General features: G+C 41.9%; 1 protein-coding gene across 2 annotated transcripts; it reads right to left on the bottom strand.

Annotated features, from left to right (window-relative positions):
* On the bottom strand, nucleotides 28,542-129,584 carry UBE2H (ubiquitin conjugating enzyme E2 H). 2 transcript variants are annotated; one of them, XM_018046929.1, is made up of 7 exons: nucleotides 129,057-129,584; nucleotides 73,041-73,117; nucleotides 72,198-72,272; nucleotides 54,778-54,817; nucleotides 53,429-53,481; nucleotides 37,118-37,246; nucleotides 28,542-32,876 (listed from the first exon to the last, which is right to left on the bottom strand). In XM_018046929.1, the coding sequence occupies exons 1-7, from the start codon at nucleotides 129,107-129,109 to the stop codon at nucleotides 32,752-32,754; spliced, it is 552 nt and encodes a 183-aa protein (XP_017902418.1). In that variant the 5' UTR covers nucleotides 129,110-129,584; the 3' UTR covers nucleotides 28,542-32,751. The 2 variants fall into 2 exon arrangements, with proteins under 2 accessions (XP_017902418.1, XP_005679524.1); XM_005679467.3 differs by lacking the exons at nucleotides 73,041-73,117; nucleotides 129,057-129,584 and adding an exon at nucleotides 81,194-81,212.

Raw genomic sequence — 144,179 nt, 5'->3', positions numbered from 1 at the left:
TACATCTGAGGTTCTCTGAGGATATTTAACCTACTTCGGATGATGTGGTACTGTCATATTCACTATTGAAAAAAATCTGCATGTAGGTAGACTTGTGCAGTTCAAACCTGTGTTGTTCAAGGGTCAACTATATCGCATAGGACACACTTATACTTTAAAAAAAGTATTCATTGTTGTTTGAAATTGGGCTTCTCTGATAGCTCAGCAGGTTAAGAATCTGCTTGCAATGCAGGAGACACAGGAGATGCAGGTTTGACCCCTGGGTCAGGAAGATCCCCAGGAGAAGGAAATGGCAACTCACTCCAGTATTCTTGCCTTAAAAATCCAATGGACCGAGGAGCCTGTCCATGTGGTCGCCAAGAGTCAGACACGACTGAGCACACAGTGGAAACTGAAATTGGGCTGGGAATCTTATATTTCTATTTGCTAAATCCTGCGACTGTGCCTGGGCTCCTTTCTCCAGCGTAGCCGCAGTCCCCGAAGCTGCTGGCCCAGTGGGGTCCTCCTGCATTTTCCACCAGTCTCTCTGAATCTTTCTTTTCTTCTTTTTCTTTTTTAAAAATATTCATTTATTTATTTGGTTGCACCAGGTCTTCATTGCCTTAAGTTGTGGCAAGCAGGATCTTTTTAGTTTCGACATGGGAACTCTCAGTTGTGGCATGTGGGATCTAGTTTCCTGACCAGGGATCAAATCCTGAGCCCCCTGCATCTCAGGCATATCTTAGTCTCTGGACCACCAGGGAAGTTCCTCTCTGAATCGTTCTGATGTCTGCTCTTGCTGGCTCTGTTTCTATCTCTCACTGCTGTCTCCATCTGGCCAACTCTTGCTCTCCTGTCCTCTGCTGCCCGTCTCAGACATTCTCCCTTCGGCCCCCTCGCATATACCTTCTGTCCTCCAAGGTGACTCTGATCAGCACAACTAACAGCCTGGGGCACAGACACATCCCAAAGGGCAGCCCACACAGCTGGGAGGGTGAGACCCCAGAGGGGTGAAGGGCACATGGGAGGACTATAAACCTGGGCCTTCAGGCCACACACCCCCCACCCCAGTCTCTCCAGAGACCCTTCTCCACCCAGCTACAGGCTGGAGCCCATCCAAAGGGCAGCTGGGGGACTTCCCTGGTGGTGCAGTAGTTAAGACTCCATGCTTCCACTACAAGGGACACAGGTTTGATCCCTGGTCCAGAAACTAAGATCCTGCATGAGGTGCAGAGCACCAAAATACAAAACAAAACAAAAAACCCCCAAGGGCAGCTGGGCAGCTGAGCAGCTGCCCTGAAGGGGTGAACACAGTCCGTTCTGTCCCAGTGAGGGGCAGGTAGCAGGGACAGCCTGTCCATGGCCAGGCGCACTGGCCCCACCCGCCTACAGCAGGGCTGGCTGAGCCTGGGAGCAGAGGGCTTTGTCAGATCTGTCCCATCCAGGGGCCCAGCTAAGGAGTAGCAGAAGAGATCTGATGCCTTCCTGACCCAGGAAAGGGGCTAAGACTTGGCCCCACTGGAACAAGCCTGGGAGACCAGTACTGAGCCCTGCCAGTAGCTAGGAGCATCTTCTGGCTTTCTTGGCTGCTGCTGCTGCCTGAAACAAGCTCCCTCACCTCTGTGAGCCTCAGTTTCCTCATCTGCAAAATGGGAATAAAACTCATCTACCTCATAGGAATGTTAGACTTAAGTTCAATGATCTATGTAGAGTTTTGAGTTCAGGACATAGAAATGGGAGACCTTTGATACCAGTTTCTCCTCTTTGTCTCTGAAGACCAGGAGCCACCTCCAGTGTCTTCCTACAGAATAACTAGCCAAAGGGGAGGAAGCCCTTGGCAGACAAGACCATCCACCCAAACTCAGGTCTTGCAGACCCACTTCAACTTCTGGACACAGTGTGTGTTGGAGCAGAGGACTTTCCTCTCAACCTGGGCTCGCTGTACAGCCTGAGCCAGGGTCTCCCTCTTAAGCCCTGAGCCCTAAGCCCAGGAAATGCAGCTGGTCTCAGAGACAGGAGCTGGTGGGATGGAGACCCTCCTCACCAGGAAGATCGAATTACCTAAGTGACAGAGAAGCCTAGGAAAGGGGGAGGGGGAGCCACGGAAGTGCCAGGCCCAGGGGTGTGCCACTTGGCAGGATTTGTTTGGTTCTTTGGGTTTTTATATTTTCCCCTTTTTGCTAATTCGTTTTTAAAACTAACGTGCGATATCTTTCCATCATAGAAGTAACCCCTAAACTGCAGACAGAGAACAACATATCACCACCCGTGGGCCACCACCCAATGCAGGCTTCCTCCAACTTTCCCCAAAGTGCATTTTAATTAAGAAGAGAGAGAGAGACCATTTTGTATATCCTGTTTTGTATCTCCACTTTTCTCACAGAGTAACCTTTCCTTCTTGGGAAGATTACATTCTGTGACAATTCATTACTGCAGTATTTCATCCTATGGTTGTTCCTTTATTTACCAAGCTCATTTAAGGACATATGGGCAGTTTCCAACTTCCTGCTATTAAAAAAAAAAAATCCGTATTTTTTTTAAGTTGCATTTGATAAATAAATAGAGAACATGCAAATTTAAAACATTACTGGTTCATATCACAGAGGCCACACACAGTGTCGTAAATGCTAAGGGGTACCCCATGGATGGAGAAGCCTGGTGGGCTGCAGTCCATGGGGTCGCTAAGAGTAGGACACGACTGAGCGACTTCACTTTCACTTTTCCCTTTCATGCATTGGAGAAGGAAATGGCAACCCACTCCAGTGTTCTTGCCCGGAGAATCCCAGGGACTGGAGAGCCTGATGGGCTGCCGTCTATGGGGTCGCACAGAGTCGGACACGACTGAAGCGACTTAGCAGCAGCCGCAGCAGGTGCTCGGGCATAGCCGTGGGCGATGCGACAGCGTTCCCTGGGCAGGCTCCGCGGAGGGCGGGGCTGAGGACGGCTCCGGAGGCCGGGCGTATCCTGCCGGTCCTCTGTCCCCGCTCCGGGCCGTCTCCTCCCCCGCTCCGAGCCGCAGGGGTTCCGGGCGCACGGAAAAAACGGACAGTTCAGGTCTGATTCCCCGGGACTTGGAGCCGAGCGACTCCTTTTCCAGGGCCGGGACTTAGGGCATTTGTCCCCGTCCAAAACCTGCGATACAGCCCGGGAGGGGCCAGCGCGAAGGCGGGGTCACCTGCTTGAGCTGGGGATGCGCGGTGGGGGTCGAGGGACCATCGTGGGGCGGGGTCAGGAGCTCGGAGCTGCTGTCATGACAGATACCAAACCCAGAGACTCCAAACAGCCTCCCAGGGCGGACACAAGACTGTAGGCTGATCAGGACCCGGGGTCCTCCCTCGCGCCGCCGTCAGTTTGCACAGCTCCATTTTTACCCATTGTTCTAAAGGCTCCCAAGGAAAACCTCCTTTAAGGAAAAGCTTCCAGGCTCTAATGCTAAAAAAATTTTGATAAAATGACCAGTGGTTTCATTTGCCCCAAACCATTCCCCCGTATTACCTTTGAGAACACGGAGACTAAGCGGCAGGTATGAGGTCAAGCTAACAGCAGGTTAGTAACAGCGTTGGAACCAGTCTCTGGCCCTAGTCACCCTTCAGGGGTTTGGAAACCTCCACCAGAGGGAAGGCTGTCAGTACTGCAGCCCCCTAGTACACCCCACTTCCCACTTGCCACTCCAGGGCTTCCAAGACCCTCCTGAGGGTTTTAGGGAGGGCAGTGCCCACTCATGTGTTCTGAGGGGCTGCTTCCTGGCCAGAGGCCTCCAGACCCAGCATTCCTGCCTCAGCTGTGCCCGTGTCAATCTCCTGCCTCAGTGCTTCCTGAGCCCACCTCTCCCTCAGGACCCACCTTAGAAGCTGTGTGAGCCCCAGGATGTGAGGCATTCAGCACGTACATGATAAGTGCGCAAAAGCTGGTGATGAGTATTCTTACTTCCCGGCATCAGCGGTGGGGCGCTCTGCTCTGGGACCCCCATGTGGTCAGCCTCAAGTGCCACAGGGCACCCTTGACAGTGGGGCTCTGCGCTCTCAGCCCCTGGAGGGACCTTCTGAGTTGTGACAACATCCTGCCCTCAGACCCATGGAATCTGGGAGAGGGAAGTTGGGGTGGTGAGCAGCCTGAGATACCCCCCTTCCCCTGACGTAGGAAGGTGGGAGTTCAGGTCCTGAAAGCAGAAAAGGACATGGCATCCCCTCCCTAAGTTCTTCTGGAAAGGATCCTTGTATCAGAGTCAGACAATGGGGCCTTCTCCTAGGGTACCCACTAATCGGCATGATGCTCCCCACGACCTGGGCCATGAGATTCACTGAGATATATTCCTGAACACAGGCTGCAGGAGCCCAGCAGGAAGGCGGAACAGCCTGTGCTCAGTGGATGGTAGGGGTGCTACCAGGGCGGGGGTGCCCAGGTGCCTCTACCAGCCTACCCTGGAGGCTCCAGGTGTCACAGGATTGTGGCAGTAATTGCAGTACAGCAGGACTTCTGCTTCACGGGGCAGTGAGAGGCTGGGGTAGGCAAGGGCTGGGAAGTGGCAGGAGGGAGCCTCCTCACAGAGCTGCAGCCCTGGCAGGGGTGAGGCTGGCCCCTCCTTGTGGAATCCTGCAATTCCACCGCCCTGAACTTGGACAGGGTGAAGGATGGGCTCTGGGGTCTTTTAAACAAACAAGCCCTGCTGAGCAAAGGTGCCGTAGGTGGGAAGGACTGGGTGGGCAGCCCGAACGTGGCTGTTGAGCGTTCAGCTTATCTTTGTTTACCACTGAGAGAATCATAAAGCCATCCGCAGGTATTAACTGTGCCCACTTGCTTCCAACATTAATTTACTCTTCCAGGTTTCCAGCCAATGGCGCCAGTAATAAGGGAAATTGCTTTTGAAGTTGATAGAGACGGAAAAGGCAATGGCAACCCACTCCAATATTCTTGCCTGGAAAATCCCATGGACGGAGGAGCCTGGTGGGCCCCAGTCCATGGGGTCGCAAAGAGTCAGACACGACTGAGCGACTTCACTTTCACTTTTCACTTTTATGCGTTGGAGAAGGAAATGGCAACCCACTCCAGTATTCTTGCCTGGAGAATCCCAGGGATGGGTGGAGCTTGGTGGGCTGCCATCTATGGGGTCGCACAGAGTCGGACATGCCTGAAGCGAGTTAGCAGCAGCAGCAGCAGAGACCGAGAATGGAGCAGCAGAGCAGCAGAATGGAACTCTCTTTAGGCTGTCTCCTCCAGGGGGCAACTGGATCCCTCCCCACCTGCCTGCCTGTCCCCCAAAGTCAAAGGGGGTATAGTGGTCACTGTGGAGCTGGGCAGAGTCCTCAAGTTCTGTTGTATTTTTTCCCCCTCCAAAGACCCTCTGTCTGTGTATGCCAGCCCAACACAGAGTATCTGCCAGGGTGCAGCATGAGGGCCTTAGGAGAGACACCAAGCAGAACTTCCTGGTGCCAGACATCTGGAACATAAGGAAGAGGGTGGCATCTCCTCCCTAAGTTCTTTTGGAAAGGCTCTTGGGCCTGGGGAATCAAAATTAAACAAAGGGATCTTCCCCTAGGGTACCCATGAATCTGCGTGATGCCCCACCCCACCAGGTAACCTGAGTTGAGAGTCATGCAGATATTCCTCCTTAAAGGGGCTTCTCTGCTTTCAGGACATGAACTCCCACTTTTCTAGGTTGGGGGAGGTTACCTCAGAGAAGTGTATTGTTGCCCCAGTGCCTCACTAGTGACCACTTTGTACGCGTGTGTTAAAAACTTCACAGCAACAGCCCTTTTTACTCCCCCAACATCGACCTCAGGACACACACTGTTGTTGTACCTCTTGTTGGAGATCTGAGACTCTGGTGGGTATCTGGATGGTGGGCTGCCTGGTTCTCTCCGTGTTTCTCAGCTGCCAGCTCCTTCCCCACCTGCCTCCAGCCTCCAGCTCAGAGAGAACCTTGGCTGGGCTGGCCCTGGGCACCCTTCCTCCCTCTGCACCACCCTGCACATCTCGCTCAGGGCCAAGGTGCAGCGGCCTGTGTGGCTGATGTTGGGTGTGGGTAAGGGGCTCTTCCAGCCTTCTTGGGGCTCTGGAGGGGCTTGGTCTGGAGGGGCTTTTCCCTGGGCTAGAGGAGGGGCACCCAGAACTTGCAGGGTCTGGACACCATGTCCCTCCCTCCCCCATCCCACCCCCACCCTTGCCCCTTCTCCACCTTCTTTATTTCTGTATCAGCATCACCAGTATTCAGAGGCTTCTCAGGCTGGAGCCCTGTGTAAACGACACCACCTTCCTTGGTGGAACAGAATCCTGACTCTCCAAGGCTCAACCCTGAGAGGAGGCTTCCAGGAAGGCAGCCCGTGTGCCTCGATTAGCCGACGATGCCCTCACTTCCTCCCCGCCAGGGCCTCACTTCGATGTCTGCTGGCACCACCTTGGCGCAGGTAAGCTGAGTCCCATCTGTTACTCTGGTCCAGGAACCAGGTTCTTTGCAACACAGCCAAGATGGACTAGTACCTTCAAAATGGACTTTGATAAACGCCAAAGGAAATGCAGCCAAGGAGTAGAAGCGAGCATCACAGCAAACAAGGTAGAACCATCTACTCCCACCTTCTCTCTTCCCCGAGGGGTCCCTCTGCAGTCCCGCTGCATCCGAGGTCCAGCCCCGCAGGGAAGCTCTTGCTCGCAGGGTTCTTGCATATTTCTTCTCCTTAAAGGATGGTGTGGTGGGTTGAATGGTGCTCCCCCCGCCAAAAAAAAAGAGATGTGCCCATCCACCGCCTAATCCCTAGAACCTGTGAATGCTACCTTATTTGGAAAAAGGGTCTTTGCTGATGGAAGCAAGTTAAGGACTTTTGAGACAAGGGGATCATCATGGATTATCCTCGTGGGCCTTAAATCCAGTGATGAGTGTCCTTACAGGAGACACAGAGGAGACGGAAATGACAGAGGAGGCGGTAGAGAGATAACAGAGGCAGAGATGGGAGTGACGCAGATATGGGCCACCGTAGGCCAAGGGCTGCCGGCCACTCCACAAACTGGGAGAGAGGCGCAGAGCAGGTTTCCTCCGGAGGCAGGGACCCTACCAACTTGATTTTGGACTTCTGGCCCCAGAACTGAGAGAGAGAATGTGTTTCTATTGTTGTTGTTTATATTTTGGCTGCTTTGCACAGCATGTGGGATCTTAGTTCCCTGAATAGGAATCGAACCCAGGCCGCCTGCATTGGAAGCAGAGTCTTAGCCAGTGAACCATCAGGCAAGTCCAATTTCTGTTGATCTCCACCCTCTAGTTGTGGTCAATTTTTATAGCAGCCTCCTGAAATAAACACAGCGGGTGTCCTAGGACATTTTACCCAGAGACCCCCACCACCCCCTGGAGGCTGCTGAGGGCTGAATCTAGATGTCTCTCTCTGCGGGTCTCCATCTCACTCCAGTATTCTTGCCTGGAGAATTCCATGGATAGAGGAGGCTGGTGAGCTACAAAGATTTGGATACAACTCAGCGACTAACACTCACTTTTTTTTCACTTTACCAGGTCTCTACTCCCGGTGGCCTTGTGGACACCGTCCCCTGCCTGTCTCACAGGAACCCCAAAGCCAATATGTAAAAAAAAAAAACCGTAACCTGTTTCTTCTCCAGACTTCCCCCCAGGAATGGGAGAGCTGCCTTGCTCCACATTCAGCCAAGGAGCGCCTAGTCCTTCCAGAATGTTCCACCTCAAGGATGGCACCCTCGTGCAGGGCACCAGCAGTTTTCCCTGGGAGTAACTGCCTCACTGACCTCTTCATTTACACTCCACCACTTCATTTAAAACTAAATATTTACTTATTTATCTGGCTGCATCGGCTCTTAGTTTCGGCATGTGGGTTCTTTAGTCTTGGTATGCAGACTCTTAGTTGTAGCACCTTGACCAGGGATGGAACCCAGCCCCCCTGCATTGGGAGTGCATAGGCTTAGGACCACTAAGGAAGTCTCAACTCCACAACTTTAAATTAGCCCTGCAGTACTGAGATCTGGGGAAGGTGACACTCAGACACCTCTTTCTCATGTAGCTTACTATGTCCTATGTGAAGGATCCAGGTTCAATTCCCAGGATACCTGCTGGTGGGATGCTACTCCTCCAGGCTCCTTTCTTTGCTCTTGGCAGACATGTTCCACTTGGTGGCTACCTGTCAGCCTGTCCCAAATGAGGTTCTAGAGGAAGCCCCAAGTAGGGGGCTTACCAAGCCTCTGTCCCCCTAGTATGTCACCTTGAAACTCCAGCGTAATTAGTTTATATTGATCCCCAAACTACCATCAGCATACTGTCACCTGTCTTGAAGGTTATGATTCTTGGCACAATTGTCAGCATGTCACCAGGGTGTTGGGCTTCTCTGGTGGCTCAGATGGTGAAGAATCTGTCTGCAATGCAGGAGACTCAGGTTTGGTCCCTGGGTTGGGAAGATCCCTTGAAGAAGGGAATGGCTAGTATCTACTCCAGTATTCTTGCCTGAAGAATTCCGTGTTCAAAGGAGGCTGGTAGGCTACAAAGATTTGGACATAATACTTGCTTTTTTTCACTTTACCAGGGCCTCATGCCATGTCTGACGGTTCCATAACACTGGCCAGATGTCACATGGGCACAGCCCACTGTGACCAGTGACTGTGGCCAGCTTTGGATCTGGCTGTCCCCTGCATGGCCAGATATCAGTGGGAGGGAACATCCAGCCCTTCTTAATCACGTCCCCTCTGCAGCCAGAGCGAGCTTCCTGGAACAGAGCTGACCTCATCTCTCTCCTCTCTGAGACACTCAATCTGCATGACCTGGCCCTGCCTATCCCACCTGCCCACCTCACCCCTCCCCAGTGCTCCCCACCCACCTGCTTCACCGAACTACTGCAGTTCCCTGAATGAGGATGTACCTCTTCCGGAACACTTGCTCCCAACTCTTTGCCTGGACAATTCCTGCTGATCTTTCCAAACTCAGAGCAAGCATTGTCTCTGTTAGCAGGCTTTTCCTGATTTGCCCTGTCTCAAGACCCCTTGCCTTAGCTTGGGCTGCTTTTACAAAATACTATAGACCAGGTAGCTTAAACAACAGACACTTATTTCTCACAGTTCTAGAGGCTGGAAAGTCCAGGATCAAGGTGCTGGCAGATATGGTGTCTAGTGAGCGCGCTTTGCCTGGTTTATGGACCATCACCTTCTCTGTGTCCTCACGTGGCAGGAAGAGAGAGAGCTCTGGTCCCTCCCTCTTCTTTTAAGGACACTAGTTGCAACTTCATGCTCTCCTCTAAACCTAGAAAGTATGTCAGTCGCTCAGTCGTGTCCAACTCTTTGAGATCCCATGGACTGTAGCCAACCAGGCTTCTCTGTTCATGGAATTCTTCAGGCAAGAATATTGGAGTGAGTTGTTATTTCCTTCTCCAGGGGAATCTTCCCGATCCAGGAATAGAACCCCAGTCTCCTACATCGCAGGGAGATTCTTTATCTAAGATTCATCTAAACCTAATTACTTCCCAAATGCCCCACCTCCAAATGCATCACATTAAGGATTCAGGCTTCAGTATTTGAATTTGGGAGGGGTGGGGGGACACATGCATTCTGTCCATAACACTCCCTCTGTTTGAACTGGGATCCATAGGTGGTCCATTCCTAGTTCTTGGTTGGTATGTCTCTTATCTCTTCTAATCGATCCCAAGACAGATTCCCCTTCATTTTCTTTTTAAAAAAACTAATGTTATTGGCTGGTTTTTTTGGCTGTGCTGGGTCTTCATTGTTATTTGGGCTTTCTCTAGCTTCAGTGAGAGGGGGCTCCTCTCTAGTTGTGGAGTGCAGGCTTCTCATTGCTTGTGACTTCTCTCATGGAGCAGAGCTCCAGGGCATGTGAACTTCAGGTATCTCTCATCCTTAATGACATTCACATTGTCTCACCTGTGGTTTCAATTTGCATTTCCTTGGTAACTAATGATGCCAAACAGCTTGTTCAGGCTAGCTCTTGAGTCGTTTTGACTCAGTGACCTGTTGTTCTTGAGAGCATCTTTGCTTACTGGTATGATGTGTTCTGAATTCACCTTGGACTTTTTCTGCCCCGCCCCCTCACCCCCAGACCTGGAATCAATCAATTTCCTCCACAGATACCTGTTTCTTTTCAGTGGGAGATAATATTCAGAGCCTAGATGGATGTCAGGTATCTCATTGCAACTGGATTGGTCATTATTTCCGGTCCTTTCCAGTCCTTGAACTTGGATATATTATTTGCTCAAAGAACAGTTTTGGTTTTTTTCTTAATATATTTATTTGGCTGTGCTGGGTCTTAGTTGCTGCACTCAGGATCTTTGATCTTCATTGTAGCATGCAGAATCTTTAGTTGCGGCATGTGGGATCTAGTTCCCCAACCAGGGATTGAACCCAGGCCCCCTGATTTGGGAGCATGGAGTCTTAGCCGCTGGACCATCAGGAAAGTCCCACATTTTGAAAAACAATTTTTAAAAAAATAAATTATTAAAAATTGTCTGTTCAAATATAAGACCCAAGCATATTTTAATTAACTCTATCGATCATCTGTCTGCTTCCTTCCGTGCCAACACCATGTCGGTTCTCAGTGACACCAACATAATCACTCATGTTTTATTCTACAGTCCACACACAGCACAGCTCAGAGCGACAAAGCCAACCCCACCACCAACAGCATGATTGCTAAATTTAAGTGTTTTCAGTTCTTTAGTCTGTTGAGTATTTTCTACAAGGACTATAAAGTCAAATTATGTATTGTGATTTAAAGTCGCTCATTGTGGGTATGCCCTTTAACTAGATATAAAGATTCCTTTGTTTTAGTCCATTTTTGATTTTTAGGAATTTCTTTTTTTTTTAACATTTCATTTTTAAATGGCATTTTAACTATTTTTTTTTTAAGAGGACACACACAATTAAAAAAAAAAAACTTATCTGGTGGTTCAGTGGTTAAGACTTAACACAGCAGGGGTCTCAGGTTCAATTCCTGGCTGGGGAACTAAGATCCCACATGCATGCTCTGCAGCACGGCCAAAATAAGTAAATAAATATATGATTAAAAATTTAAAAAATAAAGATTAAAGAGAGAATGCATTCATATAGTCAAACCCAAGACAACAAAAAAAGATAATGAAAAATCTTCCAACCTCTTTTTCATTTTCCCCTTTCCAACCATTTTTATTGGTATCTTGAGTATCCTTTGAGGGTTTGTTGAAATGTAGGCCAATATGAATATGATTACATTCATTGTTATATAACTATGATTTATCTATACATTGTTCAGCACAGTGTCATGCCAGAAAGTAACTGAAAGCCACCTTCATTTGTTTTTACAGCTGCATAGGATCCATTTTAGGAATGTAGCAAAACTGTCTTAGCCAGTTCACTACTGATTGACATTTTAGTTGTTTTGAGCTATTACAAATTGTTTACATTTAATTTTGTTTTATAATTTTGTAAAATATTTACACAGTTCCATAGCCAAATCTACAAAAAAAAAAAAAATCATTAAATCTGGTGTCCATTCTCTCCACCCTATATAACCACTCTGCCCCTGTAAATAACCATTTAAAAATTTTGTATAGGTTTTTCTTTCATTTTTTTAAAAAATGGAAGCATGTGCATATATGCACTCGTATTTCCCTTTGTTAGATAAATGAAGCATACAGCACATACTTTTCTCTACCTTGATTTAAATTTTTTAAAACGTGAAATAATTACACACTTACAGAAAAGTTTTCAGTACAGTAAAAAGAACATTTGTTTCCATTTGAGAATAATTGATATTCTCATGGTGAATACCGCATCACCTCTGAATACTTTTTTGTGTTTTCTATAGAGAGACCATTCTTCTACATAGCCAGAATACAAATATCAAAATCGAGAAACTATGGTTGATAGTCACTAAATCCTCAAACCCCACTCAGGTTTATCAGTTGTCTCAATGGAGTCCCTTATATTCATGACAAAAGGCTCCAGCTCACACTCTTGCATCATATTTACTTTTCAAATCTCTTTGGTCTCCTTTAATCCAAAAGAGTTCTTTGGTCCTTCCTTGACTTTCATGACCTTGACAGTTTTGAAAATGTCATGCCCACGACTTTGCAGTATGGCTCTCAGCTGGGGTTTGTCTGATGGTGGTTCCTCATGATTGGATCCCTCAGGTGACATGTCTTCTGCCTAAATATCTCAAAAGTAGCTCTGTGTCATTTTGGTTGCATCAGGAGGTGCAATATTCTTTGCACCAATACTGACGATGTTCACTTAGCTCTTGTCTGCAGGGCTCCCTCTCCCACCCTATGAACTTACTCTCATCCCCTTTGTTATTAGTAAGTATTTTGCAGGAGATGCTTTGAGCCTATGTGAATACCCTGTGTGTGTGTACGTGTGTGCGCGTGTTAAGTTGTTCAGTTGTGGCCGTTCTTTGCAACACTATGGATTGTAGCCTGCCAGGCTCCTCTTGCCACTGAATTTTCCAGGCAAGAATACTGGAGTGGGTTGCCATGCCCTTCTCCGGGGGAGCTTCCTGACCCAGGAATCGAACCTGGGTCTCCTGCATTGCAAGCAGATTCTTTACTGCTGAGCCACTGGGAAACCATGTAAGTACCCTGTCCCTCATCAAACTTTCAGTTTGTGTGTTTATGTCAGTAGAACAGATTGATATTTTATTCAATGGATTATAATCTGTTACTTTACTATCGTTATTTTGATGCTCATTGTCTTAGATTTGGCCAGTGGGAGCCCTTTCAAGAGGTCTTCTGGGTCCTTTTGACACATCCCTATTTTCTTTGAGCAGTTCCTTGTTTTTTGGTGCAAGATGTCTCAGACTCATTTGTACATTTCTTTAAAAAAAATTTTTTTTTGGCTGTACTGCGCAGCTTGTGGGATCTTACTTTCCTGACCAGGGATCAAACCTGTGCCCCCTGAACTGGAAGCATGGAGTCTTGACTACAACCAGGGAAGTCCCATTCTTAACTTGCCCTTGGACTAAAATCAACCATTGCTCCAAGGAGTCCCAGTTCCTTTTAGTGGAAAATGTTACTTAGAACCAGTCTGGGCACTGAGGATGGCCACTGCTCATCCTAGGAATATGGTAGGCACATCAAAGGTGCAAAATAACCTTTGCTATCACTGTTCTCACTGATCCCATGCCCTCTTAGTGGGGAGTGCTAGGAAATATGTCTACATTTATATTTACTCTTGGATCTATAGATGCAAATATATATTTACCTAGAACCATATTTCTACACTGAGGTACACACGACAAAACACCACACAAGTTCTCCAACTCCGTAGCTTCTCCTAGCTTTCCCTCTTTCCATATTTGTACCTTCTCCTCCAAAAGTGAGAAATCTGGTTCCTGTTAATCTCTTAAAATGTTGACTTATTTGATCAGTTCCTCTGTGCAACCGATCTCAAACTGCAGTCCCTTCTCCCCTACAGATCCTCTTAGTAGAACAGAAGCTCTGTCCCTAGAGTGGGGTATCTACTAGTTGGATACAGCACTCTCGTCCACCTTCCTATTCCCCTTGACCTCTGACACTCCACGATGGGCGGGCCTCCATGGGAATGTCTCTCTCACCCTGTTTGGGCTTACCTGACTCAGGGGCCCACCCGCACCACAGCGTGCTTACCTCATTCAGCCCACTTCATGGCTTTGGGAATGAATTGTTCAGAAAGGGAAGGAAAAGAAGTAAGAGTAAGAAGAAGAGATTTACCTTAAATTTTTTTTAATTTTATTTAATATATCTGGGAGGTCACTCTATATCCATTTATGGACGTAGAGACATTTTTCATGCCTTTTATTTCGTAACCATTGCAATATGTACATATATCATGGTTTATTCCACTGCTCCTTTGTGGTGGCCAATGTTTTGCCATTACAAATAGTTGTCAGGTCTGTTTCTGAGGCACCTGGGAAGAGTCGAGTCTGGCATTATAGAGGTTCTGTACCCTTGGCCCTGTTCTGTAGAAGCCACCAGGCGCTCTTTCCAGAACATGTCCCAGATTTCAGAGAAGTCTCCCTCACTAGCCCATCCAGGGCCAAGGATAGAGGCTTGAGCCACCCGTTGGACCACAGTCTGGACCTCAGGGAAGCCAAGAACACTTGAGGAGTTCTGGAGACACACTGGGCTTCCCTGGCGGCCCAGCTAGGGCTCTCCACTTTGAAGGTGATCAAGGATCCAATCGGAGCCTCTGTTTCAGGAAGGAATTCCTTTAGCATACACAGAGGAAGGTCACAAGTGCTCCAGCTGTACCCAAATGGCCCTGGGATTTGTTCCATCAGAGGAGTCTCAGGACCCAGGGATCAGCTGAGGAGACAATCTCCAGTCAGCCAGTCTCCCTGCCCTGAGCTCTAAAGGCAAGCTTGAAGAATCTTGTGTGTGTAATTCTTGTAAGATATTAAATAAGGCTTTGCCCCCCACCCCTGCCTTCAATTATGCTACTTATTTACGCAACGCTGTTTTGCATGTAGGGTGTAAAGGTGCATTTCCTCTTAATTCTTGCTTTCGCAAGTGTCAAATCATGAGTTAGAAATGCTTTATGGTAGGTGCTCCTGCAAAGTGATTGATGGAGTGTGTGTGTGTGTGTGTGTGTGTGTGTGTGTGTGTGTGTGAATGCCTCGTATTTGCATGGGCCAGAACCAAATGAATGATTTTATGAATGAGATTCTTATCAGGATGACACAAGGCAGCTTCAGGAGATGAGATGCTCGCCTGAGAAGGAAGGAGACAGTATTTGAAGGAGAAGGAACTGGTTAAGAATTTTGAACACACAGGTCCTCCAGCTCCCAGGTGTGGATGGGGAGCTGCCAGAGGGAGATCAGAGAGGCCAGTGTTGATGTTCCAGAAAAGTGAGAAGAGGGATGTGGCTGGTGACTGTCCTGCCAGCCGGGCACGAATTATTCATGGGAAGGCATAGAGCCCAGCGGAAAGAACACTGGGCTATCTATAAGGAGGCTGGTGTGTGACACTGGATGGGTTCTGCTTAGCCTTAAGCAAGTCATTTAAACTCTGAGCTGAAGCATCAGTGGCTGCTCACGTCCCACAGAGCAGGAATCCACCCTCTGCATCTCTCAGGACCGAGTGGGTTACTAGGTACAATGTGTCTGTGCCTAAAATCCTTTCTGCAACAAGGCAGGGTATAAACGAACAGACCAATAAAACCCAAGGCATCAGGGTGCAGGGTGGACAGTGAGGCCCAGCCCAAGGATCCCAGGAGCAGCTTTCTTTTTTTAATTGTTATTTGTTTATTTATTTTGGTCACATGGATTCCATGTGTGATCTTATTTCCCGGACCAGGGATCAAACCCATGCCCCTGCAGTGGAAGTGTGGCACCTTAACTGCTAGACCACCAGGGAAGTCCCCCTGGCAACATCTTGACCCTGGCTCTAGGGGAAGAGAGCTCCCTGGAGTGTGTGGGGGTGCTCTGTGGGACAGAGTAGCCTGTGGGGTGCCAGGCACCCTGGGAAGAGCTAGGACTGTCCAGGGTGGAGGCCCTGGCAGGATCGCAGGTTATTTCCCTTGCAAAATGGAATTCAAATCTCAGGTTGTATCAGTCTAGGGAAGACAGCTGGGCACAGATGTGTCCGGGGAGGCTGTGGGGACAGGTGTGGACACGCTGTCACATGACCACACTGCTCAGGGACTCTACCCTCTTTTTTGCCTGTCTGAGCTCTCAGGACATGGGGGCTGGCTGTTTTCACAGACCAGTCTGGCATTTCCCCAAGGCTGTCTCTGGGGCCAGAGCCGGGTGAACAACACAGGCTCCTGAATCCCCACCCTGCAGGCTCCCCGGGCCCAGCTGGAGAGGCTGAGATGGCTGCTTGGCCGCCAGCACATGCATTAGTAATGGCCACTGATCCTGCTGGCCCCACGCCCTGTTTCCAGAAGGGGACAGTAACTGGAGCCCAGGTGCCCCCTGCTTTCCAGACTCCTCCCTGTGGTGGGGTTATCGGACACCTCTTCTTTTCCTGGTCCTTGATCTCCGCATCAGAGTGGAAAGCAAGTTATTTTTCCTCTGACATCCTGAACGTTCCGTATTCACATTGTTGCTTCTTTCAGAGGCTTCTCCAAGATGGAAGAGTTAGGAGGTGACCTGGGAGGCCTCTTAGGGGCACCTCGGCTCGGGTGCAAGTCCTCCCTGGGCTGGACCTCAGTGTCCTCACGTGGACTGTTCAGTGTTCATCTCGGTTCTGAGGCTGGGCTTCCAGGGACCCTGGGACTTGGTTCCTGCCCTAATGAGGGTCGCAGTGGGTGGTGGGGACACAGCAGGGCCACCGTCAGACCACAGCAGGCTAAGTATGTGTGCCAAAGGGCAGCAGCAGCCCAGCTGTGGGGGCTCCTGAGAGGGTGTCCTAGACCAAGTAGGTCTGGAGGGTGGTAAGATTCAAGGAGAGTGGCGGGGTCCAGGAGGCACTGCTCACACCCCAACTGTCCTCTGGCCCAGGAGGGAGCAAGGAAGCTTTGGGGGCGCTCCTCTCACCCTGGGCCTGCAGAAAGGGCCTCCTCCATTCCCAGGGCTGAAGTTCTGCCCTGCCTTTCCCCCACACCACCCTTCACCCCTACAGCTGCTCGGGGGTGTCCCCAAGGATCCCCAGCTCTGTCCTCGGGCCCGTGGCCTGGCTCTGACAGCTGTCCTTGGGTGGGGGGAGGTTCTGGCCACTCTGAAATGCCTCTTTCAGGAGTCCCATAGTTCCCCCGTGGGAGAACAGGCATTGCTGTTGTTATTGTTGCTATTCAGTTGCTAGGTCGTGTCTGACCTTACCTGAACACATCACACTGGGGGAAAGAACACCTCCAGGAAGGAGGCCATCAGTGAGGGATGGGTAGGCCTGCGTAGGAAGGGGAAACTTTGGGGGAGGGGTGGGCAAGTCGGGGCTCGGGCAGCCCAAAGACTGAGAAAGTGCAGGCAAGCGGGAAGCGGGAGGCGGGGCCAGCCCAGGCTCTGTAGGGGACCAGCTGTGCGACCTTAATGCCACCATGACCTTCGTCAGTCCACCTCTGCTCACCCACCCATGGCCCAGGGTGTATCTCGAGACTGCTCCAAACAGAGCTGCCTCCACGTGCGGAGGCTGATGTTTGGGTCCACTAGGGCAGAGGCTGGGGGCAGAGACAGGGGTGTCAGGGCAGGATGACCAGAGCGTTCTTTTCTGTTTGGAGCTTTTACAAGATTCCAGAGTTTCAACCGGCTGCCCAACACCAGGCTCTGGGGGTCAGAGGCTGCGGCACCTGCCTGGCTTTGCCCCTGTGCCCCACCTTACCTAGAGCTTACCTAAATGCTACCGCCCTGGGCCTGGGGGTCCTGGTGGCAGAACTAGAGTGATCAGCAGACGGATGGTGGGGCCTGAGGCCCTGGGCCAAGGTGCGGACACAACCCACCCTCGGAGCTCGGCTCTCGTTGGCCCACCCAGGACACCAGGCGCCTGGGCAGGAGGGATGGTGTCAGAGAGACGATGCCCCAGCCTCGCCAGGCTCAGAGGCCTGGCAGCAGGGGAGGTGGGCTCTCCCTGGAGACTCGGGGCACTCTTGTCCCCAACTTCCCAGGCAGCCCAGAGCAACCTGGATCTGCAGCACCAGCCACGGCCCTGGAGGGGGCACAGTCACGGCTGAGAGGCAGCTGCTGAATAATTCAGCAATGCCGGGTATCTTGATTCCTCGTGGGAGGCCAACTGCCAGCCCCTCAGCCCTCCACCTGGGCTTCCCAGAGCTCCTCCACATCCCCAAGGTCTCATCAGCCCCCTCACCAGGTTGAAACCTGCTTCTCCAGCCCTGCTTTCCCCACAGCTGTGACCCTGCCAGAGCCTCCTCTGTTATCTCCCTTTCCTCTGTCCCTAGGGCTCAGACAGGTAAAGACTCTGTCTGTAATGCGGGAAGCCCGGGCTTGATCCCTGGGATGGGACGATCCCCTGGAGAAGTGAATGGCAACCCACTCCAGTATTCTTGCCTGGAGAATTCCGTGGACAGAGGAGCCTAGTGGCTACAGTCCACGGGGTCGCGAAGAGCTGGACACGACTGAACGATTTTCAGTCACTCACTCCCTCTCCTCTGTCTCACATCATCAAGTCTTTCCAATTCCATCGCAGAACCACTTTTTATGAGATCCATCTGCTTGGACTCCACTCTGGTCCAAGTCAACACCACCCTGAAACCTCTGACAGCCCCTGGCTGGGCTCCGGCCTGCAGAATGGCTCTGTTTGCTCTTCACTCAATTCCTTATATCCTCCCCTGCTTCAGGCGAATTCTGCACTCCCACATTTTAGGATCAAATCCTGCTTCCTACCTGGGTTCGCCCCATCCCTAGTGGTCCCACCTGTACCTCCACCCCAGGTCTTTCACCCCTCCTCCAACCCCCTCCTGCCCACCCCACCCCGCCACACACAGCAGGATCAATAAATGCTTCTCCAGGCCTAAATAAATGCCTCTTCCTCAGCCTGGAACATCGCCCCACCCTTGGCCTCCTCAGCTGTCACTCAGCTCAAAAGATGTAGCTTAAAAAAAAAAAAAAAGATGTAGCTCAACTCTTCCTCCTCCAAGGAGTCCTCCCTGATTACCATGGCCCAGGCCACCCTAGCTGTGTCTCTGTCACAGCCCCTCCTGCAGGGTTTATAACTGTCCAGTCCTGGGTCTGTCTTTTCCACTAGGGTATGGAGTATATGAGAGTGTTAAAAGTGAAAGTGTCAGCGGCTCAGTCGTGTCTGACTCTTTGCAAACCCACAGACTGTAGCTCACCAGGCTCCTCTGTTCATGGAATTCTCCAGGCAAGAATACTGGAGTGGGTTGCCATGCCCTCCTCCAGGGGATCTTCCTGACCCAGGGATCAAACTTGGGTCTCCTGCATTGCAAGCGGATTCTTTGCCATCTGAACCACCTGTATATATACTTTTCCTTGTGTGTTTATCAGGTGTCTATCTTTCCTTTCTTTCTTTTTACATATTTTATTTGTTTCTCTGGTTAAGATACATATAAAATATACCATTTAAACAATTTTGAAGCGTTCTATGCAGTAGTATTAAGTACATTCACAAAGTTGTGAAACCATCAGTTTGGTTCAGTTCAGTCGCTCAGTCTTGTCCGACACCAGGCTTGCTTGTCCTTCACCAACTCCTGGAGTTTGCACAAACTCACATCCATCAAGTCGGTGATGCCATCCAGCCATCTCCTCCTCTGCAATCATTGCCATGATCCATTTCCAGACCTCATGCTCCTCTTGTCAGATGGGCCTCCTCTCCTTATCGAGTCAAGTCAAGGGCCAGTTCATCCCCTTCTCCTCATCCACTCAGCCCTCCCGCACACCTCGGCCTCACGCTTCTTGCCAAAGGAACACACATGGGACAGTTTGTATATCCATCTCCTATATTGGCGTGACTATGTCCAGTGTGGGTGCTCAAATGAATCACAGACTGTTGAGACCGGGGCCTAGGTCTCATATGCCTTCAGTGACTCACAATATCCTCCTAGGTCTCATATGCCTTCAGTGACCCCCCTATCCTCCCTGACCCACAATACAAATCTAGGCACACAGAAAGATCCAGTAAGCCCCAGGCAATGGAAGTGCCTAGCAGGTGTCATGCCTGGAGGGACATCAGAGCATAAGACGTTCTGGGAACTGAGCTAAGCTATGTGTCTGCAGACCTGTTCCTTACTAATAGAGCACCAAAGTTTTAGAACCCAAATTTTTAAAATATTAATATCAGTGCTTTTACCTAAAAGCAAAACTTAAAAGAAATTTCTTTTTTTTTTAAATTTATTCATTTATTTGGCTGTCCGGGCCTTAGTTATGGCACACAGGATCTTCAGCTGTGGCATGTGGCATCTAAATCCCTGACCAGGGGTCAAACTCGTGATCAAAGCCTTGTATTGAGAGCTCGGTGTCTTAGCTACTGGACATGCAGGAAAGTCCCAGAACTTCAAAGGGACTTCTATTATGAAACATTTATAACCTACTTAAAAGTAGAGAGGGCTTCCCTTGAAGCTCAGCTGGTAAAGAATCCACCTGCAATGCAGGAAGATCCCCTGGAGAAAGGATAGGCTACACACTCCAGTATTCTTGGGTTTCCCTGGTGGCTCAGCTGGTAAAGAATCTGGCTGTAATGCGGGAGACCTGGGTTCAATCCCTGGGTTGGGAAGATCCCTTGGAGAACGGAATGACTACCTACTCCAGTATTCTGGCCTGGAGAATTCCATGGACTGTTTATCTATGGGGTCACAAAGAGTTGGGCATGACTGAGTGACTTTCTAAAAGTAGAGAGGATGGTCTAATGAATTCCCATGTACCAATCACTCAGCTTAGCTTCAGAAGTTGTTAGCAAAGGGCTAATTATGTTTCATCTACTACATGCCCTCCCAGGGTTATTCTAAAACAAATTTAAAAATCATATTATTTCACCCATAAATTCAATATGTATTTTTAAAAGGTAGGTAGTCTTTGAACAAATATATACACATAATATTAAACAATACATTTCTCACCTATAAAAAATAATACTAATTTCCTAATATGACATCACCAGGTAGTCAACACTGAAATCAGATTAATTATATTCTTTGCAGCCAAAGATGGAGGAGCTCTATACAGTCAGCAAAAACAAGACCAGGAGCTGACTGTGGCTCAGATCATGAACTCCTTATTGCCAAATTCAGACTTAAATTGAAGAAAGTAGGGAAAACCACTAGATCATTCAGGTATAACCTAAATCAAATCCCTTATGATTATACAGTGGAAGTGACAAACAGATTCAAAGGATTACATCTGATAGACAAAGTGCCTGAAGAACTATGGGTGTAGACAAAGTGCCTGAAGAACTATGGGTGGAGGTTTGTAACATTGTACAGGAGGCAGTGATCAAGACAAGCCCCAAGAAAAAAGAAATGTAAAAAGGGAAAATGGTTGTCTGAGTAGGCCTTACAAATAGCTGAGAAAAGAAGAGAAGCTAAAGGCAAAGGAAAAAAAGGAAAGATATGCCCATCTGAATGCAGAGTTCCAAAGAATAGCAAGGAGAGATAAGAAAGTCTTCCTCAGTGACCAATGCAAAGAGAGGAAAACAATAGAGTGGGAAAGACTAGAGATCTCTTCAAGAAAATTAGAGATACCAAGGAAACATTTCATGTAAAGGGCTCAGTAAAGGACAGAAATGGTAGGGACCTAAGAGAAGCAAAAGATATTAAGAAGAGGTGGCAAGAATACACAAAAGAACTATACAAAAAAGATCTTCATGACCCAGATAATCATGATGGTGTGATCACTCACCTAGAGTCAGACATCCTGGAGTGTGAAGTCAAGTGGGCCTTAGGAAGCATCACTATGAACACAAAGCTAGTGGAGGTGATGGGATTCCAGCTGAGCTATTTCAAATCCTAAAAGATGCTGTGAAAGTGCTGCACTCAATATGCCAGCAAATTTGGAAAACTCAGCAGTGGTCACAGGACTGGAAAAGGTCAGTTTTCATTCCAATCCCAAAGAAAGACAATGCCAAAGAATGCTCAAACTACCACACAATTGCACTCATCTCATGCTAGTAAAGTAATGCTCAAAATTCTCCAGGCAAGGCTCCAACAGTACATGAACTGAGAACTTGCAGATGTTCAAGATGGAGTTAGAAAAGGCAGAGGAACCAGAGATCAAATTGCCAACATCCACTGGATCATAGAAAAAGCAAGAGAGTTCCAGAAAAACATCTACTTCTGCTTTATTGACTATGCCAAAGCCTTTGACTTGTGTGGATCCTAACAAACTGTGGAAAATTCTTAAAGAGATGGGAATACCAGACCACCTTATCTGCCTCCTGAGAAATCTGTATGCAGGTCAGGAAGCAACAGAACCAGACATGGAACAACGGACTGGTTCCAAATTGGGAAAGGAGTACGTCAAGGCTGTATATTGCCACTCTGCTTATTTAACTTGTATGCAGAGTACATCATGCGAAATGCTGGTCTGGATGAAGCACAAGATAGAATCAAGATTGCCAAGAGAAACATCAATAACCTCAGATGTGGAAACAACACCACCCTTATGGCAGAAAGTGAAAAAGAACTAAAGAGCCTCTTGAAGAAAGTGAAAGAGAAGAGTGAAAAAGCTGGCTTAAAACTCAACATTCAGAAAACGAAGATCATGGCATCTGGTCCCATCACTTCATAGACAATAGATGGGGAAACAGTGTCAGACTCTATTTTGGGGGGCTCCAAAATCACTGCAGAGGGTGACTGCAGCCATGAAATTAAAAGACACTTGCTCCTTGGAAGAAAAGCTATGACCAACCTAGATAGCATATTAAGAAGCAGAGACATTATTTTGCTGACAAAGGTCCGTTTAGTCAAAGCTATGGTTTTTCCAGTAGTCGTGTATGGATGCGAGAGTTGAACCATAAAGAAAGCTGAGTGCCGAAGAATTGATGCTTTTGAACTGTGGTGTTGGAGAAGACTCTAGAGAGTCCCTTGGACTGCAAGGAGACCCAATCAGTCCATCCTAAAGGAAATTAGTCCTGAATATTCATTGGAAGGACTGATGCTGAAGCTGAAATTCCAATACTTTGGCCACTCATCTGAAAGGACCCTGATGCTGGGAAAGATTGAAGGCAGGAGGAGAAGGGGATGACAGAGGATGAGACGGTTGGATGGCATCACTGATGCGATGGGCATGAGTTTGAGCAAGCTCTGGGAGTTGGTCATGGACAGGGAAGCCTGGTGTGCTGCAGTCCATGGGGTTGCGTAGTGTCAGATACAACTGAGCAGCTGAACTGAACTGAATATGATCACGCATTGTTCAAGCTTCCCCAATTGTCTCATAATTTTTTTTTCTTTAAAAGATTTACTTATATATTTTTGGCTGCGGTGGGTCTCTGTTGCTGTGCGCGGGCTTTCTCTAGTTGCAGCAGGCGGGGGCTTCTCTTCGTCCTAGTGCACGCGCTGCTCACTGCAGAGACTTCTCTGGCTGCAGGGTACACGTTCTAGTTGCAGCCCGTGGGCTCAGTAGTTGTGGCACTTGGGCTTAGTTGCCTTCAGGCATGCAGGATCTTCTTGGACTAAGGATCAAGCCAGTGTCCCTTGCCTTGCAAGGTGGATTCTTAACCACTGGACCACCAAGGAAGTCCCAAAGATTGTTCAAAGAGTTGTCAGCTGGGAGATAAAGACCTTTTTTCCTTCTCTCCTTCCTTCTTCCTACTGCCTAGAACTTGGGATGTGATTTCTGGAGCTCCAGCAGTTATCTTGGACTATGAGGTGACATATGAAAAGCGGAAGCCAAAGTGAGGATGACAGAGAAGAGAGGAGGAACCCACTTCACTGTTATTCCTAGTCTTTATTATCGTGTAATTAACATTAGGTTCAGCTGTAAAACATAGAAACAAAACAAAAAATTTTAAAGCAATGGGTTAAATATGATAAAAATTACTTTTCTCTCTTATGTAACGTAAGTCTTGAGACAAGCAGTCCAGGGCTAACACAGTGGTTCCACAAGGTCCCAGAGTATTAGGTATGGATGGCTGTGTAGCTACTTATACCCCAAACTTAGAAGTTTAAAACTACAAACACTGCTTCTGTGTTTCAGTTTCTGAGGGTCAGGAATCTGGGATTCATGAGGCCTGGGCTGTAGTCATTCCTAGCTTGACCGGGTCTGGAGGAGCCTCTGGTTTAGGGCTTCAATTCCCAGCCACTTGAGTCTCTCCATAGGGCAGCTCAAAACACCTGAGCGGACTCCCCGCTCCTCCAGAGCAAGAGGGCCAAGATGGAAAGACGGAGCAAGACAGGGCACTCAAGGTGGAGGCTGTGGTCTTCCACTTAGTCTCAGAAGTAACATCCTCAAGCCTGTCTTATCCTCCAGCCCCCAGTGCTTCCAGCCCCACCTGCCCCTGCAGCCTGCGTCACTGTCCCTCCTTGCCCAGTCCTCTTGCTGCCGGGGAATTCTTCAGGCCCCTGTCCACTGTTCTCTGTCTCCTCTGTACTTTTGTTTTGTGCCTCTGATGGCTGACTTGGCCCCAAGCCACCATTCAGTCTCCTTTCTCTCCATACTGCAAGGCCAGCCAGAGCTCTGAGACACCTCTATCTTCCCCCAAATCTATTCCCATCTCCTTAGACACCCCTGGTCACTCTTTAGCTGGGCCGCCCTGGGCCTTTCTCTCTTTATACAATCCCTCCCCATCCAGCCAGGCTGGATCAAATCCTCTCTTCCAGGAAGTCCCCTCTTTGTGGTTTGTGGTTCTTTGGACAGCTTTATTCCTCCCTGCCCCAAAGGCCAGCTGGGGAGGCCGGGAGCAGCAGAGGGTTTGGAGAGTGGCTGGCACGGTGGTAGTGTACGTACCTGGCCTTTGGCGCCTCTGTGCTGAATTCCCAGGCTGCTCTGGGGGCTATTTCCCTAAAGAGACCACGTTTGAAGAGGTTTATATCCCTACCTCTGGGCCCCCACCGACAGCACAGGGTCCTGGCTTCCGCTGGGGCTTCTCTGTTTTCAGCGGGTGCTGCAGAGATGAGGGATGGTTAGATTCAGGTCGCGCGGCCGGCCTTTTGTTAGGGTGGACTTGTTCTGGCCGGGCTGCTGTTGAGGCCGGGTCTCCGAAGTCCCTCAGCTCCTTTCATATCCCAAGCCTGGTCATACAGCAACCCCCCTACCCCCCGCAGATAGAGAATTCTGGGGCCTTGCCTTGACCTTCCGACAAGCCGCTGCTTACTTAAGCAGTCTCATCTGTCGCTGGCCACCAGGAGCCACGGCTAAGGCGACAGTCAGGCTGCGAGGCTCTGAGCTCCTACTGAGATGGGCAGGGACGGTCCAGGCCAGGGAAGGGGAGCCAGGGAGCGGCCTCTGTGGCACCAACGGGCGACACCGGGGACACCGGGGGGTGGGGAGGGCCATATCCCAAGCTCATATCTGGTGACCTCACTGCTTTTCTTCCTGGCAATCGCAGGGCACCGCGGGTCTCCCGGTCCCACCCCGGGCGGCTAGGCGGGCACAGGGTCTGAAGGGAGGGTCCGTCCGGAGCCGAGGCCGCAGCGCAAGGCTCGCGCGCCCTCTAGCGCCGGAGGCGGGGCCCGCTAAAATGCCCAGGGGTGGGCCGCGCCCCTCCGCGCCGGCCTCGGACCCCCGCCCCAGTTGGCCCGCGGCGGAGTCCCCAGACTCAAGGAGGAGGGAGGAGCCACTTCCGTCCCCGCAGGGGACACCTGCGAGCCCCCGGAGTGTAGCTTGGGGTGGCGGGCTCCAGCCAGCAGCGCGTGGCCGCGGGCCGGACCTCGACCCCGGCCGCTGCTATGATTCGCCCACAATCCCGCTGCGGGGTCCGCACGATCCCAGAACACTCTCCGCGAGTCTGGGTGTGCGGGTCTGGGTTCTGCGCCCCCTGAAGTCTCTCCTGTGATTTGTTCTCTTGTCCTAAACATTCCTGCTCCACCCCGAGCCGTCCAGGGCTGCGCGGTCCAGTGGGCGGCCAACCAGCCACTTGCGGCTCTTGAGCCCGTGCTAGATGGTGACTGAGAAATGGAATTTTTCATCTTATTTGATTGTAATTAACTATTTCAAAACCAGCAGGGTACATTTTTCTGTAACCCAGGCAGGACTCTTTTTTTCAATGTTGCAAGTGTAAGCGTCCAGATTGAGATGTGCTGTGTAAAACACCCACTGTATTTCAAAGAGTTAGCATCGTAATAAGAATGCAAAATATCTCATGCATTTTAAAATAGTCATTACACACTGAAATAATATTTTGGATATATCGAGTTAAATAAAACATTACTTTTATTTATTTATTTTTAAAAGAAATGTGGCTGCTAGAAAAATTTAAATTATTGATGTAGATGGTATTCTATTTTTATATTTCTGCTCTAGGTTTCAATCTAAGTTTCCTGATTCCACTGCAGGGCCCAGAGGTTGGGGACACTGCTATCAGTGGAAATGGGGATGTATGTGGGGAAAGGCCCTGATCCTTACGGATCAAACCCACAGGGTCTCTGGACAGGTCAGCTAGCCTCACTGGGTCAACCAGGAGGCATCCTAAAGGAGCCCCCAGATGGCAGGATGAGGCTGGCAGAGACCCAGTCAAGCACAGAAAGAACACTTACTTGTCTATGACCTGAAGATGTAGGTCCAGCATGGGTCATGCCACACACTGTGTGCCCAGGTCTCTTGGCACCTCACAAGGAGTTAGTGCAAAGTTGGGCCAAGGCCTGGGTTGCTTTCTGAGGAGCTTCTAAGGCCAGTGTGAGTGAGGATGGCATGCGGAAAGCCCAAGGGGTCACGGCTCATGGTGGTTCTCTCTGCAAGAGAGCGCTGTGGAAGACCTTCATGGGTCTCTGGAATGTCCTTTTGTTAGCAGCACAGAATTCTTTGGAGGAAATCTGCAGAAGTATATCTTTTAAAGGCTTAGCTTTACTTTAATGTACACTTTTACATGTGCGTTTGCAGGCACCTGACCCACTGTTTACAGAGCTGGAAAGAACTGAACTTGGCCTGAAGCTTCTCAAAGTGAGCTGCTTGCTCAGCGCTGGCTGACCTGGGTGATAGGAACCGCGGGAAGGGGAGCTGAGTGAGATTGGAAGGCCAGAAGCCACCAGCAGTCCAGCCACTCCTTCCCAGGTTAATCATCAATGATGGGGTGGCCAGAAGGGCTAATTTTTTCTTTTAGGGAGGTCAAGTCTGTTCCTGCCTCCCTAGTCATTTGACACTAGAAGCCAAGTTTGAGCCCCAAAGTGCTCTGAGGAGCCCAGGTTCACAGAAGTGCCCCGACCCTTTTGAAAAATATACATCCTTCATTATATGGGTCTACATACACACCCCATACACAGAGTGAGAGGCGACAGGCTCTGGCTCCTTTTACCATCTAACAAATCCCTAGCATGTGTGACTGTAGTTCCATGCAGTTCTGAGCGCACAAACCCTGTAACATGAGGCACTGGGGGGCAGGCTGGGCCCCGGGTAGATTGTCCCAGGCTCACTGGGGTGTCTGAATCCCTGAGAAGCCTGTGAGCTCCCCCTAAACAAGGCTGCTTGGTCTGTCAAGTGGCTCCTGGAACAGCAGGACCTTGCAGATCCAAGGACTGTGGGAGACAGATAAATGCCCTTTGCCTTGGCACAAGGTGGGAGCAGAAAACACCAGGGTCCCGTGTCTCAGAAATCTATTCCATGAGGCAGAACAGCCTTTGGAAATAAGAGTTTAAAGTGAGCATAAGGGGCTCTGAGCCCGTAACTTTCTGTTCCAGGACAATATACTGCAGAAACCCTGCATTCCCTTCTCAGGAAAGGGGCAGTGCCTCAGGCAGGCAGCAAGAGCCCCCTGCCACTCAGGAAGCATCTGGACGGAGGCTGAGAGGTAAGTGATGCTGGGTGAGATTATGGTGGGCGGGGACCTGAGCACTGGACGCACTGAGACTCCTTGTGGGGTTTTTTACAGCAGCTGCCTGTGTGGTTATCACCCTGGTTCACGACCCTTAATTCTTTCAGCTCGAAAATGGGTGCTCTAAACTCCTGAAGGTCTTTAGGTCCCAAACCTCTAACCTCTGGCTTGAAACCTTGGTGTTTTCTCAGGTTGATACATCTTCTCTCAGGATACTAAGATAGGATATCATTTCAGAGCCCAGATGGAGTACTGAGTCATAAAGTGTCAGTCAAAGCCTATTAGTTTAGGGACTTGATGTTACAGATGAACCTGAGGTCCACGGAGCTCAAGGCCACACAGCTGGTTTCAACAGACGAGATGGGACCAGGACTCACAGTGCTGGTCCAGTTCTTTGGTCCCCTACTACCCTGCTTGAGAAGTTAGCGAGCTGTCAGAGCCTGCTGTCGACTGTTTTGTCTCTGAGCACTGTGGGCAGCCAGGGGAGCTGGAGATGCTTGCTGGCACCAGAGCAGGGTTCCTAGGTGGTCCTGCCCTCCTCTCGGGTAGATAAAAAGCTGTGCCTACAGTCGAATGCACTGGGATGCAGTGAGGAAAAAAAGGAGTGTGGGGGAGATGAGTAAGGAGAAAACAGTGCGAGAGAGTTGGGGGGATGGGGGCATGTCACCAAAGGAAAGCTCTTCCCTTTGTCTGAAGGGTCTTCGAACTAATGAGGAAACATCGCCACCTGCTGGCCGATGTGGACAAGTGCTTTAGAAAAAGAGTTGAAATGGGCTAACCCAGTGACCAGCTTCCGACCCAACACCCACTGCTTCCTCCCTTCCTTGTTGAGGCAGATGAGCCCTGGCAGGAAGCTGTACTGCCTGTGAACCCCAGGCCAAGGGGGTGCCTTTTGCTCAGGATTAGCTAACAGGGTCTAGAGGTTTGGGTTGAAGATCAACACAGGAGCCACGCCTGCTGAATCACATGGGGTTAGGCCGGGTCCTCCAGCCTACAGGACAGATGGGTTTTTCAAGTCGTTAGTAGAGAAACCGCAAAGACAGCCCTGTTTATAGCCAGCAGTCACCTGCCAGTCCAGGCTTAGGGACAGGGCTCTGTAGGCATTCTCTACTGCCTACACATGACCCTCCCTTCCCAAACTAACCCAGTCATCTGCCTTGTAAGAAATTCTCAGTTAAAAAAAAAAAAAGTCAATGTCTGCTGCTCAAAGGAGCCAGATGAACAGGGCAGGTGTTTTTTAAAAAATTGGGATCAGCAATCACAGGGGCTATTATCTTATTGATGAAGCTCCAGCCATTTGCCAAGGTATATACACATTTTATTTAAAAAAAGTTTACAGTTTTCATTATACACAACTATTAAGAGGTTATAGTCAGAAGAGGCATTTGTCCTGTTGACAGAAGTGCCCACTAGATCATCACAATGCAAGGAGAAAGGTGGAAGGGAGGACAGGGGGCAAGGAAAAAATAAGTGATAAAAAGCTTAGATTTCAATTAAGGGCTGGTAAATCCCTTTTATCTCTTCAAGTATCACACAATATGTACCAAATACAATCAGTAAATAACGGCCATTTCTTCCCAAGCCCACAGCCAAGACGATTATTTGCTGACTTAAGAGAGTCCTGGCCCTTCCTCAGGTGAGTGGAGAACCTGCACCCCTTCCCCAATGGGCCTCCACTCCATCCAGTCCCTAATGGAATCTCCAACGTGTTCAGTGGCCAGAGAAAATATGAGCATGGATTCAGAAGTCCAAAGAAACGCAGGTCTGCGTCCAATCAGAAATAATTTGATTTCAGTCAGTAAGGCCGTGAACCCAGGCAGGAAGTTATGAGATGAATGAAACTCCTAACTTTTGTTAATGGCTTTCACTTTTCTGATTGAGTCCCTAGAACACAGAAGGGTCACATGCCACTTAAAAATCAAACACTAGTTCCCAGAAAGTTGGTGTCTAACACCTTCCCCATGGAGGCTAGCAGAGGATCTGTCTCTCATGATTCTCAGCCATTCCAACAGGATGCCTAATAAAAAGCAAGTGTCAGGTCAAGGCCAACTAGGGCTTCTGGGAGCCTTGTGAGGGGGAAAGAAAGATTCCTTCAGAGGGAGACACTCTTCTGGAGCTTAGATCAGCCTGTTGGCAATTAGAACCGCTTTTGGAGTGGAAGAAAAATGTTAGGTACTGGAGAGATATATGGCAACTTCTGATAATTATCTCACTAATATGAAATGCTGGTAACCTGCACAGTAACCTCAAGGAGGACGATACAATTGAAGACAAAAACGCATAAATGCCAGTGTCTAGGTTGGCTACCATAAAAAGCAACCCGTGAGGCCCCAGTGCTGGGGAGGTTGGAGGCCAGTGGGCCGTGGTGCAGCCATCTCGTTTGTTGTGTTTGGTAAGAGATGGAGCTCAGTCATTTGAACAGGGGCAAAGAATGCTTTGTGCTGATAAACCACAAGGTAGGATTTCAAAAGTGAGGGGTACTAAAGAAGGGAAGGGAGACTGCCGGAAGCAGCTCTGGTCTACCACTACCACCTTTAAAAATACGCAGCCTTTCTGAGGGGCTCTGGACGCTTCTCAAGAGTGTTGCGATGGGACAACGTGGAAAGTATTTTTTGGTGTCATACCACCCTTTGCTCCAGACTCACTCAACCATCTGTTATCGGGGGCCTAGAGTCCTCAGAATCACAGCGTGGCCCTCTTCCAGCTTCCTCTCCTACCTCTCTCAGGCACAGAGAAGGGACAAAAGTTAGTGTAAAAAGGGAGTCTGTTCAGCTTACTAAAAGGCAGTTTCCCCGTGGAAAGGCAAAGCTCCACACAGAGCCTAGCACATGCATGGGACCAAGGTTAGTGCCCAGAAAGCACAGGCTTGAACAGAACGTGTGTGTGTGGGGGTGTTCCACGTGATGCGGGCAGCTATTCCAGGAGCTTCTAGTGCTCACAGAGAAGCCTAAAGGCACCGTCACCACACAGACTTGGGTGGGCGCGCACACACACGTGCACACACACACTGCAGCCACACTCATATCAGCTTCTGAACCCCTGCAACTGCCCCCAACGAATCTCCAACTGGGAAATTCTGCACCACCAGAGACTCCTAGCGCTGGTGCTCACGAGTGCAGGTGAGCGGGTGTCTTTTTGTTAGATCAACATGCATTTAAGCTGGGGAGTAGAGCTGCGGCACTGCTCACGAACCTTCCCTAAACTTGCTTCTACTAGTTTTGTTTGTTTGTTCTCTGACAAGATTAAAAGCAATTTTTATCCGGACATTATTTTTTTTTGAAAGGTAATTAGAACACTATTATTTATACAATATTGAAAAAATACAATTTTTTATTGTTTGAACTCAAATCACCACCCAGCACTTTAAGCCTACCCTAAGTCGCACCTACAGATTACGGTTTTAGCACAAGCAAACTGCTAATTCAGCAGGTAAGCAAGTTAGACAGTGCCAGCAGAGACCCTCCCTCCCCCAAGTAATGAGAAGACAACGTGCTAGATAAGAGTTAAAGTACACCATTACATGTTAAATAGTTCATACTACCCTTCCAACAAGCCACAAATGCTAGAGAGAGAACTCAGTACATGAACTAACCACAGCCCTACTTAACTGCACTTTTAATTTTTTTTTTTAAAGAAAACCTTTTGCTTCATGCCCGTAATTAACATAAGTAAATTATTTGCTTTTTATTTAGGAAAATAATCATGCTAAAAGCAGGTTGTACTTTATATAGATTTTCAAAGAAAAGATTGATTGTGCTTTCTGAATAAAAAAGATAGGGTATCTTCCAACCTCAATGACTCATATCTTGTGGAATATAGCACTTCTAAACTAAAAACACACATCAAAAAGAAAGATTAAATTCTCCCAGTAGGACATTCAAAAGTCATCTTTAGAAGATTTTAGGATTGGCTAATTCTGCTATTGTCCTATTGGTTGTGGCAAAAAAACAAAAACAAAACTCCACAGAGCTACTGTCTGAAGTTCTCCAAATTCAGCAGGCAACACTCAGATCTGAAAGAAACTCTGCCAGCAACCTGGACACATGGTTAGCTGAGTAAACATTTGATTAGCAGGCATTGAAACTGTCTGATTTCCTTTTAACATATACAGGAGAGAAAATTCTCTTCCTTCAAAACCTGTTCTACATCGTATTTCTGAATCCTTTCCTCCTATTCAGTCTCAGGAAAAAAAAAAAGCTGTTTTTCCCATGGAGAGTCACTTTGGGTACAAGAACCTTTATTTGTTCCAATTATTACTCATTATAAATTTAGAATGTGTGTTGGGTCTGCAATACCCGTTTCCCCTTTCCACAGGCAGATGATGACCGGGCTGCTGTCAAGAGTGCCAGCAGAAGGGAACACACAATCACAACGTGAGTGAGAGGACCCAGGAGGCACAGCCGCCAGCTGGGTCTTCTTCCCGAGTCTAACGGTCCGCTGAGCGGCTGTCCAAGGGGGAGGCCATCTCTTGGAAGGTGAAGATTAAATGTGCAACCTAAGCACGATACACACACACGCACACACACCAAAATTAAAAAAAAAAAACCACCACCACCACCCCGAAACCTTGAAACAAAAACCCCCACGAGCACCCTCAAAGTTAAAGCTCTCAGTCCAGGGCAGCGGTCTCACAGTGGCCAACAGCACGATGAGGGCGGACTCTGCCACGTGAGAGCAAACTTCTTCCCAGTCACTTTTCTCCTCCTGTCCTGTCCTCTCAAAAAATGGTCTGGAATATAAGTTCTAACCCCAAGAAAAAAGAATCAGATTCAGCAAAACCATTTCCAAAAGGTTCTCCAAAGCAAAAAAAACAAAACAAAACAAAACAAAACACTTGTGGCTGCAGGGCCTGGTAGCAAGAAAGGCAGAAATCTACATATAAAAATGTACTTAAAATCCAAGTCAAAAAAAATTGTTTTAAGTTTCAATACTCCAATGAGCTCCCTGTTTTATATTGTTACTCCACAGAAGTGGGGCCACCTGGGGTGCACAGGAAGGGGCAGCTCTGATCCTGATGTGGCTGGCTCTAAATGCTCCCACAGCAGGCCTTTTCCTCCCCAATTTTTTCCTTTCCGTTTTGAAAAAGCACTATTCTATCTTCACGTCCGAGAGCTGGTTGGTTTTGGTTTGTTTCTTTGGAACCATCAATAAAAGAAGCAACTTTTCCCTGTTATTTTGACTCAGGCCTATCTATCAGAGCGGCTATTCCTTTTGACAGTTCAGGAGCACACAGGCTGACTTGGCCAAATGGACTTATCAATGCATGCATTCGGACCGCATATTGCTACCAAAATGGAATGTGGGAATATGCTATGCACCTCAGGTTGAGAAATGACCAAGAAATCAAGATCTAAAGGGTGATATATAATATATATATATCAATGCTATTATTCATAAAAACCTTGTTTAGTAATAAAAAAAATTGCTTTGTTTAAATATGAATATTATAGTCTGCTTCTCATGGTTAGGAAATAATAGTCTTTCTGAAAAGCAGGTGCTTTTTCTACTACAACTCCATATCCTGGGCCTCGTCTTCCGAAAAGTCAGACATAGAACTCTCCGACGAGCTGTCTCCAGTGCCCTCTTCCTGCTCTTTCAGTGCCTCCTCCGTTGCATATTTCTGGATGTACTCTGCAGGGGGGTGGAGAAGAAAAAACACGGTAAGCGGCGGGCATGTGCTTCAGTGGCCCCCAAAGCTGCCAAGTCCAAGGGAGCCTCACGCTGTCCCTATGCTGCAGGCGTGGGGGACAGACTGACAAAGACGGCAGTCATTACAGTCACTAGACTATAAGCACAGGGGGAAGCTGCACACGGAGATGTCTCTGGATGTTATGCGTTTTGCCCCCTTGGTAAGAGAGGCAGAGCTGAACACTTGATTGGCAGGGGAACAGATACTGCACCACCATCTTCAAGTCTACCGTGGGCACGTATGAGATAGCTGACCACCCCTGGCATCAGCAGCAAGGCTCAGGACAGCTGGCACACATCTGGGGCCCCGTCCTCCAGCCAAGGTGCTCTCCCTCTCTCCTTGCTGTCTACTGATATGGCTGCACTCCTCCAAACTTGATGGACCAGGGAAACGCAAACCCCACACTTTCTTTTTACTTCCTATATTCATAAACTATTCACCGCTCTCCCCCTCCCCAGACAGAACAGGGCTAATTATGATTTCATAGTCATGTATAAGGAAATCCCCCGTCATTTTTTAGGGTTGCAGTTATGTAATTATAGTCAGCCCAAATCTATTATTTTAGAAGTAGGTTTTAGTCTAAACAGATCCTGCCTGTCAGGTTTTGAAGCAGTGGGTGAAAACAGTCTCTCGATCTGCTCAGGAATGAGCTGCTATCTGGGGACACAGAGAGCCTGAGTGTGACTTCACCACCTATTCATTTATTTACCTGAAGATTTACGCTGTTGTAGCCTAGGCTGCATCTGCTGGTTCAAAAAATGTTAAGAACTGCTGAATAAACAAACTTTTCCTAAAAGCTCCAGGTGCGGACGGTTTTCAAGTAAACAGCCTATGCATAATATGAAAGGACAGGACAGACTCCCACCCAGAAAAACACATCCTCACGTCCGTATGCTGGTTGTCCCCCCTCTGGAGTGGTGGCGATGAGAAGAGAAGGTAAATGGGCCAAGTCTGAATGATTCGGTGCAGGGCCAGGGAAAAGTTTTTTTTATATTTTCAAAGGATTGTTTTTAAAAAAAAGAAAAGAAAAGAAGAGTATGTGACAGAGACCATATGTGACCAAATCTGGGCCTTAACAGAAGAAGTTTGCAGGCTTCTGACTTACACCCCTGCAGATTCACTATCCTTAAATTTCATGCTGAAAACAGGATTTCAAAAGTCCCTGGCTAGGTAGGAATCTGCCTTAATTCTTAGTGTGAGAGAAACGTTTACTGAAGTCTTAGAAATTTTATTTTTACTCTCTGATGGGCTGGCTACTTTGTTTCTTTGCAGAAAGCAGTTGCTGCATAGTGACACTGCTCTCAGATGCTGTAATTCCACACTATCAGTGCATTCAAGGAGACCATCCTATATTAAGGGCTTACTGGGAGGAGGCTTTTCAGGAGACAAAGAAATGAAGAGCAAGGTCACTGATGAGCAGACGACACACAAAAAAGCAGTTAGGGGGTTAAGTGCCAGGCAAAGGGATGCGGGAGGAAGGGACTGTGGTCCTGGAGAGCCAGGAAGGCAGTATCTGCCCTGAACCTTCAAGCAGCTCCTTGAAGCAGCGTAGGAGATGCCACCCCAGGGGAAAGGCGTAGACAGCCCCGCCCCAAGCACTGGGGAGGAGGAAGTGGCTGGGATGTTGAGACTCATTCAGATAGAACTACGTTTCTCTTTTAAAAAATCTGAGGCAAAAAAGGCAAAAGGTACAGGTTTGCTACAGTTGGACAGTAGGTACATAGTTAAGTTATTCTGCTTTTCTGCATGGCTGAAAACTCTCCCTGACCAACTAAGGAAGCAGATACAGTTGGGTATCTGAAACTCTTTGGAAAGCTCCAGTGGTACCCCGTCCTACAGACAGTTCAATATCTACAAGATAAAACAGCACCAACTAACTATGAATCACACGCACGGTAAGAAAGGGTACACTTACCTACGCTGACACTGAAGCAGTAAGGGGTGAATTAGCTTCCTAATGGGTAGGTGGAGTGGGGCGGTGAAGGGAGAGACCGAACCGAAGTCTGGGACAGGAAAAGTTCTCAGAAAGGCAAGGGGTAAAAATACCACAGCTGCAGGGAGGAAAATGGGTCTTGAGAAAAACCCAAATGAAGAAGAGAGGAGGTCACGGATTCAGCAGAAGAGGGGAAAAGCAGCTGGATTCCATGAGTTTCAGGGAAGGAACAGAGAAGTTTGAGAATTAAGGGAAATAAACAGCAGGCCTCTAAAGGAGTCCACAGGAGCAGATGAAGGCTTTTGACACGGGGAGATCTCTGACAGTCTGGGGATGGTGGGGAACCAGGAGGAGGAGGAGGACTAACAATGCTAAGAGGAAGGGGATAAATGGAGAATAAGATCATGTTGGTGGGGGGACTGGGTCTGAGAAATAAGACAGGATCTCCTATTTCCTATAGGAGGAACCAGAAAAGATGGGGATATATATATAAAGGTATATTCATATGCCTATAAATAAATAAATATATATATACACACACATATATAGCTTTAAATATATATATATATGTATAAAGGTACAGGAGGAAGCTGGGGTGCACTCAGGTCTGGTAGTCATGATCTTCTCAGGTTACTAAGGCCACAAAGTGAAACTAATGTTTTGGATCTAGAGCCCCTTAAGCTGGAGCTCGCTGCTTGAAGATAGAAATGGAGGTTAGGTTCCTATAGCAGATATGTACTGAAACAGGAAAAGTGCCAGAGGCATGATGACTGTAAGAACTGCAGAAACATGCTCTGCATAGAGATATCTGTGGATTGCAGACACTAAGTGATTCTTATGTCAAAATAATACAGTCTCGTAACAGAATTTTATCTGGTTGAAAAGGAAATACATGTTTTCTTGAAATATATGTTTCTTTGGCTATGTCAATATTCTGGCTACATAAATTAGATATTAATTGGCAAAGCACTTGAGACTTAGGTTAAGTTAATTAGAATAGATTTATTTGTATTTTATTTCAACACAAAGTACCAAATACCCTAAGAGACTAGGGTAGAATGAGAAAACAAAGGAAAAATACTGTTCAACAAACAGCCCCAGATGACCCCATCTGTCTCATACTTTCACATTTGAGAGTGAAGACCCATGCATTCTGGGCTCTCAAATTATTTCTACTGCCATCTCTTGCAAATGTACTCGGAGGGCTGGCCACTTTGCAGAAGCTCCTATTCTGAGTAGCTCTGCAGATGAACAAGTCAAGCTAAAAACTGGGTAAAAACCAATGCCTGCCGTTTGTTAAGAAGAGCCTGTTTTCATGGACTTTGAACGCCTCTCCTTTCTTGTAGAACTTTATGTATCTAGACCTTCCACCATGACAGTTCTCAAACATCTACAGAGGTAAAAGAGGGTGACGAATGCCAGTAACCCTGTGTGTAGCTTTAGCGGCCCTTTCACAACCCCACTTTCATTTTAATGAGATTCGTGTCTCATTCGCACGTGCGCCTAAGAACGGGAAAACAGGATTCTAAATCCTAAAGGATGAGCTAACTAGCACCACATATCTCAGCTTCAACAGCACATTTTCAAGCTTTAATAGAAAAATCCACAGCCCCAAAGCGCTGGGACAAATACCTGCAGCACAAGAGAAAAGTACCTTAGATGTAAGCTTCCCCAAATGCAAGCAAGCCAGTATGGGAACAAGAAAAGAGTTCTTGGGTAATTGGGTAATTTTTAATCAATGGGTAAAATGATATAATTTTTTAAAAAAATCTAATGATGAATTCAATAATTATTCCCCAACTCTCAAAGTTAACTGATGTCCTGAAAGGCCAAGATGATTTCATGTATTTAAAAAATGTGAGATTATGCCTTTCAATTAATACTTTACCCCCAAGTAAATTTTCTAAATTACAAGACAAGAGGAAGCAAGTGAAGGTAAAAGTTCTTTCCGATAGGGGGTCACAGGGATTTCTGGCAGGGTTACGTCTGCTTCTACCCAGCTTCTACCCAACTCGTAAGTCTCCATTTCCTCATCCTTTGTTATTTTGCTTTCTCCTCTTTGTTGAAACCTTCAGCTTTCTAAAGGTGTCTCTGGCCCTTGAATCTATAGAGGCTAGTGAGCTCTGCTTCAGCCCAGAGCTGTCCCTTTTTAGGCCTAAGAAAAATTAGGAGTAACTAAGAAGGGTTTTAAATGATGAACACCTAACAGACTTAAGTTCTTTTGTCTCCAGGCTAAGCTATTTGCCTTACCTTTAATTTTCTGCTTGTATTCTTCTGGTCGATGGAGGTACATAGCTGCAGCGTCACCATTGAGAGGATCTATGGGGTTGGGATAGGCCAACAACTGGGGCAGGAAGGACTCAAATATATTGGTAAGATCTGAAAAACAAACAGAAGTATGTCACATGCGTCAAGTGTGCCAAGTTCACCTAAAATTCATTTGACTTCAGTAGTCAAAGCTTCTTACCTTCCAACATATTTAACTACATGGATATTTTTCCATAAAACTGTGGTCTATTACATGTGACTTATATTACATATCATTTCAACACTAATTTTAAAATTTAATTTTAATTTGAAGAAACAGATAAAGGTACACTTGATATTCTCTATGAAAGGCAATTGTCCCAATTCTAATTCACTCCACTCTGTAAACTGTGAATTCAGAAATACCACAAGGTTTATTAAAACTTGTGCCCCAACACTGTATAAACACTCTACATTCTTACAAAGTGAGCAGTTAATTTCTTAGCATCGACTTTTTCTATGATTTTGGAAATCCCCATTCTGAAAAGTATTCAAGCACCAGGTCTCATGAGAACCAAATACAATTTTAAGGGCCTTGACACTTAATCCAATTCTCCTAACTTCTAATGGAGGTAAATATAATCAGTTTTTCAATTATTCTGGGCATTGAGGGTAGGAACCTATATGGACCATTTAAAATCATAAACCATTGTAAAACAGATAAGTACCAACTTACTCCTTTTATTAATACTCATTTAAATAAACATTAACTCCCTCCTTGCCAGATTCAGCATAAGGTGCTCAGTGTACACAGATGACATCCACATACACAGAAAAAACAACAAAACCCTGCAGTTACCTAGCATTTTATGAAGGAAGTAGGCCTTGAAAACTTCTTAACACAGCCACATAACTTTAGAGATGCTCTAACTTCCATCCTATTTGCTACTCAGTTAGCAGACAGTGAACTGTGGAACCTTAGCACTTCCATCTCTTTGCCCACTCTAAGTTACTCACCATGTTTTATAAAAAAACATTTCTGTTTCTGGAGGGAATGCTGAAGAATAGTAGCATAAGAACTACTTTTCAATTTATTCTGCTCTTTTCATGGACTTTGTTTTAGAGTGGGCACTTTCATGCAGTATTATAAGTGAATGTTTTGTCAAGCCACATCATTTTAGTGATTCCCAGCCAGGGGAGATTTTGCTTCCCTGCGGCCACTTTAGCAAGGTCTAGAGAAATCTTTGGCTGTCACAACTGTGTGGGGGAAGAAGTAGGGGAGGTTGGGGTGCCACTAGCATCTAGTGGACAGAGGCCGGGGATGCTGCTGAAATATCTTACAATACAGTGCACAGGACAGCCCTCCATGATAATTATCTGGGACCAAACTGTTAACAGTGAAACACCCTGGTCTAGATAAAAGGGGCCAGCAAACTTTCGTAAAAGCCCAGAGCAAACATTAATTTAGGCTTGGTGGGCCATACTTGGTCGGTCACAGCTACTCAACACTCAGCTCTGCCATGTAGCACAAAAGAAGCCATAGATAACTGATAAACAAATGTGTGTGGCTGTGTGCCAATAAACCTTTACATACAAAATCAGGCAGCCAAAGTTTGCTGACCTCTGCTCTAGAAAAATCCTACAAGAAGCAGACTGTTCTTGTCACTATAAGGTTAAAAAGCTGAGCACTCAAAAAACTCTATGACATCATGGATAGACCGGAACAGCATTATGTTAAGTGAAATAATTCAGACAAATACTGTATGGTCTCACATGTGGACTCTTAAAAAAAAAAAAGAGGAAGAAACAAATAGCAAACAGACTGGTGGCTGCCAGAGATAGTGGAGTTGAGGAGGGCAAAACAGCGAAGGATGTAAAAGGCATACATTTTCAGCTATAGAATAAATAACTCCTGGGAATCTAATGTACAGCACGGTGACTACAGTTAATAACTGGACTGCATGTTTGAAAGTTGCTAAGAGAGGAGATCTTAGAAGTTCTCATCACAAAGAAGAAAAATGTTTTCCTTTAGTATGTATGGTGGCAGCCATTAACTAGGCTTAATGCAGTGATCATTTCTCAACATGTATAAAAACATTAAATCATGTTGTACATCTGAAATGTCATATATCAATTATACTTCAATAAAACAAGAAACAGAAAAACAAAACAAAGCCTATGACTGCTCTGTTCATTAGAACTTTCTGCAATGATGACAATGTTCTGGATCTGCTACTAATATGGAAGCCACTAGAAACATGGCTACTGAGCACGTGAAATATAGCTGGTTTGACTGTGAGGACTTAGTTTTTCATTTTATTTAATTCTCCTTAATTTAAATAACATGTGGCTAGTAGATCCCATATTGGACAACTCAGGTCTGGAGAGTGCTCTATGGAGAATCCCACGATGGCCAAGTGTGTTAGTTGCACAGTCGTGTCCAACTCTTTGCGACCCCATGGACCCCGCCCCCCAGGCTCCTCTGTCCATGGAATTCTCCAGGCAAGAATTTTGGAGTGGGTAGCCATTCATCCCCTTCTCCAGGGCATCTTCCCCACCCAGGGATTGAACTTAGGGTCCCCTGCACTGCAGGCGGATTCTTTACCATTTGAGCCGCCAGGGAAACCCCTAGCACAGTCCTGTTCTCACGTGCAGACACTGATGCAGAGCAGGTTTACCTTCAACCCCAAGTTAGGGACTTGGTGTTACTGATGAGGCTAATTTTCCAAAGAACCACGTTACAGTAAAATTCTCACATACCAGAAAACAAATGTGGTATGTTAATCAAAAAAGAAAACAAAAATGACCCTCCAAGATAGCCCCAACCATCCAGCAGGACTTTTCACTGCTGTTTTTTTTTTTTTTAAAGGAAGCAACATATTTAATAAACCAACTGATGGTACGAAATAATTGAAAACTATTTGTAAAGCTAAGGGACAGAGAAAAATGCTTATGTTCTAATATTGAATAGAAAAAGTCTGTAGGATATTATGTTCTCTAGAGTTACAATGATGTACACAGTATGATGCATAAGAATATTTTTAAAGTTATGTCAAATTACAACAAGCTTGTAATTTCTACTTTTCATACTTCAAATAACACTTAACCTTTTTTTAACTTTTAAAAATAGCCATTTGCCTATAAATATGTACTTTCTACTTTAACTTATGTTTGAAACATTTAATAAAACATGACAAGTCTAAAAAAAATTTTCCTCTCTTTATCTTTTAGTAGGTGGGTTATCAAGGCAATGGTAGAAAATGTTAAAAGGTAAGCAAATTAAGGGACTTTGTGGGTAGCTCAGCTGGTCAAGAATCCGCCTGCAATGCAGGAGACCCCGATTTGATTCCTGGAATGGGAAGATTCCCTGGAGAATGGATAGGCTACCCACTCCAGTATTCATGGGCTTCCCTGGTGGCTCAGATGGTAAAGAATCTGCCTGCAATGCAGTAGGTTGGGAAGATCCCCTGGACTGGGCTTCCCAGGAGGTGCTCGTGATAAAGAACCCACCTGCCAATGCAGGTAGACATAAGAGATGACAGTTTGATCCCTGGGTCAGGAAGATCCCCTGGAGGGAGGGTACCCACTCCAGTATTCTTGCCTGGAGAATCCCATTGACAAGAGGAGTCAAGCAGGCTGCAGCCCATTGGGTCGTACAGAGTCGGACACAACTGAAGTGTCTCAGCACCAAGCAAATTGAGAAAAAAAAATAAGGGGTGCGAACCCCGAGTTTCACAGCTTAAACAAGATCCCAGCACAGACAGAGTTACAATAACACTAACGATAGTGACGGTAATAGTACTGGCAGTGAGAGTGTACACTTACACAGCCTTTACTACAAGCCAGGCCCTGTGAACACCTTACATACATACTCGTTTCACTACAGCCAGTGAGGTAGGCACCATTACCATCACCATTTTACATACAGGGGAAATGAGGCAGAGAGAGGGGTTAGGGGCCATGGGACTAGGTTTCAAACCTGGGCTTCTGCACTATGCTGCTTCTGTTAGTGGATAAAGGAACATTGTTCTCAACCATGATGGCACAAGATCCCTACATCTCTGGATATCCCCCTCCCCGAAGGGTTTCCTTCTCGTATGTTCAAGGCCAACAGGATGGTCTCTAAGCAGAGCATGTTCAGGAGTTTCTTGGTTGAACTGTCAGATGTTTCTTCACGTAGCCCAGCCCCAGGAAGGAGCTAAGGCCATCCCCAGATACACACGCATAGTAAACTGGGGCCTCTCCTGCCACATGAGCATTCCAGGTGCTGCCCCCAGAAGATTGACAGCTGAATGTTCCTATCAAATGGAAAAAAAAAAAAAAAACTTGAAGATTTTACTCTTTGTAAGTTCAAAAGTGTTTCAGGACTTGAGAAATATTGCAGACACCAGGTCTCATAACTAGGTGTTTCATGTGGTCCAGGAAAAGACTTTATACCCTTCCCCACTACTTTTAAGTTTTTCAAGCTATCAATAGATGGCTTTGCCTATGTATTTGTTCCAAACAAATAAAAGAACCCTCAATTATTGCTTTTTCCCTCTTGTGTCTGTTGTCTTCCTATATTAATAAACTTTTGATCCATTTTACAGAGGTGCTGAGTCACGCCTCTAAAGACAGAACAGAAAAGAAAAGTATGTAGCCCAGTTTCGGGGAAGACGGCTGATTCTGGAGGCCAAGATGCTGCGGCCACGGCCACTGCAAAGCAGCGAAGCACTCCTGAGAGTGGCTGACAGAGCGGCTGGCCACTGAGAGGGCCCTCCCCAAAGAAACATCTCTCAAACAGGCAGATGTGCACAGTATCTTCTTTCAAGATAAACATTTTGGCAGGAGAGACATAAACCATAAACCAAGTATCAAATAAAGATACTCATCTTTGGAAAAATCCATCACAATAAAAGTTTTTTCCCCTAGAACTGTTAATAATAAAAAAACTTTGATCAGTTCCAAAGTCTTTTAAAAAACACCGACCTTTCACTTTTTGAAAGGGAGAGAGCCAGACATGGATCACCCAATCTAGAGATTACAGTCAGCTGGCTCCATTACTGGATACCTTAATTTTTAAAGCAAGTCCCAAGATCCCTGAGAAGTATGGTTTATGATGAGCAAACAGCTTTCCTTTTCCCTTGAACTAAATCAGCACTTAACAAAATGTAGTCCATTAGGACTGAGTCTTCAGCCTGATCTTACAGTATTAATGTTAACAATATTACTACCCTCATAGCTCAGTTCTGTTGTTCAGTCGCTTAGTTGTGTCCGACTCTTGGTGACCCCATGGACTGGAGCACATGAGGCTTCCCTGTCCTTCACTATCTCCAGGAGTTTGCTCAAACTCATGTCTATTAAGTTGATGCAAGAATACTGGAGTGCGTAGCCATTCCCTTTTCCAGGGGATGTTCCTGATCCAGGGACTGAACCCAGGTCTCCTATACTGCAGGCAGATTCTTTACCATCTGAGTCACCAGGGAAGCCATATAGCTCAGTTTAGGCATATACACTAATGGTTCATATCCATATTTAATTATAAGAAAGAGAGTTCTAGAAAAACATTCTACTTCTGCTTTATTGACTACACCAAAGCCTTTGACTGTGTGGATCACAACAAACTGTGGAAAATTCTTCAGGAGATGGGAATACCAGACCACCTGACCGGCCTCCTGAGAAATCTGTATGCAGGTCAGGAAGCAACAGTTAAAACCGGACATGGAACAACAGACTGGTTCCAAATAGGGAAAGGAGTACGTCAAGGTTGTATATTGTCACCCTGCTTATTTAACTTATATGCAGAGTATATCATGAGAAATGCCAGGCTGGATGAAGCACAAGCTGTAATCAAGATTGCTGGGAGAAATATCAATAACCTCAGATATGCAGATACACCACCCTTGTGGCAGAAAGTGAAAAAGAACTAAAGAGCCTCTTGAAAGTGAGAGAGAGAAAAACAGCTGGCTTAAAACTCAACATTCAGAAAACTAAGATCATGGCATCTGGTCCCATCACTTCACGGCAAATAGATGGAACAATGGAAACAGTAACAGACTTTATTTTCTTGGATCCAAAATCACTGTAGATGGTTACTGCAGCCATGAAATTAAAAGATGCTTGCTCCTTGGAAGAAAAGCTATGACCAACCTAGACAGTATATTAAAAAGCAGAAACATTACTTTGCCCACAAAGGTCCATCTAGTCAAAAAGCTATGGTTTTTCCAGTAGTCATGTATGGTTGTGAGAGTTGGACAATTAAAAAAGCTGAGCGCTGAAGAATTGATGCTTTTGAACTGTGTTGTTGGAGAAGACTCTTGAGAGTCCCTTGGACTGCATGGAGATCAAACCAGTCCACCCTAAAGGAGATCAGTCCTGAATATTCATTGGAAGGACTGATGCTGAAGCTGAAGCTCCAATACTTTAGCCACCTGATACAAAGAACTGACTCACTGGAAAAGACCTTGATGCTGGGAAAGATTGAAGGCGGGAGGAGAAGGGGATGACAGAGGATGAGATGGTTGGAGTGCATCACTGACTTGAAGGACAGACTTGAGTTTGAGCAAGCTCCCTGGGAGTTGGGATGAACAGGGAAGCCTGGCGTGCTGCAGTCCATGGGGTCGAAAAGAGTCAGACATGACTGAGTGACTGAACTGAATTATTAAAAACACTCAAATCATATTGATCTCTTACCAAAAGCAGCAGTTACCCAACTCGGTCTAGAGCAATGGTTCTTCAGCGAGTCTAGGTCCTGGATGTTCATCCATTAGAATTACTCACGGAGTTTTTCCTATGTACCCTAGGGATTCTGATTTAGGATTGGTTGGCATCAGCATGAGAGTGATATGTGTACAGAAATGCACCACTTACCCTACCCACAACGACCAAATGAGAAGAGTTATGTGCTGGTGGGTTCTTTAGCTCAAGAAAATGTTTAGGTCTTGGCAGCTAAGCTGCTGCAGAGGCTCTAATTTAGGGGCACTCCCTGACCCTTTCATCATTTTTTTTCTCCTGCACACTGCTATCACCATCACTTCCTCCAAGTGGAAGCATTCCAAACTATAAGTAGGAAAGGCAGGTCTCTTCCTCTCTGCATCTCAATTTCTTCATCTACAAAAAGAGAAGTATAATACCACAATTCCTTACAAGAAATATACATCTCTAGAAATGATTCTAAAATAGTCTTTGAACTGAACCAAAATATTTAGACTAAAATATTAATACAAATATGCCATCTTCTCAGAAGAAATTTCAGTTACCTGCATCCCTCAAGTGATACGTATTAAAAATTAAAATGAATCACACGCACAAAAATGTACCAATTCTTAAAGTAAAACCACCCTACTCCAGGTGACTCACTAAAAGATGGGTACGTGGCTTAAGGGAGACGACACATAGGAGAGGATGAATCACGTTATCTCATGTTTTATTCTTGGCTGTTTATGAACCAGTGGCCGTAAGTTATTTCTTCTTCCTCTATTTCCTTTGAACATTAAAATGGAAACTTTTGTAAAGCATGCTGCTATCTTCAGGTTAAAACCTTGTGGATGCCAAAGCTTGACGTGGTCAGCCCCACCAGGAACCACAACCACCAAGCAGGCAGTCCTCTTAGAGACCTAAACGTCATAATCTTTGTTTTTCATATTTAACATCCAAAATGCTGTGACTCAGAAAATACCACCACTGTCCAGCACAGTCATGGACAGGTACCACCAACCGTAAGAGCCCTCCTCCATTCTCCAATGCCACCTCTCCTGCCCGCTTTTCTCGCCATCCTTCAGATGCCCAAGGCCCTGGGTTCCTTCTTATTAAAGCTAAACAAACATACAGAAAAAACTTGTTTGGAAAGACATCAGCCACCTGCACAGCAATGTGAATTCTGTGGTCTTTGTATTAATATAAAGAGTGTATTTTACACTCTTATTCCAGGAAGTTCATCATCTCACAATTTTAAAGAAAATATGTCTATGATGATAACTACCAAACCAGTCTTTTACATTTCTGGTCTTAAACTTGACATGGCCTACAATTATTTCCCTGAATATTCCTTTCTCCTAACACCTGCGTTGACTGCTCTAAACCTGTGGAAGGACCTTGGTTAGGCTTTCCTCCTCTATTCCACGTACTCAATCAATTTTCCAGACTCACTATTTACCTTAGTGAAATGCCTTTAGTTCCTCTTCTATTTCCCCTGGCATGTAACTATATCAAATCAAATATATCTTTCTGGCCACACCACACAGTTTCGGGATCTTAATTCCCTTATCAGGGATTGAACCCAGGCCATGGCAGTGAAAGCGCCAAGTCCTAACCTCTAGACCCCCAGGGAAGTCTCCCAGTCTATCTTTCTAGACCTGCATCAGGACAATCATCTCTGGCTTCAACCTTCCAGTCTCCAAATGCTAGTCTTTGGAACCAGAGAACATGTCCTTAATACAATCACTCAGGTTATTTCCCATCAAGAGCAAGTTCCTCTTGTTTTTCCTACAGTACTTTGTATTCCAGAAGCATGTTATCCAAACAAACATATTTTACTGACTGTCTCCCTCCAAAGAGAAGGACCCTTGGCTTCCCAAGCTGAGAGTCACTGAGTTAGCCACAACTCCCTAACGTGTTAAACTGTTTTGTAATTCAATAGGAAGCAGGGCTAAAAGAAGAGTAAAAAAGGAAAAGTACTCCTTACAATCAGAGAGGTAAAAAGATGGGCAACAGTCACAGGGAGTAGATTCCAGTGGCTTAGGACTCTTGACTCTGTGACCTCCTCTTTCCATGGCTTTAGGCCATTATAGTTGAAGCTGATGGCTAAATAAGTTGAGATCACTGGGGAATTAAAGCTATATTATCCTTGATTTAGCATTGCCTGGTGGCTCAGATGGTAAAAGCATCTGCCTACGATGAGGGAGACCCGGGTTTGATCCCTGGGTCGGGAAGATCCCCTGGAGAAGGGAATAGCAACCCACTGCAGTACTCTTGCCTGGAGAATCCCATGGACAGAGGAGCCTGGTGGGCTACAGTTCATGGGGTTGCAAAGAGTCGGACACGACTGAGCAACTTCACTTTCTATCCTTGATTTGCCAGAAAAAATCAGCAGCTGACCTTTTAAAACCCAATGATTGACTCTGCTCATCTTATGAAGAATTAATTCAACATATTGCTAAGTAAGCTATGGATTTACAGTTTTATGTTCAAAATAAAGCCAACCATAAAATTTCATTCTGCTTACTCAAGTTTTTTTTTTTTTTTTTTTGGGGGGGGGGTAGGCGGGTGGTATCTGTATGTATAAAAACACACTAACATACATGTAGTCAATGTTTGTAAGATTGAAACAGGGCAAATACAATTTCCAGGTTTCCTCAGGTTATTTAATAATTTGGGGTTAATTAAGAGATCTTTACTCTTCTACTCTTGTCAGCTCCTAAGAAGCTGTACTACTAATGATGGATTTGAGTTTTCTTAAACTTTAATTTTCTTCTGCTTACAGTCTGTGAATACTAAAGTCAATCAGGAGGCATGCCCTCGGATAGGTAGGAGGACTTGAAAAGAGAAGTGTCTTTGAGATGAAATATTCTCTAACTAACACGAACCTAACTTAATATGGAAAGCCTATTTCTATAGCTGTTTGAGGGCACACATGTGGCAAACTGAAGCAGATTACTACGAAGACCTGCTGTGGTACCGTGATACAGAACCAGCTGGCCACAGGGTTTGTATTTAGTTTACCAAATGCTAACATGCTTTAATGGATTAATATATCCAGCACACCAAAATGCTAGATGACGTACTCAAAAATGTATCCACTCACTTTACTGAGAGGGTCTTCTGTGTGGATAAAATATAAGAAAGGTCTGAACTCATTAGATTTATGTGTGTTCTCGTGTTAGACCATGAAAATGAAAGTTGCTCAGTCATGTCCGACTCTACGCAACCCCATGGACTGCAGCCCGCCAGGCTCCTCTGTCCATGGAATTCTCCAGGCCACAATACTGGAGTGGGTAGCTGTTCCCCTCTCCTGGGAATCTTCCCAAACCAGGGTCTCCTGCACTGCAGGCAGATTCTTTACCAGCTAAGCTACCAGGGAAGCCCATGTTAGTCCATGGGGATATTTTAAAGACAGGAAAGCAACTCTTCCCTCCTCACACTTTCTACACAGAATTAGTAGGAATTAGTAAACACTTGAAGCATTTTTGCAATATTCATGATATACTTAATCTCACTATTGAAAGCATTACACTTTTAAGTATTCCAAGCTAAAAACAAGTATTCCTGTCATATGTGGGAAAGAGCAATGTCAAAGACATAGGGTGCTAATTAAAACCTGGAGGAATACCAGATACATTCTGCCAAGTGTCAGATCTCCAGGTCACCGATCAAAGGTGTAGTTTTATAACGTGGAATGTTTTAAAGCATTCTGCCATCTTAGAAAATCATCTTTCATCCACTGCCTAACTGCATCCCCCTCCCAATAGTGTCTTTAAATTGCAGAGATCTGCAGAATGAAATGAATGCTACTACACAGATTAGAAGGGATAAAAGAGACCCTCGTTCAACAGAAACATTTCCCTTGTTGTCATATCAATCTCGAAACACTTTCCACCTTACCCAGGTGTTCTTTAGAGGTCATTCATCCTAGTTTAAACCTGGCATGACCCTGCTTACCTTAAAAGACTGCAAGCTAAAACATGGTAATAGGATTTGTTATTAGCCTTCTAGAAATGAGGGCAGTTAATGTATAATTAGCTAGTTGGATTGCAGAAGGCAATGGCAACCCACTCCAGTACTCTTGCCTGGAAAATCCCATGGATGGAGGAGCCTGGTAGGCTGCAGTCCATGGGTCACTAAGAGTAGGGCACGACTGAACGACTTCACTTTCACTTTTCACTTTCATGCATTGGAGAAGGAAACGGCAACCCACTCCAGTATTCTTGCCTGGAGAATCCCAGGGACAGAGGAGCCTAGTGGGCTGCCATCTATGGGGTCACACAGAGTTGGACATGACTGAAGCGACTTAGCAGCAGCAGCTAGTTGGATATACTTAAAGTCATACTAAAACTCATTTTTAAATTACTAGGCAATAATTTAGTTTGTCTTTAATGTCAGAAAAGAACAAGATAACTTCATGAAATTATAAGATAAGTGGCCATGGATGGGGAAACATTTTAACCTAGACACAGTGATCACAAGCAAACAAAGAGAAAACAAATCTACAAAGTCACAATCACTTTCTTTGCAGTTATAGCCCCAAAGAAAGAAGAACATGGCTGTGGCTGTCTTTTAGGACCATAGCCTGGTTCATGTCCCACGAACCACAAAGCCTGGACTACTCCATGGTTCTAATGCTGACCGTCAGCGAATGTGAACGTGGTGTTTTTAATGAATTTCTGCTAAGTTGTTCAACCCAAGAAGGCCCCATTTTTCCGTGCATAGCTAATTAAATTCTTGGGCCACAGGCCAACACCAAATCTAAATATCTACAAGCAAACAAAGGAGGTGGATCATGAAGCTAGCACTGTAGAAACCATCAAATCCCAAACTCCAGCATATTTCTTTTTTGTCTGTTGCAGGTGACATCTCTCCCTTAGTCCGAGAAACTAAACTATTCTACCTGGCCTCAGTCTAGGAGACTCATAATGAAATCCAGCTGCTCCAAAAGCAGGATGACATTTGTGATTCCAACATGGATCAATACTGAGCTCTCAAGCCTGTTCAAACAGTAGTTGTTGGCAAGTCAACCATCCATGCAGACAGATAAATGTATCTCTTATCTCTACAACTACACTAAAATGTCTAGAAATAAACCAAGCAAAACTCTAAAGCAGCCTAAAGCATTACTGTAAGAAACAGTTACCCTCAGGTACAATCTGAGTTGTTTGGAAAGATTCACAGACTACTTGATTGAAAACGGGTCTAATAACAATGTATGTCCAATATGCAAAGGCTTAAATTCACTTAGCAGCTTAAAGTCATTAAGCTATAGCACAGTACTATTAAGTAAATTTATGACTTAAAATTTTTCTAAATGCCTAGTAAAAGAAGCATTGTTTCTTCTGCCTAATTCTAATCTCGGTCCCCGAAATACTCCTTTCATTGTAGTCAACTTCATTTGTCTGTTATTGACTTTCCAAATGACCCCAGGGGAAGTAATTTCCCAAATGTTGATTTTTCTCACCAGCAAAATAAGAGGAGTATCCAGTCCACTGGCTAGCAACCCTAAGGGTGAGAATAAAATTATAAACTGCCCAATTTTATAAGAAAACTGTCTTCTACATTACTTGTTCACACTTAATCCACAAATAAGTAATTTATCAAGTCAGTCAAAAAATGAGTAAAAGGAAGGCTAGAGACTGAAACATAATTTGCGAGGGTCAGGTATGCACGGCCCAGAAGAGTGAGAGAGAAACTCAAGTTGTATCATGCAGTGAAGGTACCTGACCTTCCAGGAGTGTGGGATGAAAATACAATGATGGATAAAATATATTTTGGAGTAAAAAGGAAGACTGGAAAACAGAAGAGGAGCTAAGAAAGCTATCTATGGCTTAATGAACTTTCCTTTCACCAGTCTTTAAAATTACAGTTGTTTTTGAAACTGAAATCCAGATTCCCTTGGTTGAATTGTAAGTTTTCCAAGCTTTTATCACTGCTGCCTGCAAGAGCAGAAAGGGATGTAAAAAAAGGATGCTATCATACAGGAAGCCAAAATGAAATCAATCTTGTGATGGCATCTGCTACTTTCCTTTTGATGTTGCAAACAGTGACAACAGTAACTCCAAACTCAACAGTAACTTCATATTGATGACAAGCAGCATCTTTATAAAATTAACCATATTACCCACTATAATTCGTTCTCTGGTAAGGTACATAAAATTTAAAATTACTAGGTGATTCAACTACAATTATACCAATTTTGAGCTTCTGAATGAACAAACTGTATGTACACTCAGTAAAGGAAAAGCAGGAGGACAACAGAGGCAGTACATCAAATGGGCTGCCAGAAATCAATTTTCTTCTGCAGGGTTGAGTGTGGTAGTTAACGGTGGTAGAGGAATAAAGGACTAAATTTGCTACAAACATAAACACTGTTTATTATCAGGTAATGATGAGTATAAATCTGAAATTTCAACTAGGAACTGCCATTACAAAAAAAATATGTATACATTTTGCACAGTACATACCCGAGGCAAAGTTAATTGCAGGAAATTTCACAAGTACCTCCCTGCTCCTTACCATATTTTATAGTAGAGGTACTAAAAGAAGTTTTGGTTACCAAGCTAAGCCTTTTGCTTTTCAGTTGAATATCCACATTAACTTGCCAACTTTCTCCTATTAATTGAACTAGAATAAGAATCACAACAGGAGACTCAGTGATTCAGAATTTACCGATTATAAACTAACCTTCAGCCAGAGGGCTTAGCAGTTTGTAATAAAAATTCAGTTCAGATCTCAAGATCAGATAAGTCTAAAAGAAACCTCAAGGTCACCTGAACCAATCCTTCCTACCAGTACTTTTATTATTAAATATATAAATTGTAGTTACCTGCTCCTAATAAGACTTTTCATAGAAGAAATGCTGAATTTTCTTGAGGAATAGTTTGGATTTGAGCAAAATGTCAAAACAATTCTCCTGTGATGAGTATCATTTTGACTGTACTCTAAAAATATTTTCTTCCTGGTTTCCTACACTTACCTATGTGTTCGTGTTCTTGTATTATGGAACACTTAAAGGTAACTCATACACATGTAATTGGGAAATCTAAATTTGCTTTGATCAATGTGGTTTAATTCTTGTTACTCAGTGCTTTGCAAGGTAATACAAGAACATATTCTAAAATTTTATAGATGTGATGAAACCTTAGTCATATTGGCCTTATGCTTGAAAGTCTATTATTAACCTCATATATTATGACTGTTGGTGGGAATCTAACACGGTACTATTTTGGAAAATAGTTCCTCAAATGGTTAAACAAAGTTACTATATCACCCTAGGTACATACCCAAGAGAAAGGAAAACATGTCCACAGAGACTATGGGTGGACAAATATTTATAAGGCATTATTCATAATAGCTAAAGGGCATAAACAACTAAAATGTCTATCATCTGATAAATAAAAATGGTATCTGTGCTGTGGAATATTACTTGGCCATAAAAAGGAATGAAATACTGATACATGCTACAATATAGGTGAATCCTGAAAACAGTGCAAGAAGTGAAAAAGCCAGTCACAAAACACCATCTATTATATTAATATAATTCCATTTATAAGAAATGTCCAGAATAGGCAAATTCATACCAACAACAAGTAGGTTAATTGTTGCCTAGGGCTGGGGGAGGGGCTGGGAGATGAGGGGGTGATAGCTAAAGGGTACAGGACTGCCTTTTGAAGTGATGGAAATATTTTATGATAAAAATGCAGCAGTGCTGTAGTGAATGATTGTGAATATACTAAAAACCATCAAATTATACACTTTAAATGTGTGTATTTTACGTATGTGAGTTAAAGTTCAATAAAACAGTCATTTAAAAAAATCTGTTCTGAGATGTGAGATGCTTGAGAATCAGCGAACCTCTTCCCCAAAGCTCCTCTGGTCAACAGTAAAAGAATTAGTCAAACTGAAGTCCAATTTACTTTACTGTAATTGGAACCAGCTTGCAATATTTAGTTATGTACATTTCTAAAATGTGAATGCAGTTTAAGACAACACATCATTACATCAGATATTCCAGGCAGCCTGCCACGAGACATTTTTACCAAAAAAAACCATCTTGAAGGGAATTCATTTAATAAACCTCAGAGTATATGTTCTTTCCTGTTGCCTCATCTCCTTATAAGCTGCCATTTCCCTAAACTCTCATGTTAAACAGTACTGGGCATGGTTAAGTCAATTACTAATTCAACAAATATTTGAACCCTTACTGTACACGAGGTACTGCCTTAGGCACTTGTACCTATGTGCCTACACACAAGACAAAGTCCCTGGTCTTGTGGAGCTTACAATCTGATAGGACAAGATGAACAATAAACAAATTTTAAGGTTTTTAAAATAGAGGTCCCACTATGGAGGGACGCTATTTTAGATGAAGTGGCCAGGAAAGGAGGCTTCTCTAAGGGAGCATGTTTGAGATGAGAAAAGAAAGTGCCAACTACACAGAGATTAGGGAGGACAACTCCAGGCAGAGGAAATTATTTCTGAAAGAATTGGGAGGAGGGAAAAAGGAGGATTAACTGTGCTGCTGATGACCAACCTCTGTGGTTCTTATCACCAGGTCAGTGCAAGGTGACTCGCAGATGGAGGCTGGAATAAGGGGTCTTGTGTACTTTCAGACCACCAGCAGGTCTCATAATAAGAGGCAGCCATCTCTGCTTAACCCCTGCCTGATGTGATCTTTCCCTCTCTGCACCTCTCAGCAACTGTTTGCTGTCTGGACCATTCATTCTTACAAACACACTGGTGCGAGGCACTGTGCTAGGCATGCCAGGACTTAAAAGACCAATCAGACGGGTGCCCTGCCAGCCCTTAGGGCAGCAAATAATCCAGTAGCACAGACAATGTAGGGACAGACAACAAACATTAAGTAGAAAGCAAAATCCACCGCCCCCCCCGAAAAAAGAGCTGTAAAATTGAGCCATGTCCAGAGATTACTTCCAGCTGGAGCATCAGGGGTTGCTGATGAAGTGGGGGCATGAGAACAGGGAGACTCTGGGAAGCCTGAGAACCTGGACATGTGGGGAGAACATACAGATTGATTTGTTGTATCCCTAATTAGCTTTAAATATATTTTAAAATATTTTTAGCTCCCCAACCAAGTTACAAGCTCAGGGAAATAAGACCTGATACTCTCTCTCTGTGACCTCAATTTACGTGCAGATTCACTGAGAGATGTCAGTTTCAGCAATGAAGGTAAGGCTAAATGATTCTTTGCTTCATAACAAAGTTTTTATTTTTGAAACAGATGATCTCCCAAACCTCCTAATTACATCATTTCATTTCAAAGGGACATTCCTAAGAGTTTTTCCAAAACTAAAAGGCATTACAGATAAACATGTATACAGTGTGGTTCAGAATAACACATATATGTTTCTGTTTGTATTTGTGTGTCTGCATGTGAGTATCAGTATACCTTCATTTCAGAATCTTAAAGATTATTTCAAACTTTCACTGCTAAACCAAGTCTGTACTCATGAGAAAATATGTTTTTTCACTGATTAAACTTTCCCACCAGGCCTTCAAAATCCCTTCACATTCCCAACAAAACATCTTAAACCAGAGAAGAAAATCCAAACAACATTTTTTTAGGCATTGTCTCAACATCTCTAAAAAATATTCCATGGCCAAACTCACCATAGAGAGCTGTCCAAGTTTGATTAATTACATCTAGACACACAGTTCCTGACCTGAAACAGATGGAAAGAATGGTATTAGAAAAAAAATCAGGAAGTTAGTTGCATGTATCAGACAATTTAATCATCAGAAATATTTTTAATAGATCATTCGGAAAAAAAAACTCCAAAGAATCCCAACTGGTAAAAACACGATGAGGAGCGGAATATACACAAAGTCTTAAGCGTCTCTGCAGACTGAAAGGGAAAACCAGTAACTATACAATGGAGAAACCAAACAACACCATAACCAGGTGATGAGAATTAACACTGTAATCAGGGTAGACAGACTTGTGTGCCTCCAAATGGAATACCCTGGGGAGGACACAATCTTATCTTTCTGTTTTCTGGTCTTAAGAGCATACTCTGAACCTAATAAGGGAAAATCAGACAATCCCAAATTGAGGGATAGTCTATGACATAACTGGTCTTTATTCTTCCAAAATGTCAATTCTGTACAAATCTGAGGAATGGTTTCAGACGGAACTACTTTAAAGAAACATGAAAACTAAATGTAGTAGATGATACTAGACTGGATCCTTTAATGAATGAAAAAAGTGCTAAAAAGTACATTACCAGATATGGCAGTAGATGAAAAAGTACTGCATTAATATTCATATTCCTGAATCTTATGACTATACTGCAGTTACACAAGAGACATCCTTATTAGGATGACTGACAGTTTTAAAAGACAATGGGGCATGATACAGACACACACACACACATATACATACAACCTCTCAGAGTTCAGAATACCTCATATGTACACACATGTGTGTATACATGTAATATCAAAATTTAATGGAAGGAAGGAAGGAAGGAAAAACTGTGGGACAAACAGTATTCTAAATTGCCCTGAAGTACAAAATAGGAGGCACTTTTAGCACATTTTAAAAGACCACTAAGAAAATTTTGGAAAGAAAGGGGTAATTGTGATTGATTAATTGTTTGCTTTACTCTCAAGAACTGAGAAATACTTCAGGGCTGAAAATAATACACTCTGTACACTGAAGACCAATCTCTGGACTGTGTCTATACAAAGAGACGGAGGTGTGAACAGCACAAATGTTAGCTGGATATCAAGGGAAATGAAGGACTCGTTCGTGACAATGGGAAAACCCAAGTAGTCCAATAGCAGACTTTGAACTAAGTGGTTTAGAGTATCGTATGCTTGGATTTTGTAGTGTCAGTGACCTTTCTTACAGTCCTACCTGTTGATAAAATCCAAAAGGATAATTGAGACTTTTTACAATACATAAACTCTAATCAACAGCAGTTGCTGCTAAGATTTAAACATTTTAAAATACTTACGCTTCATCAATGTTGGGATGGAAAATTTTATTCATGAATCCTGTAAAAAGAGATGTTAATTAGCAGCACAAAGTATCCAGAGAACAATTAAAGTATTTCAGTATTGGAAATTCAGTATTAGGATAACTCATTACTTCCAATCTTAGATCTGTGGTTACTGATTAGACTATATTCTCCTGACAGTGTCAATTACTTAAAATATATCAGCGTTCTATTAGTCAAATGGGCAAACTTTGAGAGCAATGAAGCTTCTAATAGTCATTAGATTATTAGAATAATCTAATGAAGCTTCTAATAATCATTAAAAGAATTATTTTCTGAGTTATGATGGTACTTGGCAAGAAAATTTATAGTATTAAATGGTTTATAACTAGTGCCATGATAAAAGTTAAGAAAGCTACTCTGACTTTCCTCCCCCAAAGTTTTATTATTCAATTTCTAAATGTGGAGGTTCTGCATTTGAACTTCTCCTTCTGAAGCTCAGTTACTGGCATCATTGTGCTACACTCTGTGCGGAACATGAATGAAGCTGTTGAAACGCTGAAGGAGTACCGCTTCCAAACCACAAAGGATTTCATAAGAACAGTGACCAAAATATTTCCTTTAACTTTAGTCTACTCATTCCAGGAAACCCAGTTTTGATTAAAATTGGGGCAACCAAGAAATTGGGCAAGGTGTTTAAAAAAATTCTGTAAGATGGCTATATTTGTCGGGGATTCAAGATTTTTGATTTATTCCTAGAAAAACAAGTATAGACTTTTAAACAAACATATTGGTATTTAACTTCTGAAAAGAAATTATTTTCTAACACAAAACCTGCGATTTCATCAATTTGTATACAAGCAAATGACAGTCTTCTAAAGCAGAGATCCACTGTCAAAGCTGTCATTTTGTCATCTTTACTGCCTAACTTCCTTTTAAGACTTCCTTATTCAGTTCCCTAGTTTCAATAAATTGAAGTTCCTTATTAAGGTGAGCATCACCACATCCCAATCCCACCCTCCCTCACCCCCATAGCTCACATTCACCTCTTTCATTCATTCAAAATATATTTGTTCAACATCTGTGTATCAGGCACTGTGCTTATTTAGGGTACAAAACCAAATAAAGACAGTACACTATTCTTGAGGAGGTCATGAGACAGGAGCAGTGGGACAGGAGACACAAAAAATAATTGCAAGATGCACAAAGAGGCGGCAGGGAAGCATGCATGAGGAGAGGAAGGTTTCAGGAAAGAGGCAGACAAGTGGCATCAAAGGAGGATTCTCAAGGATGAGGAGCAACAGAGGTCAGCTCCAAAAATCTAAGAAGTTTCTCTAGACTCAGAAAATGAGGATTAGACTGTATGAAGTCCCAGGCATTCCAACCCTTACTTGCTCAAGCCACTCCAAGTACTAATCATGGTTCCGATTTTTGTTCTTTAATCTTTGGTGTTAAAATAGCTTAATGCTTGATCTACCTACTATTAAGAAAGTCCATGCAATCTTTAAATTACTATGATGCAAAAGGATTTGTGTCCAATTACTATGCCATATTAATTTTTCATTAAAGATGTCTCAAAGTCTAGATTCACAAGGTATGTGTTCATAAGGAGATTACAGTAAGCCAATGGAAACATTCATGCCTTAATGTTACGAGAAGAAAAGGCAGGAGAGAAATTCTACCTAAACCTAGAAAAACACTAATACATGTAATCAACAAGACCCGTGAGGATACCTGTTGCTGTGATGTTTATAAAAACCAAGAACTAAGTTCAACCCCATCAACAAGGGGCTGGGGAGATGTTGCACATCCTTGTACTGGGAGTCCTGTACAGCTGAGGTAGTGAACTAGGTCAGTATGTATCAATTAGGACAGAGCTAAGGATGAGGGGAAATAAAAAAACTGCAGGATGATATATATACGCATCATGACACCATTCAGATAAATGAAAACAAAGCAACACTGCACATTCTCCGTAGTAACAACAACAGAAAACTCTACTGGACCAGCATATACCACATTTACAATAGTGGTTATTTTAGTGAGGGTGCAGGGTCAAGGTCATGGTGGGAGTAGGGAACAGTGATTAAGGATGAATTTAATTTATAGAATTATACTTCTTTAAAAAAGAGATGGTGCTTGCTTTGGCAGCACATATACTAAAAAGAGATAATGCGCTTACATATTATTTGCTTTTTTTCTAAAGTGTGCACACAGATAAAAAAACTGGAAACAAAAATGTACAAATATTAACAGTGCTTCATTCTCAGTGGTGAGGATATTTTCTCCACAAATTCTAGTGAGGTGGATGCACCCAGAGCCTGTTGCACAGAGTGAGTAAGTCAGAAAGAGGAAAACAAATACCATATATTAAGACATATATATGAAATCTAGAAAAGTGGTACTGATGAACCTATTAGTGGGGCAGGGATAGACACACAGACATAGACAACAGACTTGTGGGCACAGCAGAGGATAGATGAGGGTGGGACAAACTGCGAGAGTAAAACAGCTAGCTAATGACAAACTAGAGGGTGTGGGGTGGGATGGGGAGTGGGAGAGAGACTCCTGAAGGAGGGGACATATGTACACTTCTGGCTAACTCCCGCTGTTCTATGGCAGAAACCAACACAACACCATAAGCAATTACCCTCCAATTAAAACTAAAACAAAACAAACAAAAAAAAACCACCTCCACCTCTGCACCAGAAGCGGGACCAAATGGGCTAGAAGGAATGAACCTTCAGAAAACGAAATAGAGCATCACCATTTAATCCAGGAACCCCACTCCTGGCTTATACCCAGACAAAACTATTAATTCAAAAAGATACAAGCTCCCCCAGGTTCACAGCAGCACTATTCCCAACAGTCAAGACATGCCGACAACCTAAATGTCCACTGACAGATGAAGCAATAAAGATGCAGTGTATATACAACGGAATACTGCTCAGCCATAAAAAAGAACAAAACAATGCCATACGTAGCAACATGGATGCAACTCGAGATTATCATATTAAGTGAGGTAAGGCAGAAAGAGAAAGACAAATATATACCACATGATATCCCTTATATGTGGAATCCAAAATATGAACAAATGAGTCCATCTATGAAGCAGAAACAGAATCATGGATGTAGAGGGCAGATGGGTGGTTGCCAAAGAGAGGCTGGGCTTAGCAGGTGTAAGCTTTTATACACAGGATGGATAGCAACAAGGTCCTATTGTATAGGATAGGAAATTATATTCAATATCCTATGATAAGTCACAACGGAAAAGAATATTAAAAAAAGATATGTATAACTGAATCACTTGGTACAGTAGAAATTAATACCACATTGTAAATTAACTATATTTCCATAATAAAAAGAAAGAAGCTTCAATAATGTGATGTCACAGGGGACCTCAAAAGTATAAGCCAAGGAAACAGCCATGGTGAAAAAAGCCTGAAATGTTTATCCAAACTGTCTCTGAAAGAATAAGGTGCCTGACTCCTTGTACAAGGTCTAGAGATTACATTTGGCATCAATACAGTTTCCACACTGTTTTCAATTAAATCTAGATTTTGGCTTGGTTGAGTCCAAAACTATATAAAAAAGAGAGCCAAAAAGGGCTCAGTAAACATATTCTTTAGTAACAAATGGGTTGGAGCCCAGTCCCCATTGTCCCTGCTGAACCCCATCTAGCTGTGAGGTGGAGAGCAGAACCTGCCTGGAAGGGTCAAAATGCTAACCCGGGCTTGGCTTCTAGTCCCAGCTCTGCCTTTTAACTGCAGGCCTTGATCAGGTCACTACCTTTCTGTGGCCCTGTTTCTTTACCTGCAAAGAGAGAAAGCTGGACGACATGATCTCCAAACCCCCTACTCCTATTCTGTTTGTAGAAGGATGATCAGTTCTAAAATCTAGGATTTAATAACAATGGCCAGAGCTCTGAGAACAGAGAACTTAAGGAGAAATGGCCAATGGTTAAGTCCATTAAGGAAATTAACTCTGTGAGGGCACATTTTAGGTATAGAAGTATTCTGGAGAATGTAATACAAAGCTGCTAACATGCTAAAATACCACAAAGAGATACAAAAATCTGCTGACTATTCCAAAGTAGGCAGAAATGGAGTTTATAACCTTGCCACTGAGAAACAAGCACAGCCAGACCAATTCTACCAAAAAAACAATTTCCACAGTACAGTCATCTCTTCCTACACCAGTTTTTTTCTATTGTTAGAAAAATTACCCAATGCAAATAAATGGAAAGGGGTATGTGTGTGTGTCTATATATACACACACACACATATATATATACACACACGTCCTTTACATTTGTTCTTGGACAAGCTGTGGGAAGCATTTCTGGCAAAGCTATTTACATTCTGGATAATGATGGCAACAGTGGAACTTCTGCATGAGGAGGGGAGGAGACGGATAAAGAATAAGCTAGGAATTCAGGGAAGGAACGTTCTCAGGACTGAGCGTGTTTGCCCTGGCACGTTTTCCTTCCTTTTGGCAAAGCTATCACCACCCTAATGAATTTGTCTGCAACAACAGAATTTTCCCAACACTTGTTTCCATTCGACCAGGAACTATTTTGAAGATATTTTAAGAGAACATGTTTTGAAAACTGCTTTTATGGAAACATGACAAGTGGAAGCAGCAAGTCATTTTTAATCCACATAAGATTTTATTCACTACCAGACATGTTCTAATGGTACATTTCAGTGATTTGTTCAGATAAAATTCAGAACTCGTTCCAATTTTTTGGACAGTTATTCTCTGGTATGGCTCAAGCACTTAAAAAAAGGGGGACAACAGGTACAAACATTTCGCTGGACAGCTTACCCCCTCTGTCCTCTATCATTTATCAGAAGGAAATCAGGAGATTTGTAATTCTGGAGGAAGAATCCAAACCATGCTAAGCTGATGCAAAACTACACATCTTAGAAAATAAAAGCACAGATTATTAAAATAGGAAAATATGCCATGCTTTTGCTTGTTTCACTCACTCCAACACTCAGCTGCTCTAGAGTAACAAATCTCTTGACCCACAGGCAAATAAGCAGAGAAAGTAAATAATACCATGCCGAGTCATGCTGAAAACTGTTTTTGTTTTTTTTTTTTAATTTCAGACTGTTTCTGTATCTAATCCCAGGAGGGGATCTGTACAAAGTGTACACACTTTTGAATAACTGATACTGGATCAATATATAAATAAATAAAGGAGGCAGAAACTAACCATACTTTCCATCTTTGTTCCTTTTATTCGTGGGGATATTTTTAGTGATCAAATTTGTGGATAGAATGAAATACCAAGGGCCAATCACCTATCCAGAAATTGCATCCAGAATAATCTTGAAGAAATGAGAGGTCAAACAAGGTGACTCATGAAACAAGGTAAATCCACCCTAAGGTATAGGTATATGGGTGAAATGCACGAAAGGCAGAAATGAGAACTTTATCCTAGAGAAGAAATGAACCTGGACTTCAGATGGTTGGGGCAGCTGTGGCTGATACAATTTAATTATAAGCTTATGAATCTCTGTGAGAAAGTATTAAATTACTCTGGTGTTCCATCTTTAGGACAAATACCCATATAAAGTAGACCATTCAGAATAAAAATGATCAATTCTCTATTTTTAAAGTAGACAGAATTATTTTAAATATATTTATTAAAGATTAAATCCTATCTTCCCTAGCAGTGTCTCAGACTATAAATTTTTAAGGGCAATAACTTGGGTCTTCATTCCTAGCGTGCAAGAGGTGACTGGAATTAGGATGCTCCAGCTGCAAAAGGGGGGTGGATGCTGCCAGCTTCACGGCGACAGCTCTGCTGCCAGCTTTGTGCACCAGTGCATCCTCAGATAGATTTTTCATCTTACCTCAGATAGCCAGGCCCAGCCCGTGGCAGCCTGCACCCGGGCAGAAGTCTCTTCCGAGAGCTGAGCCTTTCCTACTCAGGAGAGATGGACCTGGGCCGGTCTCTTCTTGGGTGAGGAACCAAGCAAGGAGCTCACTCACTGCCCTGTGTCATGGGAGCTTCTGCACTGATCTTGTGTGTGTTCAGGAGATCTAAACTCAACAAGGGGTCCTCTTTCCTGTTTCTTCCTTTCTCTCTGATAATATGGAATCTGAGGAATGGGCTGGATGGATAAGAAAAGTTTATTTATAACTAAGAAAAGGTGAAGTGTTATCCTTCAACAGTACAACTCTTCTACCAGCCTAGTAGATTACCAAAACCTACTCTCTGGCAGTTCCATTTTTTGGAAGATCGCCTTCTCTTTCCTGTCTCCACAGTTTATCTTTCACTCTCCTGGTCACTCATATAACCACACTGACTCAATCAGGCAGGATTTATTTTCATGGTCAGAGACAGGGGAGTATGAGCAGAACACCCTGGACGTGAAATTTCGAGACTTAATTTCAAGTCTCTGCCACTAACTATACAAAGTTGGGGTTAAAAAATCAGGCTCCAGTCAGGCTGCCTAAGTTCCACTTAGACCTACTGAATCTCTTAGCTTTTCTGTCTCCTTGTTCATAAAGCTGGGTTAAGTAATGGTATCCACACATCACAGGTGTATCACCAAGATTTAATGAATATATGCAGAGCATGTGACCAGTAACTGGCACATAGTAAGTACTCAGTAATGTTACTATTAGCTGATAGAGTTCAGGCACATAATTTCACATCATTTTCCTCATCCTAAAAAGGAAAATATCTGCCCCAATATAACCTTCTCTTAATCCTTCAGGAATTGTCAAGCGCATTAGAAGGTATTTTGATTATGGGATATTAGTGTTTTTTTTTTTTAATAACCCTATCACACTGGAAATGGAAAATACAGCTACTCTAACATTTATTATTAAAAAGACTGTTCTGATTGCATTGGCATATGGAAAAAACACTGGAATGGAAGCTAGAAGGCAGATTCTGCAACTAGTCAGCAGTTCTGTATCTCTGCCTTCCTAGGTCTCATTTTTATCATCTTTCAAATAAGGGAACTGGATGGTATAAAACACCAAAGTTCCTTCTAGGAATATGGTTTTCACCAACCATGGTATTCACAAGAATATGAACAAAATCTTCAACTGCGTGAACAAGTTTTTCCAAGGGAACTAAGATATTATTTAGTTTTGAAAGTTTTAAATGAATTTCATTTAACTAAAGAAAACTGAAGCTAAGAATATATGTTTTCATTAGACCACCAGTCCTAAAGGGAAAGTGAATTTTATGCCCAGAAAACGTCAGAATAACTGATCAGCTCTAAAGCTAGAGGTTATCTACTATAGTTAAAGTAGGAGCTAACCTAAACAGTGAGTGAGGTAGGATTTCTATGCAGCAAATGGAAAGACTGTATAATCATAAATTGCCGAAAGTAGAATTAAAACTGACATCAGCCAGCTTCAGGAAGGAAACGGGTGAATCTTCTCACAGAAGCAAGCATGAATAAAAGCAAAGCTACCCCTCAGAGGTGATATGGGGAAGAGAAATGAAACTGACTGCTATTTTCACTCTGGCTTTACAGCAAGTTGAAGCTAAGTGGACTTAGATATTACTAACTGTGAACAACAGGTTTTTCAATGAAAGGGCCAATTTGGCAACTGACTTCTTCCATCACTGAGAATTTTAGCACTTGGCCCCCAAGTTTCTCCCCCATCAACTCCTGTCATTTTTAGTGACATAACTGCCTATACAGACCATCCTCTTCACCCTAGCCTTTCAGTTATCTCAGCTTCTCCTCAATGATCTTTCCTCAGTTCTATCTCATTCACACTCCCGGGACATGCTTTTGAAGTCTGTCATCTCTACAGACGGCTTCACTTTCAAAATCACAAATTCAGACATCCCCTCTCCAATGACAGTCTCCTATCCTTGTCAAAGTGCTTCCCACCCCCATGCACAATTCTTTGGCCTGTGAGCTCTAATCCACTGGCCCTCCCCCTTTTTTCTGCCTGTGTATGTGCGCTCATGCACACACGCTCAGTCGTCTCCGACTCTTTGCAACCCTATGGATTGTAGCCTTCTTCCTACCTACCACCCTACTTTCACTCCTTCTCCATACTAAGGCTAAGAGCTATCACCATCATCATTCTCTAGCACTCTATTAATTCCCTGCCCTCTCCCCTCCAAAATGCCCATCTACAGCGGAAGGACACCAATCATTCACAATTCTCTATACTTGGACTTGAGGATGCCGCTAAATAGGCATTCACTCACTGACTCAAACAATATTCTTCTGCAGAACAGGCAATGCACCAAGTCCTGAGTTGGGGAGATAGATTTTTAGCGAACCATACCCAGGGACTGTCTTCATGGAGTTTATATCTACTGGGTTGGCAGGGAGAAGAGATGTTAAGTAAACAAACGTACCAGTTTTTAAAAATATGCTCTCTAATCTTTTGTGGACTCAACATTCCCTATAATTTTCCTCTCTCCTTTCTGCAGTAGCTTGCTCCCCCATTCTCCAATGATTTGTACATTTTACCAGTATGCTGCAAATCTCTCCTTCCCTTTGGTCCTCCATTTCTCACTTAATAGGACTTAATAGCCCTGTGTATTTTCCATGTGAAAATGGGTGCTAATCAGCAGGACCCCTCATTGTCCCCAACAACCCCCTCATGCTAATTTCTCCTGCCTGAACACCTTGCTCATATGTCCATGGTCCTCTCAAGTACCAGTTCTATCTTGTCCCTTCCTACAGTGTCGAAGGCACCACTCCTTCATCCTCCTCCTGACCTCAAACATCACCAAGCTTTCCCTCTCTTCTAGACAACGCCCTACAATGAGCATATAAACATCCTTTGAAATCTCCAAGAAATAGAAAGCAAAGCCTTCCTTTTATCTTCCTCTAGGTATTAGCCTCCTTTGTATGCTCTCCTTAATACAGACAGATTTCTTCAAAGTAACATGGACCTACACCACAGATTTTCAACCTTGGCACCTTGATCCAACCCACTAGTATCTCTACTATTTCCCCACAACAGCAGAGTGGTCACTGAACCTGTTTAAAACACTGCAATGATCTTTTCCATTGCATTAAAAATATAACTCAATCCTTTAACCTGGCCTACAAAGCCCTAATAGGGCCTTGCCCTGCCTACCATTTGGACCCTTTCTCATATCTCACTCTCCACCCAGCCTTCCAGCCTCATCTCTCTTCCCTGAGCATGCCAGCTAAGTTCCTGCCTTGGTGTCTTTGTCTTCACAGTTTTTCTGCCTAAAATGCTCTTATCCCTGACCTTGGAAGATCAGGGCTGGCTTTTTTCCCCTTTTCATTTAAACCCCAGCTTAAATTATTTTGTCAAAGATCCCCTTCCTGAACATCTAATCTAAGACAGCTATCATGATTGTTAATTCTATTACATCAATTCTCTGAATAAACCTATCAAGGCATTAAAATTTTTGCTTTATCAGCCCCCCATCTTCATTTACCCCGAAAGGATTTAAGGGTCAAGAGACCAATCTGCTCACTTCTGTGTTCCTAGCATCTAGACTAATGCCCTGCACATAGCTGGTAGCTGATAAATTTGTTGAGCTGATTTGAAGAAATAATATAAGCTGTATCCATTTTACAAGAAAGTAGGTTCTACCTCAGTTGCCAAACATAATCTTTTCAAAACCATATCCCCCAAAATTTCATTTTCAGAACACCAGTAAAAAGAGAGCTTTTAACAATGGCTTATGGTCTCATAGCATTATCTTAACTTTTTTTTTTTTTAAGAAAACTCTTCTACTGCTATTGCTGCTGCTGCTGCTAAGTTACTTCAGTCGTGTCCGACTCTGTGCAACCCCATAGATGGCAGCCCACCAGGCTCCCTCGTCCCTGGGACTCTCCAGGCAAGAACACTAGAGTGGGTTGCCATTTCCTTCTCCAATGCATGAAAGTGAAAAGTGAAAGTGAAGTTGCTGAGTCGTGTCCAACCCTTAGTGACCCCATGGACTGTAGCCTACCAGGCTCCTCCATCCATGGGATTTTCCAGGCAAGAGTACTGGAGTGGGGTGCCACTGCCTTCTCCAAACTCTTCTACTAGAACCTTGTTTCTCTCTATTGGAATTCAAAAAATATAGATCATTACACAGTAGCACTTAACTATTTTTAAACAGGAACTACATTCAAACCCAAAGTTACAAAAGTAGAGAAGTATATTGGTGATCTTAATGGACTTTAGCTTCCTCAGTCTAAGAATTCATTCTATTTGTGGAAATACAATGGTTCAAATCAGTCTTTGTTAAATGACTGACCCCAAACCTTTCATGAATGACACTCCTCTCTATTCCAAACCGTGGTCCACTTCTGACTAAACATCACTCACTCAAAGTCACTCACACTAGTTCCTGAGGGAGTAACTATACAATGTTCCCAACCAGGAAGACACAAAGGAAAATGGTAAGTATTCTAAGCTCTAGAGTTAGTCATACACCATATTATAGATCTCCATCCCAAAAATACTGTGAGGTAATTTCTGGCCATGGTGAAATAAAAAGTGTATTATGCCAGAAGAGTCTGCTAAATCTGTCAATGAAAAAGGGGAAACCATTTCCCTTAACCACTAGCACAAGTAAAAAGAATACGGTACACTGATCATCAGAATACCTTTTTAATTAAGAACTGGCAGCAGACTGGGAATTTCAGAACGAAGTCTGAGGTTACCTAGTCTAGTTTCCTTTCGGAACAGAATGACCTAAAACCATTCTATTTATGATAGTCTGAACTAGTAAAGGCCACTGGTATGGCTCAAAATAGCATTCTAATTTTTGTTATTGCCCATGACTTTCATTTTGTTTCTATTTACTTAAATGGATTTGACTACCTCCTGCCATATGCTACTGACATCAATTATACTGTGGAATAAGCTTGGTTTTCCCCTAGCCATTCTATCAACACTTGGCAAACCATGATGTGGTCTCTCCAGAATCTTGCTCTCAACCAACCACTCCTTTTACGCAGTCAGCTTTGGTATTATCAAATTACACTCCAGACACACAGTGTGTGTAGCCTACTCTTGGGAGAAGGTCCTCCTCACTGTTCACATGGAGATACACACGTGTAGTACTTTGTAGTTAGCTTCTAGACTTGTTAGCTGGCTCTTACAACACAGTTTTCCATTTTAAGAAAGTTATCAATAGTGACAGAGTTCTTGAGCTCGTCTTAAGGTTACTTACAAAAGATTCTGTAATATTCTATAGTTCTATCTGAAATCAGTAGAATGCATGTCTCTTAATATATTAGCCAGTAGTCATTTAAAAATAAGGTGCAATGACAACTTTAAAATATTCTCTTGGATGCTATTGTTCAAGTAACATAGGTAGATCTGCTGGATACTACTGCAGATCTTGAAGCAACCTTTTCAAGACCTTTAAAGGCTGAAAGCCTTAAATCCAATACTTTATGTCATATTTTATTAAAGACATAATTTTTACCCCTTGGGTTAGAGACAGAAAGAGAAAGATAAATATTGTATTCTAACACAATCAAAAGGATTTCTGTTATTAATAGCTACAAAGGGGTCTTTTTGGTTCACATGAAGAGAAAAATGGAACAAAGGAGAACCTGTGGAAGAGTCAGACTGAAAAGAGCAGGTAAGAATTGCTCAAAGTAACAGGACAGGAGAAGGGAAAAGGCGAAGGCAAAAAGGAGAAGAGAGGAGTGGAGAATGGTTACATGTAAAGGTGCAAAGATGCTCCAAGATGGAGTAAACCAGACTGTAAGCAGAGAGACAAAGGACATACTACGTACACTTACACGCTGCTGCTGCTGCTAAGTCACTTCAGTGTGTCACACTTACATGCACAAGTAATTAAAACTGAAGGAAAAAAATTAAGGGGAGTGGTGGGAAACATGGGGGCCAGCAGGCCCTTAGCAAACTGAGAATTCTGACCAAGCACTGCTTGATGGCTTTCTGGAACAACAGACAGGAAAAGCATAGACTCAGACAAAGATGCAGACAGGACATCCGAAAGACACACACTTGCCATAAGCTTCTTAAATACTTACTTTTATAATAAAAGGGAACTTCCTATAGACTATTTGGGAATTACAGGAAAATGGCTTTAATTCCTTTAACAGCCATGGATAACCATAGCCAAAATTTGGCATTCAAACTTGGTATTTGCCGAGAAAAAAATTATAGTTACACTATTTTATCTTTTTTTTGGGCTGTGCTGTGTGCAACTTGCAGGATCTTAGTTCCCTGACCTGAGCCCCTGGCAGTGAGAGTACCAAGTCCTAACCACTGGACCACCAGAGGATTCCCTCTTGTGTGTTCTTTCATTAAAGATGGTGTTAACTATTTACAACAGCTAGAACATGGAAGCAACCAGATGTCCATTGACAGATGAATGGATAAAGAAGTTGTGGTACAGATATACAATGGAATATTTCTCAGCCATAAGAAGGAATGCATCTGAGTCCTAATAAAGTGGATGAACCTAGAACCTATTATACAGAGTGAAGTCAGTCAGAAAGAGAAAGATAAATATTGTATTCTAACACATATACAGAATCTAGAAAAATGGTACTGAAGAATTCACTTACAGGGCAACAGTGGAGAAACAGACAGAGAATAGACTTATGGACATGGGGAGAGGGGAGGAGAGGGTGAGGTGTATGGAAAGAGTAACATGGAAACTTACATTACCATATGTAAAATAGACAGCCAACGGGAATTTGCTGTATGGCTCAGGAAACTCAAACAGGGGCTCTGTATCAACCTAGAGGGGTGGGATGGGGAGGGAGATGGCGGGGGAGGTTCCAAAGGGAGGGAATATATGTATACCTATGGCTGATTCATGTTGAGGTTTGACAGAAGATGACAAAATTCTATAAAGCAATTGTCCTTCAATTAAAAAATAAATAAATAAACATGGTGTTAAAATATTAAAATATGAGTAATGGCTGTAAAACATTTTGTCCATTAGTATGTACTGTAATTCGGACATTCCTGGCAGTATCCAGTGGTTAAGATTCCACGCTTCCACTGCAGGGAGCACAGGTTCTATCCTTTGTTGGGGAACTAAAGGTCCGACATGCTATGTGGCGTAAGAAAGGTGGGGGATAAAAGGAACCAAAATTTAACTACTTTATTTATCAACTGAGTCGTTAGGTTGCTTCCAACTTTTAAGTTTTAAAAATAAGACTGCAATTTACATACTCCTGTGCATTAATCTTAGTGTACAGGTCTGAATATTTCCTTATTTTAAGTAAAATCATTCAAAGGATATGAAATTTTATCAACATATACTGCTAGGTTGGCTGTATCATAATACCTTTGCCAACAATGTTTAACTTGCCAATTTAGAAAGTCATATATTTTCTTATTTTTTAATCTTTGCATCATTTGGATTGGATACAAAACTATTTTGTATTCTATGCTAATTGGTCATTTTTCATTTTTAGGGAAAAAATTGCTCTATGTGACCTCTTTATATACGGGATCACTCATCTTTATTTCCTCCCAGGCAGCAACTGCAAGTCTGTTTCCTTAGATGGGTAAAAGCTTTTCCTTAGCTGGGCACATGTGTAATGACTGAAAAGTGTGAATCTAGAGTACGGACTATGACAGTCTCTGCAGCAACTTCTTTGCATAGCACAAAATCCTCATGGCCTGGGCATTACTTGAGGTTTTGAAAGAGTATTTATAAAGTCCTTATGTTCACCTTCACCTCTCTGAAGCTTTGTAAAGACTCTATTCTCAAACATGAGATACAATTCGTGTAAACATCTATCTCCTCCATATATTCTCTTCCTCAATTGAGGTGCTGAGTCACACTTCTCCTAAAAAGCAATGAAATGCTGTCACTAGAGCAAATGCAATATTTTAAATACACTGATATTTTTTTCCTCCCAACTGGTGAAAGCCTTTTACAGCCTTCCTAAGTATCTGGTGGAATGCCATATATCATATATCCTGAATATTTAATACACTGGTCAATATCAAACATGCACACAGTCCATTTAATTACATTATCTCATTTTCTAGAAGAGGAAACAATTCAGGTAAGTATCATCAGAGTCAAGGAGAACTGGGACCAGAACCATTCTTTCCTGATAATCAGTCCACTGACCAATCAGACCCTCCTAACTACGCGGTGACATGCCCAGGAGCATTGCTCTCATTCTAGTTTCTGAATGGGGAGAGAAAAGCCTGGACCTTCAAATAAATCAGAACTTAGAGATTCAAATATGATTTATATCAAAGCAGTCTCTCTGGAAGACGATGCAAATATTTCAATGATGTTACAACTGATTAAAGGAGTTTTAGAATTTCTTTCTGAAAGAGCCCAAAGGGCCAGTTTAAAAAGTAAATCATAACTCTTAAACTTCAGTCAGTTTCATAATCATGTATCATTAAAGACTTCAACTGATGCTACTCAGTTTTTCAATTCATCTTATTCTCTGGAATTAAATGACCTTTAGCCATTTCAAAAATTTATATCCAGCTTCAAAGCATCAAGACTCGCCATCACTCATGATATTCAAAGAGAATGTAAAATTTCAAAAGATGAGCTTATTAAGATGTTTGGAACAATGATGGCTTTGTAAGAATAAGCTGGTAACTTCCCCAGGAGGCTGTTAATATTCCTTCTCTTTCCAAAGAGGAATTAAGATCTAAGTAAATTAAGGAGTTAATTTACTTACTTAAAGATAAAATTGTTTTTAAAAGGACTTTTTCAGTTGCATGTCAAGCAGTCAGGTAACTATTGAAAATTCCCTTAAACTGTGTTTGGAATTTACAGTTTGCCTGTAAAAGTACATTGCATATACACTTAAATATTTAGAGAAAAATGTTTTAAAGTACATTTTTATGTTCTTTATGTAAATAATAATATCCACCGAGGGACAGGATTATAAGACATTTTAATTTTTCTTTAGTTTTGCTCACCTGGACCTTCTTACACTCCTATGGATAAGGAGCATTTATACAATTAAAAAATATACCTAGCAACATTAAACAAAAAAGTATACATAGATATATATTTTAAAACCCCAAGACCTAACCATCAAAACACTTAATCTAAATTTACACATCTTAATATTTAAGAGATCAAAATTTGGCTCTGAAAGAAGGGTATGCTTGCTTACATACTATCAAGGCAGGGTTTAAAAAGAACAGTGAGGTTGGATTTATCTTATTTCCTCTTCTGTATAGTTCTGCAGCTATCTATTACAATTCAAAAACAAACCCTTGCCTACTCTGCAGGAGCAACTACCTCTCAAAATGTTTAAAGCACACTGCAACAGTAATTACATTGTTGATGACCTGAAAATGGGTCACCCCACACGACTGATTAAAATTCTTACCCAATCTTCCTCTGGAGGAAACAGGACAGCTTGTAAAATATTTCAACTCTATCTACTTCCCTAAGAGAAGATGGTACATACACATTTGTAGGTATTATCAAGTTCTAAAAGCACACAGAAAGGGAAAGGAAACATTTTCAAGAAGTTAAGTTAGCCTAGTCATTTGTCCTAACCAATTTCATGTTACATCATTAACTTAAGAAAGTACAGAGGCTTCTGTTGCATCATTAGTTAACAAACAATGTCTGAAGTTCAGATAGTTTTACTTTGAAAGTTATGATGAAATAATTGTTACCTGGAAACATGCTAAGATTTGAGAAATGACTACATTTCTGTAGGATATGTAATTGCACTTCTTGGTTCATTGTTAGTTTCATCAAGCTATTCTGTTTCCTTTCTGACCAGGAATCTAGGTTTAGCAAGCAAATTTTTAGTTCTATAGGTAAATAGTTACTTATGAAATATACCTGAATGAATTTATATGGTTTGGATATTCTGTTTATAAAGGTTTAAAGATTCTATCTACATTCCACCACACTAGGAACTGAGAAACAGCTGCTGTCCCATCTGTGCTAAGGTATTAAGTCAGATACACTCAGGAATTGTCTCAAAGATTCAACACCTCAGAGCACCCTTCCTATATCACCATCTGATAACTCTACAGTTTGCAGGTTCTTAAAGCAATGGGAGATTTCCAATTCAATTACCCATAAAGTATCTCCTCAACTGTTGTTTAGTTGCTAAGTCATGTTTGATTCTTTTGCGACCCCATGGACTACAGCTCCCCAGGCTTCTCTGTCCATGGGATTTTCCAGGTATGAATACTGCTGTGCACTGCCATTTCCTTCTCCAGGGAATCTTCCCGACGCAGGGACTGAACCTGTGTCTCCTGCATTGGCAGGTAGATTCTTTACCACTGAGCCACCTGGGAGGCAAGCCCATCTTGTTAAATATCAAGTTTAAAACTCAGCTAAGGGCCCTTCAGAGGAAATTACCAGTTTATTCTTAAAACGAACATGAAGAGTTCCCAGGCTATAAAGGAATTATATAGATGCTCTATAGTATTTTTATAGCCTTAAAGTGTAAAACATATAAAGTACCTAGCTGTTAGGGGGACAAGTCACTGCATTTGATTGGAAATTACTAACATTTCCACATTATTTATCCCGGACAGAAATATGGGGGCTTAGAATTAAAACACAAAGCTCGGAATGTCTTTGGTTCACCTCTTTTAAAAAAACCCTTTTTCGGGGGCAAGGGAGAAGTGTAAACTCCAAGAGTTTTAAGCATTAGCTCTGATAATTCTGAATAAGTGATTCACTGTGACAGAGAACGCTCTAAACATATTCCAATTTTATTTTCTTCCTCCTTCTTAAAATTGGCCCATTCTTTGTAACATCTAAAAATCATCTACAGAATGAAAATTTTAAAAGCTAGCTTAAGTTAGCTAAGTTACTACCATTCTACAGTCTCAAAATAGTTAAAGGTATCAAGCTCAACCAAAATATACCCCCACAGCATCTGATGCTAATACCTAAACTGTCACTAAATGCCTTAATGGGGGTGATAAGTTAATATCACCAATTAGGGCAGAAGATGAAGGTGAGGAAAAAATACCCCACTGAGGTTATTTTATGTAACCCTACTGAGGTTTGTTTCTATTCTACTTTCTTTAGCCGTTTAGAGGGTTAAAAAGATTTGGAAAGAATGGAAAAAGGTACATAGAGTTGGAGTGAACAAAAGCAAAAGTAGGGTATAAGGAGGATTTTTAAATGACAGAACCAGAATAGGCACTATATAATATTCATTTCAATAATCTGGCATTTAAAATGAGATTTAAGATGTTTATTATTTCACTGCTAATAGCCTGAATGGACAGTGGGTCTTAAAATTATTTAATCTGACCCTAAAAGACAGAAAAATCTAGAGTTACAGTCATTACAAGCATGCAAAGGATATATTTAAATACCTTTTATCACACTATGGAAGTCCCTCCTTAAAATTACTAAATAACCTAAGCCAAAATAAGGGGGAAAATTCAGTAGAGCAAATACTTCTGGAATTAATTAACTCCCATAAAATGTAGGCTTGGTTTTTTTTTTTCCCCCCTCCATTTCAAAATTCTCTAAGGAAAGAAACTGGGTAGTTACATACCTATAGAAGGAGATTTGAAAGGGTATTTATCAGGAAGATCCACTCTAACTTTCCATACTCCGCCTTCATACGGTGCTGAAATAAAAGCAAAAATGTTAAAACGTTAGAATTGTCTCCAAATTAGAAAAGAGAATCTGAGTGTAAGTTAAACATTAAATTCTAATCTCTTTTGAGAATCTTGCAAATTAACTGCTTCAAAAGTCAGGGAACTCTTATAACTAGTAGGTACTCTATGTTCAAATGTAATACTTTCCTTAAAAAAAAAATCTAGAATTAGCATAGATTCATTTTCTCTTTCAAATTTACCTGATTCTTCAAACACTGTTCAATTATTTGGTAATAGCTTACTATCTCAGTCTATCCTGTACCTAACCCACTCCTCCCCACAAACAACAAAAACATTTCTACAAAACCCAGAATTCACAATTTATGTTTAATACTGTCTCACAGGGCTTCCCTAGTGGCTCAGATGGTAAAGACCCACCTGCAATGCAGGAGACCCGGGTTTGATCCCTGGGTTGGGAAGACCCCTGTAGAAGGGAATGGCTACCCACTTCAGCATTCTTGCCTAGAGAATTCCAAGGACAGAGGAGTCTGGCAGGTTACAGTCCATAAGGTTGCAAAGAGTTGGACATAACTAAGCAACTAAGTCACACTAACACAGAGATAAGAGAAAAAGCATATAGAATATTTATCCTAACAGCAAGATTTCCTTACTGGTTCTAGAATTCAATTAAATTTGCTTTTCAAGAACTATACATATCACCATCTATCTTGATATTCACATCGTCTATTAAGAAATATAAATAAAATAGAAAAACACATACCAACACATATACTTACTTCCTTGTGGTCCATAAAACTTCACTACAAATTCATTGAGTCCTCCTAGGATAGTAACCTCATGCTTACTTTCAATACTAGGGTGGAAGGTAAAGGAAATCACACAAGCTCTATGTTACCCAGAACTAAAGATGGTACCCCCAAGATATGCCAATGAAAGTGTTACCAACATTTTACAAGAAGCCAGTAAAATATAAAATATGATAATAATTCTGGTAGTTTAAAGGCAATATATACTCCTGTGAAAAGAATATGAATGAACTTTAGATTCAGGGAGATTGGTGCTCAAATCCCAGGACTGCCATTTGGTGGGTTTGAGCCTAGATAAAACAATGTAAACTCACTCCCTGAGCCTTCTGTTCTTGGCAAATCAGGAAAACACCATTTTACAGACCTCTGTGAAGAATAAATGGGTTAAGTATGTTGATGTGTAAGACTGCATTGTGTATGTAAGTAAATGAAAAACAGGAACTTAATTTTAGCTTTTCTCCCCTCTGTTCTCTCCCCACCCCAACCTCTCCCCAGTGATCCTTTAACATAAATCCAGTGTTCCCTTTAGTCAAATTCAAGCATTCAGTAAAACACTGATTTTCTTGAACTGGAAATGCGTGCCTAAAATTACAGATTTTCTAAGGAAGTCCTGATAATTTTCTCCTGGCTTAGAGAATAACTGAAATGACTAGTGATACAACTGTGCTGTAAAAGCAGCACTGCCAAATGCAAAAAAACAGCCAAAAAATAAATAAATATATATATATACTTTTAAACTTTGTCTGTAGTATTTATTTTCAGCTACTCTTCCTCACTCACAAGCCTCTATCCTCCTTAGGCTGGCCTCTAGCTCTGTATGTGTTTAGGGGCTCGAATCACAGAGCGCTGGCACTTCTGGGTTCTCTTCCTCGTTGATTTTGTGTGTCCTGAGACTCATTCTTTTAAGGTGCTAAGATTCAATTACAGAAACCAAAACAACCCATTTCCAGATGATAGGGCTTCTGGTCTAATTTCTGTTTTGTCTCTGCTTTGTGGTCTAACCCAATAATGACTTTAGTGATAAAAATTTTAGGTGGCGGGGGCTTTGGAGAACTCTCAAATCCCACTGGAACATTAAAAAAAAAAAAAAAAAACCACCATAAGAAGATATGACAGACTGGCCTCATCTTTCTCAATCAGAAGTACAAATTACATTTTAATTATGTGTACTATTATACAAAAAGAAAAATGCCAAATAAAATTTAAGTGATCTCTTAAATAGAGAAAAACGTTATTTTTTAAGGCTTGAAATTTGACTCTCCAAATCCTCTGTCCTGTAGGTCACAGAACAGAGGTCAGGTGTATTTTTGGCAAAGTCCTTGCTTAAGAGTAACTAGAGATATTAAGTAAGATAATGTAGTCTATTCGATCTCATTCTTTTCTAAACAAAAACTACTTTTAATAACATGCATATTGAAAGGGTTCAAATAGCAACCACATTGGAAAACTGGCTTCATTCCTCTTGGTCAGATGACACATGAGTGTAAGCTCTGGTGTACTAACTCCTTCCTGGCCAGTCACACTCTGACACCCCTCTACAAGCATTCCAAAGCTAATGCTAATGTAGTAAGTTAAAGTAAGTGCTTGTTTTAAAACAAAAACAACCCAACAAGCTCCCTCGCATTAGTAAAAGAAAAAGTCAAATCTAGTTACAATAAACAAAATTAAATACAAACAATTAAATTCTCAAAGAAAACAAACAAAAAAATTTTGAAGATAAAAAAGGTTTAAGAATGACACCAAAGGCAGAAACCACACAGGGAAAAATTAGCAGATGTAAGCACACATACACGTTTAAAACTTCTTCATTATAAAAAACAAAGGAGAAAGCACACACTAGGAAGAAAAGCCCAGAACAGCCAAGTTAAGAAAACTGAAATTAAGCCATAAAAAGCCCAACTCATTAGTTTAAAAATGAGATATTTTCCATTATTAATTGATAGAGATAAAGGAGCTAGATAAAACCCAATGTTCAGTGGAGTATAAATTAGCATTCCTGAGACCAAATTTAAGCACTATACTCTAAAAATGAATTTACTCTTTCACTCAAATTTCACTTCTTTGAAGTTATTTTAAAAAATAAACAAAACACAACACTGCTGGCAGGAGTGTGATACAGTTTCGACCACTTGAACACTGTTGGCATGGTAAGCTGCACACACATATGCCCTATATCCATCAGCACTATTGCTAGTAGACAGGAAGAGCTATGTTCACCAAAATACATGTTTCAGAATGTGCATAAAAGGCCTCCCTGGTGGCTTAGTCAAAGGTAGAGAATCTGCCTGTCAATGCAGGAGACAGAGGTCCCATCTCTGGTGCAGAAGATCCCACATGCCTCAGGGCAACGAAGCCCATGCACCAAGATCATTGAGCCTGTGCTCTAGAGCCTAGGAACCAAAGCTACTGAAGCCCGAGTGTCCCGGAGCCTGTGCTCAGCAACAGTGAGAAGCCCTTGCCCTGTAACGGGAGAGGAGCCCCCACTTGCCACAACTAGAGAAAAGCCTGTGAGGCAGGAAATACCCAGCCCAGCCAATAAATTAAAAAAATTTAAAAAACAGTGTTCATGGGGGGTTCAGGATGGGGAACACGTGTATACCTGTGACAGATTCATGTTGATGCATGGCAAAACCAATACAATATTGTAAAGTAATTAACCTCCAATTAAAATAAACAAATTTATATATATATAAAGAATGTTCATATAGCACTATTTATAATATCCAAAAGTTAGGTCACAACCCAAAAGTTTATCAACAATAAAAAGAATAAATTATGGTACAGCTGGGCTTCTCTGGTGGCTCAGTGGGAGAGAATCTGCCTGTGAATGAAGGAGACATGGGTTCGATCTCTGGGTCAGGAAGATCCCCTGGAGAAGGAAATGGCAACCCACTCCAGTATTCTTGCCTGGGAAATCCCCAGGGACAGAGGAGCCTGGTGGCTTACAGTCCATGGGGTCACAAAGGAATCAGATACGACTTAGCGACTAAACAACGGTACAGTCACCCAACAGAGTATTACATAGCAATAAAAAATGAACCTGGAACTTCCCCGGTGGTCCGGTGGCTTAGACTCTATACTTCCAACGTAGGGGGTGAGGGGTTGATCCCTGCTGGGGGAACTAAGATCCCACATGCCCAACAGTATAGTCAGAAAAAAACAAAAACAAAACCAATAACAACCACTACAAGTAAACGGATGAACTCTCACAGACATTACAGTTAAGTAAAAGAAGCCAGATACTAAAGAGCACATACAGTATGATTCCATTCACACAGTTCAAACAGGCTAAATGAATCAAGATGCTGGAAATTAGGATAGTTACCCCCTAGTGGGGACTGTGGTCATTGTAAAGGGGTTTGAAGGGGACTTCCAGAGTGCGGATTACACGTTTACACTTCCATTTTATCAGTGAGCTACAAAAATGATTTGTGCACTTTCTGTATACCTATTAAAAAGTTTACTAAAAGTAAGACTATCTGATGCATGTATAATTTTTTTTAACCATAAATTTTAAAAATGAAAATAATTTGAGTATTTTGAGTATTTTTTTGTCTTGAATTTTTCTTTTGGCCATGCCACGTGGCTTGTGGGATCTCAGTTCCCCAACCAGGGATCGAACCCAGGCCTTCAGCAGTGAAAGCAGAGTTCTAACCACTGGACTGCCAGGGAAGTCCATAATTTAAGTATTTATCACTAGGAAACTGGTTGAAAGAATTATAAGCCATTTATACAACAGGCTGTTATCAGTGTCCATTAGTGTATACCAGTGCCTTCTCACCATCTAGAGCTCCTCTAATATATGTTTCTGTTTAATTGGGAGGTACCCAGAAGTAGTCAAGATGAATATACTGTAGTGCCACATAAGATATCTCCGATATTCAACTCAAAAAACTGCAAGGATAATAATGGAGTAAGGTAGGGGATTAAATGAGTTTAACAAAAGTCAAACTAATTTTACAATATAAAATTCTATAGAAGCAGCATTCCCTATCAGACCTAATTTGCTATGAATGACATTCATCTATAGCAATTAGTTAATTAATCATTAAAAAGTATAAGTTATCTATATGAATGTCCCCTCTAGAAAATTGAAGATATCTTTTCTATCCTTTAGGTGGATGCAGTAAATGTGAGTTTCTTTCATTTTGTGATCTGTCTGGGATTAGTCCATGCTTTTATCTATTTTCCAAAGAAGATTCTCCTTTCGAAAACGTCATGTTAAAATGAGATTAGAAATTAATGCTCCAAATTTCCTCTTTCCCAGGATCCCGGGTATAACCCACATTCCAGATACACTGGGTCTGTCTTTAATTATACTTATACTGTAAATTAAAGAGTTCTTATAGTCCACTTCATATGAAAAGCTAAAAGTAAACTGAAAGAAACCTTTAAACACTTCTACAAAGTTGGTAAAATGAAGAAGCTGTGCTAAATTTATGCTGCCTTGCAATGGTACAGATACTAAATCAGATGGAAAAAAAAAATTAAGTTTAGTTGAAAGAAAAACACTGCATTAAAAATAAGTCATTCCATCACCATGAATGAATGACTTGCCCCAAAAAACTATAAAATTACTTGACTACTGTTGCCATGTGTATTTACGGTACAGGCCATGAGTTTCTTTCTGCTCTCTGCTGTAAAGTCAAGGGCGAGGAAAGCAAATGAGAAGGCAGGTTACAATGACAAAAATAATGATCTATTTTGGATATGTGCTGGTCAGACTAGTAGCCTGGTGGGAACTCACTAGAAGGTTCCTTCATTACTGTCTCACTTTCAAAGTCTGAAAATGTAAGACACCCTTCAGATACTGTTCTGGTAAAAATAAGTTAAATCCATAAAACTCACATTTTACTCACTTCTAAGTTATTTGTAAAATACTGCTTTTTACTTACTTAGTGTTTCACTATTAAGGAATATCAGCATTTTCAGTAGAATAATGATCAACATTCCCAGGAACCCAAGTTCATTTCACTTTTAAAATGCCAGCCACCCACCACCGTATTTTCCTTGAATGGTACTATGATTACACAATCTAATATTTAAAGGTTAATGCCAAACTGTCAAGAGGCAACTGACATTCTTGGCAAAACGTGTCTATTGGGATTTTAGAAATGATTTCTATGTAGTTCTGGGATGTTCCAGAAAGCGAGTCAAGGGCCAAGTCTGTTAAACAGGTCAAGGATTCAGACAGCATGGTTTCCTGAATTTTATTAAGATAAAAGATGGTGACCTCCCTGAGCTGCGTCCATGGCAGTAAGTAACCAGGATAAAGAATGGGCTTCTTCTGTGAAGAGGGTAAAAGCTACCTGCATGGCTTTCTATCTACATGTTCAGATCAGTCTGCTTCCAACTCTCCTTGCAATTAACTACATTACGAAAATTGAAGAAACTAGGCAACTTTCTCTACCTAGCTTTCTTGATAAAAATATGGTATGTCTATTAATCCAGTAAGGTTCAAAAATAACAAAGATAATACTTTGGGGGTTATGTTTACAAAGAATCCTTCTCCTTTAAAGATATAAACTGAAATATTTATTAAAATGTATGTGTAGGATTTACTTCAAAATAACTCATTTAGGAGAGAGAGGTACAGAAGAAAGGACACTGACCTTGAGTCAACAATTACTGAATCTGATGATGAGTACATGGGGGTTCATTATGCGTTCTCTCTCGTTTGAAATTTTGTTGTAAGTTCTGAAAAGTTAATGTAGTCAGTTATCAGAACTTTAGTATTTAACACGCACGACAATTTAGAAGAACTTAGCTACTGTAGCTCTCTTAAGGGCTTACAAAATAATTCAACATTTTCCTGAGGTCCAATATTTAGTTTGAGGAAGAAAAAAATTAGCAAATGATCAGGTCCAGTGGTAGTCCAGGTCCCTGGTAGCCCAGTGGTTAGGCTTCCATGCTTCCATTGCAGGGAGCACAGGCTGGATCCCAGGTCAAGGAACTAAGATCCTGAGTGCCGTGTGGTGTGGCCCAAAAACAAAAAATTTAGCAAGTGATCTAGTACTTAAGAAAAGAAGGACTTCATAGTGAAAGAGAAAAATACTGTGCCAAGATAGACAAATTCTAGAAGAATCAAATTTAAGTGGATTCAAAAGGATGTCTAAGAAAAATCTAACTGCAATGAAGGACGATGAGCATGGCTTTTGCATATTCATGACAAATAGCCTCTGGGCAAAATAATTGCAGACATGGCTTTGCTTAAATTATAAGAAAAAAACTGGTCATGTGTAATATCAAAGGCTCCTTGTTGAGATGAAAGTTTTAATTTTTTTTTAAAGTTTTTTAATGTTTGTGTTCTTTGTATTAAGAGGAAGGGAGACTTCTATTCAAAGGAGAAATAATAAAAATAGCAGAAATAAAAGCTACTGAGAACAAGCATAGGGCAAAAAAGATGAAAGGTAGTAAGAGGGAAATATACACACACAATGTATAATACAGTGTGTAATACAATGTCAAGAGGAATCACCAAAACAATATATTTGTGCCTTATCTCTTAAGCTCAGCAGTTTTATTCCTTGTATTTCCCACCCCCCATGAAATATTTATGCTTTCTACATGACTTAATAGAAATCTATAAGCTGGGCTATGGGGAGTATAATGTTAGCATCTATTAAATTCACAAAGATCACAGGCTTAAATTTCTACTGAAAGTTATGCTACACATTTCCCACACACATACTACAAGGCAAACAAAAACCACTCTGAAACTGAATCTGCCTTCAAGAAGCTTAAATTTTAGCAAAAGAACGTAAGATCTGTATAAGTAAATGCAAAAAAAGTTTGCATAAAGTGTATTAGAGTTTAGAGTAGAAAGAGTGCAGCTAGGTAGAGAAAGAAAGAGAGAGAGAGAGAGAGAGAGAGAGAGAGAGAGATGGTTTGCTATGGAAAGGCAGGACTGCTGCTATACAGTACTACAAAATACAATGATGCCCTTTAAGAAATATACTTCTTTCCTGAAATAGAAATTTCCCATACTCTTAGGCTGAAGAGATTGGCATGTTCTTTTCCTAGTTTCTCTTCCTTCTTTAGCCACGTTTGAGAACTGTCACTGGGCTACCATTCCTTAAGATGGATCTATGATAGGTTACAAAAATCAGAACCAAAGTTCATGAAATTTTTTTTTTTTAAACAGGGTAAGTAATTCTAAGTAAGATATTCTCCAATACATGATTTTTAGCTGTATGTTTTCAGGTTTAAAGCAAGCCAAACAACTCTGGAGGGAAGCGTGTGCTCAGTTGTGTCTGACTCTTTACAACCCCATGGACTGGAGCCCACTAGGCTCCTCAGCCCACGGGATTTTACAGGCAAGAATGCTGGAGTGGGTTGCCATTCCTTTCTCCAGGAGATCTTCTCAATTCAGGGATCGAACCCACATCTCTTGTGTCTCCTGCATTGACAGGTGGGTTGTTTACCATTAGTGCCACTTGGGAAGCCCAATGTGTGGTATAAGAGGGGACATGGCTTATTTTAAAATAGTCTCTTCAGGGAATTCCCTGGCAGCCCAGCGGTTAGGTCTTGGTGTTTCCTGTGCAGGGGACACAAGTTTGATCCCCTGGTTGGGGAACTAAGAGCCTACAAGGCACATGGTACAGCCAAAATTAAAAAAAATAAAATAAAAACACCTTCTTCAAAGTAAATATGCACTGTCTGGAAGTAAGTAGAGCAAAAAATTTGACAACTTACTATGATATACGGAACACTGAAAGCCTCATTATCTAAGTGGTAAAAAGTAGCATGCATGATTTCTTAAATTTCACAAAGATAGTCCAAAAATTAAGTTAAAAACCAAGCATGTTCATTACCACCCAGCAGTCTATAAATTACACTATCCTTTGGAGTTTTTCTGTGTGTCGGTAATTTTTTCTTCTCAAGTTTATGCTTTTACTTAAAGCTTCCATGTCAGACACCAAAGCAAACACTGGCAAGACCTAAGTAAATGTTATTTTTTTAAATGGGAAAATCATTATAACTTAGCTCTTCCCTAGAAGCATCATTCTGCTACTCAGCTCAGTTCAGCCGCTTAGTCATGTCCAACTCTTTGCGAACCCATGAACTGCAGCACGCCAGGCCTCCCTGTCCATCACCAACTCCCAGAGTTCACTCAGACTCACGTTCATCGAGTCAGTGATGCCATCCAGCCATCTCATCCTCGGTCGTCCCCTTCTCCTCCTGCCCCCGATCCCTCCCAGCACAGAGTCTTTTCCAATGAGTCAACTCTTCTCATGAAGTGGCCAAAGTACTGGAGTTTCAGCTTTAGCATCATTCCTTCCAAAGAACACCCAGGACTGATCTCCTTTAGAATGGACTAGGTTCCCAAACAATAAAGACAAAAACTCAAAAGAAAAATTAAGAGTCATATGTTATGGAAAATAATTTTTTTGAGGAGGGTTTTAGAAAAAGGAAGTGTATCAGAAAGACATATAAGAAATCTAAGCCCCACTCCAACTCCACAAAATTTTTTATACAGTAGATTTACAAAGTCAAATAGTCAGAGATGACCCAGATGCAGAAATGAGAGAAAGCAAAGGGAAATATGGAAAAACAATGATACCATCTTGAGACCAAGAAAATATAGTCAAAACAGAAATAAGATTTACATTTTCTAAAAAGCTTTAGAAACTTTTCTAAAAAGTGCAAATTCAGGTTAACCACCTAAAAATATTTAGAAGGCTACTGATAAAATTGCAACAGCACTTTAATATACAAATTTTGATGCTTTGCTATTTTATGGCAACAACACATTGTTCATTATTAACTAAAAATGTATAAATCCATGTACACAAAATAATAATGTATTGCCTAATAGTATATTACTCTTAAATAACTCACAAAATTTTTCATAGTTTGGTTTGTTACAGCTTGATTCACAGCATGTTAAAAATAAATCACTGTCCTAGTGTGATAATGTTCTTACGGTTATTTAAGAAAATATTAGTATTTTTAAGAGGGGCCTACTGATAGATACAGGTAACAATGTCTGGGATTTGCCCTAAAATATTTCAGAAAGAAGAAAAACAGATGTGGGAGAAAATACTGATAATTAACAAAATTTCAATTTGGGTAATGGGCATTAGCAAATTAAACCCTTAGTTTTGTGTACACCTGAACATCTTAATGAAATTATTTCTTTTAATATCCAATACTTATCATTTTTTTTTTAAATCAGAAGACTATATATATATTTAACTACACTCTACTTCTGTGAAAAGGTGACACTCACTGTCAAAGAACTAAATCAACTGGTCAAATGTCCAATTTAAATCTGCAAACTTGGAATACACCTTTGAACTGCAGAGAAAAAAAGTAAAAGACTGGCAAGATTCTCAAGTCACAGAACATTCCTGTGACATCAAGTCCACAATGAAATCAAAACAAATGATTTAGATCAATTGGTAAAAAAAAAAAAAATCTGGGAAAAATTTTAGAGATAGGACACATTGAAAGATTGCTATTGTTGTAGTTTAGTCACTAAGTTGTATCTGAATCTTTGACCCCATGGACTGTAGCCCGGCAGGCTCCTCTGTCCATGGGATTTCCCAGCCAAGAATACTGGAGTGGGTTGCCATTTCCTTCTCCAGGGGATCTTCCCGACCCAAGGATTGAACCCACATCTCCTGCTTGGCAGGCACTGAAAGATACCAGTACTTAATTACAATCTCCAGTTCTCTTGTCCTCAGTATGGAGGTACATGAAACCATGCTCCACACGCCACGGAAGCAAACAGAAAGAACCCTGTCATTCCAAAGGCATACTACCTAATCACAGCAGGCCGGAAAAGAAACACGGGAATCTTGGCCTGACAGACGACAGCAGTACCTGAAAACGTCAGGGTCACAGGCAATGTATGATTTCCCCAGAGATGATCAAGAAACATGAGTGGTCATCTGCAAAATCTTAATGAAAACATCTATTTAAAACACACTCTGCCCTCTCTTCTATGATGCACGCTACTTCACCAAGCCATCCACAGTGCAGGGCAATGCACATCATGAAGCAACTTCTCAGTGAGAAGCTAACACGGATTTACGGCATATCTATGCAGTGTATTTGTATTCATACTTTCAGCATTCTTCTCTTCTCAGAAAATCCTTGACAACCTACTTCCTCTGTTGGTTTTAAATGCAGCAGAGCAGTTTTTACCCTAACAACTGACACATAGCTACAATGCCAATCAATGAAAATAAAATTAAGTTATGTGTTTGATAATCAAGGCATATTCATTCACAGTAAGCAGTGACATTTTAAAGGAAATATTTTCTCTGCACTCTACAAGTGACATATAGTATATTACAACTGCAAAGTGATGTGCAAAAATTAATAAGTACTGAGCAGTGGTACCCATTCAGGAGATGAAGATTATGGACAAGTGAAAAACAACGGATCACAGAAATGAGAAGATGATCTTAGGTATCAATGTACAGTCAGTCATCCTCTTAAAATGAAAAAAGAACAGTCAACACATCTTGAGGTCATGGAGCCACAGATGGAAAGACCTAGATGTGCAACCCAGGCCATGGCTCTTCCTTCTCTCTCGGCACTGGCTAATTACGAGCTTGTGTCTCTGGAGACCAGTTTTTCCCCATCATAATTTTATGACTTCAATAATCTCAAGGAAAATTTCTTAAAGCAAGCTCTTTAAAATGAAAACAAATGCCTGTAAACCCAGATGAAAGAGGGGAAGATAACAACTGGCCTGCTCTTACAAATCACTGCTCCATAGCCCTGGTCTCAGGGCCTCCTCACCCCATGGTTCTTTCCCAGATCATGAATGACCAATACCTGCCATTCCCTTTACTTCTCCACCACATTCACTGGGCAAAGCGGGTGTCAAGTGTTAACAACAACCTTGATTTCATAAAAATTATAAGTTGGAAGTGAGCAGCACAGACTCAGGCTTTTTAAAGCAATATATGTACAAAGGAATAAGTAACAGGTTCAAGACCATTGTCAAGACTTTACACTGAAAAAGGCAGAACTACAGATAAATACACTGGGCAGGACGCTAAATTAAAGCGCAATCCACCATGTAGAGAACTCTGCATTCCAAAACAAATGAATGTGCCTTCATTCAGTGGAGCCCAGTCTCCATTACCCATTTGGAAGACTTATGAGAGGTAATAGCTCTGTTGGAAATTTAATAAAGGCCTGGATAAAGTATGGGGGAAGAAAAGGATTAAAAAGTAATCTAAAGTGATATAGAAAATAGCATTGTCTTCTCGACTGAAATTCTGCTTAAAAACTATAGTATATAAAAAGGTATTGAGTAGGCAAATGTCCTATTTGATATGATCAAGTAGCTGTTACAAGCTGCCTTCATTTATTACCTTTATACATAATTAGAATAAAAAAACTCAGATAAAAAATTTCAACAGAAACTGGACTGTTGCTTTAAAAAGAAGTCCATACTGAAAATAAGCAAAAGAAACTTTAAAATGGTGGTGGGGGTGGGTTGGGGGGAACAGCTTTTAGAGAAAAAACCTATCATAAGAAAATAACCCCAATATGATTGAACAGTAGAAAACCCTGGAAAGTCAAGAGATGTGAGGTGAAACTGAACTGTAAACTAGGTATGCAATACGATACAACCACAAGGGAGGCTGCAGCTATTTAAAGCAGCATATAAGTAACAGGTGACAGAGCTGAGAAAGGAAGCTTTCCTCCCATGCTAGTGAGCTTGCTAGCTTGAGACCAACAGAAATGATTAGTGCATAATAAGAAATGGGTTGTTGGGTACAATGAAGAGACATGGGAATGATAAGTAAGTGATATGGAAGCTAGCTTAATAATAATTTAAACAGAAGTTTGACATTTAAATATATACACACAGTAAATAGAATAAAGGCTGTATTGCTATGAGTTATTGCTAGGAAATTTTAAAAAATCAAGGTTCTCACAAGGATTACTTCCTGAATAATTAAACAATATGGAAAAAAAATAAAGTTATTTAGCAAAACAAGAAAAAATAAACCCAGACATACACAACAGTGGGTGTATATATAGTAAGAAAACCTGGTACTGAAAAGGTGACAAAACTATTAGGTTTCCCGCTCCCGTGTTTATACCACGGGAACAAGGAAGATTGATAGGCTCAGATGCCACTGAGCGAGACAGTTTCTGGGCCCACAATCACAGGGCAGAGTGCAGCTCTGAGAACACCTTACGGTATGACTAAATAATCTCTTATGGTGGAGCACTGAGTTTTAGGCTTTTAAAAAATTGTCTTTTAAAATGTGACGGGGGGCATAAAGCAGCGTTCCCATTCCTCTCTCTAATCCCACTTGCCCAGATATTACTACTGTTTATATTAACGCTTATATTAATGTGTGTATATACACACATTAACATCATCATGTACACCCAGACACACAGGTGTAAACTCTTCTGTAAACACCTTCTTTGGGTTATACACAGGGAACATCTTTATTAGTACATACAGACCTAAGGTCTCTTAGAAAAATGCCTGTGAAATATCCCTGTACTATAAATTAAATAACTAAGCATCCATTAGTGAACAGTAGGTTGTTGCTAGTATTTTGTTATTGCAATGTTATAATGAACATCTCAGTACATGAATCTTGCTGTACTTTTGATGGTGCCTAAATGTCCTTCAAGGAAGGTTGCATACAATCATTTTATAACACTGTCATATAAGCCAACCTGTTTTCCTGATACTCTCACCAGAATTGGCACTCAAGCTTTTAAAGTGAAACAAAGCTAATCTTTAAAACTATCCCAATTGCCATCTCCCTTCAAATTGGCCAGTGCTCTTTCTCTGTGCGGCCCTGGCTGGGTCACCCAGAGGAAAAGGATCCACCATGTTGGACAAAAAAAGCTGAAAACAAGGCAAGTTTAGTCTGACATCATCACTCAGTTAAACGACTTATATCTTACTTATTTCTGTAAATACTTAAATCATTTATATTTTTACTTATCCCCTCAAGTAGAATGTTAACTTATTTCTTGGGTGCTTCTGATATTTTAAATAGTTCCCCTTAGACCAAACTACTTTTGCTGTTACAGCATACAAAATAATGAATTATCAACTAAAGAATTATAGAACTGAATCCCTCAACAACAGATATTCAACATTTAAAGAACTGTTAGTCTCCAACTTACTAAAAGACACAGTTTACCCCTGACTACAGAAAACAAAAGAAAGATCTCGTAATAATGGGCATATAAGTATTATTCACTGCTAAGCCAAATATCAATAACCTCAGATATGCAGGTGACACCACCCTTATGGCAGAAAGTGAAGAAGAACTAAAGAGCTTCTTGGTGAAAGTGAAAGAGGAGAGTGAAAAAGTTGGCTTAAAGCTCAACATTCAGAAAACTAAGATCATGGCATCTGGTCCCATCACTTCATGGCAAATAGATGGGGAAACAGTGGAAACAGTGTCAGACTTTACTTTTTGGGGCTCCAAAATCACTGCAGTTGGTGATTGCAGCCATGAAATTAAAAGAAGCTTACTCTTTGGAAGGAAAGTTATGACCAACCTAGATAGCATATTAAAAAGCAGAGACATTACTTTGCCAACCAAGGTCCATCTAGTCAAGGCTATGGTTTTTCCAGTAGTCATGTATGGATGTGAGAGTTGGACTATAAAGAAAGCTGAGCACCGAAGAATTGTTGCTTTTGTTGGAGAAGACTCTTGAGAGTCCCTTGGACTGCAAGGAGATCCAACCAGTCCATCCTAAAGGAGATCAGTCCTGGGTGTTCATTGGAAGGACTGATGTTGAAGCTGAAACTCCAATACTTTGGCCACCTGATGCGAAGAGCTGACTCATTTGAAAAGACCCTGATGCTGGGAAAGATTGAGGGCAGGAGGAGAAGGGGACGACAGAGGATGAGATGGTTGGATGGCATCACCGACTTGATGGACATGGGTTTGGGTGGACTCCAGGAGTTGGTTAATGACAGGGAGGCCTGGTGTGCTGAGGTTCATGGGGCCGCAGAGTCGAACATGACTGAGCAACTGAACTGAACTGAAGCCACACAGTACTATAAGATTTTTCCTTTTCAGGATTTTTTTTTTCCCAAAGAAATAATCACCACCCTAAAAACACTAAGCAAACAAAGAAATAAATGTATCTAACATTATTTGTCCTTCAACTGTGACAGACTGTCTCTTGATGCTTAAACCCATCAAGGTGAGTATCTGAGTATCTGCATTTGAATGTCTTCCCTCAAAAACTTACCTTCCCCACTCTTCAGGCTTGATCAGGTGGCATATGTTCCCCAAGTATACCCTGGCTAGACAGCCAAGGAAGGTGACTCATGAATATCCCAGCTGACAGAAAGGAAGCTGCCCAGGGATCAATACCTGACTACTCTGCTGAGTGTAATGAACAATTTTTCTGTTAAAACCACTACGATCACTTTAACAGCAAGAGACAATATTCAGCATCGGCATTATTCAGACAGTAAAATCCAGGGCTGCATAGGCACGGGCTGGAGACTGACAGGATGGCAGAGAATTCGTACCAATCCCTGCCACTCAGTTTCACCACATCCCTGGGTTGCAGAGTTCCGGTTCCCCAAAGGAATAGGGCTCTTTTCCAGGAATGGAGATCTCACAATAATACTGTCTGGAATTCTAGTGGTTAGAGAGTGGGCTCATTAGTGTGAATCTCAAGATGCCACATGGGTCTTGGGCAGGCCACTTAATCTCTCCATGCCTTCATTTCCCTCAATGCACAAAGGAGGCAACAGTAAATATATTGTAGGATTAAGGTTAAGGCTCAGTATTTCCTATTATCATGAATACTTCCAAGACAGTAACCTCAGATTTAACAAGGTACATCTATTCATCTAATCTACCTTAGTTACTAACCTACAAAGCTGAAATTACAGTTCTTCAATCTTGAGAAGAGTTAAGCACATAATGACTTTTTACCTTTAATATGCCTAGGTCCTTAATAATATTGATGTTAGCAATTGCTAATGAGGGGATAATTAACCTATAATTTGTTCCAAAGATAGCATTCAGCCCAATTTCTATGCCGGTGCAGCCCCTCCCCAATTTAAGAAATTGCTACTTCGCCTTCAGTCACAAATATTAACAGCTAGCCCTTGCAACACTTAACAACGCCCTGAGCACCATTCTAAGCCTTTTGTACTGACTTACAACAATCACAACAGCCCAGGGAGACAAGTTGTTATTACAAAGACAGGCTAAGTAACCCTCTCAGGCTCACACAGCCAGCAAGTTGTAGAGCTGGGGCTGAAACCCAGGCAGCCTAGTTCAAGTCAGTACCCTTAGCCACTCAACACTGTCTATATAGACCAGAGCTTTTGGAGAAGGGTGGAATATGCTCGGTCTTGTCTTGATTTAGGAAGATTAACTCCAGCGAGGCTGCAGAGCTGTCTGGGAGCCAGTGATGGGAAGGCCAGCTGGGATCTGATCAGCAACAACAGGGAGGAGCTGACAGGGAGCAGGAAGACAGAGAGGAAGCCAGTTTCTAAGAGATTACTAAGAGCTGAATGAACTTTATGACAAATTATATGTGAGGGGAGAGAAGACTTGGTGCTGAAATAGTAGTTGGACCAGCAGAAAATAATGATGGTCAGTAACACAAAGTGAAAAATTCTCAATGATACAGAAGGCTAAACTGGCTGTATTACAGGTTCCTAGGGAGATAAATTTAGGCATAAAAAGGAACTTCTTATGAGTGTCTGGCCAATTGTTAGCTATGTTTCACACATAAGACTGAAATTCTCAGTTCTCTTCCAATCATTAGTTGTGAAAATTATCTTCCCAGAAAAGAATACACAAAAAGAACATCTAGAATCACAAGTTCTAACAAATAATCATGAATCCAGTTGCAAACAAATCTTAACCTGTGTGAATCACCGTATCAACCGTTGTCTTATTTTACTCATCTGAACCCATAACATAACCGACACATTCATGCCCTACTCTGCCTCCCTTTCGAGCTATACTGGTCTTTCATTTCCCTGCAATACAAGCTCTTGCCCTTCTCGGCGCCTCTGCAATGGCTGCTTCTGGCTAGCCTTGCCTTCCCTGTTTCTACAGATAGCTTGCTTCTTCTTATCCTTTATGTTGTGTCTTAAATGCCACTTCCTCACTAATCTTTCTCATCACTTGGAGTATATACTCCAACAGACCCCCAACTATTCTTTACTTCAGCCTAAGGTCTGTCTCCTTCTAGGTCTTACTATAGTACTATTTTGTCTAATCTCATTCTCCCTAACCTCCAGAAAATGTAAGTTCCAAGATGGCAGGGAACCTAGTATCTGACTTATTCTTTGTCTGGAGTATGGTGGGTGCTCAATAAACACTGGTTAAAGTAAATAAAGTGAGTGCCAGGCACCATGGCTACAGAGTGGGATATGCTCTCAGAGAGCTCAAGTTCTTGTGGGGAAATAGGCAACCAACTGCCAAACAGTGAAATAAGTGAGTGTTATGCTAAGGGTTACCCAGAAGTGCTACAGAGGAGTACAGAGGATGCTCTAAAGTCAGGAGGGTGGGGAATGGAGAGGGTGTTTTCAGGAGGCAATGATGCCAGCTGAACCCTAGGGGAGATGGGCCTTTTCTTTTGGCAGCTACAATGAAGTTTTCTCTCAACGTAAGAAATAAGAAGGCCCTCAAAGTTCAACTCAAGATCAACATATAATGGCTAATGAGAGAGAGGCACAAGCCATCTAAAACAGAAAGCCTGGTTTGCTGCAAACAAGATTCAAGCAGAGCCAGAAAGAACGTACTTATATATGTAAAGAAACATTCAGTGACTTCCCTGGGGGTCCGGTGGCTAAAACTCCTCGCTCCCAATGCTGGGGGGCCCAGTTCAACCACTAGTCTAGGAACTAGATCTCTCACATGCTGCAACTAAGACCCAGCAAGGCCAAATAAATAAGTAAATTTTTTTTAAAAAAGAAAGAAAGAAACAAGGTATTTAACAACAAGGGTCTGCTCTGCAAGCACTGAAGAACAATGGAAAAGGGAAAGGCTGGCAGTGACCACTGAACTAAGTGGGCAGGAGAGGAGGACCTTTTGCTCACGGATGAGTTTTTTGGTCACAAAGGATCTCCCTGTTTGTTATGAGACGGACGGTAGCATCATTTGATCATGACAAGCCATTAAATACTTGATTTATCGCATCACTTTTGTTCTGATTCCTTCTCAGATAACATTCTAATTATGGTATGGGCTTCTAGCTATGTCTAGGAGAGAATACACTGAAAATTATATACTAGCTTTCCAATTTCAGACTCACAAGTTTGGTTAGTCTGAGGCCAGGGAAATGGATCTGCTCTTAGTTCACCCCCCAATTAAAAACTCTCCCAACAAAGCATGAGGTTAGCCTATCTTCAAACAGAGTTAAGGAAAAGGATTTAAGGAAAATGTTTGAGGTGGATCTGACTGATAGGGAAGGTGAGGGAAAAGGGACATGCCAAGGATGAGTCCAAGGTTTTAGGCTTCAGTTATCTGGGGATGGTTGATACCATTCAGCAAGAAAGCAACAGCATGAGAGTGGGCATAAGACTTACAGACGATGTACCACTGAGGACATGTTGAATCTGTAGTCTCTGAAGGGTAGGTAACTGGAGATGTCCAGTAGGCATTCGGCTATCCAAGACTGGAACTCCAGAGACACGAAATTTTTTAAATTTGGAGACATTTGTATTTGAGCAATCATAGATGAAAGGACCCAAGAAAGGCATGCCAACTACCAAAAGATGAGGAACCTGAATACATCCATTATTTAAAGGATGGAAGAAAAGATATCTGCAAGGTAGGCTGTGAAACGGAGAAAGGCACCTATAATTGTCCTAAATATTTGTTAGGTTATCTTTCAATGACAGATTTCAACAAGCACATCTTCAATTTTTTTTTTTTTTTAAACAGAGAAAGTAAAACAAATTGCTTATAGTAAAGTCGCTAAAAAAGACACAAAAGTTCTTTCAGAATACCATAATATGGCTTCCTGAACAGGAAGGAAATCAATGAGATACACCCTACTGACTTCTTACTAGGACTTGAAAAAGTGAAATAAGGCTGGTTGAAAGGAACAAAGGCTTTTCTTTTGGGACCTACTTTAAATGGTTAAGTCTTGCCAAGAGTTCAAAGTCCATGATGCTAACCACCTTTGGATGAATGTGTGAGGCAGAGATAAAAGCGCCAATGTGCATCTTAATGACTAACACTGGTTTGGAGAAACTTGACTGTCCATTTATACATTTTTTTCACTGTGACAATCAAACTTTCATCCCCTAAGAGATCTATAATACAGCACAGTACTATTCACCCCAACAGTGTCACTGAGCTGGTGACTGATTTTGAAGAGCCACTGAAAATTTTACTGTCAACAAGAACAATTTATTGTCTTTTTTTTTTTTTTAAGCAAAGCCATGTGATGAAATTTGAGCTGTACAACATTTTCTACCCTATTGCAGTTAACAAGTTTGCTAGACAAGACCAAATTACTCCATAAAAAACCTGAGATTTCAATATAGACTGCAAAGTTAAAAGGCCGAACAGCAGTACACTCAGTCAGATGAGGGCATAATTACTCAAGACCTGATTGTGCAAGAAGTAAATGGGGACTAAGCCAGATTTACGGAAAGGCAAGACAGTCAAGAAAAGAGGCAAAGTGAAGTTACAGCAGTGCTACAAGCAGAGTACAGATATAAGCAACGGGATGGATGCAGGAACTGTGCCAGGAATCAGCTGAACAGGTTTTGTTTGGTTCTGTTTTTTTTTTGAATAAGAGATTCATGTAGTTGAGCCGTAATAACCAAGGCCGGAGAAGCCACCGAGCGGCAAGACAGCTGAGCACAAGGCCATGGAGTTCTGTCCTTCATCCTATGGACAATATATGGCCAGTGGTTTTATGCACAGATGGGTGGTGGATGCAGAGCAAGATTTCTGGAAAAATCAGGGTGGTGGATGCAAAGCAAGATTTTTGGAAAAATCAATCTGGCAACTGCATGCAGAAGAGGCAGAAGGTAACAAGATTGTGGTGTTATATATTATGGCAACCCACTCCAGAACTCTTGCTTGAAAAATTCCATGGACTGAGGAGCCTGGTAGGCTACAGTCCACAGGGTCACAAAGAGTCGGACACGACTGACTGAATTCACCAGCTCGCTAGCTATACATTTGTCAAAACTCACCAAATCTACACTTGAAATTGCCAAATTTTATTGTATTTATTAATACATTATACATCCCGAATGCTAATTTTTGGAAAGCAAAGGACAATCGCCAAGTCAGGAATGAGACAAGCATTAAAAGTACAGGCTATAAAACTCCAAAGGTTTAGTGACTGAGGTGAATTCAGCAGTGTGCTGAAGCCTGCTGATCACATGCATCTCTTCCCAAGTTCAGTGACCTCCCATCTGTAGTCTAAAATCAGGCATGGTGGAGTACTTAGACCTCAAAAATCAGTAACTGCTACAAATAAGGGCTTTATCCCCCCATGGGTGGTGGTTCAGCATTCACCAGCACACCACTGTGTCAATTCTACACAAGGTCTCCTATGAATATGGCGCTAAATGAAGAGTCCCTCGACACTTTTGTCTAATTCAAAATAATCACATTGTTCTGAAGCACCATTTCTTAATCTCACCATCGACAGATGGTTACCAAAAAAGTATTAAGATTTTAAGAGCCTAACATTTATTTAGTTTCAAGAACTAAAGCATGCCTATGAGTAAGACAGAAACCTTTGTCTGCATCTCTCAATCAAGGTTTTATAGCTATTATGTGGTTGCCCTGGGACTAACACCAATTGATGATGATAATACACAAAAAATTCCAGCATTCACTCCAATATAGTAGAGGCTAATTGCATGGGCCTATTATTGGAATATGCTTTCCAAGTTCAAACTAGTTGCATTTCAATAGAGTTCAGAGGGTTTTCTGGGGAAACCCTACTGTGAAAAGATGAACTTTGTCTTAACAACTTTAGTTTCAAAAACTATTCACTTATAGATGCCTATTTCACATCTCTGAAGCAAAATGGCTCATTTGTTATGTAGATTACTGAGCAGTCACTTAGGAATAAAGAGATTTTTTTCTTTAGAGGCTCCAGCTAACTATCTGCATAGGCTCACATTCAAAATGAGCAAAGTGTACTCTAAATATGACAGCAAATAATTGTTTGAACCTTTCTGATTTAACTGCAGAAAGTACAAACATGCACCTCCTTCCTATTTTCCAACCCACCTTCCAGGGGCCAACCTGGAGCTCCTCCCAAGAAAGGCTGCCTTTCTATAGAGCCCCTAGTGAAAGTGAAAGTCGTTCAGTCGTGTCTGACTCTTTGCAACCCCATGGACTATACAGTCCATGGTATTCTCCAGGCCGGAATATTGGAGTGGGCAGCCTTTCCCTTCTTCAGGGGATCTTCCCAACCCAGGTCTCCCGAATTGCAGACGGATTCTTCACCAGCTGAGCCACAAGGGAAGCCCAAGAATACTGGAGTGGGTAGCCGATCCCTTCTCCAGCAGATCTTCCCGACCCACGAATCAAACTGGGGTCTCCTGCATTGCAGGCAGATTCTTTACCAACTGAGCAATAAGGGAAGCCCCATAGAGCCCCTAGGTCACCTGCAAAGCTAAGCAATCAGGGTCCACAAAGAGGTGGAGTACAACAAAGGACAAAGGATGATGTCCACCACAGCAGGCAAGCCCTTAGCGAACAGACAAGTTTTGTTTCAAAAGTTCTTTAGTTCATTACTTAAAACTCAGAATGTTAATGTCTCACAAATAAAAGCCAATTAAACTCATCTTTATTTTCTTGGGCTCCAAAATCACTGCAGATGGTGACTGCAGCCATGAAACTGAAAAGATGCTTGCTCCTTGGAAGAAAAGCTATGACCAATCTAGACAGCATATTAAAAAGCAGCGACGTTATTTTGCCAACAAAGGTCCATTTAGTCAAAGCTATGGGTAATCATGTACAGATGTGAGCGCTGGACTATAAAGAAAGCTGAGCATTAAAGAATTGATGCTTTTTTTGTTTATTTTTTGTTTTTATCTTTATTTTTAAAATTGTTTACTTTACAATATTGTATTGGTTTTGCCATACATTGACTTGAATCCGCCATGGGTGTACATGTGTTCCCCCTCCTGAACCCCACTCCCTCCTCCCTCCCCTTCCCATCTCTCTGGGTCATCCCAGTGCACCAGCCCCGAGCACCTGTATCATGCATTGAACCTGGACTGGCGATTCGTTTCACATATGATAATTCACATGTTTCAATGCCATTCTCCCAAATCATCCCACCCTTGCCCTCTCCCACAGAGTCCAAAAGATTGTTCACTACATCTCTGTCTTGCATACAAGGTTATCGTTACCTTCTTTCTAAATTCCATATATATGCGTTAGTATACTGTGGGGTGTTTTTCCTTCTGGCTTACTTCACTCCATGTAATAGGCTCCAGTTTCATCCACCTCATTAGAACTGATTCAGATGTATCCTTTTTAATGGCTGAGTAATATTCCATTGTGTATATGTACCACAGCTTTCTCATCCATTCGTCTGCTGATGGACATCTAGGTTGTTTCCATGTCCTGGCTATTATAAACAGTGCTGTGATGAACACTGGGGTACATGTGTCTCTTTCGATTCTGGCTTCCTCAATGTGTATGCCCAGCAGTGGGATTGCTGGGTCATATGGCAGTTCTATTTCCAGTTTTTTAAGGAATCTCCACACTGTTCTCCATAGTGGCTGTACTAGTTTGCATTCCCACCAACAGTGTAAGAGGGTTCCCTTTTCTCCATACAACAATTGATACTTTTGAACTGTGGTGTTGGAGAAGACTCTTGAGAGTCTCATGGATTGCAAGGAGATCCAACCAGTCCATCTTAAAGGAAACCAGTCCTGAATATTCATTGAAAGGACTGATGCTGAAGCTGAAACTCTAATACTCTGGCCACCTGATGCAAAGAACTGACTCATTGGAAAAGACCCTGATGCTGGGAAAGATTGAAGGTGGGAGGAGAAGGAGACAACAGAGGATGAGATGGATGGATGGCATCACCGACCTGATGGACATGAGTGAGTAAGCTCCGGGAGACGATGATGGACAGGGAAGCCTGGCGTGCTACAGTCCATGGGGTCACAAAGAGTCAGACACAACTGAGCGACTGAACTGAGCTGAAACTCATCTCTGAAGTATATTATTTTACTCTGAATTGTTAATCCTCATCTATACCAACATTTCTATTAGAAAGTACACACGCATCCATACTAAGATGCTAACGTCATTATTTGAACCTCACTGTATCTAGAGCCCCTCTCTCAGAAGGGAAGTAGGATATAGAATCATCATCATGAAGAACTCTGAAATGGAAGGAGCAGGGAGAAAACATCAGGTGGGAGAAATAACAATTACCAGGATACTACCATCCCCTGCCCCTACTGATAACTGGGTGGGGACAGTGGGTGGCAGGGATTCATCAGAGTGTGCCCACACTCCTTGAAGCTCCACTGCTCTAGGGAGTGAGCTGCCAGGCCACGAAGAGCATACAAGGGGATGGTTCTAAGCCCCAGGCCTGTTCACTGAGCATTCTTTGTACCACAGACCCTAGCCAAAACTTTCCTTTTGACACTCTCCTTAGGCTTTTAATTCCCTTAGAAGAGTAGAAATAAAAACTCCCCAAAAAGGAAAGAAAAACATACATGTGTCCCTACCTCTTTATTAATGAACATTTACCATTCTTCAAAATGTCCAAGCCCAGGTGTACCAGGTACAGTTCTAGCAGCGGGGGACAAAGGTATAAAAGATTCAGGATCTATTCTCCAAGGAGCAGCGTGAAAGAGGTGGGAGTTGGATACACAAGCACAAACTGATTATAAAGTGGTAACCGCTTGACTGAGGGGAACACATAGGGTGCTATTAAAATAATGCAGAAGGCAGGAAAGCATCTAAGGCAAATATGGAGATGGGGCGTTTGAGGACGAGGCAAGACTTGAGGAGTGCAAATTGACAGCAAAGGACTTCTTAGTAATAAGAATTCATACACTGGATCATTTTTGAGAGAATATCGAGGAAAAAAATCCTGGGGGAAAAAAAAAGATTAGTCATTACAATAAAAATTCAAAGAAAAAAAAAAAGAATAAACAAAGTTAGCCAAAAGAAGAGAAAGGAACTACACAGATAGGCTAGTAACTGTCCTCTCCAAAGGCTGGTGTCCTGCCAAGTGGGTGCAGCACTGCACCTCAGACTCTCACAGGAGGAAGGCAATGCCTCTCTACTGAAATGACCTTCACACCAAGGGCAGGCTTTAGACCACAGGGACTGAAGAACCACCGAGGCTTTTTAAGCAGGAAGTGGTATGATCGGGTGTAATACTAGAAACAGGATCACTCTAGCAGCAAAATGAAAGGCAGACCGGAAGGAGACAGAGGCTACACACAGGGCGCCCTGAAGTGAGGTGATCTGCCATAGTCCAGGGAGGTGATGGGAGGCTGAATACAGCAGTGGTGGCACAGATGGGAGAAGCGGGGGAGTAAAGGTTTCAAGGGGGGCAGAATAAACAGGATGAGGGAGGAGTTAAGGGAACATTCCGGTTTCCCACTTGGAAACAGATGACTGACCACACATAAAAAGACTACAGTCTGACTTTGAAGAATACAGTGCTAAAATCAGTACCAGAAATGTTAAGGGGCTTGTTGGGATAGCTGTTCTTGGAGAGAAGTTGGAAGGCAGGCAGCTATGCTAATCTAGAGTTTGGGAAACAATTCAGCTGCAGGTGTGTGCGCGCATGTGCATGGATTTCCCAGGGAAGAACACTGGAGTGGGTTGCCACTTTCTTCCTTAGGGTATCTTCCCAACCCAGGGATCGAACCCATGTCTCCTGCACTGGTATATTCTGTACTGCTGAGCCACCAGAGAAGCCCAATGTGTGTGTATATATGAATCATTTTATGGTAAGGAAAGTTATGTGAAAAGAAGAATGAGGATCAAGCCCACGGGCAAACCAACCTTTAAAAAATCTACATCAACCTTCAAAGAGAGATGTAGGACCAAGACAGGCTTTAAAATGAGATTGAACCAAGCATTTTTGTTTAGTCCAGGTGTCCACAAACCATGAACCATCATCTGTTATGACAAATATAATTTGACTCTACCATGCCAAGCCTATCCACTTATAAATAGCTGATGGCGGCTTCTGTGCTGCAACAGCAGAGTTGAGCAGAGTTGCAAAAAAAGACTGTATGGTTGACAAAGCCTAAAATATTTACTATTTGATTCTTTACAGAGTATTTACTATTTGGCCCATCCCTGTTTTAGTTAATAGCCCTTCAGCAAGAGTCCATCCCTACTTCCTACCTCAGTTTCTCCATTTGAAAAAAGTACATTATGTTTTCAAATGCAGCAAAAACTTAAAAAGCTCATTGAAGTTGTTAATATCAAAGCCTTTCATCAACTAATGTATTTTCAGTTAAAATCAAGGTTTTAAAGTATATAAAAATTTACAACACATAATTTAAGAACACAGTATTTAAACTGCAAAGCAATTTACTGATTCCCATGACTACAAAATAAACGGAATCCCAAACTGTACCTTAAATCCAATTCAGGAGGTTATAGCACAGTCTACTCCAGAAAGCATTCACCGCTACAAAAACCTCTGGTAACAGAAGAGACGGTAACAGAAGCAGAATAAAACACCCCCCTCTCCATCACCACTGCCATCATTTCCAGAACACCTTTCACATTCAGTCATTATGCTGAGCACTCAGTGCCTGTTTGTCTCTCATTTCAGTGCTACAGTGATGGTACCCATCCATCTTACAGATGAGGAAACTCAGCCTGAGGAATGTTAAAAGCCTCATCTCAGTCACCTAGTGGAGAGTGGGTGGAACCGGTAACTAGTGCAGCCACAATCAGAACCAGGTCTGACCTCAGAGGCTCTGGACTTATCCTAAAACCCATTCTTTTTAGTTGGTTACCCACACCAAGGGAGATAAAATCTGCAAAGCGACAAACGGAACCTGGAAACAACAAGGAACACATACCTATCTGCTTCTCTTACTCTCTTGAAACTCAAAGATCTTAGAACCCAGGTTGGTATCACAGGCATAAGAAGGTGAAATGTATCGATTGCTCTAAGGGACTATGGCCTTGGGATGACAACCAGGTACGCTTGTTGCCAGAAGACAACATACTCTGAGTTCCAAACTACCATCTCACAAATGAACTTTTTAAGCAACTCTCTGTGTAAACTGAGGGCAGCCGACACAAGAAATAAAAAGATCTCAGTAAATCAGATATTATAATGTACTCTAAGAAGTAATACAATATACTTAATGGAAAGAACATGGGTGTTCCCTTTAAACTGGTTTGAAATCTTGTTTCAACACCAGCCTCATGACAGTAAACTACTTATCTTTTCTGAGTCCACTCCCTCGGGGAAATAAGACCATCTATTTCTCCATGTGGTCTGGGGTAATACTGGTACTACAGAATTGAGTGACTGGGTTTATCATCCAGCTCTGCAATTTAACTTGGCATAAGCGGTATAGTCGCTAAGTCATGTCCGACTCTTTTGAGACCCCATGGACTATAGCCCACCAGGCTCCTCTGTCCATGGGATTCTCCAGGCAAGAACCCTGGCGTGGGTGCCATTTCCTTCTCCAGAAGATCAAACCTGCATCTACCGCACTGCACGTAGATTCTTCACCACTGAGCCACCAGGGAAGCCTATAGCCTAAACCTCAGGTTTCTCAGCTGTGTAACAGGAAAAATGACAATAGGATTTCCTTCTGGGGGTTATTTTGAGGACTAAGATATCAAAAGTGCCAAAGGCACAATGCCTGACATGTAGTAAACACTCAAAAAAAAAAAAACAAAAACAAACCAAAAACCCACATTTTATCACTTTAAGTTACCAAATGACAAGTCAGCTTCCAACCCTCCTAAAACAGATCTCTAAGGGAGGCAACATCTTTTCCTGAGGATATGACATTAACTTTTATAGCTTTAAAGGAGTCATAGAAAAAACACTGCCACCCCACCCTCACCCCCCCCCAAAAAAAACAACAAACGATGGCTTGGCTCCATTTTGTTAAATGTCAAGAAGTTTTCTTCATCTCTTGCCTCAAACCTTAAAATAAATATTAAATAATACTACTGGTGCTTTCAGGAGGGCAACGCCCTTAACCTTTAAACAGAACAAGACTCTCTTCCCCCCACATATGGTTTTCAGAGCACCAGGAAGAAACAGTGGAAAGGCATCTGTTAGAAGCAGAACTTTAACTCTTTGTAAAACAGTCTGCGTGCACCTGTGGCCAGAGCAGAAGCACATGATGAGTGGGCCACGAGCCCTGCCCAGAACTCCCCCCACCCTAACACGCAGTACCCTTTAAGCCCCACCCCATCTCAAAAGCCATAAAAATACTGAGTTCCACAGATTTTTCTTTCAATCATTAGCTCAAGATACAGAAACAGATCAAAGGAACTGCAAAGATAATCTATAATTTTAAAAAATTCCTTGTCCTTTACCAGTCTTGTAAGTCCATCCAGCTAAAATATGTCTTTCACACCAAGTTCAATTATTAATGACAAGACAAGAAATCCATAAAGCATTCTGACTCAGAAGGCTTTCTCAGATGCACTTTACATTTTCAAATGGCTTACAGTGCTGCACCTGTTCATTTTTCTTCAAATGACTTCTGCTTTTTTTTTTTTTTAAGGACTCTCATACTCTAAACATAAAGTTTCAATGGGCACTATAACTGGCTTAACATAGTAATCCTCTGCCATTAAATATATCCAATTCCAAATGGATCTAAGAAAAATGGGGAAACAGTCTTCAGATACAGCACTGGCTTTATCTAACACAGAAATCAACAAGCTCAGCCTTTACAGCTCTCAACAGATTTGGTTTATATTTCTCAGCCATTTTCTACAGAATATGCACAGTGATTAAGTCCTGGGCTTTCCTCTCATTCTTCCAAAACCATTTATCTGTGCTCAAGTTCTAACAGAATTTTTTAAAAAGAGAAATCCTCCCCCAAAATCAAACCCAGGACCAGAGCCATCATGTCCAGCACTAAGCAAATAGTAACCTGACTTTTGTTTTGAAAACTACAGGGAAGTAGTTTTTCTGTTTTAGATTTCATTCCTGGGGAAATGGAAATAGATGCAAGATTTCAAGGTTATACAGTACACACAGGGAACATCCTGTCCACTTGCCTAACATACTCCTAGCATGCTTACAGTTAATGGCCAAACCATCGGCAAAAGTCTCCTTTGCTCAGTCTCACAATGTTGCCCACAAATTCAAGATTACACTGTTTCATTTTGTTTATTTTAGAACAGTCACCTTGTATCCAACTGATCCAGCCTACTGCTGCTGCCAAGGTGTTAACATGTATTATACTTACTAAAGGCAGTAAGTAACAGGACAGGCCCAGCTCCCATCTTGAGGACCCTCACACCCCTCTCTTCCCTCACCTATTGAACTGTGTGTATTTGTGTGTGTGTGTGTGTGCACGCGCGTGTGTTACAGGCTGGGTGGGTGATAGGAGGATGAGGCTGACAGAATCAACACTGTGGGGGGGGCGGTTTGAGATGAAAGACACAGGCAGGATAACTGGGCAACACAAACTTCTGTCTAGTTCTTTTAATACCAGGTATGATTTCCTCAACTAGAGCTCTCCCTGGATTAAGTCCTAAACTAATAAAAAGCCTTTTTTAGAGATCTCATGGAGGAAAATCGGTATTTTTAGGGTATCAAGTAGCTAGGAAAAACAACAAAGACTTTGCACGGCAAAGTTTAGAAAAGTTATTTTAGGTATCTACTTGCATATGATTTTCCTAAATTAAAAATAACATCTATGCAGTAGTCAGTGTTGACCCAGCATCTCAAAGAACATACCTCTACTTAAAACAAACGCAAGTGTGACATTTATTATGAGTGCTAACTGTTCTGTGCTGGATTTTTAACATTTATTCTTTTAAGGCATGGAGAATTTCAAAATACATTTGGTGTCTCCAACCTGGTCCCTAAAATTGTCCTATTTAAATTAGGTGCTGGCAGGCCTCAACTTTCACGCCTTAAAGCAAGACAAATGCTCCTACGAAAAAGAACTGGCAGCTGAGGGATGCCAAAAGCAGACAGGACCTCAGAAAGACCTCTCATATCATTTATACACACACAGAGTTGATTGACAGAAAACACTCAAGCTTTCTTAAGGAAGTTCTTTCAACTACACTCGTATTTGCTATGAAGCAGCGAAAGAGATGAAGACTGAAAATATCACCATGAAAGACTGTCCAGAACCACAAATTCCTAAAGTCACCAATTCTATGCAAACCTATACCCATTTGACAATAGAAAAAAAATACCATGAAGACCGTTTGCTGTCCCACTTAAAACCAAGCAGTGTGGATGAGAGCAAATGCATCACATGCAAGGCTACAAATATTTCTATTTTGGAAAGCAAATGACCAATTCCAGTTCGGAGGAGAAATATCGCTTTCTATCATCTGTTTCAAAAGGCAGTAATAAATAAAGAGCCAAGCTAATGAGCCTGAAACTGAAATTAAAAACAAAAACTAGATTAACTTTTAAAATACAAAAAATTCATTTTTAGACTGAAAAAACAACAACTCCTGTTTAATACCCTGCTTAAAATTTTCACTGAGGCCTGTGAATGCAGGCAGTGCTCAGCTCCTTCAGCCTGCCCACATGTCCACAGCTTCTCTCCCTCGGCCACCCAATCCTGGGACTCTCCACAGTCATGAACACTCAGTTAATTCTTTGAATGATTGGTTTTACACCTCTATGTCTTTGCCTAGTTCCCTCCTCTCCACCTGGAATGTCCTTCAACTTTTATGTGCTGTCTGAAAATGCCTGCTCATCTTTCAAAACCAAGGTCAAACTTCTTCAAGACCATGCAAACTGTTGTACTGCAACAACAGTACCCAGCGGGCTGCATGCTGCTCCTTCCTCTGCGCGCCTCTGCCACTCGTAGGCTGGCAAAGTTCACCTCTCTCTCCTGGAACAGAGAAGTCATGTCTCTTCTTTTGGTAGCATCTCTACTGCTTTGCAAAGGGTCTGACAGAAAAGGCACTCAAAATATTTGATTAGAAAACAGGCTGAGAAAACCCTGGGATACCATTTCACATCCAGTAGACTGGCAAATGTTAGACAGCTAGACAAATGCTGGTGTGGGTATGAATAAACAGGAAGTCTCACAGGCTGCTGCAAATGTCAAGTTTGGTACAACCACTTCCAAGAGCAATTTTTTCATGTCTATCAAAGCTGAAGATGTGCACCATTAAGAGCAGTAATTCTGCTTCAAGTTATATACACTGAGCCATTATCTGTCAAATATAGAGCCTGATTAGCACTTTTTAAGAGAGGTATCTCAAGGGTTTATGAGTAATCACTTTTTCAGGGTAAATATTATTATTACGAAAGTAAAGTTTCTATTTTATATATATGTATACATATATACATTTTATTTATATACATGCTGCATCTCACTGTAAAATACATTTCTTATTGTGTTCGATAAACAAAAAAGCCTGATAAACAGTGCCCTAGAGAAACGTATGTGGTCAAAAAGATTTTCACGAATGTTCTTTACAGCACTATATACAGTGGTGAAAAACTGGAAATAACCTAAATGTACATTAACAAAATGGATAAGTAAAATATGGTAAATGCATGCAACTTTTACAAATGAGTTACCGGAGACCACCAAAGATGCATGCCTCTCCCTGGCCACTGCAACAGCAGCAAAAGTACCAATCATGAGAACGATGATTTGTAATAAATATTATGATGGGAAAAAAATGAGTTACAAATGAAGTAGATCTACTCCTGTCAAAATCAAATCTCAAAAGTAGTAAGTACTGGTATCATTTAAACATGCAAGATAATGCTACATATTTATGGACATATACATGTATTAGAAAGTCTTTTAAAATGATTGGAAAGATAATTCAAGAAAGTTGCTACCTCTACTTCATGAAGAGAGAGAGGGAAGTGAAATCCAGGAGGATTCCAAGGGGGAGTGAAAGTAATCAGATCTTATTTCTTTTTTAAAAACAGATATTCTGGGGAATTACCTGGCGGTCCAATGGTTAGGACTCTGTGCTTCCAATGCAAGGGCCCAAGTTCAATCCCTGGTCAGGGAAACTAAGAACCCGCAAGTTATCAATCAATCAACCTTCTGAAGCAGTAAGGCAAAATGTTAAGATCAGACAAAACTGGGTAACAGATTCTCTTTTACTGTCATTCTCTTATTCCTCATATTTGTTGTGGTGCTCAAAAAATTTCATGATTTCAAAAACATTCTTAAATGAGCAAATAAATAGACTACATCAAAAGCAAAAAAAAGGCAATCTTGTAAATGTCCTGGTGTTTACAGCTTCAAATAAATACACATTCCACATTTTTCCTTAAATTTGAATGCTTACAGATCAGACACTGCGGTAAGCCTTAAGTACACCGTCTCACTTAACTGATTCAATGGCCTCTGTGGCAGTCACTATTATTTTTTATTAGGATGACTGCATCGCTGGCTCTGGTCTTTAATCTTGAGGGTCCAACTGTACTTACCATTCCACATTTTCTGAGGGCAGAAAAATGGATTAATCTATTTTTTAAAGATTTTAATATATATTCAAATCAAAAGGGTTCTTTCTGCTCAACTTTCAGTTAATTCAAAGAATCTACTCCAAAATCATACACAACTGAAAATTTATTAAAATGTATCCTACCTTTGCAGCTTTTTGTAAAAAATAAATATATGTACAATGAATGAATGCTAATCTAGGCTCCATTTGGTTGCTTTGCTTTAAAAAATCAATTCAATGAATATAGGTACATGTCAAGTTCATTCTATGTAAATTGCTAAATGGTTAGAAGATAAGCAGCTGTAACAGCTAATTTAAATTCTAATTTAAATGCTGAATTTATAAATTATTATAATGTGTGAAAAGTATTTTCCTTACTAGGATAGCATTGATTTTAAAGTAATCTTTTGGTACTTTGTCTTTTTAATACTGTTAAATTATTTAAAGAAAAAAGAAAATATGCTTTCTTACTCTGAAAATGAATAAACAGTCTCATCACTTGAATATTTCCTCCATGGAAGTTACATGATTTAAGTGCAATTATTGTTAAAATTATTTGATGTGATAATGGTTTGATGGTTATATAGGAAAAGTCCTGACTCTTTGAAGATGTATGTTAAAAGTAGTTAAGCTAAAATGCCATTATTTTTGCAACTTAGAAATGATTCAACCAAATATATATAATTACATGCTGCTCCCATTGCTGCTAAGTCGCTTCAGTTGTGATCGACTCTGTGCAGACCCCATAGTCACAGCCCACCAGGCGCCCCCGTCCTTGGGATTCTCCAGGCAAGAACACTGGAATGGGTTGCCATTTCCTACTCCAATAATTACATATTTATATATGAATATATTTTTATAAAATGTTATATATCTATATTAAATATATAAGTATATATTTATTAGTTATAAATATATAAATAAGCAAATATGGCAAAACACTTAATTTGAGTCTAGTGGGAAGGTATACAGAATTTATTTATATTCTTCCCACCCTTGTTTATCTGAGATTTTTCATAGTAAACTACAATGAAAAATTTCCAGTCAATATCTGCTGTGCAAACTTAATACTGCCAACATCATGCAATTCTATCTGAATTACCCTTATCAATTAACAACCAGAATATAATGAAGTTTTACCTGCTTTTGTAGTTTATTCATAAAAATGTATAGCTGAAAGAAAAAAAACTACAATGTAGCCAAATTCAAGGCATACCAGTATATTTTAACCAGTAAGTATTACTGACAACCTAGAATTGGTTCCATAGTATTATCAGTCATACTTTAAGGCAGCGTGGACAAGCTTAGACTCTTTTTATGTGATTAGAAGTTCTATAGCAATTTAGAAAAATCATAAAACTGACAACCAATTTTCTCAATCACAACATTTCCAATAAGCCAAAATTTGGTAAAAGGATCTATAATTTAATACCTTGGTTTCATCTATCAGTGAAAATATCCCTTAAAGCAATTACAGATATCTGAGTTGATTTATATTAGATAGGACTGGTTCTAAAACATGGCTGCATTCTCAAATATTGTTCATAATGCCAAGGATCAGAGAACAAAAATGAAAGAAATTTACTGATTGAAATTACATTTATTTCAAGAAATTCTAACACAGGCCTTCTCCCATCTACTATACCATACTGCCTCTCAAAACATACTCTACACAAAAAACAAAACTGAAACAAGACATGAGGTAACCACAAGCTTCTCTCTCCTAAAACATACAAAGAGACATACTCACCCCCTGGACAAAATCAGAATGTATTCTTAACTTGGCTGCTCCCCATTATCAATGAAGGACCATAACATCTTGCCTCAGTTTCATCATCTACAATAATGCTAATAGCTGCTTCATTCAGAGAGTTGGTCAAAATTTGACCTAAACATGGTAAACAAAGCACTTGTATTCTCAGGTAAATAGGTGATGAGTTAACACTGAAAACAGTCTGAATAATAATTACACTTTCATAATACTTCAACTAATTCCAAGGATCCATTTTTAGAAATGAAAGAGCATTTAACAGGCTTTTCCTACACAAACTTAACATTAATGCAGGTTTCTAAATATGAAGCAACATTTTACTACCATATTTCAGAGTCAGAAATGAAGATGTCAGGGTTTCCTACTTCATACTTCTAAAAGCCCTAGTAAAAATTCATACCAAGAAAGTACTAAACTGCAAAAACGTACTTATTTTTGCTACCCATATCTGCAAAAATAGTAAGATTCAAAATAAGATTTTAAATTTATGCTATAAAGCTATTTTCAACTCTTTAGTCCCTAGAAGGCAATGCCAGGTATACATATGGCTGTGAAGGTCTTTCACTTCCTTTACATATATATACATACATACATACACAATTAAGAGTTATATACAAAATGCCTTCAGAGAAAATAAAAATATTCAAGTTGCAAAGACTCAAAATATCTAAGCCAACTCCTTATTTGATAGGTGAGGAAACAGATATACCCCAGAAGAACACGAAAGGTACATTTCACAGCAAGAAGCAGCAGAGCCAAGGGCAAGAACCTTTCAGGGAGTCCTCCTTCACAACAACGCGCTGCCTCTCCTCCACCAACCTCCCATGACCAAACTCCCAAATTAGGTCCTCTGAGTTAAAGCTTGAAGATACCAGCTAAATTATAAATGAAAAGTGCCAAGTGAACGGTTTTCCTTCTCCTTTAATGCCCAAGTAAATAATTTATCATACAATCCCAGTCCCCCAACAAAGCAGAACCTAGAAGACATGGAATAAGGGTTAAAAGATCAATTTTTGTGAGCCAAAATTCAAGGCATGGAAAACCAAGCCTAAAATGATAATGCTCTCAAATATGGATGAAAGAAAAAAAAAAACAACTTAGCATTCACTGTGGCAAACACTGCTGGTTTCTCAACCCAATACCTATTTCTCCCCTTCTTTCTTATTAATAAAATTCTGACTTTATTAAGGGTAGTCAAAAAGCAATGTTTCCAAGCCTCCCTTGCAGCTAAGGTTGGTCAGTTGACATTTCCTGCCTGGGATATAAGAAGTGCAATTTGTAGGAAAGGATGCTCAGAAAATCTCCTTAGAAGTTGAGGGAAGGGGAAGGGCTGTCTTAGCTAGTTCATATCCCTTTCACCTTACTCACCCCTTTCTTCCTGCTCTTGCATGAAACATTATTGTGATGATAGGAAAGACCCCTTAAGGAAGTGAGCCACACACAAAGACGGTTGGGGAAAAAAAACAGAAGGAAGCTGGGTCCTTGCCAACATCAATCCTGTCCTTATCTGCCAACCTGCTAACTCTATGTTACAGACATTTCAGATCTTTCACTAGTGTGCATGCGTGCAACATCACTTTAGTCATGTCTGACTCTGTGCAACCCTAGGCAATGTAGCCTACCAGGCTCCTCTGTACATGGGATTCTCTAGGCAAGAATACTGGAGTGGGTTACCATGCGCTTCTCCAGGGAATCTTCCAGACTCCGGGATCGAACCTGCATCTCTCACGTCTCCTGCACGGGCAGGCACGTTCTTCACCACTAGTGCCACCTTAGCCAACTATAATTCCTGAGTTAACTAAGCAAATACATAGTAAACGCATTTACAAACATTATTTCAAATAATCCTTCACGCAATTCTACAATGTGGTATTTTGTTCATTTTTTGGATAAGGAAACCAAATGCAGATGCAAATCCAAGTATGTCACTGAAACTTACAGTCATCCCACTGTAATTTTTCAAAAGTAGTACATATCTGGAAAAGTATATGCATTTCAAAACATTAATCATTCTCATTATAACATGCCATAAAATCCATGCATTCCCTTCTACTAACACCATTAAAATCCTGCCAATTCACGATCAGATTTCAACAACCTATGTGTGTAAATTCTTTTTACCAAGAGTCCTTCTTTGGTTGACTAAGGATGAGAGATCATACCTCTAGCAAATATCAGGTGTGCCCTACTGGTTCCACAGTGTCCATTAAATGATAAAAAGGTAAAAAAAGCTCAGCCTATTCACCTTATAGCAACTCATATTATCCTGATCACACACACTGCACTCTAATATACACATATTTACAGTGACAAATGTACAGCCTCTGGTCCTTTCATCAACCTAAGCCACCAACCACCTCCATCGCCACAGGCGCTTTTGCTTATTTACCTCTGGTCTCTATGACATTCAGCTTCCTCCTTCTCTAACAGACTTAACTCCTCACTTTTCCAGGCTCTAACTCTCTTTTTAAACTTATTTTTAAGGATACCTATTTCTACAATATCTTTATATCTTCATATCATGGTCCTATTCATTATTTATAGACATAGAATTAAACAGAGGCACTGGAGAAGGAAATGGCAACCTACTCCAGTATTCTTGCCTGAGAAAGCCCTTGGACAGAAGAGTCTGGCAGGCTGCAGTCCACGGGGTCGCAGAGTCAGACACAACTTAGCAAGGAAACCACCACAAACAGAGGCACAAGGTTAATAATAGAACCTAGTAATTTATCTTTTACTAGAATTATTTAACAGAACAGCAAATGCTCTAAAGATGAAGAAACAAGCATCTCTACCTCGCAGGTCCTCATGAAATCATGCAGAATACACAGTAACAGTCTTCAGACTTAGAGTAACAGATGCCAGGGCTTCCCTTGTGGTCCAGTGGTGGCTAAGAAACTGCCTTGCAATGCAGGGGACACTGGTTCAATCCCTGGTCCAGGAAAATCCCACATGCCGAGGAGCAACTAAGTCCATGCGCCATAACTACTGAAGCCCATGCTCTAGAGCCTGTGCTCTGCAACAAGAGAAGCCACAGAAATGAGAAGTCTGTGCATGGCAACCAGAGAGTAGCCTTTGCTCATAGCAACTAGAGAAAGCCCAAGCAGCAACAAAGACCCAGCATAGCCAATAAATAAATAAATATGTAGATTAAAAAAAAAAAAAACAGATGCCAAAAGTAAACTTGTAAATCTCCTCAAGCTTCAGTAAATAGATTAAAATTTTTGAATTAAAAGAAAAAATTAAAAAAAAGAACCTTAATTCTGCTACTTGCCTTCATTCATTTTCTAAGAACTACACAGTAAAACCTTCCAAAGCCTGCTTTACAACAGAAATGGAAATAACTCAATACTCACCACTGTGGTCCAACATTATGATTAAATTGAAAAACAAAAAGCTTTAAATATAAAAAACAAAATTAACATCATGTCTTACATTTTATTTTAAAAGCCTGAATTCCAGGATTATAGTCTTCCAGCTTGGAATAAAGATACTTGCTTTGCGAATGGAATATTCTGACAATGGACCCATTGTCAACTGCCCATAGTCAACTCAGTGCCTGATAAAAACATTTAACGCATCATACCCTGAAGCCCAAGAAGTAAACTGCTATCCAATGTGTTTCCTCATCTCCACACAAACACTACCTTATTTCATGACATCTATGACACGCCAAGAAAGAAAAGAGCTGACAAACTGACTCACAACCAATTCTAAGACATCTCAAAGATATTAAGGGGGAAAAAATGCCTTAGAATCTATGAAACATGGTGTAAACCTGGCATTCTTTACTAATATAAAAACACTTGCCATCTTCACACACCTATTTTCCTTCTTGGGTAAATGTGTATTTACATGGTTTACTGTATAATTCAATTCAATCTGATTCAAATATGTTATTAAAGAACCTACTATTTTCCCAATGCTATGCTAGGTACAAATAAAGCGCATCCTAGGCTTTATAATAACATGACAACTTCTCTATTGACACACGTTTGTTAGAGCAGCAGTGGTCTTAGAACCCTTTTCACTTATAAAATTGATGACCCTGGACTTCACTGGTGGTTCAGTGTCAAGAATCTGCCTGCCAAAGCAGGGGATACAAGTTTGATCCCTGGTCCCAGAAAATTTCACATGCCACAGAGCAACTAAGCCTGTGTGCCACAACTACTGAGCCTGCCTGATGCAAATACTGTCTGTGCACCCCAGAGCCCATGCTCTGCAACAAGAGAAGCTACCACAAGGAGAAGCCCATGTAACGCAACTCGAAAAAGCCTGTGTACAGCAACAAAGACTCAGCACAGGCAAGGAATTGAAAAAATTGAATTATACAGTAAACCATGTAAATACACATCTACCCAAGAAGGAAAATAGGTGTGTGAAGATTAAAAAAAAACTTCTCATTTCTGTGGCTTCTCTTGTTGCAGAGCACAGGCTTTAGAGCGTGGGCTTCAGTAGTTATGGTGCATGGACTTAGTTGCCCAAAGAGCTTTTTTGGTATATATATCTATTGATATTTATCATTGAAAAATGTTTAAACATAAATTCATTTAAAAGTACTAATAAATCTTATGCATGTTAACATATCATGTTTATGGAAAAAATTTCAAAAAAAACAATTTAGCAAATCTCTTTAATGTCTGGCTTAATAGAAGTGAGCTGGAGTCTCAAATTTGCTTCTGCATTCAACCTGGTACAATATGTTTCAAATGTAGTTAAGAGAAGAAGAGTAGTTTAACAGATTTTTCAGAAAATTCTGAACATTCTTCCGGTATTACGTCGAAACTTAACAAGTGGTAGATTCCTAAAGGTTACCTGCAATGTGGAATCTGAAATACTACAAATGAAATGTTCATAGTTACACTAAAATTCACTGCTCTACCTTGTATTTTAAACAAGTCTTTTACCCAACACATGACTTTCTATCATGCACTGGCCATTTAGAAAATACTGGTTTACTGACTTCTATAAATCTTCCCAACACTGACACATTTCATCACACAACAACAAAAAAATCACGTTACTATCACTACTGATCTCATCAGAAATGTCTAAGTATCAGACAACTGTCAAGCATGTGGTGCAGATACAAGTTTTTCCAAATTCTGATACTCACTTTAAAGCTTATATTATTATCACTGGCAACATACATTATCAGTTTTGCTTAAAGTGATGGGCTCACTTTGTTCCTTTCTGAGAAAACATCTGCCACACACCCAAGTCTGAATAACCAGTTTGTCAGCCAGTCACACTTTCAAGTTCAAATGGTGTTCCATTAAAAAAAAAAAAAAGGGCAGCTAGTTTGGCTGGCAAGTGACCTATGTGCTTTTTCTAGAAACCACCAGCATACTTTCAGTATGCAGGAAAAGTGCTCCCCATTTTAACACACAGAATATAGTAAGGAGACAGGTACTTTAGAGTTAAAATTCTGAGTAACTGTCAAAATTTCAAGTACCTGTCTTGATAAGTTACTCCTTATCAAGAGCATGTTCAAGTGAAATTGCCTTTTTTTTAAAACTGTAGATGTATGGTGGCAAAAAATATGACAACCACTAATACGGTTTTGGTGTGCTATGCGTTCAATGGTGTATTTTGTGGCAGGGTTGGGGGCCGGTGGCATGTGGCCTCCAAGATCTTAGTTTCTCCACCAGAGACTGAATCTGCGCCCCACCTGATCACTAGAGAAGTCCCAAGGCTTTCATAGTTTAATCCATTATTGGTTTTGGCCTTGTATCATCAGTACAAAACATCACTACTGAAAAAAAAAAAAAAACAGAAAAAGGCAAAAAAATTAATTAATGTAACTATGAAACAAGTTTTCACCTTATCATCTCCCTGAAAGTATCTTGGGGATCCCCAGGGGCCTGCAGGCAACTCTGGAACCTCTGTGTTAGAGAATTCAAATGACTGAAGAACTTACCAAAAAACTAAGGAGCAAAAATATGTTCTTCCCTAAGAGACTGTGCTTGCACACAGAAAGAAAAAAGTATACTCATGTGTATATACAGTGTAAACATATCATTAAAGTTCTGCATTCGTAAAATGAGATTTTAAATATCTCACTATAACAAAGACATGGAAGCAAACGCCCAGTGACAGATGAATGGATAAAGAAGATATGGCATACATAATACAATGCTGCTGCTGCTGCTGCTGCTAAGTCGCTTCAGTCGTGTCCGACTCAGAGACGGCAGCCCACCAGGCTCCCCTGTCCACGGGATTTTCCAGGCAAGAGTACTGGAGTGGGGTGCCATTGCCTTCTCCAATACACTACTACTCAGCCACAAAAAAGAATGGAATGACATTTGCAACGACATGGCTGGACCTAGGGATCATCATACAAAAGAAGAATGATCCTAATACATGTACTCATGCGTGATATCACCTAACAGGTGGAATCTAAAATATGACACAAACGAACTTACTTCCAAAACAGAAACAGACTCACAGACACAGAGACCAAGGTTACCAAAAGGGAAAGGGTGTGAGAGAGGGACAAATTAGGAGTTTGGGATTAGCAGATACAAACTGCCATATCAATATATAGTATGGATAAACAACAAGGTTCTACATAGAGCATGGAAAACTATATTCAGGATCTTGGGATAAACCATAATGGAAACAAATATGAAAAAGTACACACACACATATATGTAACTGAATCACTCTGCTGTATAACAAAAACTAACACATTTTAAATCAACTATACTTCAGTAAAAAGTATTCTTTTAAAATCCAACTATTACAAAGTATTCCTTCCATGATTCTGCCTAACTAAAAATAAGCCACGTATAACTTTTACAGCATGCATGAGCTGTTAAAGCACTTCTTAAAATCTTCTCTTTCCTCACAGAGTATGGGTAAAAGGTAAAAGTAAATACAAAATAAAAGTCCTCAACGAAATCCTGAACAGACCAACAAGTTCACAGGATCAAATATTAAGACAGTAAAAGTCATCTCTAGAACTACTAATTTGTAAGGGAGAACTTGAAACAGTTAATAAAGTATAAATTAAGAGTACTAATAAGATAAATGATATGATGAGTTTAAGGTATTCAATTTTACAAATGGAATAACCCAAGTTTCAGCTGTTTCTTTTCCCAATCTTAAAAATTTCCTTTGATCTTAAATAAAACCAGCAATCAAAGAATCTTTAAAAAGAACTCCCCTGAAAATGCCATTTAATAAACTAAAGTATTACCATTTGGGACAATTTCAGAACACAAATACATATTATATGTGGAAAAATGAACAACGCACAGAAATGGCAGATGGCAGCTGCACATAAAAGGACTTCAGTCCTCATCAGGTAAAGGAGATCTGCCTCTCTCCTGTGAGATTTCCATATTGTTTCTATATAGAAACAATGTTTAGTCTAAAACTGATCTAACCAAGGGCTTGGTGGAAACCTGTGGCATACTATTTATCAGAATTCATTGAACAGGTGTTTCCTGAGCACCTACTTCATATGCAAAGCTGAATATGTGCTAGAAGGGATGAAAGCATGAGAAACTCTCATAGGCTCCAGACCTGTCACTAGAAGGACTTAATGCTATCATCTCAGCACTCTCAACCAATCTGTGCAGCTCATAAAAAGTGGGTCATAACATCTCAATGCAAGGCTTCTAAAAGACTAAATGTGAAATATATTAGAATGAGAAGTAGCACATTATAAAACAAATATCAGGGGATAAGAAAGGTAGAACTGAGGATAGAACAGGGCGGCTGTATAAAATTCAGCTACTTGCCACTTAAGAGTTTTTTGTTGTTTTTTTTAAGTACAAAAGCAAATCTGGAAAAACAATTAAGAGTTATTATTAGCTCTGGTCACAAAAAAATGGCTCACCAAGGTGAACGGATAAACTGTGGTACATCTAGACAACAGATTATTATTCACCTCTAAAAAGAAATGGTTATTGGGCCAAAAAAAGACACGAAGGAAACTTAAATGCAAATTATTAAGTGAAATAAGCCAATCTGAAAAGCCTACCTACTGTATGATTCTGGAGAAGATAAAATTAAGACTGTAAAAAAGATTAGGACTTGCCAGGGGCAGGGATAGGGAAGGGAAGAGTGAACAGGAAGAGCACAGAGAATTTTTAGGATAGCGCAAATACTCTGTATGATACCACAGTGACAGATACATGTTGTTATACACATGTCCAAACCCACAGATGTACAACACTGAGTGCACCCTAGTATAAACTCTGGACTCTGGGTGATAATGATGTGTCAGTGTAGGCGAATCAACTGTAACAAATGCCCCACTCTGGAAGGGGATACTGATAAGAGGGGAGGCTATTTATGAGTGGGGCAAGGGGATACAGGAAATCTTTGTCCCTTCCCTTCAATTTTGCTGTGAACCTAAAACTGCTCTAAAAAAATATTCTTGGGAATTCCCTGCTGGTCCAGTGGTTAGGACTCTGCACCTTCACTACCAAGGGCGAGGGTTCAATTCCTGGTCAGGAAACTAAGATCCCACAAGCCACTCAGCATGACCAAAATGAATGAATAAACAAACAAACAAACTTTAAAAAAACAGGCCTTCCAAGGTACTCAAACTTAAGAAAGTGAGCAAAGATAAAAGGAGTACAAAAGAAAGAACCAGCTGAACATCTGCCCAGAGTCATCAAACCAGTAAGATGTCACTAAGTGCTACACCACTGACTCTCAGCACTGACATGACAAGCAGGTGCTGGCGTTAAGGTCAAAGGTCTAAAAATGCACAACCAGAGTTACTAAAACAATAAACAGCTGGCTACAAACACTTCTGACTTACATACCAAAAACCCAGGTGTCCTCATGAGTTGAAAATATAAATTCTGACTATTCTCTACAGTCTTAAAATAATTTATTACCACTACAGATATTATAATATTTATAACTAGCAAGATATTTACCATTAACATTCAGTTTCTATCGTTCTTCCCCACTATCTTCAAGGAAGCCTCTGAGAGCTAAACACTTTAGCTTAACTTTTGAGCCTAGAAATCAAATGGGTTTGGTCAAATTTTAATACATCATTATTACTTTTTCAGAAGTCACCTACCCAATAACCTCAACTATAAATATATTCTGCTCAAGAAAACAATGTATTGTAAATACTTTAAGACTTTTATCATATGAAAATCAGTGTTATTCCTTGGGAGAAAGGAGAAAACAGCAACAACAACAAAAAAAGAAAAACAGTCAAAATAAAATACACCAAAAACTGTCAGAGTAAACAAGTTCTCTTAATTAAAGAAGAATTGCTTGGAAAATTCTCAAGAAGTTCTATGCAGTTTATCTTTCCATAATAATTTAATTTCTGGGTTAAAACTGCCAATTATAATTATATCAAAGTTTTCATTGAAACTACAAATAGAACTGCCAAAAACAAGAGAAAAAGATATCGAAATGGTGAAAAATACACCCCTTTAAGATAGAATAAAATGTTTCAATGGGTCAAAATAAGGACCCTTTGCTAGAATTCACAGCTAATAATATATTTTTTTGTTATAAGTTAACTATATAACTAGTTAATAACAGAAAGATACAGAATGTAATAACATTTTATCACTATCTCACACCCAAGTTCTCTTTCTGATCTAAAACTCAAGATGATAGAATTTCTTGAGCTATAAGGTTTTTAACTAACACCTTTGCAACTCATCCTAAGTTTACCTTCATTTCCACATGTTATTCTAGATCTAAAAACAGCCAAATGCTGAAAGATAAATTTGCCATGCAAATTGCTAAATAACCAAACCCACTAAATCTGTGTGTTCCAAGACCACATTCTCATATATCTACATCCCATTTTATTTTTTTAAAGAGACAGTACCATTTACACTCCACTCAAGAGTAAGTTCTGTATAAAATCCACTAATAACTAAGATTAATGCACTACTGTGTTACAATCAGAAGTCAAAAACAATTACTCCCTCTGGAAGGTGAAGCCTACCTCCTCTGGCCTCCTTGACAGTCAGCTAACACTTGGTAAAGAATCTGCCTGCAATGCCGGAGACCCTGGTTCAATTCCTGGGTCGGGAAGACCAGCTGGAGAAGGGATAGGCTACCCGCTCCAGTATTCCTGGGCTTCCCTTGTGGCTCAGCTGGTAAAGAATCAACCTGCAATGCGGGAGACCTGAGTTCGATCCCTGGGTTGGGAAGATCCCCTGGAGAAGGGAAAGACTGCCCACTCCAGTATTCTGGCCTGGAGATTTCCATGGATTGCATACTCCACGGGGTCACAAGACATGGCTGAGCAACTTTCACTTTCACACTTGGTGACTAGCTTCTGAAGGATAGAACACAGAAGGGAAAAACAGTAACTTCACAGTGGAGAAATCTGGCAAGTGCAACCTAAGCCAAGTGGATCAAAGTTAACATCACCAGTGAGGCCACGAGGACATAGGCACTCCCCCATACACACCCTACTTGTGATAAAAAGGGCACTTCACCTCTGCAGTATTCTTTCCAAAACCCACAAGAAGTTTGGCTAAATTTTAATACCTCACTATTATGAGGTCTAATCATGAGGGGGAAAAAATCAGATAGACTGGAATTGAGCACTCCAAAAACTGCCTGACCAGTGCTCCAAAACAGTCAGGGTCATGCAAAACAAAGAGAAACTGTCACAGACCAGAGAAGGCTAAGGAGACATGACCACTAATACAGAAAACCTGCAACAGAAAAAAACATGTTCATGGAAAAACTGGTGAAATCTGAATAAAGCCTGGAGTTTACAGTAACATACCAACATTGATTGCTTAGTTTTGAAACACGTACCTCAGTAGTATAAATAACAGAGGTAACGAGAACTAGGTGGGGCATAAGAACTCTCTGATCTTTGCAACTTCTCTGTAAATCTAAAATTATGAGTTTATCTTTAAAAATAAAAGCTATCAAAACCTTAAGGCAAATCAGTAGAAAATAAACAGGGCAGCTTACATCCCAAGCCTTCCGTTAAAATCACCCCAACTTTTAAAAAATTAAGCATCTAAAGTGTTTGTACATCCTTGACCGTCTTAAGACTAATAATTAAAATCACCACAACACAAAGCAAAACTGAATCACTACAGACATTCAGTTTAAATATCAATAAAAATGCTGGCAACTAAATTTTCTTCAACAGATATATCTTCAATACCTGGAGAGTATTAAGACATAAAGGTGTCTAAGCACTATTATTTCCACTTCATGATTTTGCAGAATGCAAGCTATTTCAGTAACGTATTTGTGGCATTATAACAGAAATAGCTCTATGTCAAAATTTAAACTATGATCTGAAAAAAAAAAAAAAGGACAAAGGTAAAAAAATATTTAGATGCTTAAATACTGAACTATCTCAAACTCTTATGGGATCCTACTGTGGCTGGGCATATTCTTTTACTCAATTATACCCACATTGCCTAAGTTTACCTTTTAAAACATGAAATATAATTCAGGTAATTAAATACATAAAATTTTGAAAGGAACAGCATGCTGCCATTCTATCTGGATAAAAGCTTCCATAAATCAGGTACTTTTTTTATAAGGCTTACTTTCTTCTAAAATTATTGACAGGGCACATACAATTCAGACATCTCAAGAATACCAGATACAATGCCATCCCATCTACTGTTGTAAAGAGATATCAGAACATTTACATTAAAACCTATTTAAGTCAATTTTTTCTTTATGATATTATTCAGAAATAGGATTAACTGAGGCATTGGGCTATATACTGCTTTAAATCTATTTTTCATGTAATAAATGTGACTGTAAGTAGCAAAAGTGATTTTATAAGTCACAGATGAAAAGCAGATTCCTTATATCAACATTGGCTTCTATTTTTTCTATCAATAACAAAAACAAAGTTACCAGAGTTTACTCTCCAAATATGAAGTAGTACACCCAAGCATTAGTATTTCTCAAAGTGTTACCTAAGGCCACAAATGATATTGCCTAAAAAGAATACAATTATTACTTTCAACTTTCAATTACAAGGAGCCCTCATATTTAAAAAGGGCTTTGTAATACTATTATCTGCATTCCAAGTTTACTCAAAGTAGAAAAACAGGTTAAAATATCTATGAAAGTGTAATATCTACTAAAATTTAACTTCAAATAATAAAATGCCATCAGAACTTCATCAGAGCTGACAAAACACTCTAAAAATGACATTTGAGAACTAAAACAGCCAGAACTGATAGACTAAAATTGTTATATTTTACCCAATTCTTTCAAATAAGCCCCAATTTAAAAGCATAAATCAAACACTAATTTTTGATTCTATAAAAAAGATTTCTATTTCCTATTAAGCAGAAAGATAAGACATGTATCTCTCAATTAAGATAATCCAGTTCAAAGGCTTAAGCACACAGATCAGATCAACCCCCAAAATGGAGAATAAGCACAAGTAGATATGGTATTTTGTTAGTCATTCTTTGAGTTACAAGATGCAAAGGGGGGAACCCCCTGGAGGTTCAGTGGTTAGGATTCCATGCTTTCACTGCGTGGGGCCTGGGTTTGATCCCTGGTTGGAGAACTAAGGTCCTGCATGTCTGTGTGGTGTGGCCAAAAGAGAAAAAATGTAACAGGGCTAAAATTTAATCCTGGGAGTAAGCTCCCAAAGGGCAGGAGACTCCCATTTACCTTGCCTGAAGAGCACAGGAGGATGCTGAGAGAAGACCTCTAGACTCCCTACCTTGAGGACTTGAAGAAAATAGAGATGAAGATCTTTTAAGTGTAAGAACTCAAGATTCAGGTGCCAAGTTCCACCATGTCTCAATTCACTGAACAGAGTTAGGGCAAATCTAAGGCACAGCCTATTTTTATCTTTGGAGAATGGGTATCAAAGTTGTAAACTACTACTATATGTTTTTAGCATAAGTAAGTTCAAGTTTGATAAATAAATGCCAAATTGCACAAAGTGAAATAGGCCAAGCATATTCTGATTTTCCAACTTCTAGAAAAAAGAATCTGACTTTACTTCTACTTTTAATTAAGGAAATACCTTCTCTCCAAAGGTTTATTTGTGTACTTTCCTGCCAGTAAATTCAACTCTCTTGTCTGATTTCTAGAAATTAGTCACAGTATAAGAGAGGCACACTAATAGAAAACAGACATACAGAATGAAATATATGAAAAGAATTTAGTCTTTTTGAGTCACCAATAGTCTTCCTGATATGTCACTGTTAACATATTATAAAACTCTTGGCTAAAACTCAAACAAAGGAAAAGCCACATTAATTACTCAAAGATTGATAGAATCTGTCTATTCTACTTTAAGAGCCTGTAGAAAGAAAAAAGCAAGTAAATGTTCACAAGAAGGTGAATGACTCAATACAGGTATACTCAAATATACGTCTTTGATAATCAAAGACAGCATTCAAGGGTGGCCCTTCTTCACTACCAGAAGAAATGGGCAGCAATCCAGGTAATTAGACCAAAGAACACACTTAAAGGTCTACTTCCTCTCCTCCTTCCATTCATAAAATAAACCTGACTCAAGAGAAAAGTATTTCGTTTTTTAATTTCTGAGGATACAAATGACTAGAAAAGCAAAATACAGGGTTTGTTTTTTTCTTATTATCAAGATGGGGGCTCTGGTGAACTGAATGAATTAATTGGTAAAATCAACAGATGTTAATAACGCCAAAATAGAGTTGTCAAGATCAGTGATTCTGTTATCAAATACACATTATGCTCTACATTTTAATATACTTACTTAAATATACTCAGAAGCAACATTGAGATGGGTCACCAAATTAAGATAAACAGTTAAAACTCCTCTCATAAGAAAACACCACAAGCATTTAAAATGCATTTCCCTTCTGGGTTTATCCATTTCATGTAAGTTTGTAATAAAGACCCAAAATGTACAAGAAATTCATGGGATGATTTCATTGTAGGAGCCTTAATCTGCATTAACAATGTGCCCAAGTTCCAAATCCCACCTGTAGGACTCTCAAGGTGACCATTTCTTAGTGAAAAAAGCAAATTCAGTCTCTTTCCTTTGGAATGAAATAAAAACTATGACCTAGTTTCAAGCTTTGTTGCCAAGGAGACTTATTAATTTATTTACAGATTTAGATTAATAGATTAGCAAAAGGGTACTAAACATTCAGTAGTCTGTAAAACCATAAAACAATGTATCTTACTATATTATACCTGCTGCTGCTGCTGCTGCTGCTAAGTTGCTTCAGTAGTGTCAAACTCTGTGCAACCCCAGAGACGGCAGCCCATCAGGCTCCTCCGTCCCTGGGATTCTCCAGGCAAGAGTACTGGAGTGGGTTGCCATTTCCTTCTCCAATGCATGAAACTGGAAAGTGAAAGGGAAGTTGCTCAGTCATGTCCGACTCTTAGCGACCCCATGGACTGCAGCCTACCAGGCTCCTCCGTCCATGGGATTTTCCAGGCAAGAGTACTGGAGTGGATATTATACCTAGTGATCTCTTATGAACACAGTTCTAACCAAGTCAAGTTTCTACAGACAGACGCTACAATGGAGATGTTTACTCAAATCTTTGAATTAATCAATCCTTCAAAACTATCTAAACAACAGAAAGCCAACTGATTAAAAAGCAAAATTCAGATAACCAAAGTTATACTAAACCATCTGAATGAAACAACTAAATCTATATTCACTAAGCTGAGTAGTAACCCAAATGCTTCTGAAGTAACATGAACCAGGCACACACTATATCTAATTTTCTGTTTATATTACTAATCAACTAAGATTTTATCATCCAAGAAGCCTTGAAAAGCATGCATGATAAAAACATAATACACAGAAAAAGAAACATTTTGCCTAATACTAAAACCAAAATGCACAATTTACAATATTAATAACAATTTCTCATATAGGCAGTTATCTCTTACTCTGATACATAATGCCTTCTTAAAAGTGGTTTACAAGTTGGAAACCAGGAAGTTGAACAAAAGCCATTCCATTTCCTATCGATTAAATAATATTCTGAATCCCTAAATATGGTTCCTCCAAGTGCAACAGACCAGTTATCTTCTGAGAGCCCAAAGACAGACCCACCAGTCATGCCTGTCCTGACAAAGTGCAGCCGAGCCTTTCCACATCACGTGGCTTTCCTACACCTTCCTGGCTGCTCTGCTGGACAGGTCAAAAGATCAGTAAGCACCTATTCAAACCACCCACTTGATGCCCTTGATGCCTAAAAGGCAGGGTTAAGGCAGAAAGGATCCTTCACCCCTCATGAGCATGTAACTGCCCCGTGGGACTTCCCACCACCTGGGTGTTAAAGATTTGGGTTCTGTCGGGCATGGGCAAGTGCCACCACAAGCACCAGCCTGAGAACAACCTGCCAGCTTCCCATAGGATCCGATGAGGTACAGAGAAGAAATAATAACCATAGCACCCCCATAGAAATACAATTCTTCTCATACCTCACCTGAGAATTACCAACAGCCTATCAAAAGTATACACTGACTTGCCTGTGTTTCCAAAGATTTCTACATTGCACGTAAATTACACTTTGGCAATCTGGAAATAATACTAACATATATGCTCAGAGCACCATCCTCATGTTTGAGGACTGAACCAAAGTCCACCCAGTGAATAAACTGTCACTGACTCCAACATAAAACAGGTTGTCTTTATTTTTGTTAGCCAAGCTAAAAATTCCAGTCGTCAGTAGCTAAGATGTTAATTTTTTGAGCAACATGCATATAAACTACTGTACATTCAAATGTCTGTAATGTATAAAAATGTGATAGTAAAGCAACATCTGATTTATTATTATAGCAATGTCTATTAATTATCAAATCACAAAGCAAAACAAAAACCCCACTATTTTGCTAAATATTAACTTTTTAAAAAGAGATTCCAGGAAAACATATTTAGGGATACCCTCTTAGAATCTGTTTCCAGTTTGCCACTGGGTTCCTGTTGTTTCTTTTTATCTGAGTTTAGTCCATAGGAAGGGGCTTCCCAGGTGGCGCTAGTGGTAAAGAATCCACTTGCCAATGCAGGAGGTGCGGGTTGGATCCCTGGGTGGGATCCCTGGCTCGAGAAGGTCTCCTGGAGTAGGAAATGGTAACCCACTCCAGTATTCTTGCCTGGAAAAGTTCATGGACAGAGAAGCCTGGTGGGCTTCAGTCCATGCAGCCACAAAGAGTCGGACGCCACTGAGCGACTAAACGCATACACAGTCCATATGACAATTTAGACCTTAACAGAGTCCTACGTAATCATTTGTAAACTGGAGGTGCTAAGTAAAACTAATGTTAAAAAAATTATTATCAATACTTTACAAAAAGCAAGAAAAAGGTACCATCAACAAAGAGGGTGTTTACCATCTCACAAAAATACAGTCTTATTAGCAAATGCAAAAATAAATTTGTAACCATATTTCTTGAAGTACCATTTCAAAGGGCCACAAAACAAAAATATTTCACAACGAAAATTTAACTAACTTTGAATGGGGGAAAGGGAAGGACAGCCACAGAACTAGCTTTGACAGAGCTAGGTTAGAAATCAGTGTTTAGGCTTATGTTATTTAATGGGACTCCTTTAAAACACACAACTGAAACAAGAGTTCAATGCCACAACCATCCTCATTTAACTTTTTAAATTCAAGCAACCTATTATAAAGTTAAATCTGTATCTACCACATGATCCAGCTATTCCACTCCAATATATTTACCCAAAAGAAAAGGAAGCATATGTCCATAGCAGCTTTGCTTGTAATAACCCCAAACAGAAAACAACCCAAATGTCCACAAAGGGGTGAACGCATAAACAAATTATGGTACAGCCATACAATGAAATACTACTCAATGGTTTAAAAAAAAAAACAAAAAACTACATGATAACAAGGGGGGCTCTAAAAAATACGAAGAAAGAATTCACACAGAAAAGAATATACATGGACTCAGAGGGAGAGGGAGAGGGTGGGATGATTTGGGAGAATGGCATTCTAACATGTATACTATCATGTAAGAATTGAATCGCCAGTCTGTGTCTGACGCAGGATACAGCATGCTTGGGGCTGGTGCATGGGGATGACCCACAGAGATGTTATGGGGAGGGAGGTGGGAGGGAGGTTCATGTTTGGGAATGCCTGTAAGAATTAAAAGATTTTAAAATTAAAAAAATAAAAAACTAAAAAAAAAAAAAAAGAAAAGAATATACAGTATATGATTCCATTCATATAAAATTCTAGAAAATGCAAAATAATCTACAGCGACGAGAGAAACTTTGGGAAAATGGGTATGTTCACTCTCTTGACTGTGGCAATAGGCTTCATGAGTGACACTTATGTGAAAACCTACCAAATCTATCACTTTAAACATGTATAGTTCTTTTATGTCAATTATACCTCAATAAAAAACAAAAGGAAAAATAATCAAGTCACTAAAACTCTAAGCTCTTACCAATCAGACAGCTGATGAATATATTATGTGCAACCTACCAACTCAGAGAAGGCACTTTGAGAAGTACAAAACTATCCCTAATGTTAAGAATCACTATTTTCAAACACACACAAAAAAACATGAAAGTTTAAACAAAGCGATCAGAACTCATTTTTCATTGCTATGCCAGGCTGGCTGCTTCAGTGCTGAAATGACACCAACTAAGACACAACATAACAAAGTGAGAATCCACTGAGTGCGGGACCCCAAGATTTTTAATTAAATATTTTAATTCAAAAGCTTACCTTCTCTGATCTAGAATATCATTTCTAGAAAAGAGAAATAATCCAAAAATGTAAGAAAAGCCTTATGCATGTTAATTTCAATCTTATTTATCACAGGAAAAAGGCAAAGAATTCAATCAATGACACAGGCATGCTGTAAGTCATGGTTTAGCTCTTGTAATAGCTTATTACATGAGCTATTATATCTGATATTTATAAATAGGAAAAACAGCTGCAAAAATATTAAGCAAAAACATGGCACGTACAATATGATCAACAGATTGAAAATAATATATCTTGGGTCAGGGGGAAGCACTGATAAGAAAAAAATACATCATGTTAACATTTCAGGACAATGGTTCTCAAACTGTGGTTGCTAGACAGAACAGCATCACCATCATCTGGGAACTTCTCAGAAATGCACGTTCACAGGCCCCACTCTAGATTGAGTGAATCACACTATTTCAGGGGTGGGAATTTTAACAAACCCTCCAAGTAGGCTTCCCCCATGGCTCAGTTGGTAAAGAATCTGCCTGCAGTGCAGGAGACCTGGGTTTGATTCCTGGGTCAGGAAGATCCCCTGGAGAAGGAAATGGCAACACACTCATTTTCTTGCCTGGAGAATCCCATGAACAGAGGAGACTGGCAGGCTACAACCCATGAGGTCGCAAGAGTCGGACACGACCTAGCGACTTCACCACCACCACCACCAAGTAGTTAAGATCACACTGAAGCTTGAGAACCAGTATTTAAAGGATAGGCTTATGGGAGATGGTTTTCTTTCCCTTTTTGTAACCTATACTTTCCTCAATTATCTTACTACTGGTATAATCCAATTAAAGTTTTTTCATTTAAGTATTTTACTAAAATGTACACTGCAGGTCTACAGTTAAAAAGCTATTTCACTATAAGCACTTTCGCAGGTCTGAATCATATGCCAAAAAATCCAGTGATTCTTGGAACCATTAAAATCTGGTAAGATTGAAACAAGATACTAAATTACATATAATTATATATCTATAATATATGTAGATATGTACAGGTCAAGGTGCTGGGGAAACTGCACAATACTAGAAAACCAACAAATCCAGGTTCCTTTAACACACACACGAAAACAGATAAGGGATTTTTACAGGCCACATCTGCAAAGATTGTTTTCCCCTAAAAGCTGAAATTTTAGGCTTGTGTGTAATTTACTAGAACTGCAGTGCAGGAATCAGATGTTCTGAAGCTGTGAATGCTTACTCATGTAGGTTCCTGCTTAACCAAAATAAGTGCCAGTATGTTATATTTGTCACCAAAATCTAGGCAGAGAAGACAAATTCAGAACACTGAGAGTTGCCAAAGCTTTAACTTTTAGCTTGAAGACCATAAAACTGTTCCACCTTCCATCTTTTCATCTCACTAAAACAGAGATCACAGGAAATAAAAGGCAAACCACACTTTCCCAATGACACTGGAGTTAGTTAAAAGATAATAGAACTGTCTACACTTTTAGCACAAATAAAAGAGCAACACACACTACTAACTTAGGGATAGACTAACTACAGATCAACAGCAAAACATCCAAGTTGAAGGCAAATGACTACATATTTTAATATTTTTCAGTTTTTAACATCAATCTTTTAAATAACAGAAAGAGAGATTCCCATATATCCCATCACATAAAATTCACTTTAAACTTTCTATTCCTTGAAAAGTCAATTCTGAAAGTAAACATGAGTTATTTAAAAAAAAAAAAAGGTAATACATACAGCCCTCACTTGCTATAACACAACACGTACTTTGATTTTTTTTTGTTTTAGTTACATAAGCACACACCAAATTTTTCACTACGAAACCCCCAGCATCTAGCCCCAAGCCTGGCACGAGAAGGGTGCAGAAATGACTGAGGGGATGAACCTGTTACTGAAAGCTTCTGAAACCCTAAGGCAGATAACTAGGATTCTGTAAGATTCACTAATGCTGATAACAAATTTAGCATAAGACACTGGCCCCTTCTGATCACTGCTCTCAAAGCTTTTATAAGGGAAGCTTACCTTTCTACCATACTTTTGAATCCCTGCAGGAGTCAGTTAAATACATTTAAAGTGGTGGCTATCCGGTTTCAAGCTACCACAACTCCCTCTGAAAAAGGGACTCTTTGAAAACTCTTGGTATTATAAAATTAAGTTCCAAAATTTCACACCAATAACACAGTGCTTGCCAAGTTCTCGTCAGCATCAGATCCACTTTTCTGATTTAACCCTGAATAATTCTTGTACTCTTAACAGGTCAGGTTTTCCTCTCCTCTTTTTACCCCTTGAAAATACACTTGTTCCTGTGACACCACTCACGAGGCCTCCCCAGCCCCAACTTCTTTTGTATATAAACACACTGGTCACACATTCCCATCAGCTGTTTGGTAGCTCCGCCCCTCCTCCTTTTCCGGGTAGTAACAGAGCAGCCAATAAGCTGTGAGGAGCTGTGCCTACGGCCTTTTGCCTGCATAGGCTTTTCCAAAACAAGCAGTTCCAGCCTTCAGCAGGGGCCACTGGTTCACAGATAAAAGGATCACCAGGCTGTGCAACAGGGTGAGACGAGTAACCCCCACCAACAAGGAAACCCGTGTAATCTGAGCTTGTTTGTTCCTCCACCCAGGAGAACTTAAACCGATATTCCTTTAGGGCAAATCACGCTTTAAGGTCACCAGAGTCCCAGTTCTCAGACAAACTAAATAATCAGCCGGTTTGAGATAGAAACCTCAAAGCTTGCCAGGCTGAGAACAGCACAGTATCACCCACCCACCTCACTTTGCAAAACAAATGGCAACACTATTATTCAACCACCATTCCACAGGATTTGGGCTTTTTGCAAGTTTTTTGATTGGGACACATTCCTACAGGGCCCAAGTCATGTACATCAGTTTCTAGGCTCCTGGAGAGGTTTGCACAACCCTCAGCAAAGGATCAGAAGAGAAACAATGAATGAGTCAGAGTTTCAGAACATAATCGCCCAGCAGACTATTAAGTGCATTGGTGCAAAACACTCACTCCCTCCATAACTTGGAAGTCAGCTCTCCTCCTACCAACCCGTCACAAAAGAAATATCACCGACTCCAAACAACCAGAGACGGTGTCTCTGAAAGGACCTAACGAGGTGCTGGAAGGCAGTGGCCAATTAGTTACACATCCTCTTCTTTCCCTACCCCCACGCACTACTTTCCTACTATATAGATTCCCTGCCAGGCTGTAAATCCTGGTGGCATAATTACGCTCAGGAGACATCCAAAAATGGGCTGAAACAGGAGAATTCAACAAAACCAGCTATCAGCCTACACACCAAAGAAATCAAGGGGGCACTGAGGGGCAAAAAGCAAGTACATTCCTCCAGACCTTTCCTACTTCCTCCACACCATCTTTCATTTTCAACCCTCGACTGTTTCACACAATTGTATTCATTTTAGCAGTGTCCTGGTAAATATACCTTGCTTAAATTTCATGGTAAATATACCTTGCTCAAAAACTGTTGTCTCCATTTGGGCCTACTAATGTGAATTCAACAGAGAAACGAGGCCACAAAATCTCTCACACACCCACCCCAACACAAATGCACAACAAAAGGAAATACAAAAAATTTAACTCAGACCAGAAAATAACAAACATGAAACAAAGATAACCTCTGGCTTTTAAATCCCGAGACTGTTGTCCTCCTATCTCAGACATGTACAATTTTAAAGCGCCTCTGCTTTCTTTTGTCAGAAAGGAGGAAGGTGGGGAAAGAACAGAAGGCCAATGCATCTTTGCCTTTCTTCATCTTCTACTAAAAATAAGCTATGAAATAAGCCACTTAGGGGAAGGAAAAAAAAGAAAGACACCCTGCTGTTCTTTGTCTGTTTTCTTCCCCCTCTCCACCCCCCACACCCCGACTCCTAAATACGGTAATCATTCTAGATGCCACAACTACTAAATGAACAAAAGGCACTGTATGGAAAAGGCATCAGGTCAAGTAAGGCCTCACCCTCTTTATCCTCAGCCTTCTAAAAGAATATATGTAAGTATATAATTTGAGAATCTGACATTGATCAAAGACAGCTGGAATTCTCTCTCACCCCCATCCCAATTAAACATTAGGTAGAAATTTGCATTAGGTGTGACAGTAAGTCTCAATTCAAGATAAAAATAACTCAAGATTCTGCCACCATGTCATTTCCTAGTTTCTAAACAAAAATAAAACCCGAAACTGCTTTGTGTAAAATGTACACAGCCATAGTTACAAGTTTTCCTGCCACCTTATGAAAAGCCAACATTACTGGTATTATTCACACATTTACAAAACTCAATCACAGCCACAAACAGCTCATAGAGAGTCAATTTCACTTGTGCCTAAACATATATTTGGTACATAATATATACTTTATTACTTGCTCCTCTAATTCCCACTCCCACCTCCCCCAAATTCTAAACTACTAACCCTAAACTGAGACGTTCATGTACTGTTCCTAATTTCTAATCAAGTTTTCCTGAGTGAAGAGAAAAACATCTTATTCCTGAAAAGTTTATGGGGTGGGGGGGCAGAGAAGAATCACTTGCCCAGGCAACTTCCCTTCCATCCCCCACTTCTAAACCAAATGAAAAAAAACTACTTTTTTAAAACTTCAGCGAATTCTTTGAGTGTTCAACAATCATCATCGATCTCTACAAACTGGTAAAACATCCAATCAAAAACAGTAACAATAAAAGGAAGAAAGAAGGAATTCACCTGAAGAATCTAGCCAAACAACTTGAGTTATATAAACAAAACCCAGCAACAGGGGGAAATGGTGGGGGGATGGGGGTGAAGGAGAAACAGAAGCAGGAGACAGGACTTTTTAAACTGCGTTTCACACACTACCACTCTCCAGCCCCGGGTTCCCCCTCTCCCCAGGGATTCAGTCGTTCGGAACCCTGGGCTCCTCTCTCTCATCTCTCTCTAAATTACCCCTCAAAAAATGTCTCGATTTGTCACCGGAACCTTCGCGAATTTCTCTAGCTGGTCATGAAATAATCGGTCTGGACTCCAACCAAAACCACTGCCTGAAGGACTCTTATCAGTTAGAGCTTTCCCACTGCTACCTCCAAAGTACATAAAGTTGGGGGGGGGGGCAGGAAAATAAAGGGTGTCACTTGGCAAGAACAGGGCAGTTATTATAAGCACCTTATTCTCATACAGGGAGTTTGCTTAACTGGCTAGTGCAGGGGCTATTTGGTCAAGGAGATCCTCTTTTTCTCCTTCCCTCTCAGCTGTCATAGCGACAATATGGAGGGTGGCTTGCTGGAGGGCCTGGGGGTCCTCACCACATACTATGGGTGGGATAGGCTTTGTCGGTAGGAAGAAGAGTGAGGTTCTTCTAAGGACCAGAAAGCTTAATAGGGGTAGCTGATCTAAAATATTCAGAGCTCTTTAATACAAGAGGGGGGCACTGAGCAGACTACTCTCTTCCTAATATAGAAAGGAATTAGGGATAAAGGAGGTCACTTGAGTTACCCCAGTTCAAGAAGCACTGTGAGATGAGGGAATGGAGGCATCTCAAGAAAAGGAGAAAGGCTTCGCTCTAGGGAATTTCTATCGCGAATCCCCAAATTCAGAGCGAGCAAACAGGAAAAAGAAGGTGGGCTTGGTGGTGAAGAGAGAGGGCTGGTACTGCAAAAAAAAAAAAAAAAAAGGGGGGGGGCCATTTGGGAGTCCAAATGTCGTGGAGAAAAGTCACGGGGGCTGAAGGTGCGGAAAGAGCGTGAACAACGCACATTTCGGGGTGCTGCAGATAAAGGGGGAGCTGAGAAGGATCTCGGCTCCTGGGAGGTGCCAAAGAGCCTCCGTAGGCACTGGGAGGAGGGAGGGGTGGGAGGAAGCCTTGGACAGTGGGCTGGAGTGCCCCTGGGCCCCTGATTAGGTTTCAGGGGGTGCCCCGGGCATCCCCACATCGTCCCCCACGTAGAACCCGAATTCCCCACCCCCCGCCCCGCTCCACGAAGGATACAGCTTGACCACGTCCGTGTCCATCCGCCTCTTGCCCGGACTAGGGGATGACATGGTGTCGCCGCTGCCTCCCCGTCGCCTGCGCCGCCGCCGCCTCTCGCCCTTCCTCAGCCCGCCTGTCACGGGCCCCGGGCCCCGGCTCTGAGGAGCCCGCGGCCGCGCCGGCTCCTCGATGGAGGTGGCAACACCCCCGCGGTCCTGTTTGGTCCCGTCAGCCGCCGCCGCCGCCGCCGCCGCCCCCCGCACGGGGGGGGGGAACACCGGGCACTGTCCGGCCGAGTGGGGGTGGGGACCCCGCGGCGCACGGCTCGGGCTGCCCCTCTCCGGCTGTGGGTTCCGCCGCGGCCCGGACCTGGCGCTCCTCTGCGCCGCGCGTCGCTCCCTCCTGCCTGCTCTAGCTCTCTCGCCTGCTCGCCCGCTCACCCTCTCGCCGGCTCCCAAGCTGCCTCCACGACAAGCGGACGACTCCTGCTCAATCGGCCTCTCTACCCCAGCCTCGCTCTGGGCGCCGTGACGTCACCTCTGTGACGTCATTGGAGGGGCGGGTCCAGCTGGCGAAAGGGGTGGGGTGCCGCGGCGGCGGCGTGGGTTTAGCAGGGGATTCTGGGAGTTGTAGTTCCTCTTTTTCCTGCCCGTCCAGCTTTCTGCCCCCCTCCCCCAACTCCCTCACACTTAATCGCTCAACTGTCAGCGTCGTTGTCATCATCAAAAACGATAATGATTAAATAATGGAAGTATCATCATATTCATGTGTTTTAGGGTAATGAACCTCATTCCCACATACACTGTTAAAAAGTCTGTTTATTTGATTTAAGGAAGCCAAGGTGGAAATTAACCCAGACAGTTACCAAAATCTAGAAATTCCTAAACCAGCAGGTCCCCTGCCCTCTGCTCCCACCTTGAAAGGAGAGAATAGCCAGGCTTCTTCAAGCTTGCAAATCAGGGTTTGCTATCCTTCATATGTATAGGGTCATTTTTTCAAGGATTAGAATTGAGACAGCATGATGGCAATTTAGTTGTAACATCTTTACACAGTTATGTGGTGATTTCACAAAGTGAATGACTGAAAGAAGCAGAAGTACCCCAAATATGCTGCTGTTTAGGACAAAGTTTGTTCTGCCTTCCAAACGTCTAGAGCAGGCCTATAACTTCATCATTCATTCAGTAAGCATTTATTGATCACCCATTGTGTGGTAATCACTGCTGGACATGAGGATATCATGGTGAACTAAGAAAGACTTTAAATTTACACAGCCCTCCCAATGTGGTCTAGATCTAGATTGTCAGCATCACCTGGGAACTTGTTAGAAATGCAGGCTAGAGCTTCACCTCAGACCTACTGAATTAGAATTTGCAGTTTAACAAGGTCCCCCGGTGATTCCTTTGTGCACTAAAGTTTGAGAGACACTGCTCTACAAGGCACTCCAAAAGAAGTGATGTGGAATCCAGGAGTCAACCAGGCAAAGAGGACAGGAAGGAGTGTTCCAGGCAGCTCCTGTATTTATATCACATTTTCACTGCCATCTATTTTCAAAATTTTTATCTATTCCTTTGTCCCCATGAATACACTTGTAGTCTGTCAAACCACGTGCTGTGAGTTGGGTCCCCTTATGTAACCTCCTATGCATGCACACACACATAAACACACACACACACACACACACACACACACACACACGCGCGTGAACCTGGAGCAGCAGCGATCACCTAAAATTGAATGTTGTTTGCGCCTATCATGTCATCCCCCAAAAGACCCGTTATTGTTGCGTGTGTGTGTTGATTATACATAACACAAAATTTGCCATTTTAACCATTTTAAAATGTAAAATTCAGTGGTATTAACTATATTCACAGTGTTCTACAATCATCATTACTACTTATTTCCAGAACTTTTTCATCACTCTAAACAGAAACTCTGTACCCATCAAACAATCATTTCTTATTTCTCACTCTCCACAGTTCCTGGTCACCTCTATTCTGTCTGACAAATACAGGCTATTTTAACTGCTTCTAAAAGGGCTGTATTGCTCTTTCCTATTGCACATAGCAGTTCTGTCAGAAGGAACACATGTTTGAATGACCAGATTTCTAACCCCCTTTATTTGACCACTGTGTTAAAGGGAGATAAGGCCAGAGCAGGGAATCATTCATGACTATGTCTCCTTTAGGCTCTCCAGGCTCCCGTTGCTGCTCCCTCTCCTCCCCCGCCTGGCCCCCTGTTCCCCTTCACCTGAGTGATTCCCAAGCTTTGGTGTGCTTCAGAATCACCTGGGGAGCTTGTTAAGCTCACAAATGTCCAGAGCCCACCCATGGGGATTCTGATTCCAAAGGTCTGGGATGGGGCTTGGACATCTAAGTCTTTAAGTCTCCCCAGATGATGCTGATGCAGGCCAAAGTTTGACAATCACTGCTGGAAGATTCCAATAGGCATCAGCACTATCATAACACCTGCCTGACCCCTCTAGGTGGGTCCTGTGCTTCCATAATGTCCTATGTAAATAAGGATGTTTCCTTCCCCACCTGAGAGCAAGTTAGCAAGCTTATAGAGGACCCGAAGGTATTTTTTCCTAAGAGCTGGTCAAGGTTGGAACATTGAGCATAGGGTGGATCTAGACATTTTCCCTGATGCTTTAATCTTCACAGATGTTATGCTGCTGTGATCTAAGTACTAAGCAAAAATCATCAGGGGAGTGATTAGAGAGGCTTGCTCTGGATCACTCTAGGGAAGGTGGGGCTGCTCTACCTAAGAATGCATTTAGCCTCTGAGCAATCCTTGAAAAGGAATCACCCTTCCTAGTAAGCATCTTAGCTCTGGGTTACTTAGGACAAACCTGCCCCTCCCCAGACCATAATTATGCCTCAGTTAATTGCTTATATCCTCCCTGAGCCTCAGTTTTCTCATCTGTAAGATGTGGCTCATAATGCCCTACCCACTTGAGTGGGTTGGTGGAATCAATGGAAAAGATTAATGTGAAAGCCCCTTGTAAACTATAAATTGCTTTTCATGATTATAAGTGTGATGATATTACTGGTGCTATTATTAATATCAGTCCCCCATTGCCCCACTCCTTATATGCTGTAAGTCATATAAGAAGAAAAGCATCCACTTTCAGGGGGTATTTTTAATTTTATTAATATTTATTTATTTATTTGGTCATGCATGGCATGCAGGATCTTAGTTCCCCAACCAGTGATCAAAACTGTGGCCCCTACAGTGGAAGCATGGAGTTCTAAGCACTGGGTCGCCAGGGAATTCTCTTTTCTGGTTTTTTTTTTTAAGGATGTCATAGGGTCCATCTTTGAGGCGAAGGTATGTTCACATTTTTACTGAGTTTCTCTCTGGGCATTTTGCCATCTGCTCCTTTATAAATCCACCGCCCCCTTTCCGACTTCTCCATTCCCTCCTCTTTCTGGAGCTTCAGAGGGCTTCTGAACCCGCCCTTGACCAGGTAGGTTCAAAAGGTGGCTCCAAAGTGGTGCCAAGTGACAGCCCTGGTTTGACATCTTTTTGGCTTCTGGACCTGGAGCTCCTCTTGAGCAGAGTAAGTTTGTGCTCACCTTTCCCCCCAAGGTTTCAGCTATTCAGAATGTCAATAATTTACTCTAAAACAACACTAGGGCCTGGGAGTGTCTGTTTATATGTGTGCACTCACGCCAGGACGCTAGAATGAGCCGTGTTCTTCCTTATCAGGGACAACCAGTGGTGCTACGAGGGCACAGCTGTTTAGCCCTGACTGACTCGCCAGTGTTGCAATCTGGGAAATGTATTCAGGCCTGTTTATATCTCCCCAGGGCAGGGCCAAGCTTGACCAAAGGAGCCTCTGATCTAAGTAGCAGCTTCTCAAAGGCAAGAAAACAAGTTTGCAGAGAATATACTGCTTTGAGCAAGACATTCAGACAGAGTAAGATGAACCCATCATTCAGTGGAGTGTGTAAAAGAGCCTAGCCCAGAAGCGTCTCTATCTCGGAAGGTCCCTACTAACACAATGGCCCTAAAACTAAAGTGAATTTATCACTGTCCCCACCAGATGTGAAAGTCCCCCAGTAAGGCCTTTTGATTCTGTTTGACCATTTCTGTTGAGAAATGTCTCATTTTTAGTCTGGAGCTCTTCGTATCAGAGATCACAGATCCAGAGCCCTCAAGAGGGCAATAATATTAGCAGTTTTCTTGCTGCCAGGAAATAAAAGCTTAAAACTCATTTCAAGTCTCCTCCGTGTAACCCTGTTACAACTTGTCCCCTCAGAAGCAGTCAGTAGGGCTCGAATAGCCAGCAGTGGCCAGGATGGAAAGATTGCATCTCCTATACTGCTGTCATTCCCTTGGGATTCTCTGCATACTCCCTCTGACAGCAGGCCCCCTGGGGAAACACCAGCACCCCCACCCCCAACCTGCACCGAACAAGCATGATTCAATGAGAATGTGGAACTTGCAGACAGATACTTTGATGTAATTTGGGCAAGAAACCTAATATTTATGTCCCAGTTTACTCATCTGTAAAATGGGATGATAGCACCTGCATTACCCTTGCCTGAATCAAACAGAAGAAGAGATGCTGTAATCTCTAAAGATCTAGCCTTGGATAAGATATTACCATGTCCCTCTTACACACACACACACACACACACACACACAAAAGCACCCCCATAGTGCCAAGGCTCAAGGAGAGAGCGAGGTTGGAAATTATTCACACCTACATTATGCATTGAGGCCAGTTCCCTGTTTGGAACCCTTGTTTCGCCAGTCATGGCTTCATGTGTTTCCTTTGCTGCTTCCTCATCTCTCCGATCTGGAAATGCTAGAGGCCCCTGGCCTGCTCCCCAGGCCTCTGGGGAGCAGAGGCCTCTGTTCTCCTTTGTCTACTTTTAATCCCTATGTGACCTCATCCAGTCTCAGAGCTGTAACTGCCCTCTGTGCTCTGACTCCCTAATGTACATTTCTGATTGGGACCTCGCTCCTGAACTCCAGACATGTATATATGGCTGCCTGTTCAACATCTTTTCATGTCCAAAAATAAACTGCTGATACCCTCCCCACCACTTCCTCACATAGTTTTTCCCTTCTCAGTAAATGGCCATTATTAAGTTGGATACATGAAATGGTCACTTTTTAAGGCCAAGAACAATCAAATATCAGCAACTTCATTTGGTTCAACTAAATACATCCTTCCAGCTGCTGAGGTCAAAGGCCATGGACTTTACAATCCTTGACCCTTCCTTCTAATACTGAAACCTCATCCTTGCTAGAATTGCTTCCCAACAGGTCTCCTCTCTTTAACCACTGAATTCACACAGATAGAAGCCAGTGATCCTTTAAAACCCTAAACCAGATACCCACTGTTCAAAATCCTCTGAGGACTTCCCATTTAACTCCATGCTAAAGCCAAAACCATTGCAGGCTTCCCATGCCATATAGGAGCTGCTCCTGCCTTCTTCCCTCACTCACACTTTTCTAGCCATACTGGCCTTCTAGCTGTTCCTCAGACATACCAAGTATGCTCCTGTCTCAGGGCCTTTGCAGTTGCCACTTTTGGTCTAAAACATTCTACATTTAGTTTAAAAACTTGGCTTCCTCCCTTCTCTCATTCAGGGCTTTGCAGAGATGTCACCTTCTCAGTAGAGTCTTCTCTGGGCATCCTATTTAAAATTGCAGTTCCAGCTCTACCCCAGCGTCTCCTCTTCCCCTTCCCTGTTTTGTTTTCTCCCTAGGACTTAGCACCATCTCATATATACATTACACACTGTGTATTACTTAGTTATGTTTGTCTTCTCCCTCCACCAGAATGTAAACTGCAAGAAGGCAGGGATTTTGTCTGTTTCATTCACTGCAATTCATGCAATGCCTAGAACTGCATGTGGCACACAGTGTTCAAATATCATATAAATAAAAGGAAGAAAGGACGACTCTAGCTAAAAAGGCAACCAAAAATAAGCAGCTTAAAGCAGTTCTTCAGATACTCACAAAGTTACTCCTTCCTAATGCTCTCTACAGAGTAGCAGGAAACCCTGTATGTTGAGCACCTTCTCTGTGCCAGGCACTGTGCCAAGGTGTGTTACAACCTAACACCTGAAAGGACAGATGTGATTTTGCCTATTTTATGGATGAAGAACCTCAAGTTCAAAGAAGGTAAGTAATTGGCCCACAGTGACATAGCCAGTAAATGTCAGCACCAGGATTCAGATCAGCTGGGCAACCCTGTTTTTTAACTTACATGAAAATCTTCATTTGCTGACATTGATGAACTCCTTATTCTGAAGGCCCAACCCCGATTCCACTTCCTCCAGGACCATGAAGACTTCCAGGCCATTCTAAGCCCAACTAATGTTTCCCTGTAAAGGAAGAGTCTGTGACTCCAGTCCAGAGTTCCCCATCTCAGCAGACGGCACCACCATTTGGCCAGAGGCTCAGACTGTCCCTGGAGTCTCCCTTACCTGGTTTTCCCTTCATTCCCACACCCATCGGCAAACTCCATAAGAACTCCCCTTCTGGGACATACTTGGCAAAACTAAGTCCTTTGCCCTGTGCCATCACCTAATCTGAGATGCCATGATGTGAAGTGAAGTGAAGTCGCTCAGTCGTGTCCAGCTCTTTGCAACCCCACAGACTGTAGCCTACCAGGTTCCTCCATCCATGGGATTTTCCAAGCAAGAATACTGGAGTGGGTTGCCATTTCCTTCTCCAGGAGATCTTCCCGACCCAGGGATTGAACCCAGGTCTCCCACATTGTAGATAGATGCTTTACCGTCTGAGCCATCAGGGAAGCTTTGCAATAAATCCTACTTATCAGCCTCTCTGCTTCCTCTCTTGTTCCTTCTGACCACCACACTTACCACCCAGGAGCCAGAGAGATGTTTTAAAGTATAACTTGATGCAAGGAACTCCTCACTCATGATTCATTAGTTCAGTTCAGTTCAGTTCAGTTCAGTCGCTCAGTCGTGTCCGACTCTTTGTGACCCCATGAATCACAGCATGCCAGGCCTCCCTGTCCATCACCAACTCCCAGAGTTCACTCAGACTCACGTCCATCGAGTCCGTGATGCCATCCAGCCACCTCATCCTCTGTCGTCCCCTTCTCCTCCTGCCCCCAATCCCTCTCAGCATCAGAGTCTTTTCCAATGAGTCAACTCTTCGCATGAGGTTCATTAGTAGGTCATCCTTACATGTAGACTAAAATCTCAATTCTGTGATGCTATAAATCTGGATTTAAGCTACCTTTTCAACCTCATTTCCTGCCTTGATGACACGCCCTCAGCCTCTCTCAGTGCTTGTGTCCAGGGTCACACCAAGCCTGTTTCCACATCAGGGCCTCTGAGCTGGCTGTTCCTTCTTGCTGGAATGCCCTTTCCTGGATCCTTGTGGCCAACTCCCTCCTTCCTGCATTTAGTCAATGTCTGTCTTCAGAGAGGCCTTCTCTGACCCCCTTTTGTAAAAAGATATACCCCTGGGATTTCCCTGCTGGTCCAGGGATTAAGACTCTACGCTCCCAGTGCAGGAGGCATGGGTTCTGGGTGTGCAGGTTCCATCTATCCCTAGTCAGGGAACTATAATAGATCCCACATGGCCTGCATGCCCCAAGGAAGGTCTGGTGCAATTAAGACATGGCACAGCCAAATACATAAAAAATAAATTTAAAAAAGATACACCCCTAACTTTTATCTCACCTTGCTTCAGATTTTTTGCTTTGTAATTATTTTAGATTTTTATTTTGGAAATGTTCAAATATGCTGAAAATATGAGAAAACACAACAATGACCACCCAAATACCCACCATCCAAATTTAACAACTATTAACATTTTGCCATATTTGTTTTACTTGCATGTAGAAGGCAATGGCACCCCACTCCAGGACTCTTGGCTGGAGAATCCCATGGATGGAGGAGCCTGGTGGGCTGCAGTCCATGGGGTCGCTAAGAGTCGGACACGACTGAGCGACTTCATTTTCACTTTTCACTTTCATGCATTGAAGAAGGAAATGGCAGCCCACTCCAGTGTTATTGCCTGGAGAACCCCAAGGACGGGGGAGCCTGGTGGGCTGCCGTCTATGGAGTTGCACAGAGTTGGACACAACTGAAGTAACTTAGCAGCAGCAGCAGCAGCAGCACCAGCAGCAGGCATGTATGTATATGTACATTTTTTGGCTAAACTTTTTGAAAATAATCTTCAGACACCATGACACTTTAGCCCTGCATACATCAGCATGCATACCTTGCAAACAAGGACATTTTCCTTTATAACCATATCATTATCACACATAAGAAAATAAGCAACTAGTCTCTGTTGTTGTTGTTCAGTCACCCAGTCATATACGGTTCTTTGCAACCCATAGACGGCAGCACGCCAGGCCTCCCTGTCCCTCACCATCTCCCGGAGTTTGCCCAAGTTCATGTCCATCGCATTGGTGATGCCATCCAAACATCTCATCCTCTGACATCTCCTTCTCCTTCTGCCCTCAATCTTTCCCAGCATCAGAGATGTCTAATGAGTCATCTGTTAGCATCAGATGACCAAAATACTGGATCTTTATCTTCAGCATCAGTCCTTCCAGTGAATATTCCGGACTGATCTCCCTTAAGATTGACTGGTTTGATCTCCTTGCTGTCCAAGGGACTTTCAGGAGTCTTCTCCAGCACCACGGTTCAAAGGCATCAATTCTTTGGTGTTCTACCTTACTTATAGTCCAGCTCTCACAACCATACATGATCATATATGGACCTTTGTCGGCAGAATGATGTCGCTACTTTTCAACACACTGAAAGGTTTGTCATCACTTTCCTGCCAAGAAGCAACGTCTTCTGATTTCATGGCTGCAGTCACTGCCCACAGTGATTTTCAGTACAGTTCAGTTCAGTCACTCATTCGTGTCCGACTCTTTGTGACCCCATGGACTGCAGCACACCAAGCCTCCCTGTCCATCACCAGCTCCTGGAGTTTACTCAAACTCGTGTCCATTGAGTCAGTGACACCATCCAACCACCTCATCCTCTGTCGGCCCCTTCTCCTCCTGCCTTCAATCTTTCCCAGCATCAGGGTCTTTTCAGATGAATTAGTTCTTCGCATGAGGTGGCCAAAGTATTGGAGTTTCAGCTTCAACATCAGTCCTTCCAGTGAATATTCAGGAATGATTTCCTTTAGGATGGACTGGTTGGACCTTCTTGCAGTCCAAGGGACTCTCAAGAGTCTTCTCCAACACCACAGTTTAAGACCATCAGTTCTTCGGCAGACAGCTTTCTTTATAGTCCAACTCTCACATCCATACATGACCACTGGAAAAACCATAGCCTTGACTAGACAGACCTTTGTTGGCAAAGTAATGTCTCTGCTTTTTAATATGCTGTCTAGCAACAACTTTTCTTCCAAGGAGCAAGTGTCTTTTAATTTCATGGATGCAGTCACTCTCTTGCAGTGATTTTGGAGCCCCCCAAAATAATGTCTGTCACTGTTTCCACTGTTTCCCCATCTATTTGCCATGAAGTGATGGGACCAGATGCCATGATCTTGCTTTTCTGAATGTTTTTTTTTGGGGGGGTGGGCGGGGCTGGTTCACAGCAGCCCGGCAGCCAGCAGCCCCGTCTGGCCCGCGCCACGGTAGGCTCCGTGGGGATGCGCAGCAGCGAAGGACCTCCCGGCCCTGAATGTTGAGTTTTAAGCCAACTTTTTCACTCTCCTTTTTCACTTTCATCAAGAGGCTCTTTAGTTCTTCTTCACTTTCTGCCATAAGAGTGATATCATCTGCATATCTGAGGTTATTGATATTTCTCCTGGCAATCTTCATTCCAGCTTGTGCAGTGATTTTAGAGCCCAAGAAGAGGAAACCTGTCATTGTGTCCACCTTTTCCCCTTCTATTTGCCATGCAAAGTGGGGCCGGATGCCTTGATTTCAGTTTATTTTAGTACTCTTAAGCTGGCTCTTTCACTTTACTCCTTCACCCTCATCAGGAGGCTCTTTAGTTCCTCTTTGCTTTCTGCCATTAGAGCGGTATCATCTGCATATCTGAGTATCTGAGATTGTTGATGTTTCTCCCGCCTATCTTGATTCCAGCTTGTAACTCTTTGAGCCTGGCATTTCTCATGGTGTGCTAAGGGTATAGGTTAAACAATCAAGGTTACAGCAGACAGCCCTGTTGTACTGGTTTCTCAATCTTAAACCAATCATGTGTTCCATACGGAGTTCTAACTGTTGCTTCTTGACCCGCATACAGGTTTCTCAGGAGAAGGGTAAGATGGTCTGGTATTCCCATCTCTCTAAGAGTTTTCCACAGTTTGTCATGATCCACACAGTCAAAGGCTTTATTGTAGTCAATGAAACAGAGATAGATGTTTTTCTGAAATTCCCTTACTTTCTCTCTAATCCAGAGAATGTTGACAATTTGAACTTTAGCTCCTCTTCCTTTTCTGAGCCCAGCTCAGCCATCTGGAAGTTGTTGGTTCACATAATGCTGAAGCCTAACATGCAAGATTTTAAACATGACCTTTCTAGGATGTGGAGATGAGTGCAGCTTCGATGGTTAGCACAATCTTTGGTACTACCGTTCTTGGGAATTGGGATGAGGATTGACCTTTTCCAGTCCTGTGACCACTGCTGGGCCTTCCAGATTTGCTGACATATTGAGTGCAACATGTTGATGGCATCATCCTTTAGGGATTTGAAATTTCTTCGCATCCGCTAGCTTTATTAATAGCAGTACTTCTTAAGGCCCACTTGACTTCACACTCCAGAGTATCTGGCTCTGGGTGACTAACCACACTATCATAGTAATCTGGTTCATTAAGATCTTTTTTATACAGTTCTTCTGTGTATCCTTTCCATCTCTTCTTGATCTTTTCAGCGTCTACTAGGTCTCTACCATTTTTATCCTTTATTGTGCCCATTTTGGGGTGGAATCCTCCCTTGATGTTTCTGATTTTCCTAAACAGATCTCTAGTCTTTCCTCTTGTTGTTTCCTTCTATTATTAAGCGCTGTTCACTAAAGAAGGCCTTTTTGTCTCTCCTAGCTATTCTTTGGAACTCTGCATTTAATGTGATGTACCTTTCTCTCTCTCCCTTGCTTTTGGTTCTCTTCTTTTTCCACTATTTATAAAGCCTCCTCAGATAACCACTTTGCCTTCTTGCTTTCTCTTTTCTTTGGGATGCTTTTATTCACTGCCTCTAATATCATCTAATTTTCAGTTCATAATCAGATGTTCCTAACTGTTCCCTCTATGGCTTTTTTTTTTGAGCCAGAATCCACTGAAGAGTCACATGGTGTATTTTGATTTCATATCTCTTTAGTCAGAGGACATTTGGGGAATTATATTTATAGTTCTTGGGGGATTTCCATGGTGGTCCAGTGATTAAGACTCCACACTTCCACTGCAGGGGTTGCAGGTATGATCGCTAGTCAGCGAAAAAAGATCCAACATGCAGCATAACATGGCCAAAGAATAGAAAAAAAAATTTTTTTTAATAAGTAAGTAAAAATAGTTATTTGGGTTTCAACCCTCCTACATCTGTTCTCTCACCCCTACAGCTATCACTATGCTATATACACAGAGGCAGTCAATAAATAATTGATAAGGACTAATTGAAAAGTCCTACTGTTTCATATAAATCTTGTCCATGAATGTTTATAAGCACCATTATTCTTAATGGTAGAAACAACCCAAATGTCAATCAACTGATGAATGAATAAGTAAAATGGTATAACCATACAATGGGATATTATTCAGCAGTGAAGAGAAATGAAATATTAACTCACCCTGGTTGAGCCTCGAAGATATGATGCAAAGAGAAATAAGCCAGTCACAAAAACATTGTAAAATTTCTTTCATATCAGATGTCAGAGTAGAACTATGTACAGAGACGGAAAGTAGATTGATAGTTGCCTAGCATTTGGGGAAATAGGAAGAATGGGGGGAATGACCACTGATGGGAAGAGGTGTCTTTTCAAGGTGATGAAAATGTTCTAAAAATATGGTGATGATTGTAAAACTCTGTAAATATACTAAACAACATTGAATTTCACACTTTAAGTGGATGGTATGGTATGTGACTTACACCTCAACAAAGATATTACTATTTAAAAAAAAAGCAAAACCCTACTCTTCCTTGTTGCTCTGGGTCACAGCAGAAACAACTGTTGACCGAACATCCTCTTCCCTCCTCTTTCAACTTCTCCTATCCTCTGTTCTCTGCTTTACTTAAAGAGCCACCACTTTTCTCTTCACTGAATGTCCTACTTTGCCCTCTCTGGGGCAGAACTCCCCATTTTTATCCCACCAAATGTGGGGCTTACCCTTTCCTGCAGTGTGCGGGGCTGTGGAAGGCGCAGGCCCCCTGCAAGGGCACACGCAGCTGCCCATCTGAGACCATCTGCTGGAGTCACAGGCAGCTGGCCAGGCTCCGTGTGTGCCCGGCACTTCCGGCTCGTGGCCGTCACGTGGCTGGCATAGCCGCTTGCTTCTGGTGCAGCTTCCCTACTGCACTGCGAGCAGGCGTTGTCTTATTCCTCGTTGTGTGTTTTGTGCCTAAACCAGACATTTGCACTTAAAAGGCAGGACGTGTGGAGACAAGGCTTCCACACCCAGTGCCCTGACCTGGCTGTCTGGGAAGGGAGGAAGAGGCTCTGGCTCTGAGGCGTGTGTGTGTGTCTGTGTATGTGTGCGTGTGTGTGTGCTCAGTCACTCAGTCACGTCGGACTCTTTGCAACCTCATGGACTGTAGCCCGCCAGGCTCTGCTGTACATGGAATTTTCCAGGCAAGAATACCAGAGTGGGTTGCCATTTTCTCCTCCAGGGGATCTTCCCAAGCCAGGGATCAAACCCACATCTCCTATGTCTCCCGCATTGGCAGGTAGATTCTTTACCATTGCGCCACCTGGGATGCCCCGCCCTGAGGCAGATGCTTTCAGAATCTGAGGTTCTGAATTCCAGTCCCAGCTGTCATAGGGCACCTTGGGAATTCATCTGCTGGACCCTGATAGACTAGGGGGAAATGGCCTAATACCAGGAAGGTTACACATACTTTGAATCAGGACCTTTAAAATTTTAAGTCTGAAAGGACTTAACCAAATTTTTCTTATTCCTCTCAATGCCAGCCAAGTCTCTTTTGCTATACAAGAGGAGAAACTGAATTGTCTTAGGGAAAAGTGAGATGTGAGAATCTGCTGAGTTGATCAGAGAAAAAGCAACAAGTGAGAAAATAGGACTCCTGGTTCCTTCTCCTTCCTAAATTTTCCTCCTCTGACTTTCTCCCAATGTCTCAAGAGGCAGTTTGGTTTTCCCCAGGCACTCTGGTTGCTTGGGTCTTATTCCAGTGGTCATGTGGCAAAGGGGTGCCCTCAGCTGGCTGGCCCGTAAAGGCAGATGGTGGAGTATGGGGGTGGGTGTGGGGATAGAGGTGAAGGGAATGTTACCAAACTTTATGATGATAGCTTTAATTCAATCAGCATTTTTCTTGGTTAAAAATGATCATGTTGAAATATATACATATATCAAATCACTATGTTGTACATCTGAAGTGAATATAATCTTATGTCAATTATAATTGAGTTTTTTTAAACAGTACACATTGATATATGCATACATAAAGTAATAAAAAGATGTGCCTCAAAATATTTTTTAATTTCAAAGTTTTATACTTCAAAGGACATATTAAGACAGCAGAAGGAGAATCCAGAGAGTGGAGAAAGAATTTGCAAACACATATCTGACAAAATCTATGTAAATGCCTTTCTTAAATTTTGCATAAGGGTGGAATTGGTGGTGGCTGTGGTTTAATCAGTAGGTCATAACTGACTCTTGGTGGCCCCATGGACTGTAAACCACCAGGCTCCTCTGTCCATGGGATTTCCCAAGCAAGCATATTGGAGTGGGTTGGTGTTTCCTTCTCAAGGGAATCTTCCCAACCCAGATACTGAAACTGGGTCTCATGTCTCCTACATTGCAGGCCGATTCTTTACTGACTGAGTTACCATGGAATTCCAGCTGAGTCATCTAAAAGCCTAAAAGATAATGCTGTCAAAGTGCTGCATTCAATATGTCAGCAAATTTGGAAAACTCAGCCGTGGCCACAGGACTGGAAAAGGTCAGTTTTCATCCCAATCCCAAAGAAGGGCAATGCCAAAGAATGTTTAAACTACTGCACAATTTTGCTCACTTCACATGCTAGTAAGGTAATGCTCAAAATCCTTCAAACTAGGCTTCACCAATATGTGAACCAAGAATTTCCAGTTGTACTAGCTGGGCTTAGAAAAGGCAGAGGAACCAGAGATCAAATTGCCAGCATTCATTGGATCATAGAGAAAGTAAAGGAATTCCAGAAAAGCATCTACCTCTGTTTCATTGACTACATTAAAGCCTTTGACTGTGTGGATCACAACAAACTAGAAAATTCTTAAAAAGGTGGGAATACCAGACCACTTTACCTGTCTCCTAAGAGACCTGGAATATGTCAATATGTCAGCAAATTTGGAAAACTCAGCAGTGGCCACAGGGCGGGAAAAGGTCAGTTTTCATTCCAATCCCAAAGAAAGGCAATGCCAAAGAAAAGCTCAAACTACCGCACAACTGCACTTATCTCACACGCTAATAAAGTAATGCTCAAGATTCTCCAAGCCAGGCTTCAACAGCAAGTGAACCGTGAACTTCCTGATGTTCGAGCTGGTTTTAGAAAAGGCAGAGGAACCAGAGACCAAATTGTCAATGTCCATTGGATCATCAAAAAAGTAAGAGAATTCCAGAAAAACATCTACTTCTGCTTTATTGACTATGCCAAAGCCTTTGACTGTGTGGATCACAACAAACTGTGGAAAATTCTTCAAGAGATGGGAATATCAGATCACCTGACCTGCCTCTTAAGAAATCTGTATGCAGGTCAGGAAGCAACAGTTAGGACTGGACACGGAACAACAGACTGGTTCCAAATAGGAAAATGAGTTCGTCAAGGCTGTGTATTGTCACCCTGCTTATTTATCTTATATGCAGAGTACATCATGAGAAGCACTGGGCTGGAAGAAGCACAAGCTGGAATGAAGATTGCCAGGGGAAATATCAATAACCTCGGATATGCAGATGATATCACCCTTATGGCAGAAAGTGAAGAGGAACTAAAGAGCCTCTTGATGAGGGTGAAAGAGGAGAGTGAAGAAA

Source organism: Capra hircus, chromosome 4, assembly GCF_001704415.2.
Source record: "Capra hircus breed San Clemente chromosome 4, ASM170441v1, whole genome shotgun sequence".
Classification (NCBI taxonomy): Eukaryota; Metazoa; Chordata; class Mammalia; order Artiodactyla; family Bovidae; genus Capra; species Capra hircus.
Note: the sequence above shows the minus strand (reverse complement) of the source record. Positions and strands in the feature narration are given on the sequence as shown.

Bases quoted from the DNA above. Each gene is read 5' to 3' on its own strand.
- UBE2H (XM_018046929.1), bottom strand. From the start codon at position 129,109: ATGTCATCCCCTAGTCCGGGCAAGAGGCGGATGGACACGGACGTGGTC. The intron at 54,818-72,197 runs GTATGTAACTAC...CTCTTTTTACAG, and splicing joins TTTCAAATCTCCTTCTATAG to GATTCATGAATAAAATTTTC. The intron at 32,877-37,117 runs GTAAGGCAAATA...ACCCCCCTGCAG, and splicing joins ATACAAGCAGAAAATTAAAG to AGTACATCCAGAAATATGCA.